This window comes from Drosophila biarmipes, chromosome 3R (assembly GCF_025231255.1).
Source record: "Drosophila biarmipes strain raj3 chromosome 3R, RU_DBia_V1.1, whole genome shotgun sequence".
Taxonomy (NCBI): domain Eukaryota; kingdom Metazoa; phylum Arthropoda; class Insecta; order Diptera; family Drosophilidae; genus Drosophila; species Drosophila biarmipes.
Window position 1 is genome coordinate 26,752,598 of NC_066616.1, and position 126,488 is coordinate 26,879,085.

The 126,488-nt window shown below is 42.4% G+C and overlaps 2 protein-coding genes across 3 annotated transcripts in view; both read right to left on the minus strand.

The window, feature by feature from the left end:
• Positions 1-16,628: 16,628 nt before the first annotated feature.
• Positions 16,629-97,587, minus strand: LOC108024715 (hemicentin-1). 2 transcript variants are annotated; one of them, XM_017094807.3, is made up of 17 exons: positions 96,570-97,587; positions 75,767-76,435; positions 56,306-56,429; positions 56,121-56,244; positions 55,952-56,036; positions 54,828-54,938; positions 48,244-48,444; positions 44,473-44,624; positions 44,257-44,401; positions 40,633-40,763; positions 35,139-35,298; positions 32,890-33,098; positions 27,481-27,643; positions 22,973-23,194; positions 21,499-21,798; positions 20,556-20,713; positions 16,629-19,595 (listed from the first exon to the last, which is right to left on the minus strand). In XM_017094807.3, exons 2-17 carry the CDS (start codon positions 75,855-75,857, stop codon positions 18,726-18,728), a joined length of 3,246 nt encoding a protein of 1,081 aa, XP_016950296.1. In that variant the 5' UTR covers positions 75,858-76,435; positions 96,570-97,587; the 3' UTR covers positions 16,629-18,725. The 2 variants fall into 2 exon arrangements, 1 of the variants encoding a protein (XP_016950296.1); XR_007764567.1 differs by lacking the exons at positions 16,629-19,595; positions 20,556-20,713; positions 27,481-27,643 and having other exon boundaries at positions 21,650-21,798.
• Positions 97,588-125,449: 27,862 nt separating this feature from the next.
• The window catches only part of LOC108024425 (uncharacterized), a 1,581-nt gene continuing 542 nt past the window's right edge, over positions 125,450-126,488 (minus strand). Inside the window, exon 3 of the mRNA XM_017094343.3 lies at positions 125,450-126,450. Within this exon, the coding sequence (XP_016949832.1) occupies positions 125,644-126,450 (807 nt within the window). The 3' untranslated portion in view covers positions 125,450-125,643. The remainder of the gene's footprint in view (positions 126,451-126,488) is intronic.

Below are 126,488 nucleotides of genomic sequence, written 5' to 3' on the forward strand. Positions count from 1 at the left end.
AGGAGCAAACATTCTTTCGCATTCCAAGGAACTTTTCCCCGGCTTTCCCTTCGGCCATCTCCGCTTTTCGCGCTTGGCTTGCAAGTCACGTGTTGCCACAACAACCGCCAAAATTGTCAACAGCGAAAAATTGTGCGGGCGTGAGTTCGCCGGTGGGGGCGGCAGGCGGGCTGCCTCAAAAGTGGGCGGCGTGTCCTGTTCGGGGAGGCGTGGCAGCCTGCAAATGAGCGCCAGCAGCACAAAGGAATTTCCGGTAGTTAAAGCGCTGCCAACGATTTCTCAGCTTTCTCAGCATATTTTCTTGAATTTTTCTTCGTTTTTTTTGTATTTTTCCCTCTTGCTTTGTAAAATATATATTGTATATTTCGCTTTCGTATTCAAAAGAATTGCTAATGAAATAAGCAGCACAATGTCAATTGGACCGCGAGCCAAAAAATATAGACACCCACTGAAGGGAAATACATTTTCCTGCCTCACTTTTCTGAGTGCTGCTGGGGAAGTCATAAAAGAACTTACACAAATATATGCCTCTGTATAAATAATAAATATTATGCAAATGTAATAAACAAAGAGACGATGATGATGAAGAGCGAGCAGCCAAACTGTTGAATGAATTCTTAAGCACACTTGACCACATTAAGATGGTCTGGGCCGAGTGCTCGGATATTGCCTGGGTTTCAGTTTGGAATTTAAAAAGGCAAGGAACCAAAAAAAAAAAATATTGAAAAGTTGACATGCGTCGTAGCATAGGCTTTCTATTTACTTTCCCCTTACCAGGACCACTACCTATTAAAATGTATTCATATTTTTATGGCGGAGACTCGCTTTTCGTTTCGGCTGTCAAAATCACGGAAAGCCAACGAACCAAAAAGTTGATATATACACCGGCATATATATGTGACCATTCGAAATCCTCGAAATGCGGATCAGTGTGTGCTTTCCGGGCCAAGTTATGCAAAATGGCACCCGAAAAACTATGGCCAGAACGGGGGGCCGGCAACGCATTCCATGCAAATGTTGGCAAAACAGATTTTTAACCACCTATTTTTTCTGCCGGCCGCTCTGCTCCCGGAAGGATTTCTTGGCCAGCTGGCTGACAGAGTGACTCCCTGGCTCGCATAGTTAGTCCCTTACCAAATTGGCTGCCGGCCAGCTTATGTAGATTTCAGCAAGCCAAACACGTGCCCGCATCCAACTTGAGTTTCGTTTTCAGTTTTCGGTTTCTATTTTCGTCTGAGCCAGTTGATGATGGCTTAGTTTGCATTGGCTTGGGTTTTCTGGGTGGGGGAAAACCGCTCACTTTTTTGGGCTGGTGCCTACAACTCGGTCTGGCCATATTTTTGTAATTTGCATAATTATATGTGTGATTTATGGATTTAAAACTGTATACTTAATATGCCGCCTTCCCTTGTTCATCCCCATCGCCTTGTTTGATTTGTTAGTTCTCTGGCTGCTGCCAGTTCGCTCAGCTACCCTAATTGGATGGATTTTAGCATATTTTTGGCATCGTTTTAGGGTCTCTTTAGTTTAGAATTAATTGGGTAGATTTTTTGGGGTATATAAAACACATGTTTATAAAACACATAAAACATAAAATCTGTCTTTAAACTATATATTTAAATTAATATTTATTTTTTTCTTTAATTTTAAGTTATAAAATTGTATTTATTGCTTACTTGCATATTTCAAGAGCATTTGGAAATCGGGAAATCGAAATAAAAAGAGCAAATTAAATGCATATAAAAAGAAATATTAATCAAAATGTTTCGGAGGATGCTGCGGCTGCTGTTGCTGCTACTGCGGCAATAATTTCAATTTTCGCTGCAATGTGACAGGCGGCAACAACAGGGCAAACAAATAGCGCGGCAGATGAAAGACAAAAGCACGGCCAGCACACACACACACTTGTCTTTGGGAGCACACAGATACTGTCCCACACAGATACTTTTACGCAGATACAAGACTCAGGAGAGGGTGAAAGTAGCGTCCGCATTGCATATGCAACATGTTCGAATTCCTTGCAACGGATACGCCTTCGGCTGCCGAGGCTGTCGAGGCCCCACTGTACCACTCCCGCCAGCTCCTTGCCACTTGTCGCTGCTATTGAGATAAGGAAATTTATTGGCTGCGCATGTTCTTTGTGACAGATTTCGATTTATGTGCCTTTATGTGCAACGATTTTTTCGCTCTGGCTTTATTTAAATTTCCCTGCCTGTTCTGTGACCGCAGGCATTTCGCCGCCCCACCCCCCATTTCGCCCACCCACCGGGTTGACATTAAATGCTTGCTTACCTTAAAGATAAAAGGAGGGGTTTGAATGGAGGAGACTGTCGGCAGACATTGCAATAAGCAATGAGCTGCAATTGAAAACTGGCAAATTAAAAATGCGTTGGCAGTGAAAGATACAGGCAGGCAAAGTACAGATACTCTTTAAAATGGACACAATAATTTTCAAAAAAATGTATTTTTAAAATATAACCTCAACTAAGTCTAAGAAATAAATTCCTAGAAGTAAAACTTATTATATTTGATGTTTTATAAAATCAAAATATTGTGTAAAATAACAATATATATCATTTTATTGCTTAAAAGGGTATTTGCAAAAGCCGCTGTAGAAAAATATAATAAGGAAAAATATAGAAAAGAAATGGAACGAAAAATGTGAAAAGAAAAATAACAGACAGCTGGTGTGAAGGGGAAAAAAAGGAAATATCATTGGTACGATAAGAATCCGGTCAATACAGAGCAAAACTCAATGAATTGTGCATGTGGTTAATGTCCATTTGGCTGCCTTTCGCCAGCCCGGCCATCTGCACTTCGATTTGCACTTCCTTGGCCGGCCAAGTCTGTCTCTTAGCCGGGAAATCTGGCCTTCTGCCGGCCCACGGTCCTGGTTTACAGTCCATACAAGTGTGTGTATATGTGGCCTGGTCACTGTTGCGCCTGCTGCCTCAATCCCACTTAATGCTGCAATCAGCTTTGCCTTTTGAGCCTGCTGCTGCTTTGCCCTGGCGGTTCTTGGCTTTATGTTAATCATACGCCCTGTGGCAGCCGCCACTGCAGGCCATTCAGGGCTTCATGCCCCTTCCATGCCTCCAGGGCGGTCCGACATTTTTATGACCACATCAAAGGCGGACGTCATAAAAATAACTTTTGCTACATCGAGCGGGCTCAGTCTATCTTATATCATCGATGGGGATTGTTCGCATGTGCCAGACTTGTGCAATTAACGCTCTTTTTGTTGCAATAATGCGAAATTGCCCCGAAAGTTTTCGGGGGGGGACCCAATTAAAACATTGAAATCGAAAGAGAGAGCGGGAAATGAGAGCTCGAACAGAATTGCCTCAATTAAATTGAAAGCTTTTTAATCGTTTTACTTTTACTTTTACTTTGACTTCAAGAGGTGAGCGGTTTTCCGTCTTTGAATCACTCCCCAGGAATTCCCATCCCTTCGTCCTGCAAAACTTTTGCTGCCTTCGTATTTATGCTCTGTTTAATTGCTGTGAAAAAATATTTTAATTATATGCACAAGCGGCAAAGAAATATTTCACAAAAATAGCTAAACGAAACGAAAATTATGCAAACGACGGCTTCCTGTCGCTTTTCATTCTGGGTGACTTGCACACGATTGCAGGTTATTAATTAGCATTGCAAGTTTAATTGGCTCCGGCCAAGCGACACTTTCCATTTGAGGAAATCCCTCCGCCCGTTCGGCCGGTGTTTACTTATGCCGTTTGACTTTCGCTTTTCCGGGGCAGGAGAAATTTTCACTTCGTCTTGGCACTTTTCTTGAAGGCTGCACACGTCAGGCTCGGCTGGCAAAAGTTTTGTTTGTCATAAACGAAAGCAACGTTGGCCAAAGTTGAAACAAAAAAAAAGGATGGTAGCAAGAAAAACAGGGCCAGAAGCAGCAGCAACCCACTGACGAACGCAAAAGTAATGAAAAGCCAGCCAAAGTAAACGAAAGGCAACAAAAATAAATACCAAAAAGGTTGCAGCAGCAAAGTTTAAAATACCCTAGAAAAGTGGGAATTTGTATATATTTAAGAAAATTATAGGAAATGAGGAAACTCTTTTCAAGGAGAATTCAAGGAAGTTTTGGTGGCAAATTATAAAAAAAATAAGATAAATATTTATATTTATGCCATACAAAACCATCTAAATGCTATTAAAAGACTCTTAAAAAGGCATAATAATGCCATAATTGGCTGAACGATCGTGAGTTCGACACTTCCTGATTAAGGGTGTAGAAAAAAGTTCAAGACTGGCAAATCAGCTTGGCTTGGCAACTGAAAGGAAACGCAATTACAAACACAAGTCAAGTTTTCCACTGGGCCGAGTGCGAGAGAATCGGAAGGCCAACTGACAGATAGACCGAGCAAAGAAGCTGCAATAGAGAGCAATGTAAAAAGGGATCAAAGTTGCTTTTGACTGCTCGTAATTTAATTAAAGACCATTCCCTTTGTCATGCCCTTGCCTTGTCCTGACACTCTGGACTCTGGAGCCTGGACTCTTTCTCAAAATGCTCCTTGCCGCTGACCAAGTGACTAAGCTGGCCATTTGCCTGATTCCTTTCACTTGTCTCAGCAGACTCGTCTTACGGTTTCAATTTCAATTTTCAGTCATCAAGTGGACTGTTTACGAAAGTCGCTTGTCCTGCGGACCCCCCGACGTTTTGTGATGTTATCCAATTGGCCATAAGTGCCCTGCCTTCATGATGGTTTCGTTGACATTTTAATTTGCATGGAATTAGGCCCAGGCGAAAGAAAGGGGGTAGTTAACACTTGTTGAATTAATTTTAGATTTGTAATAACTGAAAACTAAATGATTTTTTTTAGTGATAAGACCGAAATTCAAATTAAAAAATTCAGTATTTTAAGCGAAGCAATAAAAGCAAAAATGGTAGTCCAAAAATGGAATGCCATACCTTGTTGAACTCGTAATAAAATTTCCAACAAACTGGCATTCTCAGCTAAAAAATTTAATTTTTGACCCAATTTCGCAAAAAAAGACGATGCTACCCCTTGTAAAAAAATTGAAAATTTGACAAAATTTTTAGTTTCTAGAATCAGCAAGAAAATTACTACGATCAGTTGTCTAGCTTGTTAGCAGTCCAATACAATGCGTCTTGTAGGTTTCTGACCATTTTTGACCAAGTTACACCAGAAAAGGTTAAAGGAAAATATCCGTTTTTCGCCAAAAAACTAATATCTCATTTTCCACGTAAAAATACTAGGTATTTTTGGCTTAAAAATAAAAGTAATAGTCTAAAAATGGAATCCTGTACCTCGTTGAACTCGTAATAAAATTTCCAACAAACTGGCATTCTCAGCTAAAAAATTTAATTTTTGACCCAATTTCGCAAAAAAAGACGATGCTACCCCTTGTAAAAAAATTGAAAATTTGACAAAATTTTTAGTTTCTAGAATCAGCAAGAAAATTACTACGATCAGTTGTCTAGCTTGTTAGCAGTCCAATACAATGCGTCTTGTAGGTTTCTGACCATTTTTGACCAAGTTACACCAGAAAAGGTTAAAGGAAAATATCCGTTTTTCGCCAAAAAACTAATATCTCATTTTCCACGTAAAAATACTAGGTATTTTTGGCTTAAAAATAAAAGTAATAGTCTAAAAATGGAATCCTGTACCTCGTTGAACTCGTAATAAAATTTCCAACAAACTGGCATTCTCAGCTAAAAAATTTAATTTTTGACCCAATTTCGCAAAAAAAGACGATGCTACCCCTTGAAAAAAATTGAAAATTTGACAAAATTTTTAGTTTCTAGAATCAGCAAGAAAATTACTACGATTAGTTGTCTAGCTTGTTAGCAGTCCAATACAATGCGTCTTGTAGGTTTCTGACCATTTTTGACCAAGTTACACCAGAAAAGGTTAAAGGAAAATATCCGTTTTTCGCCAAAAAACTAATATCTCATTTTCCACGTAAAAATACTAGGTATTTTTGGCTTAAAAATAAAAGTAATAGTCTAAAAATGGAATCCTGTACCTCGTTGAACTCGTAATAAAATTTTCAACAAACTGGCATTCTCAGCTAAAAAATTTAATTTTTGACCCAATTTCGCAAAAAAAGACGATGCTACCCCTTGAAAAAAATTGAAAATTTGACAAAATTTTTAGTTTCTAGAATCAGCAAGAAAATTACTACGATTAGTTGTCTAGCTTGTTAGCAGTCCAATACAATGCGTCTTGTAGGTTTCTGACCATTTTTGACCAAGTTACACCAGAAAAGGTTAAAGGAAAATATCCGTTTTTCGCCAAAAAACTACTATCTCATTTTCCACGTAAAAATACTAGGTATTTTTGGCTTAAAAATAAAAGTAATAGTATAAAAATAGAGTACTGTACCTCGTTGAACTCGTAATAAAATTTCCAACAAACTGGCATTCACAGCTAAAAAATTAAATTTTTGACCCAATTTCGCAAAAAAAGACGATGCTACCCCTTGTAAAAAAATTGAAAATTTGAGAAAATTTTTAGTTTTTAGAACAAGCCGGAATATGATTGCGATCAATTATCTTGGTTATAAAACTGTGCGCCTTTTAGGTTTCAGACCATTTTTGGCCAAGTAACATCAAAAAATGTCTACAAAAATATCAGTTATACATAAGATAAATATAGGTAAAGGTGGTGTTTGTATAAGTTACCATCCAAAATTCAAATTTATCAGATAAATATTTTAAGAGTTACCAAATTTGATAGGCTACCATTGCCAAAAACATTTGTTTTACCCCATCTAACCCTCATCCTTCGTATATAGAATCAAATTCCGTGAGGATTTGATTGCCTCTTCTTTTGAGCGCCTCTTTGGAAGTATAATTGCCAACTTATTTCAATCAGAGCTTAGCCTTTCGACCTTTGACATGGCAAAAGTTTGACTCTATTCTTAGCTGGGGATCAACATCAACCCCGAACCACTTGACCTTGACCAGCTGATGACGAAAGCGTTTTCTAATTAGCCAAATGGCCGTTTATTGTTACAGCTGCTGTGTGGAGGCCTCAGTGACGGCTTTTGGCATTGGCCAGCGTTTGTTACGATTGTTCGCAGCCATTTCACCCACCACCCACCGAAAGCCAAGTGCATTTTTGTTTATTTGTTGGACTAAGCTGCTGTCACATCTTAACTCAAACCCAAGCCTCCTGCTTTCGGCCAACAGCAGTTTGTCTTTCGTTTTTCATTTTGCCAGCGTCTTTCTTTCCTTGGCTTTGGTTCATTCTGTTTTGCTTGCCGCCCTCGCTTTTGGCCCTGCATTCGTTTCAATTAAACAAATCCCCTTAAGTGCCAACGAGTGTACGTGCAGTGGGCGGGAAGGGCTGGGGGGCGTGGCACTGTTAGGGGACAGGGCTGCAGGCGATGGAGGGGGCAGGGGTGCAGCATGGGGGCCACTTTGTCAACACAGACGCAAGTCTGGGATCTTTGCGTTAAACAATTAAAGGAATGCACTTGAAAAAAGGCCATTACGTATTCGTCGCGTGCACAAAGCACTCAGATCGGTGGGAAGTGCACTGAAAAAAAATGGAAAAAGTAGACAGTAAAAGTTAAGTTTATGTATCATGTAACATACCTTAAATACTATAAGTAATCTAAAGACAACGTTTTATTTTTAAGATTTCAAAACAAGTATTCGAAACCCATCATTTATATTTATAAGGAACTTGATTGATTTTTACCATTTATTTTCTTTTACATTGTATTCGATTTCTGATTATTTTTTCCCTCTGTGCATTGAAATCAAAGGCGCCTAGGTAGCATCAGCGGACAGCCAATGCGAATGCGTCGTCTGATGACAAGTGTTTGATGTGTCGTGCTTCCTTCAGCTGCCAATGCCCCTGGCCCGCATATATTTACATACGTGGGATCTGCAGGTGGCTGCCAGGGAACCCAAGGCTGGCGACAGGATGTGTCGGGGATCCACAGGATTTCGGATTGCAGATTCAGGATGCAGGATGCCGGAGTGTAGGAAGTGCAGGAGTAGCTGCTGCCACCGCCACCGCTCACAAAGTATAACTAAGCGCTGCGGATTTGATGATGTGACGTTGAGTAAAGATGATGGATTCATCAGCGTATGCAAAATGCTGTCACACGCTTTGTCGTCCGCTCCTTCGCATCATCAACCCAGCCATACCGCTCCCGTTCCCTAGCCCGCTCCCTATACCGCTCCCCAGTCCGCGCCCATTCTTTATCATGTCCTTGGCTGTCTGTGCGCTCATCAACATCAGCATCAACATCATAGTCGGGACGATGTCGCCGGCGATGATAAACGAACGCGATTTTGTTGCTGGCTTTCCGTCTTTCCCGTCACTCCCGCCCTGTTTTCCCGCCCTATTTTCCCGCCTCAATTTCCCCCCCAAATCCGTCTGCTGGCTGGCATTGCATAAGTTTCAGCGTTCCAGCGTGCGGCGCATAATGAAAATTTCATGTAAATGAGCATGAAATATCTTTTCCATTTCAGCCAGCCAGTCAGGCAGTCAACGTTGGCCAGCGAGACAAATGTCAGCTTATGAATTAAAATGCCTTATGATGCTGATTTTATTTCCCCCCAGTCTCTTTGTTTAGCTCGAAATCTCTACCATTTGTCTGCCGGGGCATTTTGTGTCTCCATAAGCCGGCGGATAATTGTCTGCGATCTTATTGCACTTGCCAAACGTTCGACTAACGATCCAAATTCGCTTTCTAATTAGCGCGAAACGGGGAGGGGGATGGGGGAAAATTAATCCACTCAAGGCAAAGAAGGTTGGCCTCGTGTCGAAGCACTTTGAGTTGGAACACCCCCACCACCTCATCACCGCCCCCCGCGAATGTAAGCCACTTGATAATGAGCATGACACCTTGACGCCGAGGGCTGCACCACCCAACCACCGAGATGTCTTGGCTTCGCTGACCTCTGGGCGGCAATTTAACCACTAATTACATGCAGTGTCAGGCGGGACGGGCCAACTCACCTGGGGTCATAATTAGTGTAAGCAAATGTAGAAAAGAAATCCTAGCCGAGGCCAGTAAGAAATGGAAATACACGGCGGATGGGCAAAGTAACAAGAAAACCGCGAGGCAGAACACTTTTAACAAGCGAGTGAAGAGTAGATTGATTAGAGGAACTATTCAGACCCTGTGATACCTATTGCCAGAAATTTACAAAACATACAATTATCTGAAATTAATCCTCAACTTTTTTTTACATTTTCGTATATATTTTAATGATTTCTAATGATATTTTATGAACATTATAAATGAAAAAGGTTGAATAAGACATCATAAGACGTGTAACTTAATTGTCTGTTATTTTGCTGGTGAACTGCTGGTCAAATCCATACACCTCTTCCTCTAGAGGGTATAGAAAGTATAAGAAAAATTGAAGAAGAGCTCAAAAACTGCGCACAAAGTTGCGGCCAGGCGGGTCAGGTCAGGTTGATGTCTCTCGGCCCTGCTGCTTCACAGCGCATTTGCTGGCCAAAAGGTGTGAAAACACAAACAGTTTGTTGCTGTTTTCTGCATCTTCGCCGCTTACTTTCTATCACTTCTCTTCTTTTCGCCGCCCTGCTGCCAAACTGTAATTAAAATTAATTGGAGGCTTTGGCTGTGGTCAGGCTGAACGGGGCTCACACAGCACCTTAATTAACACGCCTTTGCCGGAAATTCACTAATGAATTTTCACGCTTTAAAACTCCTAGTGGCCGAGCGGAGATTTAAGGCTGTCGCTTCTGGCCTTTCTGTAACTTTGTGTTTACTTAGCCAGCATGCGCAGAAGCAAAACTCGAGCGAAAGTATCCCAAAAGCGCACTAAACAAAACAGTCAATAAATTGTTTACATGGCAAATTGATCCCCAGCGTGCATTAGATGAGAAAAAATGAGTTGACTTTGAGTGAGAACAACAACCAAGGCGATGGGAGCTTCTGGTTGGTAGCACGAAGTCGGGCTGGGAACTCGGCCCTGGACTTTTGGGCCATTCATAAATATCAGGATCTGGCGCACAGAGCCGGGGCATCGACTGGGCCAAGATAGTTATCTGCCGGGTCGAGTCCGAAGTTGAGATAGGTCGCAGAAGGCCAAAACATCTGGCATTTAAGTGTGTTCTACTTATGTTTCGCCACATGTTACAACTTAAAAACTTAGGCAAATAAATTACTAACAATTATAATATAATTTTTTTGAAAACATATTGACTACCCTGCATGATATTGTTTGATATTGCTGCTAATGCAATGTATACATTTACCTTAGCTTAGCCAAATCATGAGCTTCTGACCAGATAACCGTGGAATTAACCCCATTGTTTGTCCCGATAATGTGCCTCCGATGGCCTGCCGTGTTTGCTTTGGGCCCATGTAGCCACAGCCATTGCTTGACCCAAATATTTATGCGCTAACCCACCAATTTGCCTATTTGCTGATGGGCTAAGTGCAGGCCGTTCACACAGACGCACTAATAATATGTACTGGCCGGCCAACCGAAAATGGCTCACTCACACACGAGGCCCTGTTAAGCTTAATAAGAAATCGATAATAATCAAAGCTATGACAGCTTTACAGGCGCTGTGCATGATAATGATGATGATGGCGATGCTGCTGCCACCCCAGCCTCCATCCAATCCAGCACATTCCAATCCAATCGAATCCAAACCAATCCCATCCAATCCAATCGTCTCACTGCGTTATTGCGGATGTGCAACGCGGCGTATGAAATTAATGCCGTTGCGGTTTGTAACACATTAATTGATAATTAATTAAACATTGCGCAAAGCGGCGGGTCCTGCGGCTAAAAGTGCATTTTACGCCCAAATCCCCTGCCCGGCAGTGTCACGCATACGCACTGTGGCCGGCAAAATCCCCAGCTTCCTGTGTGGCAGTCGCTCGGCCACATGATAAATAGGAGCTCTCTTTGCAAACGGAGGCGTGACAGCTTATAAATGTTGAACACGAGTTTCGAGCAAGATATTCAAAGTGCGGGTAATAATCTGCTGATTGGCCAGCGAGGAATTCCTTGTTTGAGTTGAAGGCAGCATAGTTTTCTGGCCAAAGTGCAGAACAGTGTCATCGATTTACTGTCAATAATATGAAGATTTTTACACTGCTGATTGGGAAGCAAAAAGATTTGAGGGGGTTGAGTTGTACTCAATCAAAGATTTTATTGAAGCCACACATTTAAAGATATAAAATTGTATAGTTTCCTTGAAAAGTATTTAAATAAACCCATTATTTGTTCTTCTTGACTGCAGGGAAAACATTTAAAATGTATCTCAAAGATCCAACTAATCTGACAAATCTTCGGACTTTAGAGAGTGGCAATGGACAAAATAAAATACAGAAAGTGTGTTGAGTTAAATAAATAATAGCAATCCGTTGGACCTTGAATAGATTTTCTGACATCGGCACGGAATGCACTTAGACTAAGCCAAGCTGAGCTGAGGGAAAATAATGACAGGGAGCAAATAATTTTCCATTTGCCCGGAATGGCCTTGAAATGCAATCGCACCATCCACAGCCACGCCCCTACCACCCCACCGCCCCCGCCCTCGCCCTCGCCCATCAGGCGCACATAGTTTTCACCTGAGCTCGGACTTGGATTTTGGATTCCATTCCAGCCAAGGCAAACTTTTCCACCTCGTTGGGTCATGCGGCGCGTATTTGTGTCATGGCATATTTTCCCCAGTAGCGAGGTTGAGTTTGCCCCGAATTTCCACCCCCTTTCCTTTCTTTTTTTTTGCTGTTCCAAGCTCGGCATTCTTTCCTCTCGTTTGTAGCATGCCCCAGATGCTTAAGGCTTGTTCCAGGCAGCGACTTGGCCGCATATTTGCAGCTGCACCGCCCTGCCTGCGCCGCCATAATGCCACACATATTTCGGTGTGTGCAAAAGTTGAAATATATTTCATATTTTACTTGGGCTCGGGGAGTTACGGGCTCTCTCTTGGCCGTACTGCATGGCGTATACGTAATGCGAAATGCGAAATACGAAATGTGTAGTGCAGCTTCTTAAGAGTGCAATAAAATGTTTTGCGCTCGCAAAACTTTTGTTTTAGCTCCGAACGACTGGCGTCGAGTTTTTAGTTGGATTTGCAGTTTTGTTTCCCAGTCTCCTTTTGTCCATATGAAAAGTGTCGCCAAAACGCGCATTAGACACTTTTTCCGGCATCGCCAATGCCACTGCGATAAATGGCATCCAGATGGCAGTTAAAGTTTTTGGGTTTTGCAGAAGTTTGACTGAGGTGGCAAACTCTTTCTGCAGCCAAAGCAATTGCTGTTTGAAAGATTTTGATGATGAGAGAAACACAATTGATTCACTTGAAAGTTGGCGGCGCCACAGTCCATGAATCTTTCTGTGATTCAATCATAAGATATTGGTAAAACGTTTAAGTAATAGAAATATTTAAGAACAATGTAATATTAAACCTGAGTGAAACATGTAATGCCACAAAACAATATTTTCTAAGTGAGGTTTAATTATATTGCATTATTATTGAAGTAAGATCTAATTTTAATTTAAGTAAGTTTAATCCATAATCATACCATAGGTATGGCAAACATAACAAAAATATTTGACTAGATTAGTTAAATTTTTAATATATATAAATATTTTTCGGATGAGCTATGGTCTTTAAGATTATTTACTATTTTAATTATTTAATGTTTAAGGCTACACACATTTGATTTTTCCAATATTAAATTACCCAATATATGCTCTTAAAAAGTTAAGTTAAATAAAAATCTCCGTGTAGGACTTTCATTCCCTTCAAGCAATAATAAGCTAAGCTCTTTCTGAACCCCCCAAAAATTGGCTGCCAACCGCCCGGAGATTCTTTTCCCATTTTGGCGCAAACAAATGGGTTCAATCATATTTGCATCAGTTTAGACAAATTGAATACCCAGCTCATTTGTAAGTTGGCCAACATCCGGTGGAATCCCGAAATCCGGGCAAAGCAAGATAAATGTTCTGTGTGTCGGAAAACTACTTCTGCAACGACCGACACAGTGAGTGTAATAAAAGTCAAACGTGGTCGCTTTTGTGAACTAATAAGACGAGCGCCGGATATGAGAAACTCGGATACATTTGCAGAAACAGATACAGATACAGATACAGTTGCGCCGAGCCAACGAGGACACAAGTCCGGGGCTAATAGATCATTAGTTAGCAGTTGGGCTGCTGTGACCATTTTTGGGGTTGTCCGGCATTCCTTTTTGAATATTTATTGCAGGCGTAACTGTAATTTATTGGCCAACATTTGTCATGCGAACTGCAAGACCTCGGTACTGTACTTCGTCTGCCCCTTTCATCTGCATATAAGGCATTTGTTAATTATGCCCTGGCTGAGCAGGCGAGCAGCTCGCTGGCTTCAAAAGACATTTTAATATCGAGGAGGGTGAATGCCGAAACTTTACCACTGATGATTATGTTGATGACAACGTTCTCGACGACGACGGGGGGCGGACACAAAAATAATACTCACCCGCGATAAGGCAGTCTACGAGTATCGAACGAGCAAACAAAGCCCCGCCAAGTCAAAGTGCAATGCAGCATAAAAAATGCAGCAGGAAAAGCGGGCGCGGAAAATGGGTTTGGGAAATGGGGTGTGGGCTAGGGTTTGGGGGAGCAGACGCGTCGAGTGCATTGACAGCTGACAGCAAAGAGGCTGAGCAGCCGGAGCAGGCCCCCAGTTATGCATACGAGTGCGTCTGGGGCAGGAAAGGGTGCTACGCTGCTTTCTTTTGCAAAATTGCTTGTTTACTTCAAAGCAAGCAATTCCTGGAGCATCAGCTGCGTCATGGTGCAAAACAATGCTGTCAACTTGGGCGTCGCTGCCTCCGCACAGCGCCATCGGGACTGGAAAGTGGCAGAATTTAGGGGTGATAGCACCCCCAGATACCTATTGGAATGGGGGAAAAATCAGAGAATTTGGGAGATATGTATATCTCTTTTAGAATATTTTCTCTTTAGAATATTTATTTACCAAAGAATCAGACGAGATGCCCACGTTTTAAAAACATTTTTAGTCCTTAAATCAATTATCAATCAAAATAAAATTGGTTTGTCATAGAAAAGGTACTGTTAAAACGAAATATTTTGCTTCAACTTATCTTATCTTGTCTCTTATAAGAATCTTAAAAAATAAAAGATACAATTTCTTCGTACATCATGTGATTTCTAAATATGTTGTATCATAATACCATTAAGCCGAATACACCCCTTACTTACTCAGAGAACAGGGTACATAGAGGCAGCAACAATGGCCGAGAAGCGAGTGCTTGAGACTTCCTCGAGGTCCCCAAGCAGTGCCGAGTGCCCCGGCGGATATTGCTGGGGAAATTGATTGAAAGTTTGAGCATCTTAAAAGTAATGGTAATGAGATTGTTTTGCCTGCACTCGCCTGCACTCGGATGCAGCTCACATGTGCCAAAGGACGCCGTAATCCCCGAGTGCAATAATTATAAATAGTGCTCGAGAGTTCGGGCCTGTGAGTACGATTAAGGATTGCCTGGCTGCGCTTCCGATTCGCTACGTTTCGTTTTGCTTTGTGGATGCTCTGTCAAATGTTATAAATACGCCTGCATTATGCGCCCCCCGATTCTGATGAATGGGTGTCCAACCTCGCCACCACCGAGCGCTCCCTTGGCCATGGCCAGGATAAACTGACCTGGTTGCCATCGAACGGAACGGTGTTTGGTGCCTGGTCTGCGCATAACAAATGGCCAGCAGATAACAATGGATGATGGGTACAAAAGCGAAGAGGAACCCACTGAAGGGTTGTTCAAGTGCCGGCCAACCAGCCATCGAGGGAGCCTGATTGAGGTCCCCTTCATATCCCGTCCAAAATGGATCGATGGTGCCTATAAATATGCATGGCTGTGCGGCGAAAAAGTGCTGGTGTATTTTATAAAATAAATACGGCTCCTCAACTCGAGTACTTTCTAGCCTCGACCAGCTCTTTCTTAAAGCTCTTCCGTTCCAGCCAGCAATTGGTGGCCCACACCACGTCGAAAATATGCTTAATTGACCGGAGACTTCACAGTTTTTAATTTTGCCAAATCTGTCGGCAAAGCAAAGAGCCAACGACATTTTCTGCCCGATAAAAGGCGGCACATAAATTACTCCGGAAGGAGTCTCCCAGGGCTGTCGGTCTACAAAGTGACATATGAGGCAGTCCGGGCACCGAACTTTGTCTCTCCTTACACTTGGCAAATATGTTCCTAAGCTTTCCTAAAAAATATATTATTATCATACACATAGCTGCATCTTGCCAAGTATACGTTTTTTCAAGAAGATAGTTATTATTAACAATTTTATAAAAACCAAATCAAATCAATTTTTTTGTGGCTCTAAAAATCTAAATAAATTTGAGTGTACCTCTGCACAAAGTCGTTATTATTGGGCTGCAGCTTCATTTTCTGTCCGTCTGGCCATCTCAATTTCTGTCTCCTGTTCGCTTCCATTTTTGCCAGCCATTGTGTGTGTGCTTTTTAATTTTGGACCAAGCGAAACAAAGTAACGCAAATACTTTGAAAGACCGAGGAGATGGCCAGAGAGCAAAGTCATGAGCAGCCCGGGTGGCTTGTCAAACATGACCATTGCCATTGCCAGGCCACAAATCCATGTGATGTCTCCTGCTGTCGTCTTATTTCTCTTAGATCTACGCTTCGCTGCACATGCAAACGTTTGCCAAAAAAAAAAAAATAACAAAATGGAAAAAAAGCAAGCCCAGTGCCAAGGAAAATGAGGAAAGCCAAATGGAAGAGCTGTTTGTGTCCCGCTCGCATACACATGCCCAAATAACTCATACGCCACGTCGTCGCTTGTCCTCGCCTGTGTCCATTTGAGTGCACAATTTGAAAAGGCTACTTGCCTCGCTTCTGGCCTTGGGGCCTGCTCTGCTGCAAGAAGACGCCAACAACATTGCATTGTCAATTTATGTTCGCCAGTTTCGCTTCTTACACAGAGGAAAATTACTATAAACCCATGCCATCATCTATTTCAAAACTGTAACCATAAACAAAAGAACCCTTGACATTAATTTAAATAAATATGTTTATATCATAAATAACATAATCTTTTACAAAAATATTTTTATATTATAAATAATACACCGTAAAAACTCATTAATGTAAATATAGTTATTTACTCTATTACTAAGATACAAATAAAGACCCTAGAAAAACGATAATTAGCCTCTGAAGCCAAAGGACTTGACAAAAAAATCTAAAAAATAAACAATAAAAGGTTAAAAATAAATATAATTTTATGATATCATGACACTCATTCTAATAAATGTGTTTAAACTATATAACACAATCTTTAAATAATTAACTATGTTTATCAAAAAAAATAAACATACCTGGTTATCAAATAAAAACCCTTGTATTTTAATCGAAGTAAATACCATATATTAGCTTATGAATAAGAATTTCCCTCACTGCACTTGTGTGTGCATTAAAATTGTTGCAACATTGCAGCAGTGAAAGCCTTGTCGCTAATGGGCCGAGACTTCTTTTGAGCTCTCATCGCTGACTGAGAAGGGATAATGCCACCGAGGCAGACATCTGAGATCTGCAATACGAAATCCAAAATCTGAAAAATCCGTAAGCCCGCGCTCAAAGCGAAAGAAATACTCGGCTTTTCCTTGAAATTTTGTATGGATTTATTTGGTTGAGTTCATTCAGTTGTTTGCTGTTCAGTTTGCTTCTTGTGTCTCAAGTTATTATTGTATTCCTTGTATTCATTGGGATAGGGCAGGGGTATTTTCAATATCGTTTCGAGTGCTTAATCGTTACATACATTCATAATTCATTTGTAGAGTATATGCCTTGCTTTAGACCAAATCATTAGTATATTTTACAAGTATCTTTTATGGCTTCGTTTAGATGTTAAATTAGCTACACTTAGTTTAGATTCATATTGGTTGGAACACTTACATGCAGAAATATACGCATAGATGATGACCGACCCTATAAATGTACTTTTGTTTGTTTGTATTTCATTCTAATTGATGTAAGAGAAATCACTTGCTTCTTTTTTTAGTTTATTTTCTGGTTTTTCTTCCCTTTTTTGTCTTAACTAGCTTGAAATGGAAATTGCACTCGCCATGCTGGGCCATTATTCTGTCTATTACAATTACAGCTCAACTTTAAATGAGTATAGCTTTTCGTTTTGTTTGTGTATTCACTTCTCCATTCATTAAACACAAATATTAAAATGTAACAATAATTTACAGGGTGCATTTATTTTGTTATTTCTATGCCTTTTCACAGTTCAAACATTGATTTATACATTGAAGAGAAAAAATACAATTTGATATATAAATGCAATTTACAAACAACAATTTTCCCCTTTGTTTTTTTTCTGGCTTTGTTATTTTTTCGTTTGTTTTCAAAGTTTACATACCATCGATAGGTCCTTGTTGTGTTTTCTTTTTGTTATTTATAGTCTTTTGGAGTTTCTCGCCAAGAATGTGCAACTAATTTACATTCATTAGTTTGCAGCGCTTCTGTTTGATTTGCTTTTGGGTTTTGTAAAATAAATTTGATTTACGATTTTGCTATTTACACATTAATACTTAGTATTCATTTATGCTAGGCTAATTGCAGCTAATTTGCGTGTGTGAGTGTTCGTTTCATTTATATTGTTTACCATAGATTCGAATAATGTAATTTATTTTCCATTTAATTGCCAAGAAGTTGCGTCCTCGCATTGCTCGTCTATCTTCGGTTGAGTGAGTGTGAGCTTTAAGTCTATTATACCGAGGATATACTTACTAATTATGAACTAGATGTATGCGATCTTTGAGCCTAATTGCTAAAAAACTGCAGCCCTCTACTTGCCAGCTGACATTTACAAACATTTACAAAGTCTCCTTGGAAAATTAATTATTTCTCGCTTGTGTGAAGTAATCTGTTGAAAAAATATTGCATAGACTGTGTGTCCATCTGAGTACTTACTGTAAGGAAGGAACATTCTTCTGCTGCTGCGCCGCTTTCTGGCTCTAACTGCTCAAAAGTAGGCCTACAAATTAAATTTCTCTGGCCGCCTTTAAACATGTTTCCATTTGTGAGAGAAGTACCATAAATAATGAATCAGTATCGCCCTTCTGCTGCTTATTTTCAGTAATCGATTTTGATTTATTAAAATTACTGTTTGGGAATTTTGAATTTATGGCTTACATTTTTATGCCGCATTAACGCTTTTGTTTATGCATGTAAATTGTAAACGTTTTTGGAAAAAACAAACTGTTTAACTTACTAGCCCAGATGCCACATTGGGGACGTTTTAAATTTGTAAGTCTAAAATTAATGTTGAAAAATGGTCTATAAATACATAAAAGTTAGGGTTATTAAAAATATAATTTATAATTTAATTTTCTAAAGTAAACAAAGTTAGTTACTGATTGAAGTGTGTTTTTCAGACTATAAAAGTACATAAAAGTAAATAACAAATTTTGGTTAAGTGGGAAGAAAAAGCCTTAGTTTTTAAGAAATGATGCTCAGAATATTCAAGGGGTGTTGTGGCAGCCCTAAGCTTTGCATTTAAAAATATTCAGTTCCTCGACGAGCACACAAACGATTCAATTCTGCGATTCAATTCAATTCGTTTTGGCAAGCCTTAGCCTAGACACCAACCACGAAGAGCTCGAGACTTACATGACTAGATAATCGGGTGATTTGGGCTATTTGTGAGATTTGCGGGACTCGGGTGAGTGCGGATTGGCTGAATCCATGCCCGGGAGACCTTAGACGCAGCTCTCCTGCTGCGAATACATGAGCGGGGTGCGAACGGTGACGATTTCGCGGGAATAGGACTTGCCCACGCCCGAGAGTCCCGACAGGGAGCTGCTGGGACTGGCCACCGCCGCCGTGGTGGAGGCCAATCCGCTGCTGTTGCTCGAGACCAGCATCTGGCCATGGGCCATTTGCTGCTGCTGCTGCTGCTGATTTTGCTGGTGCTGCTGGTAGGAGGGCGGCATGTTGGAGGCAGGATGGTGGTGCAACTGCTGCTGCTGCTGCTGCTGCATCATTTGCATCATCGAAGCGGAGTTCTGCGGACCGCCCGCCAGCTGCTGCTGTGCGTGATGATTGTGCGGCAGAGTGTGGTAGCCACCGGGGTGCTGGGGCAGGGTGTACATCTGCACGGTGCCCGGCGAGACTGTGGAGGGGGTGCCATGCGACCCCGGCGAGGAGATGCATGCCCCAGCCCCACCCGATGCACCTGCTCCCACTCCTCCAGCGGATGTGTCCACCTGCATCGTCTTGTACGCATCAATCTGCGCATATATCGTCGGCTCCTCAAAGTAATCGTAGTCGTACGTGGGCGGCGGAGCGTGCTGGTGCGGATGCTGCAGTCCGCCCGCATTGGGCTTGTGGCGCTGCAGCGTCGCCGTCGCCGGAATGGTGGGCAGCAGCTTGCGCATGCTGGAGCCGTGTGGCAAGGTGCCACCCATCAGGGGGTGCGGGTGCTGCACCTGCCCCTGCTGCTGCTGCTGTTGCTGCACCACCTGCTGCACCACCCCCACCCCGACGCCCGGCTGACCCTTCTTGGAGGCGCCTCCGCTGCCGGACGGCATGTTGGTCAGCGACAGCTCCGCGTAGTGCAGCTCATCGTCCTGTGGAGGGGGTAAAATCGGGGAGGCATTTAATAAACTGTCATCGGGGAACTTCCGGGGATTTAAGAGGCACCCAACTGGACGGGAGTATACAGTCGGAACCACGCCAGGGAACCCTGGTACCACTACATTGGCTTTACTCTGCTTAAAATAGTAATATGTTTTATCTAACCTATTTAATTCTTTAAGTTAAAATCTATATTGAATGGAGATTTTCTAAGAAAGTTAAATAAAGAAGCTTTTTGATCCAAAAATATTTTGATTGTAATTTGGTTTACAAAAGTGATTTTTAAAAACATTTCTTAACATTCCGTGAAGATATCTACATTTTTATTTAAATATTAGTTCATAATAATAATAAGATATTATTTTTTTACAATTTTTGTTGACTGTCCTCTACTAAAAAAAATCATTCACCTGTCGAATAACCACATCGTAAAAAAAAAGTTGCTTTTCCTTTATATTCCTCCTGATTTAATCAAATTGTTTTCAAAAGCATTAGGGTTTTCCTGGAGTTCTAGGAAACGAGCAACACAAAATCAAGGCACTTGTCAAGGTAATTACAGGCAACACAAATTTCAATTAAATTTAAAAACAACCAATTTGGCCTTCCAGGAAACACAGGTGAGCTAACTCCTTGAGGGAGCCGGAGTAACCAGTCCCCAAGGAGGGCCCCAAATGATTCTTTGCCAACTGATTTCGGGGCAGGGCTATAATCACAAGTTTATTTTCTAATCTGGCCCAAACTGTTTTCAAGAGCATTAAGATTTTCGCAAGAAATTTGCGACATCAAATCAAAGCATTTGTCATGGCAATGTTGTCGGCACTCAGGGGAGTTCGTCATAGAGTAGTTCGACTGTAATTAAAACTTTTCGCTGGCCAAAAGTTTTTGGGCCGTCAACGGTTTTGGCCGGAGAATCCCGGAGCTGGAGCTGGAGCTGGAGCATCGACTTGACTCACCTTGCTGCTCTGATAGGTGCCACTGTCCGCCGAGTTGGCCGGGAGGATTCCGGCGCCGGATGTTGAGCCCGGCTTGCAGCTGATTTCCACCTCGCTGGTCGTCGAAAGATGTCCCGATGGCGTTTGTGTTGCTGATTTTTGTTTATATTCGCCATCAACTGGATGGAAATTTTCCGGGGGGGGATGGAAAGTTTGGGGGAAAGCGGAGAGGGCGGAACGAAATGAAACAGAATGGAGAACGCTTAGTTAGTTCGGGGAAAGTTTGAGATGGTCGTCGTTTCTGTTTTGTTGTTAAGTAGCAAGAGAGCCTGGGAAAAGTTTCTGGCCTGGCCGACGCCCTCAAATCTTTTGGTGATTTTCGGCAGCAAGTTTTCTTCCTGCCCAATTTTCCTTGGCTTTTCCCTTAGTGTTTTTTTCCCCATTTTTTTGTTGGCCATGAAATTGCTTTACGTTTGGAAAATTGATTAAATTGTTGTGCTGTGCTGCTGCTGCTTCTGCTTTTGGCTGCCGCTTGATTTCTTGATTGCCATTAATCAAGCGAGCACGTGCAGTGAGTGAAATTGCTGCTGCTTCTAAAGCAGGACCAAAGCAGCGCTCTACCCCCGTTCTGGCGTTTAAAAGGGTCTTTAAGGACCTCAGGACTGCAGACACACGAGCAAACAAGCTAACCGGCGAGGACCTGACAGCAATTAGCTGTCATTTAAATATTTCAGCACTGGCACAAAAATGCAGCCAGCTCTTGAGGACGGGACTTCAGGACCTGTTTGTTTTGCCTGCATGAGCCGAACGGCCTGTCAAATGCATTTGCATAAAGGCAAGCCTCAAGCCGGCGTCCATAAATTGTGAACAGAAGCCCGGGCAGACGCCATTTATCTTGGGGGTAGCAGCCAGAAGGATGGGCTGGGGGATCCAGGAACCGGGAACGCGGGCACCGGCAACTTACCCTCATTGTAGGGCACCACATCGGGATTCTTCTCGTCGTACATCTCCTCGGAGTGACTCAGTGGCAATGAGATTTTGTCCTTAATTTGCAAATTGCCCGGACGTGAGAATTTCGCATTGGGATGTACGAATTTCTGTTGCTGCTGGTGTTTGTGCGAGCGCAGCTTCAGTGCGGCAATGGTGCCGATCCCGATGCACACGATGGCCACCAGGATGCCCACGAAGATGCCAATCGACAGGATCGGTGTCAGCTCGAAGTTATCCGGACTCTGGGCACTGCCCTTGTACGAGGTCAGGGCGACTGCAAAGGTAAATCCAAGTGAAATGTTTAGTAAATGTCTAAGGAAGCCTTTAAAAAGGGAGCTAAGGAAATATTTTATGGAATTTTTTATCTCAAAATCAAGAATAAAAAGATTTGGATCTTATTTTTGTTATAGAAGTCTTATAAAGTACTAAATTATAAATTACATTTTTTGTTAAATCCTAAAAAAAAATAGCTAATATTGGCCGTTTTTTTCCCTACTAAAAAATCCCCCAATCATGTCAGAATTCCCCTTCCAACAATGGTTAGTAAATCTCTCCTTTGAGCGAATGAATCCCCTACAAATGCTGATCATAATCAAGCTTAACCTTTGCTCAGAGCATCTACTCTTTGACCTAGCCAAGACAATTTTCTTTTCCGATTTCCATCTCTGGCTGGCCCGGCTTTCCTTCTGTTTGCTGTTTGCTTTGCACTTTTCCCCGTTGCCATTGCTCCGACTGACTTTATGAAAAATTGAAATGTCGGCTCAAGTTGTTTACACAAAATGTGACTGTCCCTCCGAGATTCTCTTGCCGCCTTTCGACTTCCTTCTCCATCCTTACCCCGCCCCCAAAAAAAAGGGAAATGTACAAAAATGAAAATAAAATTCCCGTCAGCTCTTCCTTTGGCTAATTAGCATTACAATTTCCTTTTTCGTTTAGACCCCTTACCCTCAATAAAGGAACTCTCCTTCCGCATTTTGCCAGCCCCAATTCATTAATGCTAATCACTTCAGATTTTTTGCGCTACTTTATGGGGCTTGCATAAAAATTCGCGTTTACTGTCCCCGAAACTGCAGGCGAAAGTTTTGTGTCGCGGAATTTACAATTCATTGAGCAGTTTAGCGTAATTAAATTGCGAGGTGGCATAATAATCATAAAACCGGGAACAATCTTGGCAAGAAACTGATACACAGGCTTTGCCGGTCGCAAAGTTATGTCATTTATAACGTAAGTCCCGATATTACCATAAAAAAATCAAAAAATACTGAAAGCACTGAGAGAAAATTAAGCCCATAAATTTTTTATTCGATAATTTTATTTTCCAAAATATTTACTTTTTGCCTTAATAAAAAATAGGAAATATATTTCTAAATTGAGATAACAATTTTTGGCAGAGCCTTTCCTGAATCCACATAAATTCATGGTTTTTAGGGGACTATATCATCACTTACCAGTCTGTTTCTCGGCCGCCTTCAGGGTGTATCCATCGAGGGCTATGGCATCGCTGCGTCCTCGTCCATTGACGGCGTACACATAGATCCGGAACAGGCGGCCAGCATCCAATCCCGTGACGCTCAGGGCCGCGAACTTGGCACTGATGTTGGCCTGCAGCTGACCACTGTGCTGGTCGAAGATTTCCATGAGGAACCACTGCCGCATCCCGCCATCGAATCCTGTGAAAATCAAGGGAAAACCGATTGCATAACTTGTCACGAACTGGGGCTTACTTAGCATATTGGCTGGGATTGCCATTGGTATTGGTGTTGGCCAAGGGGACGGGACTTTGAGCTTATTAATATTAAGTAGTTGCCAATCGACGGAGGGTCTTATTTATACTTTGCTTAGGGGCTTGCCAGGACTTATTTATGATCGAATAAAAGCCTGGAGTTTCTTCGATCCCAGGTAAAACCAATAAATTGTATTATTATAAGCAGTTGGCTAAAAGTTTTAAGCTTGAAAACACCGAAAGTATACAAATATATTTAAGCCAGGGGTGGCATTTATTGCACACTTATTTTGATAGGCACTTGGAAGCTTTTGATTGTATCTAAATTATTGAGTGAATAGAAAAATTCTTCACAACTTTGCAAAATATTTGTTAAGTGCCGCAGGGCCCTAAACCTATTTTTAAACTATGTATCTTCTTCTATTCACTTCACCAGCCTCTTAATTCCCCAAAATACATAAAGAATTATCCAGAAGCTCTCAACTAAAGGTCAACCCTTTGAGTGTAATTGAAGGGCCCCTCAACTGGCCCCGAAATATGTATTCACAGTAATCTAAAGTTACATTTTAAATGCCATTTAATCACACCACAAAAGAACTGGCCAAACCCCTCTCGAGCTCGCCCCCTTTCGAGTGGCCAAGTGGAGCGGTTTTGGCCAGAAAGTAAGAGGCTAATGTTGGGCCACTTCTTCAGCGGCTGCTTTTGCTTAGCTTTGGCAGCTCAAATGGCACTTCATTGTAGACACAAAAGCCGACTTAAAACACTTGCGAAAAATGTTAAAATATTTTGCAATAAAGGCAGTGAAAAGGTTCTCCTCCGCCGGCCGGCTAATTCAGTGGGGCTCACGCCCACGGGCCAGAAGGGAGGGAAATTGTTGTGGAAAATGTTTTATATGTTGCTATGAATTTTAGTTGTTGTTGGCCACTTTTTCCAAGCCACCCAAATTCGCCGGCACAAAGAAAAAGGGAACGGAAATAGAGTAAAGAGAATGTGCTTGGCCTTTGCCTCAAAGCGTCATTGTTCGGCGGGTGGATGGGTTGGTGGGAGGATGGGTTGGTGGGTGGTTGGGTCGCTGGGCACTTCGGTGGGGTTTATTCCATTCTTATTTTCAGCTCCCTTTCAAGGGATCCATGCCCCATCTCCTCATCGGCGGCCATTTTGTGCGCACTTTAAAACGTTTAGCTAATGAAATTTGCCGCAGCTCCGTTGTCAGAGCAGAAAAAACTTCATTGTAATGGGTTAATTTTATTTACTTGGCTACAGCAACAATGGAAGCTGCGCCAGCGGAGTAAAAATAATAAAACAAGACCGGCCAGCAGCAGTGCACCCGGAAAAATAATTACATAATCAGCCAATAAACTAAGTTAAATGGTTTTTATAGATACCATATTTTATATTCTCTTTATCTTAGAACCCCGAAAACGGTTATAATATTTAATTAAATATATTATCTGTATGCCAATGGTTTCACTTCCTTATGGAACAAATTCTTTATTTACTATTTCTATTTTGATAAATATTTTCCCAGTGCACCAGCATCGTCAGCAGCGAAGCAAAATGTTATAAACTGAAATTTTATTATATTAAACCGACGCTTGATGAGTTTGGTTAGTTGCCGTTGCCGTTGCCCCGTCAGTTTGTTATATTTTTGTTTGCCGAGAAAAACAGAAAAAAGGCAGCAAAACAGCAGTAGCCAACCGAACTTGCCCCCCCAAGATGTGGAGTTGTCTTCAGCAGCGCACATTGGATTCAATTCGAGGCGGACTGAGTTGGTTTAAGTTCAGTTCAGTTCAGTTCCGTTCGGTTCAGTTTGAGCCGAGTTGAGCTGCGGCGACGGCCACGTCGAGTTGAGTTGGCCAAGTTGCGTGCTGGCTTATTAAAGTCGACCGCAGCTAAAGTTGAGTTATTATAAAAACAAACGACCAAGGGCTGCTGGCGCTGGGCGGTGGGTGGAGTGGGGCAGCTGGGGGCGTGGCATTTCAGCAGTCGTTCGCCTTAATGTAGAGTGCAATATAAAAAGTATCGCATTGTGCGCGCTACCCTGATCCTGATGCTGCTGCTGCTCTTGTGTTGTGCTTAAACAACTTGCGTTAAAGTTTTAATGATGCTGATGACTATGATAATAATGTGCAGCCACTAAATTAGCAGCCCGGGGGGGCGGAAGGGGGAGTGCTGCGGTAATAAGGCGAACAATGGCTTTTCCAGGGGGAGGGAGGGGGCAGGAGATGAAACAGCAGCAGCTTAAAGCCAACGCTGCAGTGCATACGTAATGATATCTGAAGTTTGGTCATCAAGTATACGCAACGTGGTCGCTTAGCGACGTATAGATAAGTAGATAGTTCGGGGGATGTTTCAAAAGGGATATTGAGAATAAGAGAAAAGTGATTTAAACATTACTTTTTAGTAACTTTTTTAAGTGTTTAAATAAAGATAGTCATAAGAACCTATTAGTAATATAAGTTATTACTTTAATGCTGGCAAATGTAAAACGCATTTTTTAGCTCAGGTTAAATTTAAAATTAAATATTAATTACTTCTTTAATGCAAACAATTTGTAAGTGCATTTGAACCTTTTTAAATTGTATTTTAATAGCTCGTATGTAAAATATCAACTTAAAATTTAAAGCTTAGTTTTGGGTTTCAAATATTTACCTAACACTTAACAATTAAAGATGAAAAACACAAAGCGATTGCCACCACACAGAAGTTAACCCAGACGGCAGCTCAAACGTGAAAATTGAAAAGCTCAAGCATTTCCGAGCAGTCTCGTAAATCGCAACAATGAAGGCATTGCCGGGGAATTTCCCTGCATTTTCCCATGCTGCAGCGCGTAGTAAGGCAATTACACATTACGCATACGCGGCGTGGGCCAGCACTTGAGACAACATTAAGTAAGCACAACAATTGCGATTGTAAGCACACCAGCAATTGGTGGAAAACATTGGGCGCTTAAAGCGGCACAGGGAGTTTGGGTGGCGGGTGGGGAAAAAGAAAAGCGCGGGGGCGTAACAAACAGTAACGGGAAAGAGCGCCATTAAGTATGCAGTTATTATGCGCTTTTTGTTGCACTTCTTGCAGCAGCCGCCTCGTTATGCAGCGCTTTGATTTGCGTTGCCTTTTCGCCGGATCCGCTTGCCTTTCCCCCCGGTTTTCCTAGGGTTTTCCCTAGCTCTTTCCTCGGTTTCCCCCCAGCTTCGCCGAACGTCTCTGTCTCCGGGTCGGCACTCAAGGACTGCATAAATGCATCATAAGCTCGTAGCTGCTGCAATTTGCGAGGACATTTCTCTGTCTGCGCTAATGTGCCGCTGCAACTCTATCGCTGCGAACTTTGAACTCTGGGACTGCAATTTGTGCTGCTTATTTTGCGCTTTGCTGGCATTTTTCTGTCTTTGCGTTTTCCACTCTTGCGCTGCGCATAAAATATGCGAATTGAATTTGTATTTAAAGTTTCCGCCCTTCTTCTTGGCCAACTGGCAGGCAGCAAGTTGCATAACAAGCCAAAACATTTTGTATGTACAAATTTGCGCTTAACTTTCGGCCTCAGCCCAGCTCCTGCTACTTCAGTGCGCTGCTCTCCATCACCGGGCTGCTTCTATTTTATTTATTACCGAAAATTTTAAACTGGAATTGAAATTTTAGCAACATTATTTTGCCCACTCTGCGATGCGTTTCCTTTCTAGTTTTATGCTTTCATTGCGTTTTTATTATTTGTGTCTGCATCACGAAAGGAAGTTGGCTCTGCTTTACGATTGTGTGTGGGAATACGAATACGAATACGAATCGGTATCTGTATCTGTAGCTGTAGTATGGGTATAAGTATGAGTGGATAGACATACTCGTAGATGGCTGCCAAAGTGCACTTAAGTTGCTCATGTATTTTAAATGAGTCTGAAAAGCGTTGCAGGAAACTCAACATATACATGTTACAGCGCTCGCACACTCGTGTCCATGCTGCAAAGGAAGTCTCAGGACATGACCACTCCTTTTGGTGCTTTTGGCCCTTTGCAACACCCCCTACCCCTTCCCTTTCCGCGCCCACTCCCACCACCGCCACCCCACTGACCAATGCCTTTTTCGACCATTGATTGGCTCATCAGCAATTATAGAAACAAAAAAGGAACCGGGACCGAACCGAATGAAAAAGGGCAACAAATTGGCTGGCAATTTGACGTATATGTATATATATTGTTCGTTATGTATGAGCAGTGTGTGTGTGCTGGCCATATAACTCACCTTCAATGCAATAAACCTCCAGCGAGTCGGACGTTTGATTGACCACCGTACAATTGGTGGGCGCTTCCGGTTTGCCAGCGGCTATCAAATGGAACACACAGGGCTCCTTCTGCTGACCCACATTGTTGTCGGCCCAGCACATGATGGTGCCAAAGTCCATTTCCTGCAAAAGGCGTAGGAGACAGCGTTTCGTCAGCACTCGATGGCGAACATGGGTTAAAAATTGATGGCATATGGCGAAAGGCAAGGGAGAGTTCTTTACAAATATCATAATATAATATAATACATATATAATATTTTAAAAATAATTATACCTTTCTCAATGAGTATAAATTATACCAATTTAATGTTATATTCTGATGTTTGTATCTATTATCTTATCTTATCTTTGAGATAAATATCAAGAACTGTGAATATCTATTACTAAATAACAGATATATTCCCTTTAATTATATTTTTTTATTAACGAATCATTATTTTCTGCCAGTGCAGCTACTTGAATTCATCTCTTGGACACACATTTAAATGGAATTCAAGCAGCCGCGCTCGACATCAATGTGAACTTAATTCATTAAATCAATATGGATACGGGCCAGTATGTTGTCAGAGTTGCCCCTGATTGATTGCAGCTGTCAATAAGTTTTTCATTAATATAATTTCATGTCATGTCAATGCAGGAAGGCCAAGGAGCAGGATAGGGCGCACAGAAGGCAGGAAAAATGCCTGGCAGTAAAAACAAATGAAGCATTTTGTTGTTCTCCCCCACGGCCATATATATCTATATGTGTGTCCTGTATATCCGTGCGAATTGTGGGCGAGGAAGGAAGTCATGTTAACATGGCCCTAATGCCTGTCTATCCCATTGTAGCCCAGTGCTAAGTGGCCGCCTGCGGTCTTGGCCATTGTTTGGGCCGCTTGTTTATTTGTTTGCATTTTGTCAAATGTTGTGCTAATGAAATCCTTCGTCTCCGGTCAAGTGCACACACACCCACCAAACTAGTGGACCATTCGCTCACGTCCCCGGCAATCGATATCTCCATATCATTGTTTTCTTTTTTGTGGGGCGTGTTTACCTTTGTCCTTAACCATTCCCCATTTCCCATTTTCCGATGGCAGTTCCGTTCCCGCTGACTAGAAACAGCAGAATCAACGCACTTAATCAACTTCAGGCGGCCGGGACTCATTAAAAATTGAAATCACTTTCGGGTGCACGGCGAAATGTCAACGCAAATTGCAGCTTATTTATCAGTCCGCACGCGTTTCAACCTCCTCTCTTTGCCTTTGCTATCTTTTCGGCTCGCAACTGGGCGTGGCTGTCATTTTAATTAGGGCAAGAAAAGCAAAGTAGGGGCCACAAACGGGGGAAAAAAAAGAAAAGCGGAACACACCAAAGGGAAAGTTTGCCAACAGCCTGGGGGGAAAGTCGAGATTTATGGAAATCGCGGAATGTGAAGGGTTTTTCGGCTTTGCCCTGATGGAAACTCCAATCATCTAGAAAAAGAGTTGGTGCCTTGGCAGCACTGATTGATTACTTGGCCTATAGCTTTATTTTTAATAAAAATCGATGGAGATTGCCATTAGGGTCCTTATTGGGTTCACAAGCCACAAATGTCCAATTTACTTTTATTGATGTGTATTTATGAAAAAAGGAGACTCTTAATTTGTCTCAGAATAAAATCTTTTTAATTTGCTGCTTTATTTGTGTCATACCAATTGAAAATGAATTGAAATCAATTATTGCTTTTGACATACTGTATTATTTAGATTTAAAGAAGTCCAAATATAATAATTTTTATCATACCTATTAAATTAAATAAAAATTAATCAATATCAATTATTTTACTCTATTTCTGTTTTGCCATTTTTCATTAAAGACATTTTGCTTTGGCATTTTAAATGCGCTCTCCTTTACCAATTAAATATTAGCATTAAAAATAACTATTCAAATAAGTAAATGCCTCTTAAAGCGAAATTAAAATTAAATTCTATCCCCTAAAACTTTCTTGGTGAATAAACAGCTTAGACTAACTGCCTAGGAAGACGAGAATAAATTGCAAATATTCCGTAGCCTTTGAGTCATAATTCAAGCAACAGTGCTTATGCAAATTTATGACAAATTTATGAAAATTAAAATAGGTAGTTCCGTGTGTGTGTGGCAGTTTTTGTTGTGCGTGTGGCAAAAGTGTTGGCATAAAGGCGCCTAGTTGGCAGCTGCCAACACTGCGCATCAACACCGACGGGCCAAAAGGGAAAGTGGCTAAGAGCTACTACGAATAGTATGGTATATGACTACGGCAATATAATAATGGAGCTGCCAGGACCAAAGGCACAGAGCCAGAACAAAACCAAAGCCAGCTCGCACACAATTGCCTGGCATTTTAGTAACAATCAATGAGGGAGATGCACAGCACGCTCTGCTTTTTCTATTTGAGACTGTCATCGCCCTGGCCGACAATCCTTGATAATTTCCAGTCCCTGGGGCCCTTTGAATTTATGCCCCTCTATTTATTATGATTATTTCATTTTGTTTATATTGTTCTAATGTTGCGCCAGCAAAAGTGTAAATATTGTTGCAGCAGCAAAGGCAGCAGCAGCAACCGGAGCTGCCGTAGAAACGAAAACAAAATACATAAAATATATGCACGTATACTTGATATTTTTCCATGTGTGCGAGTGTATCTGTGTGTTTGAGGGCCCTAAAGAGGACAAAATGTCACTTCTAGGCATTGCATTCTGTGCATTTCGTTTCCAGTCAAGTCTGCCATTATTATTTATGCATTTTAATTAAAAATTTAAGCATTTAAGTGACATTTTAATGAGTTTCTTGCACTGGAGTTCACACAGAGACCCAGAGCGGTGGAGCCGCCAGCCAGAGCTGTGCCCCCCAAAAAGACCGAGAGACCGAAATTTATTTTTGTGAAATATTTGAGAAATTTATATGTCAGCAGCGGAAATTGCTTGACATGAAAGCCTGGCAAAAATTGCTCTGCTCACACATAGAAAATAGCAATGGAATTGGGGAAAAAATGTGGGGAAATGGTAAAAGAGAAATGCCCATGCACAAAACAAAATTAATGAGCTGTTGGCTGCCTTTGAGCAAATCGCAAAAAAACGAAGAAAAAAGAAATTGTGGGGAAGGCCGAAGAGAAAAATCCCAACCAAAATGTGACGACGACGGCGACGACGTTTGAGCTGCGGTTGGCGGAAACCGGAAACAGCATATATGACAACAGAACGGAAGGGATTTTTCATATTCAATTGAGCTAAATGATTTATGTCTGTGTGAGTCGGCAGGGTGCATGTGTCTGTGTGTGTGTGTGTATCTGTGTCTGAGTCCAATCAGTGCGACGGACGAGTGTTTGTGAGCGGAACTCATTTGAATGCCGTTTGACTGCCTCGCAATTCGTTTGATCGCTGAAATGTAAGCCGAGGCTGTCGCAGCCAGTTTGATTAGTTCCATACCCAAAAAAAAGGGGGCGAAAATAAAGGAAAAATACGTAAAAGAGAGGGAAAAGCAGGGAAAACTGCAGAAGGAGCCGCAACATTTTAAACTGGGTCAGCTAGAAAAACCAGACGGAGCCAAGGACCCGAAACCCTAAACCAAACCAAACCAAACCAACTGGGTGCCATGCAACTTGAACAACTGTGTTGAGTGCCTCTTCTCAGCACCCCCTGGAAAAGCCGGGGTGGTTTTTCCACCCCCCTTTTGGCCAATGCCATTTACAGCATCCCGTTGCAACTCCTCTACTGTCATCGCATAATGGCAGCCATGTTGGCTTACAAGCGACCACAAGCCCAGTCCGAAAAACTTAACACGTTTGTGGTCAGACAGCCGAGCGGAAATGTAGGTGGCGACTGGCTGATGGGCAAAATCCAGCCAAGAGAAATCTCTGGCAGGCGTTTTCCTGGCCTTCAAGATTCTCAAAAAGTGCTACAATGTTGCAGTGATTTTTAAAGATAGCTTTTTGTAACTTAAAAGTAACTTTAACTTATTCAGGAGATAGAAAAGATATATATTTTTCTAAGATCCTTAAGATTTTTAATGTTGATGGCAAAACTGTGATATCAAAGTGACTTTTAGAATATTTATCTTATAAAAATAAACACAGAAATCCCCTAAATTACTATATTTCCTCTTTTCCACACCACTTGATTTGAAGTCAACTGTTGAAGTATCTTCTGAGCTTTTAATTCCGATGGACAGCTTCACATGCAACTATGTTCTGGCTGACCGTAAAAATTTACACATCAGCCAAAGCAGCATCTGCTGTCCAGAGGATGCCATGGGGATGGGATACGAGAGTGGGAAATGGGGATATCAAATGCAAAAACCGAAATCCCAACGATTCGGACATTGATGCGAGTGCAGCTCATTGATGGCCAATTTGCTTGGCCAATTGCTGGGGAGGAGCTCCAAAAACTGCAATCGCAATGGCTGCTGGCCATTGGGGCTATTAATGCGGAAATGTTGCCAGAGAGCCACGCAGACTGGTCAGGGGCAAAGCGCTTAGCTTTATCCTCTTCATTTTGGCCAATGATGATAACTATTAAAGTCAATGGCATTTACTTCCAATAATTTCTCTGCTCTTTTGTGCTAGCCTTTTTGTGCTTTCTCCTCAATAACCTTTGACATTCAATGGTGTTGTTGTGCCTGATGATGATGATGATGATGATGGTGTTTTTGATGGTGATGTTGATGGGGTGGTGGCTCTGCTGCTATTGGATTTTTAATTAGAAAGCAGTGCTAATAGAATTTTTAATTAAAATCGCTCGACTGCCCCGAATGGCTGGCTGTTGTCTATATCAGGAAGGACTTTGCTCCACTTTACTTTCCCTGTTGCTGGCTGACAACATGACACGCACACAGGCCAAAATAAATGGCAACAACCATGTGACCCGCCTATTAATTAAAATTTTTGCTATTCAATAACAGACAACCCCCGTGGAGTTCAATGGTAGCTAGCCTGCACTGAAAAATATGAATACCCTGAAATTTTAAATGAAATTAATTATATTTTAAGAACATTTCTACTCCACACTTCTTCATAACAATTTTTTTTTTTTTTCTATGTTTATATTTGTCTATAGATGGATAGAATCGTTGTAGGTGATTCCCACAGTTTAAACCAAATTTCCTTTTACTCTATTTGGCAATTTTCCCTCAGTATGGCCTCCAGCCAAAATGTCAAATGTGTCAATAACAATTTCACATTAAAGCCGAGAGCGGCGAAATATGAAATGAAAAATTTATCAGCGAGCCGCATGCTTCCACCAGAAATGAATCGAATGTCTGACGTGCTTAGCATTTAACGTGACGAATGGGTCACGCATCTGCAGACCTCGATCCCGCCGACATTTGTCGGTTCCCAGGCGACTTTTCCTTCGATTTTCCGGACCCTCGGAACTTACCTTGACGGGCGTGTAGGTGAGGGTGGAGCCCTGGGCGGAATGGGGCCGGAAGCCGCTCTGCGGCATGTCGAATGTCTCCGCCGTGTTGTTGAAGGACCACTTGAAGTTCTCCGGCGGCGGAAAGGCATCCACTTCGCACACTATTTCGGCCGCCTCGTTCCTTGCCACTCCATAGATTTTCTTTTGATCGGGCCGGCAAATTGGCTTATCTGTAGGGCGAAAAGGCGGGAAAAGCGGTCGGTGAGTGAGGAGATCGAATCAAAAGTTGGCTGTAGTGCATTCTGCTGTTTGCATCTGCAGCTGGAATCAATAATCGCATCAAACTCTTTGTTTTGGCCCGCCTCTTCACGGGCTCAGGAATCGCAGAGAAGTGGAAAAGTTTACCCTTCTGTGTGTTCGCTGCCCAGCTCCATTGTGCTGGAACAAAGGCCGGCGAACATAAAACAGATGCCGAAAATCCACAAAATCGAAAAGGATGGATCAACAAACACCAGTGGAGAAGAGGTAATTTTCAAGGACTTAAATACCTCAGATGATCTTAGGGCAAAAACTAATGAAATTAAAGCGAATAAAATTATTTTTTAATTATTTTAAAATATATTTTTCTAGCCTTTAAGGCGTTAGGAATATTTTTATTTGTTAAGTAATAACTTACAAAAATATGAACTTAAAAAAATGTATTTTTGCTCCACCTTCGATCCCTTGAATGCACCCGTTCAAAATTCATATAATTCTCTGAGACTCTGAAAAGCAGAGTTGAATGAAAGAAAACTTTGAACAGCGAAAACTTTCAGCCACAGCAAAGGGGAAATGCAAGGCAAAGTCGAGTTGAGCCGGCCAGGGAATATTCAATTTTCTAATCCTTGGCCGGCGAAAATCTTTCAACTGTCTCTTGCCACAGCCACGAAAGTTGCAAGTTGCAAGTGGCGAATTTATTGTGCCATTTGACAACTGTCGATATTGCAAGCCAAGCTGGGCAAGTCGTAAACAAATTTTTAGCACAGCGCGGGCAGCAGCGGGAATACACTGGGAGAAAAGGGGAGCTTTGTCAGCTGGACACTGGGTTATGTGGCCGGCGGAAGCTTTGCTTAAAACAAAAGCCCGGCCCGCTTGGCATACAAAAAAAAACCAAAAAGCAGAAGTGATAAAAGAGAAATGGCACCGGAAAAACCAAAGCATAAGGCCACAACAGAAGTCCGGGTGGCGAAAATGAATAGAAGCAGCTCTGGCCTGCTAAATGGCTCGAAAAAGGCAAACTAATTAACCAAAGTTTGACTCGAGACAGGGCCAAGTTCAGGAATCCAGCACAAATTGAGCAGAAGATTTGCGGTCCTGTCCTTCGAGCTGGGAAGCCCCACAACAAACTTGAGCTGAAGGCCCAAACAGTTTAAAGAATATGCTCGAGAAAAGGTTACGCAAAGGTACCTCTTAGCACAGTTAGCTGGGCAGTTTGCGACTCGTAAAACAATTTACAAAATAAGCAACTTAGAATAAAAATATAAGTATCTTTAAATATCAAATTAAACATTTAAATATTTTTTTTTTTATTTTAAACCATTTTTCTTAGTATAGCTCTGATATTTGGTATATTTAATGAACCATTCCTTTTTGATATGCTCCTTACTGAGATAGTAAAAAGCCCTTCTCTGGGTATTAAGACGCCCAAGTTCGAAGCGAAAGATTGGTGCTTGTGAATAAGCTTTACTCCTTTGCCAGATCCCCTTCTTCGCCCTGTCCCCCGCTCGGCGGCACACAAAGGAGCATTCAAGCAGCTCACAATAATGGGGCGTATACGCAATAAAACTGCAAGAGGCCCGCACGAGCGCACAATGCCGGGAGTTCCAGCTCCCGGATCCCCGATGCCAGATCCCCGTTCATCCCACCACTGTTTGCCATCCATCCTCATCTCTGGCCATACTCGAACACTCAATAATGCTCGTTTTTGTGTGTCAAAGGTCCACTCGAGAAACCAAACAGCAGCAGCAGCCTCCGAAGGAGGAGCACCACCACCGGCAGCAGGGAAAGCGAAGAAGGATTTGAGTGGGCGGCTTTTGGGGGCCGCAATTCGATTTTCTATTTAAGCCTTCGCCGAGGCATTCGTTAATGGCCCGAACTCGGCCGTTCGAGAGCGTTTTTATGGGTCAGTCAACACAACAATGCGCGGCTCACAATGGCATGTGTGTGCGGCGGTGCCACAAATCAACATATCCCGCCGAAGTGTACCCGTGCCCCCTCAATGCGATACTCACACATCACTTTCAGCTCGACCACATTGGAGTCGCCGTCGCCCTCCACGTTCGAGGCGGTGCAGGTGTAGTTGCCGGCCTGGTGACGGGTCACTCCCTGGAGGGCCAGGTCGCCGCTGCTCACAATCACGCCCGCCCGCTGGTTGTGCTGAATGATTTGGTGCTGCAATTGGCGGGATTAAGTCATTATTAAGGGGATATAAAGTAACGCAGAGATACCAAGACAGGGGAGAGATGGAGAACGCTAATTAGATTTTATTCATCTCGTAACCTGATGATGCCTTCATAGCTCCACTAAGCTGACTGAGTAGGAGCTTGTCATAACAGGGATCTCGTAGATGTCAAGGGCTTAAGAATTGTAGGAAAAAATCTCATGAGTTTTAAGTTTACCTTAAGTCTATAAAGAAGTTAATGGAATTAAAAAAATAAAATTTAAATCATTATGAAACTAGTTTAAAGGTAGTTTTTTCCCACCTTAAATAAAGTCTACTCAGGGTTTCCTTTAAATTTCGGTTTGCTTAGCCAGCTTTTACTCACTTGTATCCCTGGGATACAAGGTCACCCGTCTACGCACCTTCCGCCCCCCGAAAAAGCACTCATAAATGCGCGCATCAGTGAGTTCGCCTCGCAGCTTCATTAGGAAGCTGCGCCTTGGAGGGCTACGTGCTTGGCATCGATACTGAAAAATCAGCCGATATTTACTTTAAGTTTTCCCTTAAACACACAACTTGCCACGCCCCCTGGCACACAGGTCTTGCCTTCACGCCCCAATGCTTGCAGAGGCTTGACCTTCTGGCCGCCTTTTCCGCACTTTCCCACACTTTCCCGCACTTTCGCTCTCATTTTGAAATAATGCTCGAAGCCCGACGTTCGCCTTTTTGGTTCTGTAGCCTTTTCCCCAACAGGCCCGGCACTCGACAACATTTTGACGCATTTCCCCAGAGCCTTGTGCCATTTAGCAGCAAAACAAATTCGCACTTTGCCCGAGCTCAGCAAACAAACAGGCGGCGGGCGCGAAGGGTAGGGGGCGGCAACAATGAAAGCATTGAAATAAATAGAAATAGGAATAGAAATAGGAATAAAAATGTATATAAATATGGTCGACAAAAGTCAAAAAGCCAGAGCCAGCCGAACAAAGCCTCGACGACCTTAGCACACATCCATGCCGAGATGCCTATATCTGGATGTGTGAGCAAATAAATAGAAACAATGCAGCCGGGCAACCTGACACTTGGATAATAGTGCTTTGGATACACTTGAAAAAACGTTTCAAACATAATGAATATTTAAAAAAAAACGGGAAATAAAATTTAAATTTAAAAGAGGAATTACACAAAGATAGAGGTAAAGGTTTTGTAAAAGTAATCCGATTACAATTAATTTTTAAAAACAGAATTAAGTGTTTTTGAGTTGTCTTTTTTATTATAGTCCCCTAATAATTACTTGTGGTAGCTTAGGCCAGGGGGCAACCAAGGAGCGTTTGGAAAATGAGAGGATGGGGCCAGAGCTCACATTCGAATGCATTGGGGAGGGTAAGGGGATCCTGGGAATAGCATGCCGCGTCTTTTGTTCGGTGGCCCCTGGTGTGTGCCCCTGCCATTGTGCCGATGTAAACAATTATTTAGATGGTTGGACATACGGTGAATGCCGGGTCACGACAATATTTGCTCGCTATTCACATTTCGGCTATTGAATTCCATTGGCATTGTTGCGGAATGATTGATACTATTGGCCGAGTGTCAGTGCTATCGATAGCCAGATTGCAGATACAGATGTATCCATTACATATGCAATGCCCCGTCGCCATTAGCATTTCCCTCGACTTGTTTAAAGATCCTTAAAGTGCCGAAGACCCCCAATGGCGTAGTGCGGCCCCCAACCAGAGGACGGGACGCTGCTCAGCCTCAATTCCCGCAGGGTCTACTTAAATAGCCCGAATGGGGAAGGGGACGAACTGTGGCTCGGCTCAGCGACCTTGTGTCATAAAACAAATAAAAATGTCGCCAGGCATATACGAAAAGTAAATAAAGTTCAAGGTTGTCGCAGCCCAAAAAAGGAGAAAAAAAAGGAACCCAAAAGTGTAAACAAAGGCAAATAGAGGGCTGAAAAGAAGGTGGGCCTGCAGAGCCGTTACGCCCGAGTGGGCGTCGAGGATTATTTCAAATAGTTCGGGGCACATCCGCTGCAGAATTTCCGACCGCCACCCAGCGCCGCCCGTTCGAGGTCGCCACCGCCACCCACTTCCCGCTGACTTGATGATGTCTGCACAACCCTTTAGTGCCCCTCAATGCTAATGGCGCATTTTATGCGTTGCCATTTCTGTTTGTCTGTCTCTCGGCCGTGTTTTCGACTTGTTTGCCAGCCACTCCTCGAGCGCCAAGAGCCATGGCCCATGGGCCATGGCCCACGGACTGCGGGCCACAATCCAATCCAGGCCGCCCTCTTCTGCTCGTCTGTCATTGATGTTTGTTCCGACTATAAATACCCAATTAGTGTCCGTAATTTATCTGATGGCTCGGCCTGATTGAGTTGATTTGGTTTAGGCCTTCCCTGGGCGCTTTTTACACGGCTGCTCTTCCTTAAAGTCGATCTTGGGGATTTTAAATTAGCTGTCACACTTATTGGCACTCATTTTTCCTTAATTTACAAAATAATATATTTTTGGGATTTATATAACGTTCTGATCGCATCATGACACCAGATTCTGCCTCTATATAAGTTAGGTTGTTGACAAAGAAAATACAAAATATTAGGTTTAAATTTAGTAAAATTTTAAAAAAATTAAAAATCACCTATTTCTAAAATAACAATATATAATGAAAGTTGTTATATCATAGAATAAATAAATGATTAGCAAAACTGTAAATTGCAACCGACAAGCAAAGCATTTAACTTAATATATTATACTCCAATTACCAAATTTATTTGATTGGAATTATGAATGTGTCTTAACCCGAAACTCAGAATACCGAATAAAAACATTTATTTAAATCAATGCAAATTTTGAACTGCCTTTACGGTCCGACCGACCAACCATTGCCGCTTGCCTTGTGGAAGCATGTAAATATTTATGCTCAAGTTGCTGCAAGACTCCAAAGTCGTTTCCACCGACTTTGTTCTCTAATCAAATTTTCCGGCTATGTTTGCTATTTCTGCGGTTCCTGGAGCAACCCAGATAAATGCGAGTGTGCGAGGCCAAATAAGTTTTACGGCCAACAGAATGCGGATTCATACGCAGCCACATATAGTACATAGCTGACTGGTTGCTCTGGCAACGATTCCATCAAAGTTCTGCTCCTTCTCGGGCTTGTTGTTGTTAATGAACATGTGAAAACTTTTACTCGCACGCACATTGAAGAACTTTCACCCCAGCCGGAGAGAGTGCGCGTGTGTGTGTGCAAGTTTAATAAAACTAATTGTTAATTTAATTTGCCAGCTCGTCGTTAATTGTCAGCTTGTCTAATTGAATAATAACAGACGAAGACAAGTTGCCAGCGCTACACTTTGGCCCGGCGGCTGTTCCTTGAAGGAGAAGAATGGGTTCATTTCGAACCGAATCGATGTGGTGGCAAAACAAAAATTAATTTACTTGTTAACTGGCTGCAACCGAGTTGATTTAACTTGATTTGACTTTTAATTGCATTTGCAGGCTGCACTGTCGCCACTGCCGCTGCCGCTGCTGTTGCCAATTAACAATTGACTTTTAATGAACGCCCGACTTGGCTTCTTCGCCTTCGCCACTTTGGCCCAAGTCATTTGCAATTTTCCGCCTGGCCTTGAACTCATTACGCATACGCCCTGTGCACAGCTCGACCAAGTGTGGCTGTCTGTCTAACCCCCTGGCTTTCACCGCCACTTTCTCCATGTGTGTGAGCGCGTTTGTTGGCTTAGGTTCGTATCCATTTCATTTCCATTTTTGTACTGCCGCAGTGAACTTTTATTGTTATGACACTCGGCTAAGGGAAAAGTGAGAGGGGGTGGGCTGTGTGGGCGATTTCACGCTGAGCTGGGTAAATGTAAGTGACGATTGCCAACTAACTAACTAACGGTTTCTGGCTTGTTAGCCAGTCTTACATACTCTATGTCTCTCAAGGGGGGTATTTTTAGTAGGATTGACTATATATTTTAGATGTTTTATCTTATAACTTAGATTTATTTTCTTTATTATTAAATATTTGCCTTAACCTTCAGTTAAAGTGGTAGTTAATAAGTTTACTTTTTGAATGGTTTAAAGAACCTTGAAGTTCTGCTAGGGAATTCGTGATTCGGTTTTGACTATTTCTGCTGTCAGTTGATTTGCATTTAGCATTGACTTCTAAAGCCCATTGATTGTCCCTTTCCCTTGCCCAGCTCTCTCCACCTTTCACTTTCTCCATCCCGTCTCTATCCCCCGTGTAATTAGCATTTTGTTCGATATAAGATGGATTGTAATGGAATCAGCACTCAAACCCAACCAGCCCATTGTCCCTGTCTCTTGGGCAAATTATTATTTCATATAAAGTTTTTATCTACCTACCCTGTTCCCTGGGCAAATGTCTTGTGGAAGTTCTTTTGTACTAAATATCCCTCGTTTGCCCCAACCCCACTACGAAAAAGTTTCTGGTCGTCTTCGAGTATTTGTATTTGCTTATTGTTGTTTTCGGTGAAAGTTATGACTAAGTTGTTGGCTCTGCTGTTGCCGTTGTTTAGCTTAGCTCTTTGTTTGGTCATGTACTTCATTGTGAATGAATTCAATTAGCATTCATATTATTCATACACTTGATTCGTTTCTTGTTCGCCATTGAATAACATTTATTTGGCAGCCATTGTTGTTGTTCGACTTCTTTGTGCTGCCACTAATAAACAAATGATTTGCCTTGTAAACTTGTACTGGCACTGCCGAAGTTCATCTTTCCCACCCCCTGCCTCTGAGGCCAGCCACTTGAGCCAATTGCCTTAAAATAATTGGCCAATAATTCAGTAAAAATGACCACTTAATTTCGGTTTCATAATAATTTACCCGGCCGGAGAAAGGCTCTCGTGTGTGGGAAAGCACGCCAATGTCTTGGGAATTGCCGGAAGTTCGGCAGTTGTACGCTCAATTGCCTTGAGTGCAGCATTTGAAGTATGTTTGAAGGTCAGTAAAGGAAGAAAAATTATAATCACATTTTTGGCTCAATTTTATACATATCTGTCATTCAAAATATTATGTACATGTATAGGATTTGTAACATAATACATAAAAAGAATTTTAATAAAATATTATTTTAATATCTAAACATTTTTTTCTATTTTTCTCTGTGCATCTAAGGACTTTGAAGTTTCGGAAGGCCCAAAACAATATATTTTATATGGCACTAAAAGGTATTTTTACCAAAAGTTTATTTTACACTTTAGACCATTCTTTTCATCTCTCCCCCTCTCTTTGTATCTGTCTCAATCAGGAGTGCTCTTCCATTTCGAAAGAGCCCTTCATAAATATTGCAAGTCAAGGAAAGTTTTTTGTTTGCTCACTTACATTATGCTTCCATACAACTTTATAAGCAGCCGGATTTGCATGCACTTTACACTCGAAGTAGACATCATCGCCTTCCTCGATATCCTCCGGATTGAGATTGGAGCCCAGGTCCAGCTGCAAGGTGGGGATGACTGCAAAGAAAGTTAGAGGTAGGGAAAGCAAACAAAACACTGGATGAGCATTGTATTCATTTGACTAAGGCAGAGACTTAGACCTGGATTGGGATTCGCTCGGAGGAGTGTCCATCAAACGTAATTTGCTGTTTTGGACAATCCTTCGGCCGGGGCCCAAGAAAGGCATGAAATGGGTGGGAAAAAGGGGGTTAATCCGGGCTTATCCGTGATTAGTGTCGCTTCGCCTCCGCCCTCTATCCATGCCATCTATGTGTATCTTGGCCCTGCCCCTCGGCTCTGGGCCACCTTGCCACTTGTTTATTATTATTTTGCACATTGTTTTTGGCAACTTTCCCTGCTCTCGTAGTTTCTGGTCTGTCTGCTTAGAGCCGCTGCCTTTTTCTTTTCCACTTTCTGGGGTGGCACGTTCTATAAGCAAGTTTCTTTAAGCCGATTTCGTCTTTTGCAAAGACTTGTTAATGAAAATGAAAAGTGCTTTAACACACACCAGCCCAGGCAATGGAAGGAGAATGAACGTAAACCCAATGAAGGGGGTGGTGGGCGGTGAACGGGTGGCAAGGACAATGGGGACAGGCAGGAAGAACGAGTCAAAGCAGTTTGCATAATTTAAAGACCTTCCCACTGCCCTCAGCTTCGCTCTGTCCCGCTCAGAGTGTCTATCTTTTTCCCGCTCAACAAGTTCATTAGCGATGACTTTAAGCCGGCATAGAAAACTAAACAGAAACGAAAGGACAAGGGAAATAAGGGATCTTCACTTAGAAAAATGGGGTGGGGCTTAGAAAATATAAATTAAAACAAAAAAAAACATAATAATCAACGTGAAGTAGAATAATGGGTTATTTATTGTTGATATTATATTTAATTTAATATTTTGCAAAAATAGTTTTTAATTGCCAGAAAGCTCATATAGGTAAAAAAAAGTCCCTAATTAAATGTGGCACGTAAGACCCACTGTAATCTATTTTCCTGACACCCTTTTTTTCCACTGCATAATGACAGTGAGATATCCTCTGAAGTAAGTTCCAAGTGGCTGGCAGGCCACACTGTTGCGGTTAGGATGGGCTTAAGTGGTAATAACTGTCACTGGCCAAGCTGGCCAACTACGTCTGGCTAATGCATTTTATGGTCCTCCATCTCGGCGACCCCCACCGACCCCTGGCCGATCCTGAGTGTCCCGAAAACGAGAGGAAAAACCAAAGCAAGCCCATCCCAGTCGTAACTGCAGCTTAACGTAACGACTTTTGAGTGCCAGTGCCACATTATGTTGCAGCTGCAGTTGCAATTGGAGTATCTGTGTATCTGCGTATCTTTGTATCTGTGTGCCTGCCAGTGCGTGGGTGTTTGCACACGAGTGGGGGTGGGCCCTGTCATTGTGTATTGCCCTAAGATGAACCAGTTCTCGTTAGCAGTCCTTAAATTGATTCCACTAGCCATATAAATTGCATCGGACTGAAAGCTTATTTCAGGCTTGCTATTTTCCAATCCTTTTTGAGCGTAATTTAGTCATCTAGAAAAGTTTGCAGTATATTTTCGTTGGAATAGGTTGTTTTATTTTTTCTAAGGGTAAATATTTCGGGAAATACTATAAAAAATTGCTTTTACCCTTTTTATTTTTAAGAGGGTGGCTGTTACTACAAAACTTTATTACATTTTTGCTTGCATAAATATTAAAAAAAAGTTGAACCTTTCTATGCTCAAACTGCTCTTCATCCAGACCTTGGTTATTTCCAAACAAAAATCTGCCTGGTCATTAAGTTTATTGCGGATATGACTTTAATTTTTGTGGGCCTGTCTTTTTCCGTTGATTTAATTTTCGGCAGCCTAACCTGAGTTGATTGTGTGGAAAATAAGAGGTCTGCCGGCGCTGAGCTGAGGTTCTCTGATTAAGATATTAGAGATAACTTTTTTATGGCCCCGGCTAAATGTGATGTAATGTAATGAGAAAATTATTGGCTGCGTCAACTTGAACCTGCCCCAACTCATCTGAGGCGGCAGCCGACATTGCATCAACTTTTCAATTTACCCCCGTCGCAGGAGGCAAACAAAGAGCGCGCTTAAAAAAGACACAAAATCTTCTCGTTGGAACGAGGCAAGTCGGGCGGGAAATATGAAATCTCAGGAAGTGTCAGGCGAAGGCAAACGGAGGGGGACCAAAATATTTTAAGCACGCTATAAACATGTAAATGAGCATGGAAATTGAAATTGTTATCTAATTTTTTATATCAGCGCTCGCGCAGAAGCTGCGCCCTACTCTTTCGCACAAGACAGGGATGCACTAAGGGAAAAAGGGGCATGAAGTTGAATTTCTTAATTTTTGAAGAAAAGTGTACAAATAAAATCGAACACTCTGAATATGGATTTTTTTTTATATTTAAAAAATGTATTTTAAAGTGGAACTTTTGACCCCCGCCTAATATGTTTGTTTAGATATTTTTTAAATGTGGTTTTCCGATATCAGAGCTGCGTTTTTCTCAGTGCATTCTCAGCAGCAAGGCGGGGAAGCAGCCCATCATCTCCACAGCCACCGAAAGGAGTAAAAGTTTCAATGACATTGGGGAACAACGAGGCGGCAAGCTTTTTAGATAATAGACGTGGCAACTGTTTGCCCAAGACGCTGTCGTCACAGCCCTGAAGATGAGGACACCAGAGCCCAGGACTATTGAAACATTAAGGGTTATCCGCGCATATGTGTGTGTGTGGTGTGGGTTTCGGGCTTGGCTTAAAGTGAGCTTTTCCGGCTTGTCGTATAGTGTGTGTGCACAACTTCCTTTGGCCGCGCGCTCGCTCGATTTTAATATTTTGCCATAGAAATTTTATTAACAAACTTTAGCCCCCGGCCGCACATTGTTGACGCGGCCCATAAAACAAACGTTTGACATACTAGCCTGGCGAACGCAAAAAAGAATTGAATGTATTATGTAAAGCCCGCCGATATTTGGAGCGGGGTTCCGAAATCGCGCCTGCCGCCTGTTATGTCACTATGGCATTGGTATGCAAAACAGTATTGATTCCCCAAAGGACATGGGCGATAAGCGGTTGACATAGTTTATGGGATCGCACGAGAGCCAGAACGGGGGGCCATCGATGGTTTATGGGGCCCTCATAAAGCACAGCCATATGTCAAACGGGGGTGCTATTAGGGCGGAAAGGGCAGCTTGTTCCTGGTACTCAGAGTATTTTGGGGGGAACAAGCAGTTACAATGGTTATGATTGGTTTTAAGCCCAAGGGGAGAGCTATATAGGTGACCTTGTTCGGGAAATGGGTCAAAGAAGCCTAAGTATACAACTGTTAATTTAAAAAATTATATTTTGCCCATAAAACGTATTTTAATTGCAGGATGCTTGCTATACTTTCATCAAAAATGTATATTGCAACCGTAATGTTTAACAAGTTTAATGGCTTTCTTAATAAGCGTAATTAAAACGTTTCGGTATCGATTGATTTATTTATTTAAAATATATTTCTCTTGCGGTTCGCTGATATACTCACAGAAAACATTCAGCTTCATGGCCGTTTCCCGAATGCCATTGCGAACGAGCTCATTGGTTGCGCGGCAGGACAAGGCCTTGCCATGATCTTCTCTGGTGGGAGTGATCGACAGCACCGAAGTGCTCACATTGCCGTCCTCAGAGACCTTCAAAAATATATGAGAATTAGATGATTAAATATCTGGTAACCTCCATTATTAACCTCCATTATTATTACCTTCTGGCTGTGGCCATGCAGCTCGAGGTTGCCCATCCACCAGGTGATCTTGGCCGGGGGCCGCGATCCGATCGCCTGGCACTCGATCTCGTACTTTCGATCCGCCGACATGGGCTGGTTGTTGAAGCTGATTTCCACGAGGAGAGGCCGCACTGCAAGGCAAACAGTTTGTTTATGAACGCGCATTAATTTCCATCGTTAATTTATTTGCTTAAATGACATTTAAGGTTGGTTTTCACCCCCGACCGTTCTGGCTTTGTTTTTCTTTTCGCTCTCTGCATTCGCGTATTTTGTTTGGTGCGACAGCAGCTTTTTGTTGATTTATTCAAATTGTGTGTGAAAAATCGAAATCGAAATGGAAATGACAGGCAATGCAATTAAAATTAATTGCAACAAATTACGATTGCCACCAGCAACGGGCAACTGCAACAATATCGAACATAGGGCAGCAAATATTTCTGTTTTCCACAGAAGGGACACATAATATAAAATGATAAATGTCAGGCGGAAAAGGCAAAGGAACCGACACGAAATGCAGCCAGGCAAGGCACAATCGTCCATATTTCCAATATAATTAAATATTTATTTTCGCAGGAAAACAACGAATACTTGATCAAAAGTTAATCATTATGGCTAACAATTATAATGGCAAAAATCTCCTATTAAAGGTGGGGCGTTCGTTCTGGCTGAGCGAATTTATTGAAGCCCCTTAAAAATCCTGACGGGAAGAGCTTCATTTCCGAAACGCGATGGCCGACTGTTCAATAAACAAATGGGCCTGGGCATATGGCCAATAGCATAGGCCATTGTCAGATTGCTGGATCACAAACAATGCATTAAATTTCAGCCAATAAATATTCATGCAATTACATTTATGTAATTTGAATATTTGTTAATATTCATGTTGACAGCAATTTGTTTACCCGCAAAATTGAAAATTTGCCCAAACAAATAAACAATAACAAACATATTTTTTTCCGCCACCCAAATATGGTCACGTAGAGCTTTGGTCTCCGGGTTCATTATCAGCATTACACAATTTCCCATCGTTATCGTTGTCACTGCGTTTGTTTTTGTTGCTCTAGTTTTTTTGCGCTCTGCTGCATTAGTAGGAAATTATAAATTACGCTTTTTGGTTTTCAATTGGAAAATTATGGCGAATTATTCTATGGAAATAATGTTTGCCGAGCCTTTGCTGTTTGCACAGGTTTTTATTGATTTCAATGTTCAAGGCCTTTGGAGAAGTAGACTTATTCACGGTAAGTAAATAAACCGATTAGAGGGTATCACTTTCCAGATGCCTTTAAAGCATTTCCTGCAATTCAACGAGTTAAGCCATTTGTTGTTACTTTTTTGCCCTGTTGTTACATTTGCTGCGGTTGGCCGCGCATTTTATGCGTTAATTTAAAGGCGTGACATTTCAGTTAAGCCCAAATGCGATAATAAAAATGGAAAACCAAAGGGGAGATGCATGGCAACTATCTACAATTTTATTTATTTCAATGCCGTTTACAGTATTTTTTTTCCTCCTGCATATATTACAATATTATTCTGCGCTTTTTTTTCATTGTTTTTATAGGCATTGAACAGGTTTCTGTGCGGTTGTTGTTGCTGCTGCAGCAACGCTTTATTGTAATTAAATTAATTATGCACATTTGCATTGGAAAATCATTTAAATGTTTAATTAAACGCACCACACCGGCGAGCATAGAAGAGCAGGAGGCCCCAAGGACCGAATGGCGACCAATTATGCAAACAGATCCATTAAATTGTTAAAGGCTTCAGAGGTGAAATCTGCAGAGGTCATTTTCTATCGATAGTTTGTTTTTCCCTCAACATTTTAAAGGGTTTTAATTTGTGGCTTGGCAGCAATCAGTCGAACTAACCCCAAGGAAAGGATGCAACAAAAATATTCAAACTCAGAGAGCATATTTTAATTCAATTAAACACTGCATTTCGACTTCGACCAGCCCTTTTGGGGCCCCTTAAATTGTGTGCTAATGAGGAACTCTCATAATTGTTTTGTGCGAAGGCGGCGAGTGTCGTGACGGGCGTAATCTAATTGTTAGTGGCCATAAAATTAACTAATTAAGGTCGTACTTATTATTCAACTGCCCCGTTTCCCACACTCCCATTCATCCTGTCATTACACGCAAAGCTGGGTGAAAACAACAGAGTTTCTATAGAGGAAAAGTGGAAAAACCTGGTTAACAGGCCACCGCTTCTCGCTTCAGTTCAAGGTCATTTGTTAATCGTAGTACGAAACTGTGGCCACATTAATTGACCAAGTTAGCGTCATTCCACAGGCCTCATCTCGGCCCTTTCTTATGGGCGTGTTAACTTTTATGTTGCCGGAAGTGCGACATATTCGTGTGCTCTTCCCAGGAATTTTGCCGAACTCAGGGCAATAATATCAAATATGCGCATCACCATCTGCTGTCGCCGGGGCATTTGGCATTACTTTCTGGGCTCTGGGAGCCTCCTAAGTAGGAATTGACGTCCAATTGCTTTGGCGTTTTGAGAGCCATGACAGACGCGCCAAAGTGCCATAAAATTCTATGGCCAATCTTTGGCTGTTAGCGCAATGCCATGGGCCTAATAACCAAGGATCCAAAACAAATATTGTATATTAGCAGGCGGAGAATGAGAAGCCAGTGGGAAGCTTAAGGTTCGCAGAAAAGTTGGCCCTTAAATGGACTTGGGTTGATTGAAAGCCTGATTGATAGAGAAGGAAACTTTGATGCTTAGTAGGAATTACAAAAAGTGGGCCTATTCGCCAGATTAAATTACATATATTCTACAGAAGGCTTATCTGCTGTAAATTTAAAACTGTCTCCTTCCCAAAGCAGCTGACAGAATTTGCAAATACATTTTCGTCACAACGAGTGCGTTTTTTTTGCAAACAGCTTTTCCGAACACAAATCTCTTAACCACTCACACTCGCACTCACTCAGGCACTCGAAATTGGCAACAATTTAATTCAATTTAACAATTTGCACAGCCCCCGCTCGTGGAGAGTGGAGAGCGTGGAAAAAGGGCATTTAAAAAATTGTCACAAAATAATAAATCCATTCGGGTCATGCACAGTCCACTAACCTGAACGCAACTTCTATATTTTCAAAAAAAGCAAAAAAAAAAAAAGGAAAACATTGAACTGCCCGATATGATGTTGGGTTCACAATATGTGCCAGGTCAGAGGCCATGGAAGGTGGGATAAGTTACGCACTGGAATTTCTGTTTTCCCTATTCGGCGTATATTTTTTGGTGGGTGGGTGTGGCATGCAATGTTACTGCTGTTGCCGTTTGCATTTTGTTATATTTGCATAAGCCATTTTATTATCTATTTTTTTTCCAGCTCAGCCTCTCCGGGTTTTTCCTTAGTTTTATTTTTTGGGGTGGCCGGGCTGTTTGGTTCGTTTTTATCTGCGCAGCTATTTGTTAAAACTTTTATCGCAATGCTTAAAACCGAACAACAAAAGCATGAGCACACAATCAGGATCAGAAAAGAGTGAAATATATACAATAAATAAATAAATTGTTTGGCAAAACGCTTTTAGCACCATATTTGGGTCGTTTTAAATCGCTTGAATGAAAAAGTTTTGCATTTTTATAATAAACTGGAAAGTCAGAAGGCGCTCAGTTAAACAGAAAACTGGGCAAATGAAATGTAGAAAGGAAAAATAAGTCGCTTTAACTGAAATCCCTATCATTATTGTGTAATATTTGTATTATTGTTATTTTGTTTTACAAAAAGCTTGGTCTTATACTCACGGTAGAGCTCGATGGTGATGTTGGTGGCCACATATTTCTTGTGAAAATTGCTGGCCTGGCAGGTGTAGACCGCATGCTGGTGGATTCTTGACAGGTTGCGCACCACCAGCTTGCTGTTGATGGCCCCGTCGTATGTGTAATCGACAACGCTGTTCTGCAGCTGCCCATTCATCAGCCAGATGACAGTCGGCGGGGGAGACCCTGAAAAATAGCAAATATAAGGTTTTAATTATGGTTAAATAATGATATTTGAGAGGGGAAAAATTCTTCAAACATAGACAATGGCTTTCTAAATATACAAATGTAGTAACTCCCTTTATTAAAATAATCATGGAGGACCTAAAATAAATATCTATAAAAAGTAGTTCCCCATCTAATACCCATAAATCCCTTTCCCCACTTTCCCAAGATAGACTCCGCACTCGTTATGACTGAAATTATCCATCAACTGGCTTAGAGTGGCTGTTATAGTCTATCCTTAGAACCTCTAATTTAGTTAGCTGGTGGGGCTTGTTGACTAGCCACCGCGGTGGTGCAATTGCTGGTGGTGCAGGGGCAGGGGGTCCACTTAAACCCACAACACTCAGACCCGCAGCCGCATTACTCATACGCAGCGTGCGGCACTTGGCCGCTTTTAACGACTTCAACTTAATCAAGCGCTGAAATTAGCTTTTGTGTGCGTATATGAGCGCACATTAATTTAATAGCAACGGGTGGTCGGTCACTCATTCAAAGGAGAGCACATAATACACTGTAAAAAAATAGTACATTAAATGAGCAGTACGCAGGATCAAAGGGATCGCTCTATCCAGTTGACTGCTTGTCATTTCAAGGCGCTTGGAATTCAATTGGATTATATTCCTAAACTTTTCTGTCAGTGTGAGGCGCTGTGACACAAATAAATTCCCCTGACAAGCTTGTATATTTTTCTATTATTACTTAGTTATTACGCAAAATGCTTGATGAGTAGCCATAAAAAGCAATGCGACTGAACAAGTGCCATTAAATCCACCTGGAAATTCACTAAAACTAAGCCACGGATGGGCCGAAAACTGCACTTGATATGTTTGAAAAATGTGTCGCTCAGGCACATATATAGATTTTCATGCATGTATATGCGGCCGTACAGCAGAGGTGAACGCACATTACTTTGATTAATAACTGCCATTTGGTAGAGTTTTATGTTGTTTATGAAAATATTTCACATACTCGCAGAGGGCTCTGTGTATGGGTTTGGGCCAGAGTAGATTAGCGCATGTGTAGCAAGACGGCTTAATGGTCGTCGGTGATTTATTGGCCTCTCCTCGAACAGCAATAGAATGGCGGAAATAGCACAAAAACCAGAGATATGCAGTAAAAAGTGTGATTTGGTATGGCAATTGTTGCTTTCCTCTAGCATTTAAAGTGTATATCTCTCCTTAGGAGTTCAACTGACTCTTGCTTTCAGCTTAAAGTCAGAGGAAAGTTTGTTTTTAGGGGGCGGGGCATGTCTGCTGTTTTTTAATGTCAACATAAGGTGCCACAACCCAAAGAAAGGCACACAAGCACATACACCAGCAGCTGACTTGCATTTACTCTGCATACAAACACACTCCAAGTTTGCACTACTTAGTTTTTTACTCTTGCTCTCTGCTTTCCTTTACTTTCTTCTAACTTGCATTTTCATACCCTTGTGGAAAGCTTCTCAAAATCTGTAAAAGATATGCAAGTTTTTTTTCAAAGCTCGTTCTAATTATCAAAAATATAGGTTGTTTGCTTTTCATTCTTAAAGCCCCACCAAAAACTACTTAAAATGCATAATTAATAAAAGATACTATTTTTATTTTTCTAGATGATCACTGTTTGCAAATAACCATTTCAGAGAGTATCTTAGCCATCGCTCCTCAAAAAACCTAGCTTCTCTCTTTTATTTCCTCTTGCTTTCTTGCCAAGTGCTTTGCCATTTTTAGAGCAGGCATCAAAAAACGGGTTTTTGTGCCAGGCAGCAGAAAAGCAGTAGCAGCGGCAAGAGCGACATTAGCATTTCTTTGCCATGTCCACCTGGCGAGCACCTGCCCACAAACCACCCACCGCCCACAACCACACCCACTTCCTAATGAGCGGCAGCATTCAAATGCGTGCCAGTTTTTAGCGTTTCTTTGGCGGAGACTTAAAGCCGCTGCCAGCCAAGTCCGACTCACTTATGCACTTTTGCACACACGTTACCAGGGCTCAAAGAGTCCTTTTTAAGTTTTTTGCTTAACCACAATAAGGGAAGGAAATACCAGCCAATAGAACATTCTGTAAAAAATATCTTTGAAATTTGTTTCCACTTCAAATTTTATACAAATATTTGGGCTATAAAAATAAGTACAAAATCTGTATCAAAAAATTTGAAGATTTTTTGGGTAGATTTAAGTTACTAATGTGAATTTCTGACTAGTCCTTAAATTCAAATTTAATTCAATTGTTATTTTCCTGCCTTAAGTTTGCTTAATTTTAAAAAAATAAATAACGATGAAACAGTACTAGTGATATTGTTTTTAATCTCTGTTCCCTGTGTAAAGGATTACAAATGATAAAAAGAGATCCCCCACCCACGCACATGCACATGAAAACTTAGACCACTCGCTTTAGTTATGCAATGCTGAAATATTTGCTTGTTTAGTTTTGCATATCTTTGCATCTCCTGCATCTGTTTTGGCTTTGGATTTGTCTCGGTTGAAATAGATACACTGCCAGAAACAGGGTGGCGCTGGTTGTGGCTCCCCACGAGCAGCAAGCTCTTAAGAAATAGGAGAAACAGCAGCAACAATTTTAGAACTCGTGATAGTAGCATGCAAAAAAAAGTAAAAGGAGGAAACTCTGCCATGCCACATAAATATATTTTATGTTGTTGTCTTTGGTACACTTTCTGTTTATTCAGTTCGCATTCCCCACGACCCTCCCCTCCCCTTCACTGCTTTGTGTGTGCTCTTTGGCATTTGACCTTTTGTCCAGTGAGGAAGCTGTAAAATAAATTTAAGGCTTGCCGGCTACGAGGGTGCTTTTAAAGAACAACAGAAGTTGCCACACTCAATTGTCATTTGTTCTTTGTTTATGAAACCTGAGTTGAATACTTTCTCAGTCAAAATGTAGTTTTTTTTTTGAAGGCAGTAATGAAAGGTAAAAATAATTGCAGATACTTTCAAGGTTTTATGCCTCTTAGGGAGCCATTACAGAAAACCCATAAATGAAAAATAAATGAAGTTGAAATTATGCAAACTTTTGTGGCAGACAATATACTATTTCTTGCACCCCGCCAGTCTCCTTAAGTATTTCCCCCGTTCTGTTGGTCCTATTTTCGCTTTAGTAAATAACTTGTGTTGTTGCATGGCTCCGTATTGTTGCACTTCCGTGCTCCGAAATGTGCCACAACAACAGCCGCACAAAAGTAGTCGTAATAATAATAATAACAACACGAGAAAAGTGAAGAGAGAAATTTTTATAAAAATGCACACAATTTTGTACTCGGCAACCTGCCTAGAACAACAGCAACAACGACGGCAAACACAATAACAATATGGCCAACGCTCACTTTGGCCAAAGCGGAAAACGCCTGCACTTCCGTTTGACACACAGGGCGAAAAAAAGAAAGCAGGCTAAAAGCCATTTTAGCACACTTTTACACTGCTGGGATACCAAAGGGGTATATGGGTTATTGCCGGGATATATTGGCTAACCAAGATTGGTAAGAGAAAAATATCTGAGTATTTTATTATTAACTAAAATATAAAAAAATTAAAATAGTTTAAAAAATATTTTTTTGTAGTTTGAAAACTAAATTCCATACAATGAAAAACTTCTTAATTACAAATTTATATATATTTTGAAAATTAATAAAAATATTTTTATAAAAATAAGAGGGTACTCAAAATGCCTAGCCCAAATGTCACCCTTCCTTTTAGTTGATGTTTTCTCCCGCGAGCTGGTGCTTTCAATATATACCATACTATATGCTCCGTAGAGTTTTTGGATAGGGACTACGAGGGGAATTGGAGTCGGAGAAGCTGAGACCACCGTGTGTAAAATTCATGACGTGCAAAAGAAGGCAACGCTGAATATTATGCATTAGTGGCCACATAAACCCAGGGTTTTCCACCGCGCTTCCCCTCCCACCCACCAGTGCCAGCGCACAATGGCCGCCCGCCCCCGGGTTCCAATGTATATATTCTTTATGATTTGCCAGGGGAGCTGGCGGCGGGGAAGATTGGTAATTTTTAGTACCCACACAGACTGTGTGCTGGTTTATAACTTCATTTCGCTGCCCGTTTTTCGGGGCTGGCGTGTCGCGCTCATTTGCAATTGTGGCGCCCTCCTCCTAGGCTGCAATAAAATTTACTGCTCCTTTGTCGATTTCGCACACTCTTAAGCCCAAGCCGGCTGGCCTTCCCAACCATTTGCCAACCGGAGCCCATCCCGGGCCGCTCCTTCCTCATCGCCTGCCGCTTTTGACTTACTTCTGCTGATTGCACTTGTTTAAGTGGCAACTTTTTCAGCACTTTATGCTCCCTCAGCCCGGCTGCCTTTTTGTTTTGGCCACAGAATTGCAATTTCTGTAATGGACATTGCATGTTGAATGCCAAAGACCTGACCACAGCAGACCCACTAGACCCACTAGACCCACCAGAACCGAAAGCGGCTAAGAATCGAAATGGAAACGGAGATGCAGATGGTGGCGGTCCGAGCATAATGTCAGCATTTGCCTGCAATTTATTTCCGCCCGCTGTTTAAGATTTCAGTAGGACGGCAAGCATTTTCAATTTCACACCATTACCAAGTCGTTCCGAGGTAATTGGGATGTTCAGCGGTCGAGGGAAGAACCTGTCCGGTTAAAGGATAATGGGTCTTATGTGCACTCGGAAAATTAAATGAATATTGCTGCAGCAGCCTTGAATATGTTGTACTCAAATATCATAAACAACTTTTTTAATCAAGCTATTCCATATTAATTTAGTATGGGAGAATTATACTTTTTAGTGGGGTAAAATATTCTTCTTTACTTGAAATCAAATTTTATTTGAGTGCAGCCATTTTCCTTACAACTCGGATCAATTTGTTCGTTTCAGCTGTCAACGAGCCTGACCACACACACACTCGCCTTCTCCCACTCGTTTTGTACAAGTTTCAAGTACTCCAATTGCTTTCCCCCAGCCCCTGGCTCATTTGCCAACATCAACAGACTTCCTTTTTGCTTGTCAACAACTTGGTTGTCCACTACTCTCCCCTTTCCAACCAACTTTCTCCCCCCAGATCGTATGTATTCACATTTGTACATTGGCAACATTTTCCTTGCCCCCATTTAATTGGCACATACAACATTTTGAGTGCCCAATTTTCCTGCTTTCTTTTTTTTTGCTTTCTCCCCCCCAGCCCTACGGATTCACCCCTTTCGCGGCTATTTCCCCCAACCCCCCAGGAACCAAGCACCGCCCAGAAAACTACTGACCAGTTAACAGTTGCCGGGCAGTTTCAAGTGCAGTTTGCTGGCTTGGTGATTTATTTTATGTCAACGTTGACATGTCAAACCATTCAAAGTGGTTTCGCTTCCGCCCAGACCCAGAAAACAAAGGGCAGTACGAGTACGCAGCGATAAAGCACGCGATTGTCGCTGGCTGGTGACATACTTATGTCGGGCACTGTGACGGCTTTCGAGAGAAAGCAGCTCGGATTCTTGAATTCCGACCCGCGGACTTCGCTGAGTTCGTTGGCAGCCTCGGATTTCTGGCGGAATTTATTCGATCAACCAATCTGTATTTTGGTTCTCATTAACAACAATTGACTTGAGGGTTTTCTCTGAGATATCCAGATTGTACACGCTGAGAAAAGGGTAGATGGTATATGGGAAAAAATGACTACCTAAAAATAAAAAAAAAAGTATTTAATAAATTATCTTTCTAAAAAAATTTAAAAAAATAAACTAATAAAATATTGCTTTTCCAAAATCCGTAAATAGGCATAGCGAAACTAGAGATCTTATGTTAAATCTTAAAGAGTTCCTAAATTTTATCAGAATTTTCTCTGTACAGCCATTGTCATCCTATCAACCTGGGAATCATCGATAACAAAGAATGTTGACTTCTGGGGACCTTCAACAATTTTCTGGGCCTCCTCCTACTTTCCCCCTGTCGACAGCTTCTTTTCTCGAGCATTTTTAATCCTTTTGTTAAGGCGACACATCTGCGAAATTAACTTGGCTCCCAGGACCCCTGGGCCTCCTCTGGTCCTTTCCATTGGCTCCTGTTTCACTGACATTTGTGCGCTGGCCTTCTTTACAATTGAACTTTACTTCACCGCTGGCTGCCTTATTTATTGTTTGTTGTTTATGCTCGGGCCTTTGTTTGCATGCCAACAAAGCTTAGTTACCCATCCCCAGCTCGGGCACTAGCGCGATTTTAATTTTTGATTGTATTCGTGCCGCGTACTTTTATGTTTTTACAGCCACTTGTAAAGTTTAATTATTGATTGCATTTCGCAGGGCTGGGCAATTAATATTTTATTCCGCTGTTACTCCACTACCCCACATAAAGTTATTGAAGTAAGTGATCAGTATTTTGGGCACTTACCTCCGTAGACCACGCAGGTTACTTCCAGGCTGCCACCCTCCTCGTAGGGACCTGCCCTCGAATCGATTCGCAGGCGTCGCTCGTTGAAGATAATCGGCTGCGTTGGGGGCACTGAAAAATTAAACAACTATTTAAATATATTTGAATATTTAATATGGAGTGTGTCGTACGACCAGATAGCTTACAATGATTTTGAACAGCCGCAAATCAGAAATAATTTGGCATTGTCAAACGCAATGCAAAGGCAAATTTATACAACTCTTTTGCCCATACGAGTATAACTCGCACAATAAATTGTAAGTTTTGCGGCTAACCGAAAAATCATTTCAGCTAATTTATGTGCAACTCGTTCGGTCCACAGTGTGTATATGTGAGTGGACAGAACAAATATTAATTGCTTTTATAATCGTTTCTGGCTGGCCATATTTATTTACTTATTTATGTGAATGTTGATTTCATATGCACGTAGATTGTATGTATATTTATTAATGGTTCTTTTTATTTAAACCGGCTGAAGTGGAAAAATTTTAATTGAGATTTGAGTTGGACAAACAGAAAAAGATCTGATTTTTATTCGTTTAGCAACGCTATTAGGTACACAGTTTGGCAATCTTTGTATATAAATTAAATCAATATTTTCTCTCAAAATATGAAATTTTTAATCGATGGATCTTTGATCCCATTGTCTCATTCAGTTCTGTTGGTTTTTAGAGGTGTATTTTTTATTCTGTCATATTTTATTGTGTTTGATCAAATTACTATTTGTTATGATAGGTTGGTAATTTAATGTTTTTTTTATAAGTTATGGGTCTATTTTAGCTGGGCTTGCACTTTGATCCAATTGTAAATTAATGTACTCATGTTTTTTAGTGCCTTCGATTTCTGTGAATTAATATAAAAGTATTTATATTTTTTCAAGTACCAAAAAAGTTTTGAGCCTGAGGCAAAATGTGTATAGTTTTCCTAGGCATTTTTTAATACCTAATACCCCTTAAATTTCAATTTAAAATTGTTTTATGTTAACCAAGGGTTAGCTGGATCCCTTCAATTATATATTTGAGTGTGAGGTTTGCGAAATAGATTGGTTCCCTGACAACTTTCGGTTCTGTTCTGGGTATACGCACCGACAACCTCCAAATTGACGTTGCTGTTGCGGGTCTGCGAAAGCTTGAAGTCCACGCGACAGCGAAAGTTGCCCGCATCCTTTTCCTGAAACGAAATGAAATTCCAATTATAGAGCGCCGCGCTGTTGACACTCGCGAGGGGAAATGGCAGGATGGGAGGATGGGTTACCTTAACCGGATTTATAATCAATTCCGCCGGCTCCTTGTGCGTGCGAAAGACGGCCCGATCCTCGAGGACCTCCTCGTCCCGCCAGTGCGAGGGGGTGCCTGCGTGGGCGCCACGTGTGTCGTAGCTGTCAAAGGGATTGAGTTGCAGATACAAGATACACGCTAGTAGTGCCCAGATTGACCTACCTGTAAATGGGTAAATTATTCTTGTACCAAACAACCAGCAGCACTTTGTCATCGGCCTGGCTGGAGCCCACATCACATTTGATTTGGGCCGAGCTGTTCACCAGCACGCGCAGGATTTCGCCATCTGAAAAGAAGGAGATGAGAAGATTGCTTGAGAAATGCCAGGCGAAAAGGAGTGGCTGCTAGTTGGCAAGTTTTATTTCTAAGCTCTTTGCTCTTGGCTGAGCATGGAAGTCAATTTAGCTGGCAAATTGATTTTCAAGTGGCTGCCGCAACAATTTGTCAAAAAGTGCTCAACAATTGCATTACCCACGGCGCACACACACACGCGCCGAAGGAGTAAAGTAGCACTATGGAGTTCTGCAAATTTTGATAAAGTTGTTTGTGCCAGGGAAACTAGGAAAATATTTCATATTTTCTGGCAGCCATTCAACGGATTTTTCCCTCTGATAAATGTGGCTACTTTTTGGCCAGCAAATGGATCTGCCCAACCCCTCGTTCTAATTAGCCAAAAGCCGACCAGAGAAGCCTGCATTCGCACCATTTGGCTAAGCTTTAAAATATCGATCGATCTGCGGCTGTTTGAGGCCTGAAAACTGGAAACCAAAAATAGCGAAAAATCGCCAAACAAAATCACAACATTCATAGAGAGCTGGGGATAGGGCCATAGTGCTGGGAAAACCAGATGTGGGGGGGAAAATGCAGCGACAAGCGACCACATAATGCTGCAAAACAAAACAGGAAAAAAAATCTGAACAGCAAAACCCGGGAAAAGCCGTGGCACGTGTGAAGGGAGGCCGAGGGGTTGGATGACCAGGGGACGAGGGTTAGGGGCAAAAGGACGACGGCCAGGGGATAGTGGCAAAGCGGAGCTTAGGGGTGATTACCCAGCCACATGCGGATTACAAAATGGCCGCCATTTTCGTGTTGTGCTGCCCAGTGGCTGCCCGCCCAGCGTCAGTGTGTGTTTATGCGGTAAAAATGCATTGGCAAATGCGTCTGGCTGGTAAAAAGAGCAGGAAACACACAAACACAACGGGGCAGGAAGTAAAAAACTGAGCTTTCGTGATCGAAGATTCAATTATCCTGGTGGATTTATAAAAAAATGCCGACCCCAAGCCTCTTAAAATGTGAAAAAAATATAAAGAAGTATGTCAATTATTTGAGTTTATAAATCATGAGGAAAAAATTGGTATTACAAATTAATCCATAAAGCCTTGAATTTCTTTGGGTCATAAATTCGAGACCGGCAAGCTAATCCACATTTTCTGGAGGCACAATCATCAATCAAAGTAGAGGCCTTGGGAACGGATGCAGTGACCCATTTTCCGGCATATTTGAGATATGTGACAGGCCCGAGTCCTGTGACTACTGTGGCCAGCATACCCCTGGTTATCCTTGGGGCATTCGGGCAGATTGGAGCGACAAGTGCCTTGGATGGCAAACGACATCGAACTTCACTTGCTGCGGCCGAGGGTAAACGGCAAACGCCTTTGGCAGAGCTTTTGTTTCTAATTTTGCACTTGTGTGCGCAATGTGGCCGCAAAAGGCCTACGCAATGGGGCAATCGCCCCGCTTTCTCCCCGGCTTTGGCCCAGCTTTCTGCCCCTGCTTTCTCCTCGGCCTTCCCCCCGCACAACCACAAACGTGGAGCCATGTCGTTGGCCTGGGGCCCTGGGCTTCACTTCACTTTGTCCACCCAGAGCACACCCGCAGCGGACCACATGATAAATAATCGATAAATTATGTGGACACATGTTTAATCTAGCATGAAATGGAATCATTTCCCTTCAATTTGTTGTTAGCCAGGCCAGGCTGGGCCAGGCCAGCAAAACAGCAAAGCAAAAAATAGCAAGAATACAGCGAACAGATGTGTTTTTCGGGTGCGTGCGGGGAGGACCTATTTAAATATAAATAATGATCAAATTATAAACGCCGGCGAGTGTCCGCTGTCTGCTGACTAAACACGTCGTGGCTGCGAGGGAATTGTTTGCTCTGCACTAAATTATTGCGCATACGCCATGTTAACGCACTTGGTCAACTTGGCACAGTGTCAACTTGTCTGGGGCTCCAGACAACGCAGCCGCCTCTCTGCGTCGCTGAATGATTCATTCATCATTTGCTTAATTGCATGCCAAACATTACAATTACCCAAGCGACAGCTGAAAATGTCCACTGATGGAAATCTACTCTGGCCACGGGTCACTATACCCATATCTATCTATAGTTCTATCTACATCTGCTGTCTCCCGTCTGAAGTTTCTTAATTAATATTTTATTTCATTAGCAGATTGCTCGTGAGCTGACATGTGTCGTCACACGAGGCTGACAGACTTTAAACCACATTTGATAAGGTTTTCGGGCTCCTAATGCAGGCAATTAGCAGCGGAGCAAAACATTTTGAAATGGATACGAGAAGGCCAAGTTAATTGGGCTTGTCAATTGCTTTGGTGGGTGCAATTTAAATTTTCTCTGGCTTAAAATAGTGTTGAAAGCACTAACAAAGGTCATTAGCTTACTGTATTTGAATCTGCTGCACTACAAAAAAATTTATATTTATTTTTGGGTGTATTTAGAAGAGTTGATTACTTATACTTTTCTAAAAAACAGACAAACAAACATTGCGATTAAAGGCTAAGGATTTTGTATGACCTTTTAAGATTTTTGTATAATATTCCAGTTCACAAACTATTTTTCTCTAGTGCCTAGTTCTGCATATTTACAACTTCACAATGCACTTTAGTGGCCTCCTTCAAAATAAAATGTTGTTTAATTATGGGATGGCTGCCTACACATTCATGGATAATTAAGCCCTTCCATGTAGGCTTCTGCCAATTTATATGCCTTCATTATGCTCTCAAAACTACGCCCGAGCTGTCCTAATTTCGCTGGCATTCTGGTACATCTGTGCGAGCTGGCTTTGTGCCCGACACAAAAGCACAAACAACGACACTGACAATGACTCTCTGGATATCCTTGATGGCAGTGCCCATAACAATGCCGCCACTTGTTGTTGCCTGCCCCCGCCCCGGCGTAATGTAATTGAACTTTTTTCTAATTGACACTTGTCACTGGCAAAGACATTTAAAAAGATACTGCTACAGCCACAGATACAGCTACTGCTGCTGCTAGAGCAACGAAAAAGAAATAAACTTAATTTTGACGCATTTACACATACATTTATTTCAATTTCCCTGCTCAACAAAGGGAGCGAAGTAGTCGCAGTCGGCAAACAAAACAATTCCAGCTCAACTACCACACAGATACTCACGCCCACACTGGCAGCAGGATAACTACACCCACCCACACACACAGCGGCAGGCAAACAAGTTGTATCTGTGTTTGTGGCACAATGAAAAGCTCCTCGACAATGGCACACAAAACGCAACACGGGCGGGCGAATTTATTGCACTGGTGTGAGCTTGAATGTGAATGGGAAGTCATTGGAGTGGTTGCAGTAACCGCAAAGAAAAAGCTGCAGGAGCTGCATGAGCTGCGGCGGCGACAGGTGGAGAACAGCAGGAGAACAGCAGGCTGCCATCCTGGAGGACACAACTAAATACAAAAACCACGTGACAATGTTTTCCCCCTGCGATGACGAGCGGCGCCGGAGCCCGAGGAGCAGCCATTTCAGTGGTGCGGCATAGTAGGATGTATCCGTGTGGCCACCAGCCACCAGTCAGCATTCACCAGCCAACAGCCAGCAGGCAGCAGCAACTTTGTGTCGCATTCGCAGAAAGAAAACCGCACGGGAATGCATCAAGCTGTGAGGAGCAGGCAGCTGAAGGCAGACGGCGGACGCCGCAAAACTGGATAACTGGGCGTATGCGTGATGTGTGGTTGTGGGGGAAAACTACGGAAGCCCAAAGGTGAAAATTCCTGATTACAGTCTTTCTTGCAACATTATTGAAGACGTTTTTGCAAGTGGTTTGTTTTTCCCCCTTTTTTATACTCTATTTTCAATGCCCTTCACATTTGTTGTACTATTTGTCTATATTATAATTATTATTAAAATTATCTTTTTTATATACCAAGTACAGTTATAATGTAATAATAATAATTTAATATTTGTAATTTTAATTTGATATATATTTGAGTATCTACAAACAGAGGTTATGCTCATCTTTAGCTACCTACAACCTTCTAAACTAAAAAAATAATATGTAAACATCTCAAAATACATTTCAAATCCACCTAAATTATTCCTGTTATAAGTGCAGACTGATGTTTCGTGTTTGTTTAGCATTTTGACTTGACATTCCACCTTTTCATGCTCTTTTTTAAGGGCACTTTCCCGGAAATAGTCACACATTAAAGTTGCAGCCTGCACACCCCTTTAAATATGAATGCCATGACTTTGCGAAAACATGGCCTGGGAATGGGCGCACATGTCGTATGCGCGTTATGCAGTGCATTTCGTTAAATCCAATAACAAGACAGACAGCGCCCACAACAACAACGCGGCGAGCAGCTAAAATAACATACAATCAGCAGAGACAGTTAGACAGGCAACCCTCAAAAAAGAGTGCCTGCTGTTTTTCCAGTGCAGGGCAAAGGGCAGAGGGCAGAAGGCAAGGGAATAAAAGGACGAGGACGAGCAGGAGGACGAGGAGTTCCAGAAGGAGACAGCTGCCATCCAACAGTAATTGACAGAAGTCGCTCAGAGGAACGTATGTAGTTGTAGAACTCTGGCCTGCAATTGCAATGATAATGTCAAACTGATTTCACTACAACTCAAAGCCAGACAACTTGGCTGCGGTTACACGTTTTAATACAAAGCCAACGGGTCGGTTTGGGTCGGTCGCTTAAAACAGCAGTCGGAAAAAGGCCACGTAAATGTATAAATCATCCAGAGAAATGTGGGAATCAAGAATGCAAAGCCTGCAGCGACATATGAGTGAAATATAAACCCAGACCGAAGGCTCAGATACAACCGATGGGTAGGGAATCCCCGCCGACACGTGCTGCTGTCCCTGGGAAATACATTTTTCTTTCATTGCTCACGGACATCGTTAGCCCAAATTGTTGTGGAGCAGCGGAAACAGAGGAAGGTAGCAAAACGCTGAGCTAATGTCGAGTAATGCCAGGACCTCAAATCAAAGGCAGCCAGAAATCAAGTTGAAGTTCAAAAGCATTCGTTAACCAGCTGGCACAATCAGCTAGAAACGAAGGAATAAAATGTTTGGGATTCAGTAAATGCCTTGTATTAAACAGAACATCAGTTAAAATAAAAAATAAACGCTTCTAAATTCTTAAAACGTTATTTAAGTATTTAATGCTATGATATAATGGGTATATATAAGTGAAATGGTTTTTACATGCCAAGAATTTTGTAAATTATTTTTAATGTTTTTAAACGTATTCCTTTTTAAAAAGATTGCAATATTTATAAAATTAAAATCAATTTTTTCAAAAATGTATTCCATGGAATTTAAACTTTTAAAACTTATAAAAGCTATGCGCACGTGTTTCGAATATGAAAAATCCGGCACTTAACTCCTCTTAACTCTACCTGAATCTGCTGTTCGATAAATCAGAATCGCTCTGCGGGCAACGATCGCGACACGTTCGCGCTGCCACAAAGTTTATTAAACGTTCCGCGACTTTGGCAATAACTTCGATTTCGGCGCGCTGGCTCGGGATTGCAATAAATTTGCTTTAATGTGCAATTTATGGGACACCATTTAATTAGTTTCAGTTGTTCGGCGGGGCAAATTGATGTTGACAGAGATTATTGGTCCGGGCACGTAATGCAGCTAAAGCCCCCCGGCATTCCATACCCACACCCACACCACACCAAGCCATTCCGTTTCGATCCGTTTGCCTCTTGCTAATGGGCCAAAGTTGACTGGTGGCCTGAGGGGGGCTTCTTCTCGAGGAGCTGCCTCCAGTTTATTTGTATGTACGTGTCGCCAAACGACTTGCGTCCCGACTCCAAGACTATAACTTCCGCTTGGCGCCCATTGACCTCGTCAACATTTATCTAATGGTTAAATGCCAGACACACCACACACACCACACACACTGCCACACAATCACACATCGCATCTGTGGGGGCTTTCGCTTTTGTCTAAAAGTTTTTCCCTGCCAATTTATTTGTGCTTTGTAGTTGGCAAGAGATCCCAGTGTTAGTTATGATTATGGCCGTGTTTATGGCACTGGTTGAAAAGGCTTTATCAAGATTAATTGCTGGAAAATTGTTATGCCCCAACGACACTTTAGCCTAATGTCTTTTCTTCTTGGCCCGATGTTGTTGTGCCAGTTAAATATTCACCAGCATGTTGAATACTTGAATGGCTAAATAGTTTGGCCGAATCGATCGATATGCTCACACGCTCCGCACGTTACATTATTCTAATGAAAAACCGCGTTGGGCTTTCAAGTTGTCTCCAGAGGGCTGCCGTTGGAGTTCGTCGGCGTTTCCTTTGCCATCGCTTTTCGCTTTCTTCGGCGGAACTCTTTGAACCCACCCCTGGCCAGAGTGGTGTGTAAAAAACCCATTACAACATGCAAATAATAATTGCGCTATTAAAAGTTGCATATTAAATGCGACACGACTACAACATCGACGTCGGCCTGCAACCTGCAACGTGCAACACTCAGGCCCAAAACAAGTGGCGGGAATGTGTAACGCCGACGCCCAACAACATTTTAGAGCACTGCCTTGGAACAGCACTCGTAAGGGGGAACTGGGAAAATTTTAGGCGAAAATGGGAATGCCCTAAGAATATTAAGTCAATAAATATAGGATTTAAGGATATACTCGTATTTTTCAGATATTTTAACTTTACTTTCTTAAAATTTTCTAAAGAGTTTCTTTCTTAAGAGTCGTAATTTCCAAGATATTGAATGATCAAAAAATAGATTTACAAATAAGAAATAATAAGACATAATGCTTAAATTAAATATGTTACTTTTTTCTTAGATATTCAGAGTTCTGAATTTCAAAGGATATCCTTTGACATCAAAGACCATTTTTTAACTCTTAAAATATTTCTAAACGGCAAAGGAAAAATACAATTTATATAAATAGGAATCATATCTGAAAAGTGTAAAAAAATAAGTGATTATTCATTTTAAACTAATGTGGAAAAGAGAGGATCCTAGAAATTAAAAAGAAGGGCAATCCTTAAACAAGGGTTACAATATAAAGGGAAATTTTGAACTAAAATAACCCTCTTGCAGAGCATTCAAATACATATATGGTACACATACATGTATAATCACTTGCGAACCGCTTAAGAGTGTGTGGTGGTGTGCGTGGGCCAGCGGCAGAGCCTTGGCACATAAATTATTCATTGATTAGCAACAAATGCCATTAAACATGCACCCAAAGTGGCGGCCCCTTCAACCCTTTGCTGGGGCCTGTGTGCCCCGGTAATAGTTTAGCCTGCTGTGCGTACGGGGTGACACTTTAAACTGTCATTTGTTTGCCGACTGTGTTTGCCTTGCGTTTTTGCCGCCTGCATTTCTGGTTATTGCCCAATTGTCTGGCTCCGATTGCGATTCGCTTCGCTGATGGCTTGGCCTAAAAGCAAGCCATAAATTTCTGCTGCCGCCATCAAAGAGCGCTAAACGGCTTACATGGCCACGCCCACGCTGGCTAGCACGCCCACCGCCCAGTCCCATAACAGTTAATGCCGCCAGCGGAGGCCATGAAAATTCTTATTTTTTTCCATATATTCACGTAGGCGGATTGCATGTACCCGCACTCCCCAATATATATTTGAATGTATATAGAAAAACCTATGTGTGTATGGAGAAATTTTAATTTAAATGTTTTTGGCAGCCTTTTGGCCGCTCACCGCTCCCGCCCACATGTACGCGGCTTTTATGCGCTGATTTTGTGGGCGAAGGGGCTCGCAAACGGGCGGCTGAGTGGGCGGGCGGCGGAGTGGGCTGAGCTTGATGAAAATCTGAAAATGCCCGGCAAAGCGAACATTTTTCAATGGGATTTTCCGTTCCTCTTTTTTTTTTGCCTTAACCCAGCACACAGTACACTTTTTTCCCGCTTCATTTTTGTTTGCCATGCTGAAAATTTTCTGTAGGTGACCCTGAACTGGGCGGTGGGTTGCGGTTGCGGCTTGGGTTTTTTACTTTTTCGCTTTTGGCCCCCTGTTGTTCGGGCATAGAAAAAGGCTCACACACATGAGTTATGTAGCTGCTCTCGGTGCGGCTTTTAATTTGCTTAATTTTGCGCTTAGCCACAGCAGCTGGCAGAGGCTACTTTGAAAGCGAAAGGATATGGCCGAGTGACAGGGGGCGTGGCAGTCGGCAGAGGAGGCTGGGAAATCCACACAGAGCCATTCTCAGCCTGCGGCTAAAGTGGCAACAGATGTTGGGGAATTCCCCAGCTTTCCCTTTTTTTGTTTTAAATGAAATGATGTGGGTTGCGGGCTTTGATTAATTATTGTCGGAGGTGTTGGTGAGTTGCTGAAATAAAATGGGAGAGGGTAAGCCAGATAAGGCTACACAACATATAAATTACAATCTTTTGTTAAAAAATAAATAAATTTTTTAAATTAGCTATTGAGAGGGTGGCTTAAATATCCTGATCCACCACAGACACCTAGTTTAAATAGCCTTATATCATCGCCCCATATATGCGAAAACATTTCCCTTTTGGCCCAGCTGGCTCAGTTTTCCCATTGGAGCTTAGGCAAAGTGCAGGGAAAGTTGCCCTTCTGCAGAAAAAGCCATAACCATAGCCGTATTTTGATATAATCGCCAGCACACACTGGCACGCATATATACACCCGATCCGGGCAAGATTAGTGAGCTGCCGGGGCACGCCTCGAAATTGATTTCATGAATATTTCAAAAGGTTTCACGCACACGCCAGGAAAAGCAGTGGAAATCGGGGAAAAGCTGACGGGCGATGGGAATGTTAGGGATCGCAGTCAGGGTAGATGTGAAATCTGCGGTGTCTGTGTATCAATTAGCCTGCAACACTTTGTTGTGGTTGGCAGGGAAAAGGGTAAAACAAAACTCCGGCTGGCCAGAGTTTCCAAGGCAGTAAGCATATTACTCATACGCCCTGTTCGCTTGCGCCAGGGAAATGTATTTCAATCAGGCCGCCATTTTAATTGACCCCCAATTTTGGCAGTGACCACAAGGTTTATAGCTAAAGCTTCTTTTATTTTTATATATGTGAATATTTTAGTGAAAATTGGTTTAGTTATTGACTTTATCACGTTTTGTGGTCGACCAGAAATTGGCAGGGCAAGGACGAGCAGGAGGTGTGGCGGGCCAAACAAAATGTAGCTGACCTTGCAAAGCCTCTTCAGACAGCCACAGCCATTCGCCTGTCGAAAGTTGCCGGCGCAGCAAAGTCAAGACTCTATGCAAAAATAATTCAGAGATGGGGGGGGGGGCAGGGCAAAAAAGGACAAGTTCATCGCACCAAAAGGACGAGTCCAGACAGCTCCCAGGCACATCCGCATCCATGTGTGCGTCTCGGGTCCTGTGTGTTTGACTTTGGGCTTGCAGCCAAAACTGTTATCAGCCATTTTAATAATGGCCAGCTTAAAGTGTAGGACAAGAAAAATGTTTGCCAACAAAGGAATGGCAAGGAAACGAAGCGAGTCGCAACGAAACGAAAGGAAAGGCCCTCAAGAAATTGTGAGAAAATCATTAAAAATTCCCAGGGCAGGGGCATTGAGTTGGGCCAGAGGCCAATATACCTGGCCCTAGACGCTCATCGCATGCTGAGTATTTAGCCGGGGTCAAATTGATATGTCTGCCAGGACGAGAATGGGACAAAGGACAGACGGCACCAGACTGGGGAAAGAGAGATGTACGGCTGGCAATTGTCAGTATATGGGATACAGACACGGATGGCATTCGTACATAAGAAGTTGTGGGCCCTAGAAAATGTGTTAAACACACTGCAAACTCTGGAAGAGTTAAATAAAATATTTACTTAGTAAAAAAAAATACTTATAATAATCTTGTATAATTAAATAAATATTTTTAAGCCTCATTTTATTTTTAGAAATCATTAACAAATATTATTATTATTTCTTTCTATGCATAAAGTAGAAGATGTGACGGGTATTCTACTCCTGACTTGCACTTTCCTTCATCCGTCATTAGCAATGACGACTAAATATCACTCAAGTGTAGTTTGCAAGCACTAGAAAAAGTGCCATCCAGACAAAAGCCGATTGTGTGTGCGACTGGGCTAAAATCCTGGTAATCGTAATAAAGTGAGGCAAAGGCTCAGACCTTGTAGTTTTACTGCATGCATTTGCCGAGCTATTCTAGGAGCTTAAGTAGCTTCTTTTGTGGGGTACAAAAATAATACAATTAAGGAAATAAGGCATCATAGGAATACATTTAGAACTTATAATGAGCACCAAAAAAGAATATTTATAGAAACATTTTCATAAGTTTTCTATAGGCTACCAAAAAATAGAACACCAAACACAATCCGATTGCCCGGGAACTCAAATGTCGTCAGCCAAAAGCAGCTCAACAAACGGTTCCCGGAAAAAATAGAATAATAAACCCGTGGGCAGGAAAAAATAAACTCGCCCAGAGCACAAAGAAAAAATTGGGAAATTTATTTCATCAATTTCACAGTAACTTGTTTAGAGCACACATTTTGGCAACGGCAAGAGCAGAGCCATAAACAGCTTAACCCAGACAAAAACACGTTTACGCACAATGGCATTCGCCAAACCAAAATAAATCGATAAGTCTTAACAATCTTTTTGTTAGGGCCAGGTCGAAACCAGGCGAAAGTAAACACAACAGGCGCTGCGCTCGGCAAAGGGACTTTAAAGCATCAAATATTACGCATACGCAGCGTGTGCGTCGGGCAGCAAAGAGAGTGAGGGAGACCGATGGAGGGCAAAAGCGAAAGAGATAGAGCCAGTTGAGGCCAGCTTACCCGCAGAGCTTTTGCCAGATAAACGTGGCAGGACCATGGACTGCAGCAGCCACAAGAGTTGTACGAGTGCCGCCGACTACATGTGTAAATTACGACAGAGACGGGGGCAGGGGCCTAGAAGGGGAGAGATAGTGCGGCAGAGAGAGAGACAGCAAGTGGCTGAAAGTGTACGTAAAAATGCATGATATATGGTAAATGTTTTGTGGCATTTTTGGCTTAGTTCTGCTGCGCCAAGAGCCAAGAGCCGAGCGCCATGAAGCCTTGGCTATATCTCCGGCAGTATCTGTTACTCGTAGCAAGCATAATGCATACAAATTGTGGCATTTTCCGGGCTCTCAGCTCAACTGCTCCCAGCGAGAGTCCGCTGTGGCATGCCATTTTCCCTGGCATTTTCCGAGAGCATTGAACATGACATTTAACGATCGCCCATTGATAAGGGCGTGGCGTGGACCCTGAAACAAAGTGCACTCCAGCATTCAAAGTTCCAGGGGTCAGGTGTAGGGGTAATCATTTCAAGCGGTTTTACTTTCCCACTCTAAATGCGATGCAGTGAAGTACAAAGGTAAAAATAGCTTTTATATGGCCACTAAGTTAAAAGGCACATCACCCCATTCCCTATAATAAATATCTTTAATATTGTAACATAATAAAAATTAATATTGTAATATATATTATATACTTCCCCACTTCATCAGATACCTACATTAAATTCTCTAAAGTGCAGCTATAACCCTTAGCTTTCTTATATTAACATACCTTTTTCCGGCACTTGAAATAAATTCTGTTCTTTGATAATCATAAATTCCGCACAACCATTTCCCTTCTACATAATAAAGTCGAATGTAAACGAAAGCAGTCCCAAGGAAACCACAAGCTCCAACTTTTTTCGGTGGGCGGTGAGTTTAGTAATAGAAACCTAAACACTAAAATTGAATTATCCGCCTTGACCAGAGTACAATTTAAAAATTACTCGCTCGGAAAATTCAATCAGCCAGGGGACTAAGGAGGCAGGACACCTTTCCTCGGCGGCCCGCTCCTTTAGCGAAAGTAAATAAATAAAATAAGAACCCGAAAACAATTTGGGAGGTGGCCCAAGGATGCAGGGCCCAAAACATCTTTAAAAGGCCAGCAGGAAAATGCCTAAGATGCTTAGTATTTTTGGTTCTTCTTTGAATTTTCTTATTTTTTTTTCTTTTGGCCGCTCAGGCATGGAAAAAATTTACACAATTTAATGTGTTTTTTTTCGGCTGCTTACAAAGGCTTCAAGGAATTCCGGGGCTTACTCGTTGTGTGTGTTGACTCTGGCTTTAAGCTGCTCAACTGAAGCGCGAAACGACAATTTGCGCTGGTTGTTTGTTCCTCCCCGGCTCCCTTTCCACTTTCTCTTTCTTTGCTGCGCATTAGCAGCGGTAAGCAGGCCGAGGAAAATCACTTGGCCGCCTAACTAAATAAACGGCTTTCCTCGCCACCCCCTCTTTTCCTGGGTGTTGATTTTCCTTAAAGCATAGACAAGCACCTGCGGAGGCTCGCATGTTTACGGTTTGTTAGTTTATTTTGCACTTACTTTTGTGCCACGCCCCCACGCCCAGTGCCACGCACCTCGAGTGCCGCCCCCCGGAGTCGCGCACCTTTAATGATGACCCGGCCAAAAGCGAGTCAAGGTTAAAAGGCAGCTCGCAGAAATCTGGCAACTGCAGAAATCGTTTAGGGTCGTTTAATTTCTGTAATCATATACACGAGTCCTTGGCAAGGACAACGACACCTGGAGGCACTCGACCAGGCACTTAAAGGAATTGTGGTCCTGATTGAATCATAATGTAATAATTAAATATAATGAAAAAAAAACTATACTTGACAGTCTTTAAATTATACAATTTAACCTCAATTTTTCAAACGCTTTTATATTGCAAAAAACGAATATTCCAAAACAAATTTTTCAGTCTTTTAGGCTTTGGGAGACCCTTTCCTCTTTTCAAAACCCTTTTTTATATAGATTTGTATTTTTTATGAAATCATTAAATTACTTTTGAAATTCTTAGCATTGCTCTTTTTGATATCAGATTTTTGTATCTTCGAATTTGTAGATTTTTTTCTAAGTGACCTTTTTTTGGGAGCCTGAATGCCTCGCATGAGACTCTTATAGAGTTGATTCTAAGCATCCTTAATCCTGCTTATTTCCACCGCAGAGCCAGGGGAGCCTGAGGAGCCAGCGGTATGAAGCCAAGGGTTCAGCTCTCATTATTTATAGCCCGACATAGGATCTCAATAAGAAAACATTTCCTGTTCTCCTTGCTTTGAGTCTAAATTTCAATTGGATTATTTATGGCAAGGACCGCAGTTAGGGAATGGCATGGCTTGGGAGGGGGGGGAAAACTGTGTGTTACACATTTTCACGTTTGCGACATAAGCGCACAGACTCCGGGAAACGAACACAAATTCATTACAGCAGCAACATCGAATAATGGCTTTGTCTGTAAGTAGCTTGTGATTGAATTGAGCCAGCAGCCGTTGGCCCAAAACGAAGTCCTTTACCTTTCGCTCACCTGGCAACTGTTGTCTGTGGGTGGCTGGGTGTTTTGGACTATGTGAAGGGGTGTGTGTTCGGGTGTGTGACAAGCCGAATGAAAAATGAAATCAAAGCATTTAAGGCGCGACATGCGCTGACAATGTAAACGACACCAGCGCTGCGGCTCTGCCTCTGACAGCATTCCACGGGCACTGGCACCCTTTTCCCTATTTTCCCCCTTTGGATTAGCACTCGAGATCCCTCGGTTATTTATGTGTGTGTGAGCCATAAAAAACGAGCTAGATCCCCCTACACACACACACACTAAACCATGTTGGAAAACTCTGAAATGTACACACACCGTGGAAAGCTTTTCAATTATTTGCAGTTTCGGTTTTGGTTTGGGGTTTTCCTTGGATTTAGGTGTGTTTTCCCAGCTCGAGCAAGCCAGAAGTTTTCGGAATCCCATAATTGTTGAATCCCTAAGATAAAGAGCACTTAAGGCTCAAATTTAAGATTTTATTGGAATTACTTCGGGCAAACTTTATTTCATACTTTTCTTTAAAGACCTATTCATTTATCCAGCCCAATAAACTCTTATAATATTGCCGCACCCACACAGATTGATTTGCCATTAGCCTGGGCAATTCATCATGCTCTCCAGCCAACTTTCCCTTGACAATTGCCCCACATACTGTGCAATTATCATTGTTGACATTAGGGGGATCCCCATCAATCCCACTCCCTGGCGTTCCGCTCATTACATAACAAGTGTGCGTGGCCTGTTAGCGCCTAAAAGCAATTCGTTGTAACTATTTTCTATGGGGCCCGGGCCGTTAATGTCTCTTTGCGTAAACAATTTTAATTTCCCAACGACTGCAGCAAGTTTTGCATTCGCACTCCTTTCCTCTGCTTTTTGCATTCGATAAGAGGCGACAAGCCCCGCAAATGGGTTCGGGGAACCCCACCAACCTGGGGCACACAAGCTGGTGGCAAATTATGGTAAAACATACAGGGGGCGTGGCCGGGTGGGCGGTGGCATATGAAACGAGGACTTGGCATGCAAGCCCCGCAATTGGCAGTCGGGGTAAGTGAAAAAGGGTCCGAAGGCAGACAGGCGGGCCTTACATGCCGTTTGTCTTCTCCACACTCCGAGATTAAATCGATGACTCTCGGCAGCAATTAGTTGTTTAATATGATACTATATCGGAAGTTGATTTAATTAAAACAATATATATTTTTATTACCATTTTATTTATTTGTAGTATAGTAGTGGGCAAATTCTAGTCTAGGAATAATTATTAAAGTAAATCTACTAAATGTATTAAATATAACAAGAACCTTTTCAACTAAATGAAATTCTTATATACTTTTAAAAAATTAAATATATATAAATTAGAATATAATAAATTTATTGGAATTTATTTATTTATTTTTAAACAAAACGTTTGTTGAAAATGTAAAATCAAGTAGATGGATCATACTTTAATGTTTTGTTTCTTAGCACTTTGATAATTTGGGTTGTCTTTCGCACACAACACTATTTTATTTTCAGTGTACTGCCTGACTTTGCCCGTGCGCCCCGTCTGCGTGAGTGTCTTTGGCACAGTGCAAGTGACAGTTTATGGCATGCAGGTATGGCATGCATTTTATTTGCTTTCGATTAGACCCAACTAACTGTCTCGTCTGCTGCAGTCTGTTTGTTTGTTTGCTTGCCATTTGTTTATGGCGACTAATTTCGTGTTAAGAAATTTGCAAACAATCCGCTCGAGGCTTGGCATTCGCAGGCTGCCAGCCAAGCCAAGCGGCTATCGGACCCATTTGTCATGCCTGAATGGGCGTTTTCGGAGGAGTCTAGACAAGGGTCCGCACTCCCGAACCCAGTCGCAGTCCGCCTGTCAGTGGCAGCTGTTCGTCTGTCTGTCAAAAGGGGCCGCCCGCTCTGAACTTGAATTTTAAACGCCGAACCGCAAATAGCACGTGTGTGCTGTGTGTTGTCTGTGGTCATTAAATGTCAGCTGCAGACGGGAAAAAATCAAATGCTCAACAGCCCCTCGGAACAGCACCGCATATTATGCATTAATAAGCCGACTAAATGACGCCAATAACTGTCATACTTGACATTACCAGCCCGCAGACAGGTTCATTAAATCTAGCTCTGGGGAATATTGAAAGCCCACAGTCCCATGAAATTTTAATGGGATAATAGTGAGAGTTCATTAACTTACTTCAATGTTCAACCATTTTTCTTACTTAACATGGTAGTTACCCTTTTGCCTCTTAGCCAGAACTGTTAATTAGTTTTTCCGCCTGTGGAAATAAATCATTTTTTAAGAGCAGCGAGTCGAAAAACGCTAAATCAACAGATTTCCGAGACCCCCCACTTGATGATATTGTCACGTACGCCGTCATACGCTGCGTATGCGCAACAAATCGGGGCCAAAGCCAAATAAACATAATTTTCTCCTTTTTTCAGAGGCTGCCACTGTTGCTCTTGCTGTGGCCCATCAACAATCAAGCTAAAAGCCACGTTCAGGTGGAGTTTTCAGTACCTATTCCATTTTTTTTGGCTGTGTTTTTTGGGGGGCACTCCGAGCATGTGAGTGTGCGCCGCATATGTAACAATGTTTGCCCGGCCAGATTAAAAATTATGCTTTGTTTGCCCAACTGTCAGCAGAAAAAGCACGAGCAACAAAAATAACAACATTGGCAACATGGAAAAACCTCGGAAAAAAAGAAAACGACGACGAACTGAATAAAAAGCTGGTGTAAAAACTTTTCTGGCCTACACACAGTGACAGTGACAACAGGCCAAACAAAAGTTGGCAAAGCCGGGCTCCGTTGTTCTTACCTTGCCCCGAAAATGTATGTCAGCTGATACTACCTCGCCATTAAAAAAAAACAAAAAAACGAAAAACACCCACCACCCACGCATCATAATCATTTTTTTTTTCGGCCACACCGTGTTGTTGCTGGCAATCAGCATTTTTCTTTATTTCTGCCCGTTTTGCAAGCTGAAGTTTATTTTGTAAACATGCCACTAAAAGTTTTCCACTTTGCTCTAAAATACTCAAACCGAATGCCAACACCAGCGACAACGTGTCCCACTCATCCCACCCCCCCCAAAAAAACGAAGAAAAACCCCCTCCTTTGTGTTTGCTGTTTTTTAGTTAATTTAAAAAGTTTTTTTTCCGGCAGAGAAACTCTCTGCCGTTTCTCGTTTTTGATTTGCAGCAGTCAGAAAAATTGGTAAACGATTCGGCGAAATGTTGTTAGGGCCAGGGCAGAGCAACATAAACACCCGAGCGCAGGGGGATATTTTCGTAGTGGCAGCTGTAGTTGCGGCCGGTCGAGTCCTGGGAAAACTGACATTTGTGCGCCTTTGCCTTCTGTATTTTTCTTTACAGTTTCCACCCCTCGTTTTTGGCCAAGGAATTGCGTTCACAGTTTTCTCGTCGTCTGTTTCCTCGGTTTGCTTTGCTTTTGACTCATGCTGCTGCTCAAAATGTTTCTTTTATTTATGTGCTGTCACCGAAATTGAATTAGAAAACGCTTGTATTGGCAGCCACGCTGGAGGTCGAAAAGGATCTGAGTTCTGGAAAATGTGTGATGAAAGCGGGAGCTTAACCCGCTTAAATGTTTACCGAAACACGCAGATTCTTAAGATGTACAGCTTTTTATGGCACCTTGTCTATTAAAGTGATATGTCAGCAAATGTCAAAAAAGTGATGGCAACTTTAAAGTTGTTTTGATTCCTATTTAATAGTAAAGCTACCACAAAATAGTAAAATTTCACATTCTTAGACATCCTAACAAATATGTGTACATTTCTTATTCAAATTATGATTAATTACTAAACTTATTTTAAAGTTGTTCACTAATGATACCTCTTTAGAAATAATTTCTACTCACACTAAATCTTTTAAAATCTTTTCTGCAATAAAAATCTGTATCTACCGTTTGCGGAAACAGCTGGCAAGCTCCAAACTTGATTTCCGACTATTCAGATTTCATTTGAAAGCACAGCCATGGCCCCTAATGGTCCTTTTAACCTCCCCGCAGCATTTCAATGGCCACGTTATCTGGTCAAGTTAGCCCGCTTTGCGTACCAAAACATTGGCCATTGTCTGGCCGTCTGTTCGGGCCAAGGCATTCAGCTGGAGCCGTTAACTGCACTCCGGGAACTGCACGTTCGGCGGGCTTTAATTAGATTCCACTCGGGCAAGGACATCGTCGTCCTGCCGCTCCTGCCAGTATTATTCTTCCCGGACATCGACGCCCACTGACAACCGGCTGCTGTCCTGCGCCCAGCCACTCTGCATGTGTCTCCATCTTGCTGAAATTTTCGCTTGCTCTTTTTTGCGTGAAAAATGATGGGAAATAATTTGCCAACGATGTTGTCCTTTGCCAGCGCAAAAAGCACGCTGAGTAAGTGGGTCCTGAACGTGCGTTTGACGGGGCCATTTGGCGCACCTTCCTCGAGATGGTACCGTATATATGGGAGTTGGCAAAAAAGCAGGGCGCTCTGAAAGATGGTTTGTTTTCCCAGGATTCTGCTTTTTTCGCTGTGTGTGTATTTAGGTGAAATTTATTTTACTAATTATTATGTAAGCGCATCGCCATCAAGTGTTGGTTAATGAAATTAAATCCACGCCCCGGCCAACGCCGCCTCTAATTCTCCCTTACGTAATTTATGCGCCAGGTGTGTCTAGCACGTTTTTAAAACGTGGCATAACGCAAATGATCGATAATTTATACCCATTAAATGAAGGTAACCTTGCTGGAGAAAACCCCCGTCGTCCATTCTCCCCCACCTGCGCAATATGATAATGTTCAGGTTTTAACTCAATTTCGCATGCCAGCGCTGAGGGAAATTCCCCTGGCCCAGAGTGGACGGCAAAAATAAATTTTTACACACATATCCAGTGAAACATGCTTGTATATATATTCACTATACTATATATAGTGCCATGTTATGTATTTTTTATAGCTCTCCGGGGATAATCAGCGGGCGAGAGCAGCATCGGCGGCAAAGCTAATGTAAAGTCCAGGGCAGACACATAAAAATGAGAATTTATGCATTTTTTCCGAGGCTGCCCATGCGAACAGTGGGCCAAAGTGGCCACCGCAGGGAGCGAGGAGCTCCGGCAACATCCTGCCAGGTGGTCGGAGGCATCCTGGCTAGCAGCAGCAGAGGTGACATAGGTGACGCTTCTGTGGATTTGTGGCCAACATTGGCGTTTATTACTGGATGGCGCTGCACGGCGCGGAAGGAAGTGCGCACATGTCGCCCAGGCAAAAAGCTACGGCACCAAAATATCCATAATGAAGTTGTAAAAATTGCAAAATTTTTATTTCTTTCTGTGCCGTATTAATTTAAACATTTCCACCTCTGCCTCTCTCGCTGGGCAAAAGTTTTGTTCGTTTATGCAAACGACACAATTCGAAAAAAGAATAAAAAAAATTGCCTGACCACATTTTTAAATGTTTGGTCAGAAAAAATATGTACTGAACTTCAAACAATGGATTTAAATGTTCAATTAAGGGCAACGTGTCGAGGGAAATGAATAAATTGCTAAAGGAGAAATTCAGATGACTTCCATAACACATGTATTCAACAGCATATTTGCATATAAATTTGAATTTCATTTAAAAAAAGTTTAGTCTTGTGCTTAATTAGCCAGATACAACTTATCTTTCGCAAGACTTTTCTTGAAACAAAGTCACAAACGACTAATTAAAAGTCTATAACTTTTGCTGCATAATTAAATTTTATTTGTCCTTTGCGTCGGACAAAAGTTGCGAAAACAAAAACTCTGGCATTTTTAAAGCCTGACTGGGGTGGGGGGGTTCGGCAAAAAATTTGTGTAAACAATGCGGATGTGAGAAATTGCCACTACAAATGAAATGGAACCTGAGCAAATACGCCAAATGGCAGGGCAAACAATGGTGAATAAAATATTGCCGTCACAGCGTGGAAAAACAAAGATTCAGAGGCTTAAATTAATAATTTTTAATTATCAGTCTGTTGATGGGGAATACTATCCATTTCATCACTCACCTGGCTTGAAGCCGTCGGCGTGCTCGTGCGAATTGGCACAGGTAAGGGCTCCCATGATCAGGCAGACGAGGAATGAGGTGGAGACGGACATGGTTGCGTGGCTCTGCTGCCGATCCGATTGGTGATTACTGACTATTTAGTATGCTGCTCTGGGCTCGAGGGTTGCTCACTGCTCGGGCATTGGGTATGCAAATAAATTGCGCTCGGCCTGCTCGAACATTGCCTCTAATGTGTAAGCTCGGTGCTCTAATTCACTCGCCCAATGGTTTTCCTCGCTTTTCGGCGTTGGTTTTTATCGTTTCCACTCGTGTTTTCGTTTTCGCCTTTCACTTAATTAAAAACTTTTGCGCTGCACATAAATTCATTTTAATATTTACAAACATTTTTTGCCCGGCTCCTTGGCTGCTCGGCTGTTTGCACAGAACGCATAACCGTTAAGATGAATTTTTAATAGAATTTGACGAGGCTTAACTTTGGTCACCTATATATATGTATATGTACAGAGTGTGTGTGTGCCTGTGTTTGTTTATAAATATTTAAAATAAAACGCGCACGTGTTGCTCATTTCGCGCTCTTTTTCTTGCCCGCTCGGCATTAAAAATGTAATTTCAAATCCTTTTGCCTCGCATCCTGGAGCTAAGCCGTGTCCTTTTTCCATCCGAGTGATAACTGCAATTAAACAGAGAGAGAAAGACAGTTAGAGCGGTCGTTTCATGTGGTTAGTTGGATTTTAATTAAAATGCTCCCATATTTGCCCACTAAGCCAGTTCGTTTTGGGGGATTTCCCGCCGCTGCTCTGCCATAAATAAATGCTCATTAATTCGAAGGCCATTACATAATGCCAGCACACACCGGCACACACACACACACCCAGCACAACTTAATGCCAATCAATAATGATGGATTAGCCGGGGACCCACAGACACACAAATGCAGACTGGAGAACTTCTAACTATCTGCTTGGGTTACGCAAACGAATAGCCCAAGTTTGGCTTAGTTCGGAATTAATTGGGGAAAGCGTTGAGGAGAAGTGCACTGAAGGAAAAACCATATTAAGCTGCTTATTTTAACCTTAGATTTATATTAAAATTACTTGAATTGGATCATTAAAAAAAATACATATTTATATATCTTGATTTTTTTGTTGAATTCCTAATTATCTGCATATTTTTGCAGTGCACCATGACAAGAGCATGCCAAAAGACACAGCGAGATCTCAGCCCCATGACATTTCCAATCGCCTTGTCAATGGCCTAACGTGTGGCCACAGTCTTAGGCAGAGAAAATTCTGCAACCCCAGAGCACCACCATCCACACCGCCCACACCACCTCCTTGCTAACTAACGGTAATTGACAAAAGAGTCATGAAAACTTTGACTTGAAAGTTGTTGCCACGTTTTTGTTTAACACGCAGCCAAACAAGCTGACAAACTTGTATGACAGCCAGTCAAGCGAAGTTCCCCGGCGCCTGGGAAAAAAGGCTCCTCGGACGGCTAGAGGAGGACGCGGCAGGAAGTGGGTGCAGGTGCAGGTGACATGGGTCAGAGGGGCAGACCCACCTGGCAGGGAAAATGCCAGCACTCCCACACACCTCAGGGACAAGTTGTGTTACTTGAGCAAGTTTGCATTGGGTAATTAAGAGCTGTGCAAGTGTTTATTGAGAGATTGTCGGCGGAGAGTGTCTCTACTTATGTGAGTGGGTTTCAGTGGGGGAAAAGTTTAGTTTTTCCGAGCTGAGCGCAGACCGCAAAAAGGAAAGAAGGAAACAACTTAGAGAGCTAAAAACGATTAAGCTGGGTGAGATACCATCCTCGTTAATATTCTTAAGACATAATTGTGCGGAATATTATTATTAAACATTCTAAAGAGTTGTCTCGCAACTTGTTCTTCTATTAAAGTACAAAAAGGTAGCTTATTAGTACATTTTTTGTTTATATTTCAATAGTTATTATCATAAACAGGTATTATTCTTATAATTTCCCATTTAACTATAAGGGGAGACCGGTGCGATATAGATCTAGCCAGGTCATAACTTCGCCCTGCTCGACCAATTCCAAGTCACTTGGCTAGTCAGTGAACCCATTTGCCTATGCCTATAGAAACAGTCAACAAATGGCACATTAGGGTCTGGAGACCAGAACCAGCGGCTGAAAAAACGGGTGAGCCAACAAAGGCCATTGACAAAAACCCAGTCAATTATGCCAACAATATGCACACATTTCAAAAACGATGCCAGTCCAGGAACCAGTTAAGGCAACACCAGCAACAACCTCAGCGGCAAGGACAACACGGATATTCCATAAAACTATGGAAATGTTAAGCAATAACAAAAAACAAGGTGGTCGAGCAGCAGGCAAAATGCGAGGAGAACAAAACCCAGCCAAACCGAACGGAATGAAATGAAATGAATAAGCGATGGTGGTGGCACTGGAGTCCAGGGAAATGGAGTGGAGTCGGTGTGAAGTTGGTTGAATGTTTTTTGCCCTGCGGCGATAGTTTTATTTTTTTCCGACTGGATCTGCGCTCTCGAAAAGTGATTTGGCTTTCAAATGCATTTTAAATCATTTAAAATATGAAAATTCGCTAGCCAAAACTAAAAAAAAAACTTACTTTTGTGAAAATATATTTTATATTTTATAAATATATATTTTATAAATATTTTCCCAGCTCTAAATCTTAGTGTATTCAAATTTCCGACCATGAAATGCACATTTTCAGTCGCCTCCTTTTTTATATTCACTTTTTCATTGCAAGTTACCTGGCAATGCCTTCGGGCGCTTAGCGTATAAATTGAGCGCAGCAATTTCATTTAAATGTGCACAATAAACTTAGTTCATGACCCTCGAGCATTTTGGCTGGCCCCTTTCCCGTCTCCATCTCCTCGGGTGTTGTGTGTCGTTTATGTCTGCACATCGTCTAAATTGTAAATCACATTAAATTTGCGAGCAACATGCATAATGCAGAGAACGAAGGCAAAAAGGCGCAGCCAGGACGAATGACAGTCCGGCAACAGCAGGAACCGGAAGTGCAGCACACACACACACACATGAGTGATTCTTTTTTGTTTTGTAGCGAGGCAATTGAAATGAAATGAATTGCGGTTGAGGAGTCGGCAAACAAAGCAAAGTCAGCAACATGAGACAGCAGAAGAAATGGAGAGAGTTACCCCGCGAAAATTGTGCTGGAAAAACTGTCGCCGGGGCGAAATCGATAAGCATGGGGGAAAAAAAGCGGAAAAGCAGGGAAGAAGAAGAAAACTTAAGCGATCGGGTTGAGTGAGTGGCACCCAGCATAAAGGTAATTTAGTCGCTTGACATGCTTTTCCAACTGCCAAGCGTTTTTCATTTCGCTTCACTCCGCTTTCCCATCGAGATTTCCTGCACTTGTTTTTACAGCTTTGCATTTGATTTGCATTTCCTGCGATAGCTAGATAGATATTCAGTTAGATAGTTTCTCTCTGTGTGTGTGTGTGTCCATCTAAATCCATCTGCGTTTGTCAGGAGATTTGGAGCTATTTGACAGCGGGCAGAAGGCAAATTGATTGGGCAAATGAAAATTAATTTAAAGCAGGCCCCCGCTGGCAGGCACTCCAATTAAATCCGGCCTTCAGCCGGCACTGCCCCGAGTTGGCATAAAAATTTAAGCAATATTTTAAAAGCCTGTCTCCCTGTCTGCTGCATATTTTATGCTTTATATTTACAGCGCACGGAAATTTTCGGGATGAGCCGAGGGGTTGGGGGGGTTGAGTGGTCGAGCTGCACTTTTGCACCTGCAACTGCAACAATTTCTTCTGGCCCTCGTTGTTTAATATTTCTCCCCAGTTTTTTTGTATTCCTGCTTTTTTTTTTGCCTGCCTCAATTTCCGGCAAACTGCCGACACGGCTTATCCGTCTCCCCGCCCTCAGGCGCCTGGACCATGCCCACTTTCATTTCAACTACACGCTCAAGTGAACTTTGCTAAATAATACAACAAATTGTGCAGTGGGGCCCACTCCAAGCACCCTTGACGCAAAAAAATTTGAAACATTTTCGAGGCACAGTACGCAGAGTACGTATATATTTTTTGCAACTTGAATTGCATTTTTAAAATCGAGCAAGGCGCGCGGGTGGCGACCTAAATATTTGCCATGTTGTTAAATTAAAAGGGAAGGAATAAAAGCAGAGTCAGCATTACTGGTGCGAGAAATAAAAGGCGAAACTAAATCAACAAACGCCTACGGGCCAAAGGCAGACATTATGAAAATGGCGACAAACGACCGGAAGTGGCCACCAGCACACACACACTCGCACACACGCACACAAAGGCATGTGTATACATATAGAGAGAGGCACATGGGATAGTATTGCCCGTAGCTAACCTGGCGCTGACTTCCTGCGATTTAAATATGGCCAAGCCGCAGCGCCAAAGCCAAAAGCCAAACAGACGACAACGCATGCAAATAGAGGGCAGGGGGCTTGTGGGTGGTTTTAATATGGAGGGGGTGGTTCCAGGTGGGGGTGGGTCGCAGGAAGTGGGACAGCGTAGGAAGCAGCCAGCTATATAATGAGGCTGAAACCACGCTCGCATTCGCCCGCTGCTCATTTCCAGGTCGACATAATTTGTCCATAATTTGTCTGCGTCTTGCGCAGAGGGGTCACAGGAAGGGGCGTTGGGCGGGTCACAGGGGGGAACTCCGTCTGAGGGTTTATCTATGCCCCACTGGGAAGCTATTTATGTCCTCTTTGGTGGGCTCCATTCACCCCAGACAAAATTCGGTGGCGGCAATGGGGGAAATGTAAATTATGAAAGTGAGTCGATTTTTAATAGAGAAATTTTGGGGAAGGAAGGAATTTGGGGTACACTGCAGGAAGAATGGGGAAGTAAGCTTTAATTTCATTTAATGATATAATTCAATTAAACAATAAATTTATATTATATGGCCAAAATTCATTTATAAGAGCTTTAAGAATTTATTTAGATTTATTTGTGGACTACAAAATATTCAAGTAATTTTATACAAGCAGAACTTTAATGTTTAAAATTTCAGATTATCCAAACATTGCCTTGAAGTATTTTTCGGTGTAATTATAGGTAGTTCCCGGGAAAAGAGCGACCACAAAGAGTGTGATAAGCGACATGCACACGTGAAAATGACCTACTTAACCACCCCCCACCCCTTTAGGCCAAAGCTAGCCATTAATCTAAACCACTTTGGACACGGCACAAACAATTGCCGTGTTGGCCCCCGTGTTAACAACTTTTTCACGGCTCTCACTGACCACGGACTAATTAAACGGGACGGAGTCTAATCATGTTGAATGTGTGACCACTGATTGATTGATTGATTGATTGCATGCTCGGCCTCCGAAATGCGAAACTCTTTGGACTCTTGGCGAGAACGAAGAGCCGTTTGAATGGTCAGTGCTTAGCCAGAAATTTACCGAAATCAATACAGAGTTTGACCTTTTTTTAATTGGTGAATATAATGTTTTAATAGCTTTAACCTTTTCATATTTTTTTGCGGAATAATTATTAAGCAGAATTGGTGCAAAGTTCAGCTATAATATCCATTACATTTTTTTCAGGTTTTATAACAACGCGTTCTGAGGGGAATTTAATTTGAAAAATTTAATTAATATTTACAATAGTAGAAAAAGGTAAAAACATCATGACTGAAAATATCTGGTATTTAAAAGTTAATGTTACTAAAATATTGCCATGAAAAAGCGGACCTATAAAGCATTACCCCTCACACTGAGAACAATATTTTTACTTTTAATATATTCATGATGCTTCGCTGCCTGTTGACAAGAAGAGGAACAACACTGGCAGCGGCGAAAAAACAACAATAATAATAAAATGCAGCAGTAAGAGCAACAGCTGCAATGACAATAACTCCTGGCGTTGCACATGCACACACGCACTCACACCCTCGCTCTCGCACACACTCACACGCACACCTATGCAAACAGCCACTGATGTTGCCCACATAAGTATGCTGCACTTTTTCCAGTTGCCTTGTAACATAGCGGCGTGCCTAGGTGTGCGTGTGTATCTGTGTCTGCATTGTGTATACTTGTATGTATCTATGCAAAAGCAGCAGCTGCACTCGCCGCCAGCCATTACAGTCCCCTTCCCCTCCACTTCCACTCTCCTTTACCCCGCGTTTGTAATTGAAAATGTTTTGTTTTAATTAACTGAAGCGAATTTTTACAGCTGACATGTGTGTGAGTGTGCTTGCGTGCGCCTGTGTGTGTTTGGGTGACTTCTAGGCCTTCGGCGGAACGGATCCTTAAAGCAGAACCTTCACTTATTGTTATTATGATGCGCTTTATTGTCACGCGAAGCGAGGCGAAATACTTTTGATATTTCTTTACGGCGTCAAATTTATGTTTACAGCACAAGTGGGATGTGCAATGAAAAGCTCGCCGAAACAATGCCAAAACGGAAACGGAAGATCCTGCTGAAGCATATATATAAATTCCACAGAGTCTGTATGCGTGTGTGTGTGTCTGCGTGGCACTCAAAATGTTTGGGTTATATGAAGACATAAAAGTGTTTTATAATAAAGCAAAGCGTGAAATAATTCACAGCGCTATGTGTGGTCCTTTGGCAAGGCGAAAGACCGAAGCGCAGCAGCCGCAGAAGCTGACAATTTTTATAGTCCCTCCAGCACACAGATATATGTAAGCACACCCTCACACCCGCACACACACACACAGCACACTCGTAATGATGTTAAATAAAATATTGTTTATGTGGCAACATAATAAATGGCCAACTGCCGCCAACCGACTCGTAAAGCACACACCTAGACAGCCCCCATTCGCATTCGCATTCACATCGACATTATTATGTCCGAAAGCAACTCATAATGGTTTATATATCTCGGCGTCAATAGGAGCCCGCCGAATGTTTCTCTATGGCCGCACACTTGACAATTACAATAATGACAGATGTGGCCGACGTGCTGGGGCCAAACTTTGGGCCACTTCAAGTGTAAATAAATGTTTAGACGAATGTTTGTGTTGGCCAAAGAGACACAAAGAGGTTATGGCTGGCGGGGCCATATCCCTCAGGTGCGGGAATCGGAATTACGTAAGTTATTTCAAGAGGTTGAGATTGACGCAATTGGGGGGCAGAGTTTAAGATACAGTTTTTTTCGTACTAAAAATATTTTAAAGGCGTGTTCCGTCCTGTAATACATTGTTTGAATTTTCATTTGAAACTTTAGAATCTCTGAAAAATATTTTTCTACTAATTAAAATCTTAAATTTGTAGCTTTTATGCAGAACACAGGATTACTTTCCAAGCTAAGGTATTTAGCAAAAACTCTTGCCCTTCTGCACATGATTATTTGCCTTACTCCGCATACACATGTGCTGTATTATTTAGCTGCTTTTTGCTTCGCTTAGCCCAGTTTCTGGCCGCTCCGCAGCCAAGTGACCCAGTTGAGCCCTAGGAACCTTCGCTCACCTCGTCCGCCGCTGTCATGTTAAGTGTCAGACCCTGGACACGAACAAGGTCTTGGGCCAGATCTCCCACAGCACACCAGCCAGTGGCCCAGCCTCCCTTTGCCCAAATCCAAAACCATTACCCCGCCAAAGGGGGTGAAAGTACCAGCACATTGTGTCCGCTCACTGCTTTTGCGGGGTGTAAAGGTTTTTTCGGGGCCACAAAAATGTTCTAATTTATTATTTTGCGCATTTAAATATTTTAAGTGCCCCGCAGGACTTGAACTCGCTTTTTGCGACCCGCTTTTACGCCCGCCCGCTCTTGATAAACTTGCAAGGACACTAAAAATTAGTCGCCTGGCCGCACTCGTGTGTGTGTGTGTGTCTATACGCCCGTCTCGCTCTTGCTGTATGCCGCTGTCTCTTTCGCTTTTTGCTCTGCGACAGCAGCAGCAGCCACGTTACAAGTTAATATAATTTTAATGAAAATTAACATGAAGCCTGGCACTTTTTGCCACGCTTTAATTTCCCCAAAGACGAGCCCCCCCACACATATGTGTGTGTGCTGTCTCTTTCCCCTCGCATATAGCCATCTCGCTTGCTCTGAACTGGTTTATTGCACACGCCGCTCCACTATTAAGCGCATAGTTTACCAGCTGCCTTCATTTTTATTCCCCTCTTACATAAGCTTTTTGCCTAATTTGTTGCCGTCGAGTGCGTTCTCGTGTTGGGATTTACGCAACTAATTTCACGTAGGCAAAATGAAAAGGATGCTGCCGCCGCCTACGCAGCCCTCGGCTGTGGGCGTGGCCGCCACCTGGCTTTGATTTATAATACCCGTCGAGTTCAGCTCAGTTCAGTTTGGTTTGGTTCGGCTCGGCGGAAGGCTCCGCTGTTTACCTTTGGGCCAGCACAGACACACGCGAACGGGGGGGGGCTGCCTCTCAGGATCCTTTGTAACGCGCTCCTGTTGCAACGGATCAAGTTTTACTTGCCACACAGCCACACAGCCGCACACTGGCTCACGCTCACACACTCAGGCAGCGCGACTTTGATAAAATTAATGCCGCCAGGGACATTTGCGAGCGGTGCACTGCCGCCATCAAATTTCAATATGTCGGTGCACTCTGACGGCTGTCCCCGGGGAATGCGACTCGCACAGCTCGCTGGCACGCCGGGATCTAACTGGCTTTTAACAGCAGCGGAAACAAAGCCGGGTGCGTAAAAAATTCAACGGTTTTTATTGAAATTCATCGCGGAAGCCCTATGTTTTCATAACTCTTTTGTTCCGCAATAAGCTTTTAATCGGATCGATTCGGTTGAAGCCGAGGCCCCATGGACTGCATGATTATTAGGTAAAGGAATTTTGCATAAATATTTATTTTTAAGGATTTTTTTGTAGGCATATCAATATCAATAGTAATATATTTCATAATTTTTACATTTTTTAGTTCTTTTTTAAGCATAAATATAAATAAATAATAAATAAATGAATGATGTACATATTTTTAAAGGTATCAGGAATCAATTTATCATTACAAATGTAATGCATATAAAATGTGAAATAAAATGTCTAAATAAAATTAAGTTCTTATCTAAGAAATTACGGTGGAGTCTGAATTTAAAAGGTATGGCTTCTAAGCATTGTATGGCCTTGCACTCGTTATTATCAAAAATAAAATATAATAAAATTTCGTATCATAAAAACCCACTTAAAAAAGTGCCAATAAATAGAAAAGAGTAATTACTAGAAAATTGTATCTTAATACAGAGCCCCAACCGCAGAGGCAGTAATAATATTCAAGTCCGTCACTCAGGACCCCACACTCTCGCTGGTCATTAGTCCTGTCTAACCATGAGATAATCAGCCACAAAAAAGCCTCGAATCATTTCGGTTTTGGCCAAGTTTGTTGTGTTTTTCCAGTGGCAGGGAAATATGCTCATTTATCAGAGGCCAAGACAGAGCCAGCGAAATGCCAGGCGATGCCCTCGAGAATCTGATTTTTCAGGGTCCTTCGGATAATGGGTGGCATTTCGGCTTGGGGGTGACACGACGCGACCTTGACGGGAAGCAATTAGTTAATACATTTCGTAAGTAGCCTTGGCCCGCTTATCTGCAATCGGTAATAAATAAATTACATGACTTGGGGTTTTTGCCTGGGCCCTCCAGTGGGGTCAGGAGAAAGTAGCAAGATGGTGTGAAAGTAAGGTGTCGTCTTAGCACAACATCTAATAGTGACTTTGACTCTTTCGCCTGTCTTGGCCAGAATATCCTGCAACTTAACGTGTCCTGGCTGCCGTCTCCCATTTTTTTGCCCCCATCCTCAGAGCCATTTCCTTTTTTTATTGGCCTAGTCTGTCTCTGGGCCGTTTGTCTATCTATTTGTGTCTGTTTGTTTCCCAGCTCGCATTTCGCAGTTTCCGTTTCCCTGCCATGTGTCGTTTATTTTATTTGTTGCCAGCATTTCAGCTGCCGGCGAAATCGATTTTTATTTTGCACTCGTGCTTGTGTTTGGCCTTTGTTTTGCTCTCCTGTTTGCCGAGAGGATATCTCGGTGTGATTTGACTGAAATGCAAACGGAGACCGGGATTGAGACCCCGAGTCTGAGACTCTGGGGCTTGATTGAAAAGCCCCCGAAAGACGCTGGGAATTTGCTCGGCTAATGCTGGGGTCTTCTGCTTCTAGACTCTTGATTCTCGACTCCCGTGTGGGGGGTAACCAGTTTCCGTTTTTCGGTATCGATTGCCTTTGTCCTCTAATTAGCGGCGCTCGCAACTTTTGTAATTAGTGCATTGTGCTTGAATTTCGGTTTCATTGATTTAACAATTAGGTGAAAGTTTCGCGTGGCGATTAAATTGAAATTATATGCCAGCGCCCCCTTAAATCCCAATTAGGCATTGGAAAGTGGTCACTGGCAGCTGTCCTGGCAACATCTTAGACTGAAGGTTTTCGAGGAGCTGTAATTAAGCTGGCTTCGGCCTAATGAGCCAAGTGGATGGGTGGGAGGTGCGCTCCCATGGCTTTCACTTTCCCCTACTTTCCCTACTTCAGCTGTGGATTCCTCTTGTCATATGTCAGAGTTGAGATGCCGTCGCCTGTGGCTGAAAGGAGGAGATAAAACAAGCGAAAAGCGACCAGCGACAAGCAAATAAACACAGAAGATACTTGTGCACTATAAATGTTTTTTGAGTTTAAATAAAAATATTTGGAAATGTTTACTTTAAATTTAAAATGTACAAGCTTGTATATTGCTTAGTCCTTAGAGTTTTCAAATCATTTGTTAAAATGTCTTAAAGTATGCAACAATATTTCGAATGTGTCAGTAAAGTGTATTTTTCACAGCATACTTTTAGGCACCTGTGGAAAAAATCTTAAGCCCCTCGTATATTTTTAGGGCCATTTATGCTATGCCTAATTTTATTCTTGCTTAGCAGAAGTGTTCACCACTTTTGGCCAGTGTAGCCAGGCCCTAAAGACGTGTCTTTCTCTTCCGCCCTTTTGTGCTGTGATTGGACCCAAAAACACATGGATAGACAAAAGGTGCCGCCGTCAAAGCGGGAGCTATCACATAAGTGCCCCCATCCAATCCGGACCCTCGCCGCCCATGCTGCCCCCTTTTCCCTTTCGGCTGACAGGCTTTGCAGTAGGCTGCTTTCTCTATTTTCCACCTTGTTTTCTGTCTTTTTTTTCGGTAGCTCTGCACTCTGAGTTAGCCCACTTTTGGGCTTTTTGTATTGTTTGGATCTCGCCTTTTGCGAGTGAATGTGTGTGTGTGTGTACGTGGGCCAAAAATGGAGCGCCTGGCAGATTTAGACGCTGATATGTTTGAGAGAGGTGTGTTTGCAAAGTGCCTGCTGCCTTACCAATTTGGGCGCCGTGCAAACTAATGCGCTTTGATGCCAACTGACAAACCCATCAGCCAGTTGGCACTTCGTTGGCCCAGCTTCCCCGTTTTCGCCTCTCTCCACTTCCGCTTTTCCCTTTCACCTTTCGTCGGGGGCAACCCTTTGGCGCAGAGCGGGAAAACCCAAAGAGAGTGGCCACATTAATCACATTAATCAAATCAAATTAGACGTCCGAAATTGATGCAAATTAACAGAGCAGCCAAACAGCGTCGATATTCGATATGTGAGCGAATCAATCAAAATCAATCGCCGAGTATGCCCGAAATTGAATAATCGATTTCATTCCCGTCCTCGGGCAGGGGCAAACAAATAAGTTGGAGACGGGGAGGTATTTTGGTAAATTGTGTAAGCTTGCCATTTAAATGTGTATGCCGGGCTATCGAATTACCAAACGTGTCGCATAAAACACAAAGGACCTCGAGGAACCGGAGGACCTGGAGGACACGGAGGACACGGAGCTGGAGGGACACGGAGCTGGAAGGACACGTGTCTCTTACACCCGTCGCTTATGTCAGGCCACGGGGCGCATTAAAGGCTACAAATCGTTTTAAGCTCTTCACGTATGCAAACACAAACTCACTTACACACGAAAATACGCTCGCTTTTCTCTGGGCCCGCAAAACATTCAGGCATTGATTGCACTCACTTATTCATGATTTTTCTTCTTATTTCTGCGGCATTTCCTTTTTTACATCCCCTCCAAAGGGAACAATAACATAGCTCTCTCTGCCGCCGAAAGCATGCTTTCAAAGCAGCAGCAATGGCTGTTAAGTAATGCTTTTCTCCGCTGGCAGGAGCAGAAGTATTACATTATAGCAACTGCTTAAATCGGTATGGAAAAGGAGACAAAATGTAGTAAAATATATGTAATAATTTGGCAATATTACCAGGAAGATTATAGAAATTATGCCTTAATTCTTAACAATTTGTAAACAAAATTTGGCTATGAATAAGTTTTATTGATACATTTCTACCAGTTTAAAAAAGAAGAAACCTTGAACTTTGAGGCTTCATTCATCTTTTCAGTACCCGGTTTGGATGACTATCTTTTGTACCTTCGACAGCATAATGATTGCCGTAAATCGTGACCCCATGGGGTTGCATTATCTGTCCCATCTTCCTTTAGGTATTATGCAAAGCACTTAAATGAATGCACAAACACAGTGACTCACGTGTGCGGATGCCGAGTGCTCTTAGCCGGATTCTCCCATCCGGCTTTTCCCTCTCTCTCCAGCTGCATGTGTGTGTGTTTCTAGTTCGAGCCATAAAATACTCGACAGCCAGAGCGCGAAACAAATTGCATTAGGGTCCCGAACCCTTGCACCTGTGCATGTACGGCTTGTGCGGCCAAGGTAAATATGATAAATCACCATTTCTCCGGTGTTTCTCCTTGCGCCATGACAAATGACGCGGCATGCGGCAGTTTGGGGCGGGCGGAAGTGGGGAAATTCCGATGCTGTACTGTTCCATATCTGGGATACACACATATACAATAATCGATGCGATTTGATGAATGCCAACTGGTCGTGTGCGAGGGCCATAGCCAGAGCCATATATCGGCTGTATTATGTGCACGAATATCAACATATTTATGTCTGTGGCACTGGGCGTAAATACACATTTTTATGATGCGAGAGGGGAAGGACGCGCATGTCGTGGAGCGGAAACGGAAATGGCGGCGGGCAAGCAGTTAAAGTAAGCTGAAATCATAAACGAAAATCACGTAATGCGTGCGAACCACTCGAGGCGTCAGGTGTTGCTGCAATGATTTTCAATTTTACGCCTGAAAGTCATGCGCTAATTTTCTCGTCCTTGGCTACTCGCACTCCCTTTTCGTCCTTTTTGTCTATTCATTGTCATTTGCCACAGCCGCCTTCTCAATTGACATTAATGACTTGGGCAAATTGTACTAATTGAGACAGAAGGCGCAGGTGAGTTTTATAATTAGCCCGGACTGGCAGCCATTTACATTGATTTGCCTGGCCATCGAGATCTACGGGTTACAGGATAATGCTGCACTGAGCACTGCCTGATCCCCAGCCCGGTCACGTCCTTCCGCCGAGGACATGTCACCGCATAAGCAAGCGAGCCACTCAACCGGCGGACTTGACCTTTGCCTTTGACAGCAGCGCCCCTTCGGAAAATGGCTTATATAAAGTTGGCCCGGGCAGCATATCAGGATAAAACACTCTATTCCCCAATCCTTTTTGCTAGATGTGTGGGTAAAAATGCGTTGAGAATATAAAAGTCACGTAACTGGCTGTCGTTTCCTTTGGCGCCGCACACGCGCTTCACCCACACCAATGCAACCGCACACCAACACACACACACCACCGCACACCCACTCAGCCACACATACGTCTACATCATTACCCGGAAACTAAGTCCTGGCATTAGCATTTGTTTGTGTTCGGCTGCTTTGATTACGCTTCGATTCGAAAGCTAGGTAAAAAACTTTTACCAAAACTTTTCTCTTCACTTTTTTTCGTTTTTCCTGTTCCTGTTTTTTTTGGCCAACTTTTGCCGGCGTGTGCGTGTGCTCGATAGAGAGGCAGAGAGTGGGTATTAGTGGGCCAAAATGACTTTATTTATGTGTATTATGGAAATATGAAGTGAAAGCCAAAAAAGGGGAAATGTATATGGCTCTATCGGCATTAGAGCTTAGTTAGTGGCTCAAGCTCTGGCACAAATTTCACTCTGGCTGGGGATCAATTTAAATGCAAAACTCTCTGCCCAAACTCTTCCTCACCGCACATCTCAAGTATGAAAAGTTTAAATTTATCAGACAGTCAAATGGCAAGGCAAATACTGAGATGATGTTCACGGCAGACAGAAAACAAACAGTGTCAGAAAGAAGCCCCGGACGAAGCCTCTTCGGTACCTTCTCATTTTCGCCATTGGCAACAGTCAACTTCTTATTTATTTTGATGGCGCGCTAAATTGCGGAAAAATATTGTATGTATATGCTGGGAGGGCAGGAAGGGCGATCTTAGTGGAATTCAGAATACCCTTAAAGATATGAAAACATTACGATTATAAAAAAATTTTAAAGATTTAAGATAAATAAATTGAAGAGCTCAAAGAATTATAAAAACCATTTTTTTATGACGAAAACTATATATTTTTCGTTCCATTGATCTATACTTTATGGTTTAGGGCTCAAGTACTTCATTCCACATAACTTAAAATTATGAAATTATTATTCGTAAAATAATATTCCCAAGAATATTAAATGGAAACATTATTATCTTTTACTACCATACCAAAATACCCTCTTTTAGGGCATCAAAAATAAAAAAATGATATCAAAAGACAGCAGCAGAGGCAGAAATGATGTGCTTGCCAGCACACATTCATGCGTGTGCTGGCATCATTTTCATATGCGTCGCAAAAGTTTTGCAAGCCAAGTTGGGGCCTAAGCAGACGGATGTGGGCGTGGCCGGCGGGTTGGAAGCGGGGCGTGGCCGGGGAGAGGGTCGCTGACATGCAACGCGCTTTCAATTTCAGGCCTTCAGGCCAGCTGTAGTGTGTGTCTGGGAAATCTTTAAGAGCAGACAGGAAATATTTTGTTGGTTTTTTTCTTCTTAGCCATCAGCATAATCATCATCATCAACAGCAGCAGCAGCAGCAGCAGCAGCAGCAGCAAAAGCAACATTGTGGCCTCTGCCGCTTATGGCGAAAGAAATCCTTTTGCAGTGTCCTTGCTTTTTGCACGCTTTTTAGGCCCCCGTGTGTGTGCTTGGCCGTCAGTTTGCTTTTAATAGCCCGCTCGTCCTGTGTTTGCCGTATGTTGTTTGCTGCTTACTGTTTGCTCTGCTGTCAGCGCTTCATGCGTGACAAACACACAGAGACACTCGAGACGCAAAAGTTTGCGTGACTCGCGCATAGAAATTATGGCAAAAAAGCAAAGGAAAAGCGCCGAAAACGGCAAGAAAATCCGAAGGACAAGGGGAACACACATTTGGCCGGAAAATTAGCTGAGGGGGGGCGGCGCTCAAAAAGAATCCCTGATTAAAGAGTTAAGCGTTTGTCACGCCATTCCCCCTCGTCCACCAAAAACTCTGGCCTTTTATCTGGGTTAATCAAATGTTTTTCTGACATTTTCCGTCACTCTCAGCCCGCCACGCCCCGTGCGCCCCCTTTTTTGATGTTCATGCCCGTGTTTGCCCAAAATGTCAAACATGTCAAATTAATTTTCATATTTGTTTTGCTTTTTAGATAATTGAATGTCTCTTTTATTTGCTCATTTCATATGCCAGAAGTCTGCCGCCTCTCACACTCATGTCGTCGCCATGTTTGCCTTTCTGTGGTTTATCTTCGTGCTTTTGGGTGAGTAAATGTTTTTTTAAATATGAATTGCAAAAGTTTTTGCTCAGGCTGTTTATTGATTTATTTGTGAAACTCAAAAGTGTGCAAATAGCCGTGAAAATGCATATATTTGTTTCTAAGAGAGTTATGTAATTGTGGTGAAGAAAGTTATAAAATATGGAAAAACCTTTCGATATAATTCTAAATATAACACCTATACTCATTAATAAAATACAGATTATAAAGTAATATTATATCTAAAAAATACTATTTAGTTACATATCTCAGGCTAACCCATTCCATTGAATGAGCCTAAAAATCCGCTGATTTTGCTGAGGTATAAAAAATTAACAATCCAACAGTTATAAATCAATAATATTAATAGAAGTCCAGTCTTAGTCCTAATAAACACCTCATAAAAATCAGATACAAACAAACCCAGGGCGGAACCAACACCTGGAATGCCAATCAGCTTGACTTGCTCCACACGAAATGAATAATTCAATTAAAATTATAATGAAATTTGTGGAAAATGTGTGTCAATAAAGTGTGTGCGTGGCTATCTGTGTGGCTATATCCAGCACAACTACAGATAGGTGCACCCCAGTCGCTATGGGGCAGGGTAATCAAGTGGCTACCCCAGTTCCCATTTGTAGAACCTTTGGCATATACATAAACAATTATACTAAGTGCCACAATTTACCGAGGGCCATAAATCAATAGGGCCAAGCAGTTGGAGTCTCGGTTTCGTTTTATTAATTATTGTTATTGAAATATATCTGCCACAGTGACACTGGCATTGCTCAAGCCTCAAGCCCCGCAAACAGGGAATTACAGACATTAGCCAGTGTCAATAGAGACGGAAAAACTGACACTGACCAGTCTTAAATTATAGTGTAGTCGATTCCCGTTTGTTCTTAGCCAGTGATAATCCCGGCGAAACTGCAGCTAAAAATTAAGCAAAGCTCTTAAGCGGCGTGCTTAATGGAAATGCGGTAATAAAACGGGGGAAAATGCGATGGAGTGGTCTAAATAATGCGCCAGAACGGTGAGCTGCCAATAAAAAATGCAGCAGGCAGGCAGCTTCATCAGCAGAGCAGGCCAAGCGGAAACGGAAATAAGCAAGCAGCCTGGAAATCACAGAAAAAAAAAAAACGGAAGGACGAAGCAGCAGCTGCAGGAGCTTCTGCGCTTCATCCTGGTCACTTACTATATTTCGTACACAACGTACATATTTTACTTAAACATAAGCAATGGCTATTATTTTAAGTTACCCACGCGCTCGCTGATTTAATTTCAGACTATTATGCGCACACAATGCCAGCGGTAAACGCAAAAAGAAACTAGAGGAAAAGTAAAAGCCCCAAGGAGGCAAAAAAAAAACAAAAAAAAGGAAAGGAGTGGGCGAAATTGGGAGTGAAAAGTTACCCAGCAAGACGATGCTTTTAATACACTTTGCATAACTAACTGTCAGGGTTTTCATAGCTTTACGATATGATGGCATTACCTTTTGATGGCCAGAGCAGTTTGCAAAATGAAGGGTAGACATGATATTCTATCCATGCTCTATTAGAGGAGCATTTTGTTTAAATTATAAAATACTTTATGGATTTTCTTAAATCTTTAGAACTCTGCATTATTAACCCAGAACTGCTGCAGAACCAAACTCTTGCTGTAATCCCAGGACTCCTAACTTGCGGAAAGTTTATTGCCATATTCCGGGCTTCAGCAATATGCCAGCAAAGTTCTGGCCGTGGTTTTGAGCTCATGTTGCTCTTTCACTTTTTATGCTGTTGCATTTCTTCATTTTCCTGCCCCTGCAGATTTGGGTCGACCATTTCAATGGGTTCATATTCTGCAGCTAGCTGCTGCCCCACCTAAATTTCCTCCTCCAAGCTTTGCTTTTTTTACGCTCCGTTTTCCCAGCCCGTCGGGCTTCCATTATTTTTGTGTACTGGTCAACACTGAAAGTACATTAGCCTTTTCACATATTTTTTTTAGACTTTCCCTGCTTATTACCATGATAAGAAAATCGGAGGTTCAGAACGCATGGCTTCACATTGCAAAACAATTTGTGCTAATTTCGAGTCCTGGTGACTGGGAAATCAAAGGAGCTTCAAAAGAAATTCCAGAAAAGAGAGTGGAAAATATAAAAATCCACAACCAGAGTTTGGATTAGGTTGGATTGGAAGGAAAATAAAAATGGTTGGAGGGTACCTATAAAAATTCCGATGAAACCCCTAAATGATGTACCTAATCAAAGTTGATTTCCCTTAAAAGTTCGACTACAAGTATTGTTTACAATCCATTGCTTATAATTAAAGGTTGGCCAAACATTTAATTATAAGGAGAAACTAGAAGCCTTAGAAGGCCTTTTCCAGGCCACTCAATCAATTATTTAGGCACTTGCTTTCCTTCCACAACTTTTGAAGGATTTTTCAGCAGTGAAATTGAATCATGCCACAAACAAACAGTCCGTCTGGTCTAGACTGAAACCGAATGCATTAGATGAGAAATTAAATTCACAGAGAAAATTCCGCAGTGCCAGAGCAGCGTGATTTCCCCATAAAGCACAACAAAAGCGCAGCCCGTAAGCAGCTTTGATTACCGACACTCACAGCGGATTTATTGCCCCTTTGCCCGGCTTTTGGTTACCTTTTTCGCTCAGTGTGCGAGTGTGTGTGCTTAGGCATTTGAAACCTGATTAGTTGTCAAGCACTTCAAGTGCCCGGGCTCGGGTTGTTCGGGACCCCCGATGGTTGGGTTTGGCTGGGTTCTTACCTCTGCAGCTGTGTGTGAAATTTATTGTTTCAAGTTAATGCCACTTGATGGATTATTTGGCTTTGTACAGCCAAAGCTTTGATTTCTGTTCTTCTTTGCTTTGAAATGAGATATGCCCGGTTGGTTTTTTTAAGCTCTTTTGCTTGAAGAAGGAGAAACGTTTTAGCAAATCGAAATTCATGGTTTAAAAGCATTCAACATTTTCTAATTATCTTCCCCTAAAAAATTGAAATTTTATTTGCTTTGTTTACTTGAAATGTGAGCCACAACTGATTTTTCAATCTGTTCAGGTTTCCATTTTCAGAATTTTACGGAAAAAATCAAGTTACCAACCCCATTGGTTGGTTTTTTATATCGGAACATTCGATCCCCAATATTTTCCGGTTGAAGCATCGTTTATGTATTATTTATTTTATGGCGGTATATATTTTTATACAAACGGGTAAAAATACTGATTAAAAAATGGACTGATATAAATTTCACTAGAATTAAAACATGTGAAAATATTGCTTTCATGGATGTAGATTCACTTCAAATCCTGTTTTTAAATTTAAAAATTGTAATTCACAATTTTCGTTAAAAAAAATATGTTATTTAAGGTCTGGCATTAATACTGAATGATTCAAAATCAAACAAATAGGCTAACCCATGTAATTTAACACCAATTTTAAGTAATATATAACATTTATCATTTAAAAAACCCTGATTTGATGAAGGAATATGTATATTTCTGCTTATAAATGGCTTGTTTTAAAGAATATTCCCAAAACTTCGGCGTGGGTTGTTCCCACCGGCCTGCTGTTGGGATCGGATGTGTCAGAAGTCATCTTGCAGAGTTGCGCTATTAACTATTAAAATTAATTGTGAAACTTTTCGCAACGACTTTGAGGCGAGTCGCACGCTTCGTCTTCCATTTGGGCTCATAAATCTCGGCTGTCTACACACACTCGCACACTCGCATCCTTTCAGCCGCTGTCCTCGAGAGCCTGTCAACAAAGGGGCAGTGAAAGTTTTCGTGTGTCATGACAATATTTACATGCTGCATTAAACTTGCCCACCCCCCAGTGACAGGCGAAACTTTCGCAGCTGCTGCTCATGTTATTAAAGTTGCGCATACGCCAGGTTGTCCCCTGGCCAGCTTGATTTATGCGAGACGCCTTAAGTTTTGGACCAGGCTTTTAATAATTTAAGCACTGCAGAAAATCAGAGATAGCTATAACCTGCCCCTTGCCCGAATTCTCCCTCTGGCCCGCTGCCAAGCCACGTTGCGCTGACTGAGCCGAAAAATGCAAAAATTTCCTGCTGCCGCTCCACTCCTTTCTGGCCATGTTGACAATGGCGGCAACAAAGCGCATTTGGCAAGCGCCTGCAGCCTTGCCAGCCCTGGCAGAACCCGTACTCGAACCCACACCCCGATCCACATGCACGGGCGAAGACGTGCTCAGCAAAAGTGAAACGGCAACAATATATGTGTGCGAGAATGCGAATGGGAATGGGAATGCGAGTGCTACCAGCTACCAGCCCGTCCACAATGCAACCGGGTGCGAGACTCACTCAGTTGCATATAGTACTACTCTGTACGCTGTATGTATAAAAATAAAAAGTAGGTTATGCACAGACAGCATTTTAATATGATTTCCATGGCTTACGTCTCCTCGAGATAGACTAACGCACTTCGCAGACTGACTAACTGACACCCCGGCACCAACAAAATGATCAAAGGCAATGGGAAATATTATCCCTGACACAGTCGCAGACAAATTTGTAAGTCTGCCTCGTTTGTGTGACCCACTTTGGTGTTGTTTGTGGCCTCAAACACATCAGCTGGGATTTTCAGCCAAGTTGCTAACGCACAAACTCTCTTATTTAGCTTTATAGTGACAGGGCCCTATGAGTGAGCAGGGCTTGGAAATAATTTTTAAGTAAGACATTTTTTTATATTTGAAAAACCAAAAGCAACTGAAATCCCAACTTTTTTCCCCATATATGAAAATACCGCACAATAGACAATATTCTTGAGTTTCAACATCAGCATATTGTTTTCAAAATACAGTAAATCCTGCGTTGCATTTTTGTATCTTCTTAAATTTGTTTCTATTATTCTTGTATTTTCTTTTGTTCACAGATTATTATCAATTCAAAGAGCTTGGCTTAATTTAGGCACCAAATTTATTAAAAGTTCCCTGACGTGTCTTCCTTTTGTTGCCTGAATAATTGTTTCTGTTTTTAAAGCCTCCACAGTGCCTGGCACAATGCCCTGCATTAATATTCCTAGCATACTTTTGAGCATTTACTTTCGCCTGAAGATTGAGAAGGTATAAAATGAAATGTACATGTTTATTTTGGTGGATACTGCCTCCCCACATGCACTTACCCCTGCTTTTGTATCCCTTTGCTGCGGCGTTTACTCCGCTTTTTGGCGTTCTTTACGGCCTTTGTAATAAAATCAGCCCGCAGGGGTTTGCCGTGCTGTGCTTATTGCTTATTGCTGCTGTTGAGGGCGTGTTGGCATCGAGGAGCGGGTTTTATGCAGCCAGCGGAGCGACGCACACATCATGCCAATGAGGGGCAGCAGGATCTGGATCTGGTACTGGCTCTGGAGGAGCGGCAGGCAATTGAACAAAAAATATGGCAAAGTATTTGGCGGGTGCGAGGCATAAATTTCGATTTCGGCGGCCCTGCTACGGCTTTCCTAGCTACTTTTTTTCTTGGGTTGCTCGGTTTCTCGTCTTCGAATCGCCGCCAGCCGCGAGGGCAATATTTAAAGTAGCAGCCGATGCGAACTTTATTTATGACTCAATAATGTGTATTTTGATTTATGCATTGTGGGCGCGTACAACAGCGCACATATAAACGCGGTTACACTGTAACTGTGGCACACACGCACACACACACACACACGCTCGCCCAGCGGCAGCAGCACACTCACTCTCACACACACTCACTGTATTTGTATTGTTGCCTCAAGCCAAAAAGGACGCGATTTGCATAACAACACACATTCGGAAACTTAACGCAGGCGTTTGAGAGATGTTTCTACTTGTACTTCAACTTCTGCCCGGACTTCTGCAGCTCGTAGCACGTGCACTCTCGCTACGTTTTGCAGCATTCAACAATTGCGTTAGGCCATAGAGATATCTTGAATATCTGTTTAGGGGCTGGCACTTGTTTCTTGACTTCCAGCTGAATTGCTTCGTTTGCCAGTTTGCGGATGCGGACGGTCAACACTGCGGCTACGCGATGTGAGGCGATGCCTTGCGATGCGCTGCGATTCGATGGCCGTGCAACAACGACGGCGACAACGATAACGACAACACGATAACGACAACGACAACGGCAAAACGACAACGACAGGCGGCGACAACGGAGCACGACAACTACACAAATCCACGACCTTTTCAGTACTAAAGCGCCTGGCCATTCATTCGTGGCTTTGGCCACTTTTGCCATCGCCATCGCCCTCCACGATTCGTATCCTTCGGATGCGCTCGGCTCGCGCATTCTCGAATTGCCGAGCAGTCGGAATCCTTTGGGTTGCCGTGTGTCTGAGCCCTGTAAGTGGGCCAACGCTGCTCGCCGGTTCGACATCGAAAAGCGAACGGCGGGTCAGTTCCGGATTATAAGAGTTCTCGGGTGGAACATCCAAAAGCGGTATGAACTGTGGTTCTGTGAAAGCCATGTGGACGGTAAGCTCTGCGCGGATGCCTCATGAACTTGAATTGTCAAGTTTGTCAGCGAACTACAAGTATAAACTAAAAATGGTATAAGATCAAAAACATTTTTAAATTTAATGTAATGTTTCAACTTTTTATTTAAATGTTTCCTATACCCATAAGCTTTTAAAAAGTATTATATAAAGTTATGTAAAGATTGGTAATCAATAAAAAAAATAAGTAAAACCTTGGTAAAAAGCCATTAAAACTTTAAAATATAATTGTTTTGTTTTAAAAATCATATAATTAATTTTATTTTAAAACCAATATTATATAAGTAGATTTTAAACAAATGGCAACTAGAACTAATTTCTTAAATATTGAACTAATCCAAAAATACGTTATTTGCCATATTAAATAAGTCATTAATACAACTGTTAAAATAAAATTGTTATGTTTTGAAAAATATATAAAATTTTTTTAAAAGGCCAAAACTATATGAGTATATTTAAAACAAATGGCAAGTAGAACTAATTTCTGAAATATTGACCTAGTCCAAAAGTTCGATATTTCCCTAAGTAAATTAATGAAAAATCTTAAGATACTTTTTCAAAGAGGTTCAATCAGATCCCAAAAAATGCAAGATCATGGCTTTTGGGAACCCCTTCCCCTGCTGATATGGGTCGGACCTACCTCAACACCCTCCTGCCCTTCGGAACCCCCTCCAAACACATTCCACCACGCATTTCTGTGGAACCCTTTGGGCGCTCTCGCCCTCTCTTTCCAACTCGCCTGCTGTCTCTCTTTAAAGCCGCCTCTCCCTAGGTGAATGAGAGTTTCAAGCGGTTACCAAGAGCATCTCCCAGTTACTGCAGCTTCGCTGGTCAAGGCAGCCAGCCAAGGATCACAGATTACAATAGATGTTGCACTAGAAACTATATAGTTATAGTACTGGCATTATAATAACTCAGAACCAACAGAATACATGCATATAAATCACACCAAATTCTGAAAAAAAACAGGGAAACCTCTCCGCATTTGGCAAAGGTTTAAAAGTCCTAGATTTGATGCCATATCATCTTATATATTATCATGAGAGGTTCTTCAAGGCCCAAGTCTTTTATTAATAAGACTTCCTTCACTGGTTTCGCCAACTTGAAGGTTCAAAAAAATAGCACCGCTACAACTTAACCTACACCACCATTAAAATCACGCACCACACCGCTTACAAAAAACTCTACTACAATGGGGTGTAAGCGTGTAAGTTGACATGGGACCACGAGACCCGAGGCTCGCCTCTCTCCCGCTTTCTCGCGACTTTCTCTCGCCTTTTTCCGGCTCTCTCTTTTCGACTTCGAATCCGTGGTTTCGGCAGACATGCGCCCCAAACCAGCGGAAAAGCCGAACGCTACTTGTGGAACGCGAAAACTTTCGTTTGCCATGAATGGGATTTTTTCAAAATTTCCAACGGTTTCACTCTTATACCACTCAAAGAAAGCTCCCCAAGTAGCAAGTGGCAGCCACTCAAAGGATGAAGTAGGGAGCCAAAGGTTCCACTGCAACAATTGCACAGCCTAATCTTATCAAATTTCATTTACACGCTTGGCCAGACTCTAATGGCAAATCCAATGCCGAAATGAGAATGGAACTAAACCACTTTCGTCAGCACACATATACTCCTACTCAGTTCTTCCTATTTTTCGGATAAGGATGTGTGCCCCATACGTATATGGAAAATGTTACTGGTGATGTTGTCAAAGTATTTGGCTGCTCCACACGGCATTCTTGGGGCCAAAATTGCGCTGGCTAAACATTAACTAAAACTGCAAAATGCCAGCGCACACACACCAGCACACACGGGGAATCAAACACCCAGGATGACACTCACACACATGCAGCTCCGTGTATGGTGCGGATTGTCGGTCTTCTGTTCCAGCAAAATCTCGGCGCTCAACCGCCGAGCATGGCATTTCATCAGGCGGCAGCAACGAGAGCAGCACCAGAGTGAGTCCAAAAATGAAGAGTTGGCGGTCATTTGATACCCATTAATTACCAAAAGCTTCTAGCTGAAGGACTAAAGGTGCTAAAAGTTATATTTCAAATTTAAAGATTACAATACAATAGAAAATGCATTATAAAAGTTAAATAATGTTGTTTAGAATCAGGGGTTTTCCCAAGAAAATTGACAGATACCCAGTGTTAATAAAGGCAAAAATTGAATTACGTTTATGAAACAGATTTGTAAGAAAGTTATTATTTCTGGAAATATAATAGAATGTCTAAGGCATTCTCTTAGAACTTATGTAGTTCACCTTAAAGGGCTGAAATTTAAGTTTTCTTTATCATTTATTTATACACAAAATGAAAGTAAAGTAAAGTAAAATACTTACTTGTTTTTTATATTATTGCTTATAAAATTATTTTCTTTTATGTTTTAATTGAAATAGATCAGGATTTCGTTCTATTCAATTAAGATTTTAATTATTGGCGAACATTACAAAATAATAATAATCTTTTTAATGAAAGTACAATATTAACGCTTTCTTCCGAACTTGTTGCCTAATTATGGCTGCTCTCACTTTTATCCCCAACTACCTTTTCCGCAAATGAGTAGCAGGTTTGAAAAAAACCCTTAACCCCTTTTCCCTGGCTGGCGGAAAACCCCAGCAATGCGAGTAAAGGAAGTGCACTAAGTGCAGTGACCAAATAGCTGCCAGAGAGTCCCGAACCGGCAGCTGATCCTGTCCCAGCTCCTGCTGCCCTGCCCCTGCTCCTCGTCCCCTTGGCCCTGTTTTTGCCGCTGTTGCCACCGCCAGGAAGTGGCAATGGTGTTGCACATGACTTTATAGCTTTTACATTAATGTGTGTGCGGGGGTGTAAGTGTGTGCTTGTGTGCGACAGTTTGGCTATAAAGCAAAAGTTGCATTAAATTTAAATCATGAGACGGCGGTTTCTGTGGCCACCGCTCTCTGATGAGCCCACACTGACGAAAATTGCTGATTTTACCTAATTAAATGTGTGCCAATTAAGGGGTATCAAAGTAGTACTTATTAGAAAAGCACACTGCTCGAAGGCCTATCATGGCTTTAATTGTTCAAACAATTATTTTGCCTAATTAAGGTATTTAAATTGTTTTTTTTTTTGCCAGTGCCTCTGAGCTGGGGAAAAGTTACGAGCGCTGCTCAACGTTTTGTCATTAAAAGTTGAGCTGGTGCATCGGAAAGCTTTTGGCGGTGGCTTAAACTTGCGTTTTCCTAACCGCCTCCAAAAATCCAGAGCCCTGCAATCACAATTAGCCCCGCAAAACACACGCAATTTGCATGCGAATTCGATGCGCTGTGAGCAACAATTACATAATTATAACGCACTTTTGATGCATTGTCATAGATGCAAGGGTGTGCTTAATGATGCAGCACCAACAGCGGCAGCACAACGGCATTTAAATGGTCTATAATTAAATCAAACACTCAATTAAACAGAGAACGAATCGAATTGGGAGCGCCGGGCTCAAATTGGATAAGGTTACTGATGGCCTGCTAATGAATAACAAGCAACACGAAATTACATCCTGCGAGCGCCAAGTCATCGAGACCTTTTTCAACCTCTGGCGGGGCGAACCTCAGATGGGTTTCACTCATTAATTAATCAAAACTTCAAATAGTAACCACAGAAACCGAACTCAGCTAAGCTTCAGTCGCATCGGCTTCGGCTGAAACGTGGCGCACATCAAACTGACCAAAGGGTACTCAGAGGATTGCTTTGTCCTTTGGCGAGCTAAAAAGTTATCAGTTAATTATTCATCAGGTAAGATATTCAAATGTGGGAGTTCAGTGTGTGGGAGGGCCTAAGAATGATTATTCACATCTATTTGGAGACATAATTGTGATTGTTTATGAAGGAATGTACTTATTAACTAATTAAAATTGGGGATTTTGAACGATTTTCATTACAATTAAATGCGTTTTTATTTAATAAAGATATTAAGATAGTCAATACTAAATTTATAAATATTTTAAAAATGCAATAGACCTAAATGAAACCTAGATCCTACAATAAAAAAATTATTTTCCCAAGCACCTTCTTAGAGTATTTCGTAATCGTTGAGTTCCCGCCATCTTTTTTGCTCCTTCGTCTGCCCTTGTATCTGGCTTCCTTTTGGTCAAGCTGTAAATTTATTTTACCACACATTGAGATACATTCCATCGGGAGCATGGCGGGGACAAGTCTTCTGCTTTTTGGCCAAGTGGCAAGTTTACCGAAACTTGCAAAAAAGCTGGGGAAAACTGGGAAAGCAGGGGGAAAACTGAGCTAAAAGGAAAAGGCAGCGGCGCCGGCAACTCCTTGTTGCTGCAATCCATATTCACAGCCAGCCGCAGAGGTGTAACCAAGTCCTTGCAACAAAAACTTTCTACACATGTTGCCAGTGTGTGTGTGTGTGAGTTGATGTTGCTGCTAGTTTTGCTTTTGCCCTGCTGCTGTTAGCAGCCAGTGAGGCAAGGAAAAGCAGCGACGGACCATGGACGCCTCCTGGCCAGGCCAGGACCAGGCTTCCTTAAATATTAAAAGTCCAAGCAGGAGCAGGACGAACACAGTTGCAAGCGGCAAACGAGCGGTGCAGCAGAGAAGATCACTGACAAAAAAATGGTCAATGTTACATACTGGCAGTTTAATAACAAAGCCTTGAATGTTAATCAGCAAAGTTGATAATACATGTATATAGAATTTACTAAAATGTATAATATCTTTTCATTAGTAATATTTGCATAAAAAATTAAATTTATTTGGGGATAACCTATAAAAGAAAAAAAATTCCAATAAAGCTTCGTACATTTTAAATTAATATCCAAAAATTAAAGTAAGTTAATAATTGGATAAATACTAAATTATATTTGGCCCTAAGGTATATATTAATAAGATCCTATAAGTTTATATGTATGATTATTTTAATGTCATATCTCTTGAGGACTTCCCTAGCACACTTTTTCCCAGTGTGGGACACTTCTTTTTTGGCCAACTGCCGCCGCTTGTCGCACGTCGTCACTTAGGCAAAACGCAAAGTTTTCTCTTCGCAGTATGCTGTCAGTCACAGGACCTTCCCCATACCCCGCCTGCCCCAGCATTTTCACCCTCTGGTTTTTTCTAGACCCCTCCCCATTCGCCACCCCTTTCATTTCTCTTGCCTGCGGTCTTTGTTTAAAGTAAGAACTACAACTACACAACTGTGACGAGCGCACAAGGACACGCGTTAAGCTAAGCTAAAGTTTTGGCACACCCACACTGTTGCAGGCACTGTTGCCATTTCCCCTACACACACACACATACACGTGAGTGCCGCGCATTTAACATAAACAAACTACACCAGTTACAACAAATTTTTTCTCTTGCTGGCCACGACTTTCTATTTGTTTTCTGGGTTTCTTGTTTTGTTTTTATTTTTTGGGATTTTTCCACCAAGAAAACGTGTTTGGAAAATTAAAAATTGTTAGACAGGGCCAGCAATTTGTTGTTTATTTTTTCTTTTTCTTAAGAACGCTATTGGGGGAAATATATTTTCAGATAAGTTTTAATCGACAGTTGGGGATTTCTTTAAGAGATATGTTTTTGGGAATTTAAAACAAGTCTTGAAATGATTGTTTAATAAATCATTTAATCCATATAAAAAGGAACTCAATATAGTAACTAATATAGTACAAAAAAAGCAATTTAAAACACCAATAAAGCCATTAATCTACTATAAATAAAGTAAACGCACAGATTACCCGACATTCAGCGCGGGCATTAACTCAAATATGCGCATATGGAAAAACTATTAAGTAGGAAGAGCCATTCAGCTGGCTGCGCGAAAATTTCAGCAATTTCTGAAATGTTTCCTGGAACTACTGCCCGGCAGCCTTTCCCTCTGCATCACATCAACATTTTACAGGCTGCCTGGCAGGCTGTATTACCCATCGCTCCGAAAACTCCTCGAAAGGCACCCCGCATATGCAAAACGCACGGTTGGGACAGGAGCATAAAGTATAGACGACGCCTACGATTCCGGATATATATGGGTGTTTTCCTCCGTATATATCTAACAATGGGATGGCTGCCGCTCGCTGCCACTGTGTGTATTCATTAAATTTGTATAAACAAATACAGTGGGCATAAATTCCGATCCTGTACGCCCGAGTTCAAGTTGAAGCTGGAAATGGGAACGTCTTGGAGGCGGTGGAGGAGCCACATATCTACGCCACATTATTCTTTTCCTACCTGCACTACAAATGTATCTCTGTGCGCGCCTCTGTTTGTGTTTGTTTGTTTGTTTTCACGTGTGCTTGTCTGCGTGTGTGCGGTCTAAAATAAGCAAAAATGGCAGCCTGAAAAAACAAGTAACAGTTTTACTCGACAAACAATGAAAACAACGAGCAGTCGAGTGAAGATGGAGTGAGGGCGGTTGCAGGGGGGCCGAATAAAACAACAACAACAAATCAGCACTTTACCTTATGTTTGTTGATTTTGTTCGTTATTTTATTGCGCTCCACGTTCCGCCCCTCCAGACTCCTCGAAAAGCCCCCTTCCACCCCAGCCAGCTTCCCAACTAACAAGACACAAAATTTACAATTTCAAATTGTGAGCATGTGAATTACGGATGCATAGATACACATGCATCGCCATGGCGGAGGATGCGGATGCGGATGCCCACCTGGCCATCGGACACGCCACGGCGCACACGGTACAGATGTTTTAGCACCGCCAGCACTTGGCCAAAAAACTTGGCAAGCGAATGGCTGAGTTTAATGGACACTTCCGCCCACCCCGCTCACCGCGGTGACAGCATATCCAACAGGACGACCAAGGAGCTGGTCGAGGAAATCGAGGAATTGCCAGGGCGGAGGGGGCAAGGCATCGGCAAGCCCAGCGAACTACAACGAAAACTTATCGATGTTGCACTTGCGAGGGTGCAAGCTTAGAAGACGACGCGCCCCGAAAAGTTTGCAACTTGCAAAGATTATAAAAATGGCGTTAAAAGCTGAAAGCCAAGATCTACGAGATGCAAGCACTCTCGGGAAGAAGGGTCGCTCTGTTCCCCAAAGAAAAGGATTTGAAAGACACTTTCATCGCTCGGAAATTTAAATTAATCAAAAAAAAACCTCGAAAAGGCATGTACGGTAAAGGTAAAAGGTTTGTTTAAATAAAAAAACGATGAAATCTTAAAAAAATCTTAGGTATTCGGCCTCAAATATTTTTAAAATATTTTTACTATTCATTACTATTTTACCATTCACTTAATAATAAAAAATAAATGTTTATGATGTAGTTAACACGCTTGGCATCTATGGCTTTTATTCTGACTTACATGGATATATATACAGAATATCTGCATAGGTTTATGCCTATTTTTTTAAATAAAATAATATATATTGCTCAGGAACACTAAAATATTATGTTAAAAGAAAACTTTAAATGACAATCAATCAAGGAGTAACTTTTATCGCAGTGCTTGGGTGTGAGCCATGTATCGTCATTTCTCAACACGTTGAGAGAACATCCCCTCTTCTTGCAGACTCATTACCTTTCTAATTGAGTCCTCCCACCTGATTTCACCGGCAGCTTATCCACTTCACCCAGCACGCCCACTTTCGGCCCCTGGCCGAGTAATCGATAACATCTACAATCTCTTATCTAATCTCCTCGGGGCTGTCCACACCCACAGCTGTTGGCCTCTGTTAAATTGTCCAATTGTCGCCCAGTTAGGCGGCTCTGTCGACCTGCCTGTTTATTCATTACATTAAATCACCTGACCGAAGGAGGACCACCTCCTTCTCTGGCTCTTCGGGGCGCCTGTGCAGAGGCAATTAAATGTAATTAAACGTAAGATTAACTCTAATTATAATAAATTAAATGCGACGTCGTTTTGGGATGAAGTGCCGACTCAAACGGGCCAGGGCAAATATCAAAAACGCAATTAAACATTAACAATTTGTTTCAGCAGCAAAAAGATACCCATGAATTAAACAAAGCGACTGAGATAAAACGCAATCGATGGCGAGTGCAACAAAAAAAGTGGGGAAAAAAGTGAAATCCATGCCGATTAAGGCCCTGGTTAAGGCCGGCATAGCCATGGCCAGAATCGGCATCAGAGTGGGAATCCGAATCTGAATCCGATTCGCAGCCTGAAACCCCAGACCCGATGGCCAGACCAATTCCATTTGCATAATCAATGCATATTTGGATGCGGCCATAAATTAACAAATAGAATTTAATTGCATACTTTTGGGGGCGACGGCGGCGCGTACACAAATTAATAATTCATTAATGCGCATTAATTGTTGCGCTGCAGCAGCAAAGCTGAAAGCTGAAAATTGAAAATAAATGCATATGCTCGCTGGCCATTGGAAATCGTTGCCCCACTCTGTCGGCCCGTCTCTATAATCGCCTCAATGCTGGCAAATTAATTGCGGCCTTTGTTTAATCAGACTAAAATAGCGCATTTATGCCAGCTTCGTTTATATTTATTGCGATTTTATTGCGAAGTGCATCAGTAGTGCCGCCCATCCTTTTGGCCATTTAAATTGCTACCTTTGTTGAGTGCTGCGGTCAACGAGCCGTTCGCTGTTTTTGTTGCCATTTTCGTTGCCGCCGCCGTGCACATGACATGCATTTATTAAAAGCCGCACACACACGCCCACAAAAAGGCGTCCACCGCCGAAGAATCATCAGAATCATCGGGGGGAGTGTGAAATAATCGTGGGAAAATAAATATTGTATAGCCCGCTTTTGTTCGAGTCCTGGGAGCCATCTTCGTGTCGGCCAGATTGCCATAATTGTGTAATTGTGACACACACGCAAATTACGGCCGTTCACTTTAACCAGCCGCTAATGGAATTGTGATGGACAACACAATGGCACTTTGCCACAGGGAAAAACCGTCGTGCCATAATGGATATTCCGTTCTAATATACCCGTCCCTCGGGGCCATCACTTTTTTATCTTAATGTCGTTTTCCAAGTATTCAGTCCTTATGACTGTAATTAGAAGCGATTTCAAAAGTGGATCAAAGATCTGCACTTCTAGACTACATAACTTATTAACTCCCGATTCAGACGTGGGTTGTCTCTATGAATTCGTGGTGGCATTCCCTGACAATGTACATTTAAATTTCCCTTTTATTCGAGGGTCGAAATTTTAACCCATTTTCATGTTCGGTTATTCTTTATTTCCCATGGATCTCGATAGCGGACCCCAAAACTGTACTACTAATTTCCATAACATGAGTTATATCGTCCCGATTAAGACGTGGGATACCTCTATGGGTTTGTGGTGACATCCTCTTATAATCTACATTTCAATTTCCCTTCTATTCGAGGGTCGAAATTTTAACCCATTTTCATGTTCGGTTTTTCCGTATTTTCAATGGATCTTGGTATCAGACCCCAAAACTGCACTTCTAACTTTCATAACTTGAGTTTTATCATCCCGAATAATGCGTGGGATACCTCTATGAGTTTGTGGTGACATCCTCTTATAATCTACATTTCAATTTCCCTTTTACGAGAGGGTCGAAATTTTAACCCATTTTCATGTTCGGTTTTTTCGTATTTTCAATGGATCTTGGTATCAGACCCCAAAACTGCACTTCTAACTTCCATAACTTGAGTTATATCATCCCGATTAAGACGTGGGATACCTCTATGAGTTTATGATGACATTCTCTAACGGTCTTCATTTAAATTTTCCTTTTAATCGAGGGTTGTAATTTTAACCCATTTTTATGTTCCGTTTATTCGTATTTCCAAGGTATCTCGGTATTAAACCGCAAAACTGAGTTTCTAACTTCCATAACTTGAGTTATAGTTTTCCGATTTAGAAGTGGGATACCTCTTTGTGTTAACATTCTCTATTATTATCCATTAAATGCTGATATATGTTGAACAAAAAAAAATGTTCTCTATTTTAAATACCCCTTGTAATTGCAAGTAGTTCATGTGCATAAACTTAACAAGCTTTATCGTCTGCTAAAGTCAGACAATGAAACGAATCTTGCCCGGCGCCTTTTAATTTGAGGCCATGTGTAGGTTAAGTGAAATGCTGAGACGTCTGTGTATAAACAACTTTTAAAGCAGGCTGCCCACTTAGCGGAGCACAAAGCAAACAGCGCCCACTCAGAGCAGCCAGAAGCAAGGAGCCGGACTGCCGGCGGGGGAATCCCCGGGCGCAGGGGAATCCCGAGATCCATTGACAGGATGCCCGGCCTGCTGGCATGCAGTCAGCGGCCAGGAAAGCGGCCCAGGCTACTGCGTTCCATGAATTCAATCAATTTTAATGCAATTTAAATTGCATTCTCCTGTGAAAACACACAATGCACCGCCATCTACACACACACATGTGCGAGGCGACCACAATGCACCCACGCAGACGGAAAGAGAGGGGACTAGAGGCGGAGAAAGAGACGGGGATAGGCAGGGAGAAAAGGAGGCAAACGTGTGTGCGCACATTATGCTGCCGGCGGAAAGGAGGCATCGCCTTGCGTTAATTGGTGGTCATGCTCCTGGCCGTGCAAAGGATACGGATAGCCAGGACCTATCCCCATGCAATCCTGGCATCCAGGAGCCCGCCACTGCCGTCGTCTTCGTGCGCGGCCGACGTTTATATTGTTTTAAATGCCACGCATTCATCGTTTGCCCCTTGTCGCCGCGACTGGACAGAATACGGAAGCAGTATAAAAATGGAAGGTCCTTGGGATTCAAACAGAAATACCCTATCCGAACGTTAATAAACTCTTTCTAAATAAACTTTTTTGTACGATTTTAAGATGTTCATGCGAATTAAAAATATACTAATAGGTAATAGACATATACCTTAAAAATATAAAAACAAGGCTTATTTTCTTTCTCTTTTTCGGCTTACTGCACAGAAGGACTCTAGAGAAGGGCATGATTGCCATGAATCCGGGCCAGGGCAAGATAACTGTTGCATATCCAGAGGCGTCGGAAACCGACATGCAATTATACGAAGCCACGGACGTTGTCAGCGCCCATCCACATTCCCGTCCAGCAGGGCCTCGAATCGCATTGCAGCCGCTCCTTTTATCGGACTGCAATCATTCAATTTTCAACTGGCACTTAATCAAATAGTTGGCCCGGCTAACCATCCTCGTTTGTTTTCGATGCTCGCATCGGTTTCGAATCTGTATCTGAGTGGGCACTGAAATCGAAACCGAAATCGCAGCCCTAGATTCGCTGATAATGATGTTAATAGAATTTAAGGCCTTTAGGTTGGATAATATAGTCAAAAATAGTTTATTTTCTTATTGAGTATGAAAAATACTTGTGTTTAAACATTTTTAGGAAAACATTCAACTCTAAAGTATCTAAAAAAAAAGCGGAAATATCTTTGTAATATAGTTTGAAAATTTTTCTGTTTTTACTCACATAGAATAAAAGCTGTTTCTCCAACCCTTAGACCCATAGCTTGAAGAGGCTTACAGCCTTGTCTAAAATAATGGATATTATTTATTTAAGCCGGACAGCCCGCAAAACGCTAAACCATCGCCAGTGAAAGATAATCAATAGCACTTCCCTTCAATTGATTTAGATATTTATGCGGCCGTATCTGTGAGTGTGAATGTATCTATGTGCCTGGTATCTTGCATCGCTGTGCAGCCACATTGTTGTGTTGAATTTTTTATGAGGTATTGCAAACCGCGAACGGGCATTATGCAAGTGAATTGCTCATTATCGCATTTGGTTTGGTTTGTCTCTGGCATTTGAATGCTTTTTCAGAAATCCCTTTTTAATGTTTGCGCAATCCCTTTTAATGCGCACAATTAATTCCGTTATGCTTTGTCGCCTTTGACACTCCCCCCCAAAAAACCCCCATCATCGTGTAACAATTTGCTAAAATGTTGGGGCTTAGAGCATTATTCGCCATGGGTTAGGCTAACGCCGCTTTAAAATCCTCGCATTGCATAATTATGACCGACTCACATGGGCTGCGAAATGCGGGAAATTTTCCCAATTTGTAACGTGTAACGTTCGACTGAGGGACTAATTTTCGAAAGAATCTGTGATGGCGTGGCACGCTGTAGGTCCGGCGCTAGCTCGTGGCTTTGGGGTGGAGGTCTTGCTCTCACAGATTCAGTTACGATGCACACATTATTATTAACATCTCAAGAAATTGAGCGTGCTTGCGACATTGAACGGAGCTAGTCATATAAATCGGAAGAACGATAAACCAAATTCAAAAAGAAAAAATAAAAGAAAGGAAGGGAAAAACAGCATATAAAGTAAAGATCAAAGAAAGAAGAATGTAACTATTTGCGTGGCTGCTGGTGTAATTGCGCCCGCTTATCGCCCACCCTACCTAGGTCGCCCTCCGCTAGAGCATGGCTCTGGTGACCCCTTTTCTCCCTACGACCGTGGAATCATCAGCTCAGTTCAGCAATACGTTTCTTTTAAGTTTCCATTTTTAATGACAAAATTCAAAAGATCTTAATATTATCAAAGAAAATATAGTAAGTAATATAAACAAAAGAATAATTCATTATAATATTTTTCAGAAAAAAAAATATGTTCAGGTATAGGCATAAATTTCGTATTTATATAATTTTGGTGAGCGTATTTAAAACCTAAGAATATGTTTAGGTATCAACTTCATTATCGGGGTTCTTTTTTTTTTTTTTTTTTTTTTCTTTTCCACGTATAATCTTTACCACAATTTCCACAACAATTTTTTTTATAAGTTAATTAGATTGGTTTAACTGACCCGAGTTAATTTGTTTTCAAGGCATAGAATTGATGAACTACTAGTATTAATTTAATATTGAAATATCTAGAAAAATATATTATAATTAATATTTTTTCCTTTTCCTTATTTATTTGATTTCTTGTAATTGGTGTCTATTAATTCTCGCCCAAGAATAAACAAAAGTTTCACCCATAGATTCCGATACCATTCGAATGTGAATATAAATTAAACAAAGACAACTCACTCAGATTTCCATCGGCGAAAGATCGATCTTCCGTTCAACGTACAGGCTGAAAAAAAATCAGGCGTTTCATACCGCCCTATGGGTTAAAATACTTTCACTTTTCTTGGCGAGTGCAAACGATTGGAAGGAAACTTTTCTGATCATAAACCCGGCATTTTACATCGCGAATATCTCTCTCAAATAAAAAAAAATTTATGGCCTAGATCTTTCTGTCTTGTGCCCTTGGTTAAATGTCGGAGGTCGCTCCTCTTCTACACTAGTTGTCTGGGGCTAGTCGAACGTCGCTGGCACCAATGGGCCAAGCCCCTGTGGCTCACGCAATGACAACGCCAACCGGGGAATCTAATCGGCTCCTCTGACGGCTAAGCGAACTAGCGATGCGCGCGCCTCAGTCAGCGGTCTCTTGGCCACTTCTCCGGCTTGTGCTTCTCCGATGTGGCTGGTCCTCCGGTAGGGCTTCCTCTTACGGCGGGGCTACTCCGGTGCGCTCCTCGACAGGGCGCTCCTCTGGCGGATGCTTCTCCGATGCGGCAGGGTGCTCCTCTGGCGTATGCTCTGCGGCGGGGTGCTCCTCTGGCGTGCGCGGTGCGGCAGGGTGCTCCTCTGGCGGATGCTTTGCGGCGGGGTGCTCCTCTGGCGTGCGCGGTGCGGCAGGGTGCTCCTCTGGCGGATGCTTTGCGGCGGGGTGCTCCTCTGGCGTGCGCGGTGCGGCAGGGTGCTCCTCTGGCGGATGCTTTGCGGCGGGGTGCTCCTCTGGCGTGCGCGGTGCGGCAGGGTGCTCCTCTGGCGGATGCTTTGCGGCGGGGTGCTCCTCTGGCGTGCGCGGTGCGGCGGGGTGCTCCTCTGGCGTGCGCGGTGCGGCAAGGTGCTCCTCTGGCGGATGCTTTGCGACGGGGTGCTCCTCTGGCGTGCGCGGTGCGGCAGGGTGCTCCTCTGGCGTGCGCGGTGCGATTTGGCTGCCTTTCTGCAGCTCTGCGAAATTTGTGTGGCTACTGTAAATTTTTAAGTGCGGGAAAATCGAGCACAAGGTTTACCCACCTGGTGGTTTTGGGGTTCTTATGCCCCAAAAAAAAAATGTTCCACAGATTTAAAAAAAATAAATTCGTGATCGGACTTGGGGCCCTATCTCAGGGGCTTTCTTACATCTCCTGCCTGAGATACACGTGGGATGTTACCAATTTTACCGGAATAGAGAGTGAGTGCATCTGCACTCAATGACGACTTGATTTGAAAAGACCGAATCAAAATTAGCGTGGGGTAATTGGGGCCATCGGCGGAAATGTTTCACAGCTGAGTCGAGCTTTCCAAAGACTCCCTGCGCCGGCTGACCTTCGATGAATTACCATTCTCATTGGTATTACCCCGATAGCATTGCACCAAAATTTCGGATATGCAACGAAGCTCGGCTTACATATACTGAAGAGAAGCATACTTCTAGGATGAACTAAAACGGCCGATTCAGTCGCCACTACAAAGCCCCCCCAAACAATCAGGCTAGGGTATACTATCCCTGGTACCCTAGACTGATACCGACGGAAGAGGCATTAATGCCGAATATCCTTGGCGTGATAGGTACCTACAAGTGTGCCTTGTAAGTCTTCCAGTTCATAATACGCGCTTCCCAGCTTCTTGCGAACTCTTGCCTTTACAAAGGAAGGTCCGAATTTGGCAGTGTATCCCGTCTGGAAGCAGCTTTGTTTGAAGTTCCGGCGATACACCTCTTGTCCTTCCACGAATGAGACGTTTCGAGACCGAAGGTTATAGCGCTTCTCGTTTTCGGCGTGTTGTTCCAACATACGCTTACATGCTTTATCTCGAACAATCTCAAATGAGTCCTGGCGATTGAATTTTAGTGAACGATCATCAAGTAAATTTAATTTCCTTAACAGTGAGTAGGTAGAACCGGATGTTATCATATGCTGTCCAAAAACCATGTAATATGGAGAAGTTCCCAAACTAGCATGAACGGAGGACCTCAATGCACAACATATTCTGTTTAGGTGTTCGTCCCAGTCCTTCTGGTCTGGTCGCACATATGCTCGGATCGCAGCAATCACGGAGCGATTAACGCGTTCGGAAGCGTTAGCTTGCGGTGAATGCACCGCCGTTAATGTATGTGTGATGCCATACTGCTGCATCAATTTCCGAAAAGCGTGAGAACGAAATTGTGATCCGTTGTCTGATACCACGGTTTCCGGAGCTCCATATGCCATGATCAGTTCTCCTTCCAAGTATTTTGTGACCGCACTGGTGTCAATCTTCCTAACTGGTTTAAGGAATACATATTTGGAAAAATGGTCTAGAACGATAAAAATTCCCACGTTCCCGCTTCTTGATCTAGGGTATGGCCCAAGAAAGTCTACGAACAATCTTTGGAAAAACCGTTGACTTTCCGGTGCTTTTCCTAATGGCGGTCGCAGTGTATAATTCGGCGCTTTTGTCGTTTTGCACACTTCGCACGCGTTAATGTATGCCTTTACATCTGGCACCAGGCCAGGCCAAAAATAATAACGCCTCACTCTCTCTATGGTCTTATGTATGCCACCGTGGCAAGACATAGAACCATCGTGTGCTCTCTTAAGGATTTCTGGCACTAGTTCCTTCGGTATCCAGAGTTTCCATGCGTAATCATCGTGGACTTGTTCCCCTGTAGAATGCTCTGATTTCCGATACACATAGCCATTATCAGCTTTGAGGTCAGGAAAGTTAGCTTGATTTGCTTTTACTTTTTCTACTAGATCCACATATTCTGCTTTCTTAAACTCTTCAGAATCCAAGTCCACTAGAAGTCCTTCCCGTAAATCTACAGCGGCTATCACGTCTTCGTTGACGCGAGACAACGAATCGGGAACAACGTTAAGGGAGCCTTTGCGATGCTCAATCTTAAAGTTGTACCTTTGCAAAGCCAACGCCCATCGTGCCAACCGGGAATTCAGGTCATGGTTGGACATTAACCACTTCAATGAGGCGTGATCCGTTATGATTGTGAATTCCATTCCTTCAACATATGCCCTGAAACTTTTGAGAGCTACGATGGCCGCTAAACATTCTTGCTCGGTTACAGTATAGTTGCGTTGGGCCTTGTTTAGCTTCTTGGAGATGAAGGCAATCGGACGTTCATCTCCTTCTTCGGATATCTGTACAAGCACAGCGCCTACCCCTGTTTTACTCGCATCGCAGTGTATTGCGAACGGTTTCGAGAAATCGGGGCTACACAAAACTGGAGCTTCGCTTAGACGTTGCTTCAGCTCCTCGAAGGCTTTTATAGCTTCGTCAGTTAGACTAAACTTTCGTTTGGTGGTCATTAAGTCGGTCAAAGGAGTAGCGAGTGAAGCAAAATTTGGCACAAACTTTCGATACCATCCACACAGGCCCATGAAACTTCTCAAGCTTCGCAGACTTTTAGGGACAGGAAAATTTTTTATTGCTGCCACCTTTTCGGGATCCGTCCGGATTCCACCGTCGCCTATGATGTGCCCTAAATATCGAACGCGTAGCATACAGAAATGACTTTTACCAATATTTAGAGTCAAACCTGCCCGTTTAATTTGCAAGGCCAATTCTCTCAGTACTTCGAGGTGCCGTTCAAATGTGGAAGAAACTACTAATAAATCGTCAAGATAAATAAAAACCTCTTTACGGAGATGGGCTGGTACCACCTTATCCATTAGTCGGGACATTGTGCTTGTAGCGTTACAAAGCCCGAACGGCATTACCTTAAATTGGTAGAGAGGTCTGCCTGGGACTGTGAATGCTGTTTTGTCGCGGGATGATTCCTCTAGAGGCACCTGCCAATAAGCGTCCTTTAGATCCAGGCTTGAAATATACTCAGCTCTTGGTAACCGACTTAAGATTCCACTTATTTGAGGAAGTGGGTAAGCATCTTTCTCGGTGAAACTGTTCACCTTCCTACAGTCCAAACAAATTCTTACTTTGCCAGGTTTGTTTACCATTACGATAGGGGATGACCATGAACTTTCGGATTCTTCTATTACTCCCAATGCTATCATTCGGTCGATTTCGGTGTACATGGCCTTTTCGACCGCTGGGGAGACGGGGAAATGGCGTTGTTTAATTGGTTTTGCCGTTCCCACATCAATCGAATGCGATATCAGGTTGGTCTTACCGAGTCCTTCTTGTTTAAATGACGGAAAACAATTTATTACATTCGCTAGCTTGGCTCGATCGCTCTCAGACAATTTATGCTGATCAACATCCGCTTTAGCGTTACTTTGCGACGATTCTAATTCAGATATGCTTATATTTTTAGGAAGCAAGTCATACAGCCTCCAGAAATCTATACCCAGATATAAATCCTGCTTCAGCGATGGTACCACATAAAGCTTTATGGTACTTTTCTTATCGATGTATTCTACTTCGACTTTCACATGGCCCAGTATCTGCTGCGATCTTCCATCTGCCGTGGTAGCATGACCTTTTATCTTTTTATAGTTACCGCTAGCTTTTATCTCCTCCGCTAGCCTCCCACCAACACAACTAATCGAAGCTCCCGAGTCCAATAAGCCATAGACAGTACGATTGAACACTTGAACTGGTAAAAATGGGCGAGGATCCTTCTGCCCAGCCGGAATTGAATTAATGTACTGGACCCCAACGTTGCATATCTTTATGTTCTCCCAATACGCCTTTATCCGACGAGAGCTTCGGGATAGACGTATCTTTGAGTCTGATTGAAAGTTGCATTCCGAGATATCTAGCTTCTTTAAGTCAGGTATTTTACTATGAAGTAACGAATCAATAGCCGGTCTTTGTTCGTCTGGGTTGGGGAGTGCTGCTACCATAGCTGCCTCCTCTATTAGTCGGTCATCGTTGCTTGGCTTCGAACGGCACTCGAGGATTTCTGTTTGACAAGCGACCTCGAAGTGCCGGGTTTTGAGTTTTTTGAGCACTTGCTGCAACTAGGTTTATATGTATTGGCGGCTCCACAGCCGTAACAAAATATTCTTCTCTCGGTCACGCAGTCCTGATACCGGTGCCCTTCTTTGCGGCAATTCCAGCATGACAGTGCAAGCGCAGAGATATCCCCTTCATTTTCAGATTCCGTTTCCTGAAGACTTTCTGAGGTTTCAGCAAACTCTGAAACGTCGCGCTTAAATGGCGTGTTTCTTATGTACCCCTGGTATCGCTTAGCATCAGCCAAAAAATCTTCGCGCCTTCGACAAATTTCTCTCAAGTCTGAAACTGTTTTAATATCCAGATTCAGAAGCTCATGCCTAATTTCCGTTCGTAAGTTGTTCTTAAGGACCCTTACCAGTTTGTTCGGCGCCCACGGCTGCTCTAGCTGATCGATTAAATCAGATATTTTGTCGTAAAAGCAATCGAAAGTTTCATTCGGCTTTTGTTTTGTATTCCTGATTAACTCCTCGATATCCCCATCACCTCTATTTTGTCTAAACTGCAGACGTAGAGCTGAACAGAAATTATCCCAACGGACTTCACCATGTGCTTTATGATATCGCCAATAGAACTCGTTGGCTTTTCCTTCAAACAGAACAGATGCGTTCTTACAGAGCACGGAAAAATTATTTCCTAACGTTTCCCTAGTCAGTGCTTCAACTCGGTAAATAAAATTGTCCACTGGTACTCCTCCTCCGGAATATTTAATCTTCCATCCGTTCAGAATATGTACCACTTTATCAGGACGGCTCAATAAATCGGATGTGGAACTTTGATGCGAAGCAGTTGAAACCGAAGTCATTCTTACGTCCTGTAGATTATCATCAGTTCCCCTACTCGCGTTGGTCCTATTACTAACGTCTCTAATAGTCTGTTGAGAAGACTGCTCACCCTGGCTATTATTAGCCTCCGGACTTTGAGTTGCTCTCACCCTGGTTATGATATCAGATACAGAACTTTGGATTAATTCTGCCATCCTTTCCGATAGAGTCGCTAGTAATCTGCGTTCCATTGCCAATAAGGTGATGGCATTAGCATTAATAACACTTGTATTGATGTTGCCGCTGCTGTTGGTACTTGCATTAAGTCCTGACGTAGAGGCTGTGTTGTCCGCAACTTCTCTTTCAATATTCTCGACGAGTGGACGGTTCCTTGATTGACTACGCGTTTCCCGCTCCGCATTATCGGAGACCTTTGGAACTTTGGGCCTACAGGAACTTTTGCACACCGGACACTGTATACTTTTCTTCCAGTGACCCTCTATGCATCTCTTATGAAATTCATGTTGACACGATGTTCTATAAACATCGACACCGCTAATCTCGCCTTTGCATATAGGACAGAGTGAATTTGAGCTGTTCTCAGCGTCCTTTTCCGGAGATCGATCTAACCCCATTTTCTAGCGAGACTATCTCCTTATCCGAACAAATGTATCCCAAAAATAATCCGACCACAGTTAACTAACCGCAGTAATAAAATTAAAACGAAAAAAAAATTTACAACGATCGTAACTTTGCGATAAGATAAAAAAAAATAAAAAAATTGTTTACTGAACTGATTGCTTGATGTCACACGAATCGAAGGGTATTTTCTTGTTACCATCCTTAGAAATGAGAAAAGATATAGAAAGGCGCAATGACCTGGACTAAAGGAGGGAGACGCTAATTTACTTTACTCCGGTATCGGACAGTGACTTTTCGGAAAACATCTCACATGTATTCCAGATCCCGAATAAATTATAGTGCCCCTGTGAAAGAATAATAATTGTCATAAACTACTTCTGGATGTGACGCTTCTCTCAAGCAACGCCAGCATTTTCCGTTTAGATTAGTTTGTGATTTTATTTAAGTAAGTAAGTAATGGCATTTCAAACCGGGACAGAAATCGACCTAAGTGCGTTTGTTTTCTTCCCGTTTTCCTCAGCTTGTTAAGTGCCAAATTTAGGAAGGTTTCTTTGATAATTCTTGATTTTCGGTCAAAAAAAATAATGTTAATAATTATACAGTTTTGATTTCCGAGAAAAATTTAAAATTTACAAAAAACCCTTGAGATGAGAGGAAGGAAATAAAAAAAATGAAAAAGAGTCGAATTGGTTTATCCATGAGTCTTAATGAGTAAACTCACTAAGGCCCTAACGTTGGGCGCCACCTTTGATATTAATAATAATTAATTATAACTGTAACGTGTAACGTTCGACTGAGGGACTAATTTTCGAAAGAATCTGTGATGGCGTGGCACGCTGTAGGTCCGGCGCTAGCTCGTGGCTTTGGGGTGGAGGTCTTGCTCTCACAGATTCAGTTACGATGCACACATTATTATTAACATCTCAAGAAATTGAGCGTGCTTGCGACATTGAACGGAGCTAGTCATATAAATCGGAAGAACGATAAACCAAATTCAAAAAGAAAAAATAAAAGAAAGGAAGGGAAAAACAGCATATAAAGTAAAGATCAAAGAAAGAAGAATGTAACTATTTGCGTGGCTGCTGGTGTAATTGCGCCCGCTTATCGCCCACCCTACCTAGGTCGCCCTCCGCTAGAGCATGGCTCTGGTGACCCCTTTTCTCCCTACGACCGTGGAATCATCAGCTCAGTTCAGCAATACGTTTCTTTTAAGTTTCCATTTTTAATGACAAAATTCAAAAGATCTTAATATTATCAAAGAAAATATAGTAAGTAATATAAACAAAAGAATAATTCATTATAATATTTTTCAGAAAAAAAAATATGTTCAGGTATAGGCATAAATTTCGTATTTATATAATTTTGGTGAGCGTATTTAAAACCTAAGAATATGTTTAGGTATCAACTTCATTATCGGGGTTCTTTTTTTTTTTTTTTTTTTTTTCTTTTCCACGTATAATCTTTACCACAATTTCCACAACAATTTTTTTTATAAGTTAATTAGATTGGTTTAACTGACCCGAGTTAATTTGTTTTCAAGGCATAGAATTGATGAACTACTAGTATTAATTTAATATTGAAATATCTAGAAAAATATATTATAATTAATATTTTTTCCTTTTCCTTATTTATTTGATTTCTTGTAATTGGTGTCTATTAATTCTCGCCCAAGAATAAACAAAAGTTTCACCCATAGATTCCGATACCATTCGAATGTGAATATAAATTAAACAAAGACAACTCACTCAGATTTCCATCGGCGAAAGATCGATCTTCCGTTCAACGTACAGGCTGAAAAAAAATCAGGCGTTTCATACCGCCCTATGGGTTAAAATACTTTCACTTTTCTTGGCGAGTGCAAACGATTGGAAGGAAACTTTTCTGATCATAAACCCGGCATTTTACATCGCGAATATCTCTCTCAAATAAAAAAAAATTTATGGCCTAGATCTTTCTGTCTTGTGCCCTTGGTTAAATGTCGGAGGTCGCTCCTCTTCTACACTAGTTGTCTGGGGCTAGTCGAACGTCGCTGGCACCAATGGGCCAAGCCCCTGTGGCTCACGCAATGACAACGCCAACCGGGGAATCTAATCGGCTCCTCTGACGGCTAAGCGAACTAGCGATGCGCGCGCCTCAGTCAGCGGTCTCTTGGCCACTTCTCCGGCTTGTGCTTCTCCGATGTGGCTGGTCCTCCGGTAGGGCTTCCTCTTACGGCGGGGCTACTCCGGTGCGCTCCTCGACAGGGCGCTCCTCTGGCGGATGCTTCTCCGATGCGGCAGGGTGCTCCTCTGGCGTATGCTCTGCGGCGGGGTGCTCCTCTGGCGTGCGCGGTGCGGCAGGGTGCTCCTCTGGCGGATGCTTTGCGGCGGGGTGCTCCTCTGGCGTGCGCGGTGCGGCAGGGTGCTCCTCTGGCGGATGCTTTGCGGCGGGGTGCTCCTCTGGCGTGCGCGGTGCGGCAGGGTGCTCCTCTGGCGGATGCTTTGCGGCGGGGTGCTCCTCTGGCGTGCGCGGTGCGGCAGGGTGCTCCTCTGGCGGATGCTTTGCGGCGGGGTGCTCCTCTGGCGTGCGCGGTGCGGCGGGGTGCTCCTCTGGCGTGCGCGGTGCGGCAAGGTGCTCCTCTGGCGGATGCTTTGCGACGGGGTGCTCCTCTGGCGTGCGCGGTGCGGCAGGGTGCTCCTCTGGCGTGCGCGGTGCGATTTGGCTGCCTTTCTGCAGCTCTGCGAAATTTGTGTGGCTACTGTAAATTTTTAAGTGCGGGAAAATCGAGCACAAGGTTTACCCACCTGGTGGTTTTGGGGTTCTTATGCCCCAAAAAAAAAATGTTCCACAGATTTAAAAAAAATAAATTCGTGATCGGACTTGGGGCCCTATCTCAGGGGCTTTCTTACATCTCCTGCCTGAGATACACGTGGGATGTTACCAATTTTACCGGAATAGAGAGTGAGTGCATCTGCACTCAATGACGACTTGATTTGAAAAGACCGAATCAAAATTAGCGTGGGGTAATTGGGGCCATCGGCGGAAATGTTTCACAGCTGAGTCGAGCTTTCCAAAGACTCCCTGCGCCGGCTGACCTTCGATGAATTACCATTCTCATTGGTATTACCCCGATAGCATTGCACCAAAATTTCGGATATGCAACGAAGCTCGGCTTACATATACTGAAGAGAAGCATACTTCTAGGATGAACTAAAACGGCCGATTCAGTCGCCACTACAAATTTTCCCTTGCAGCCGAACGTAATTAAAATTATTTTATTTTCACACAAACAGCGAGGCAGGAAAACATTGAAAATTAATTTTCATCTAAGCTCGGCAACGCCGAGCGGCATCGAAAAACCATCAACAAATTGTCAGGCTTTTCATTTATTTGCTGATTTTATTTGCCATTTTAGCCCGCCAAAATGTTCGTGCCCATGTTTACACCGAAACGTGTCCAGAAAATTTGTAAATTTTATTCCACCATTATTGGCTTACCTTGGGGTTCTATTGGTTTAGATATGGTTGAAGATTAGTTCGGACGGTGATCTTATAACGCCTAGGATCATAAAACTAGCAAACGATTAATGCCAATGCCTGTATTATTATCCTAATTCCAATTCAAGTTTCTTGTAACACCAGCCAAGGAATAACAATCATAATATTGTGTCTGCTCCGGCCATCATTTATTTATTATTCTATCTCCTTTTATTCGACGTACTTTATTTAAATATGTGCATAACTTCTGGACAGATGCACCCCAAGCACCTGCAGCATCCTTGAAAAAAAACATCGCAGAAAAAATAAAGAAAACCCAAAATATATATGTTCGTATAAAAAAGATGCCAACGTACAAAAGCATTTTTTCCGTACTATGCTCTCCGCTTCTGACTGCATATTTCATGGCAAAACAAGAAGGAAAACTGCTAGAAAATACAAAAAGTGAGGGAAAAAAATGAAAATGCTAAACAAAGAAAATAAAAGCAAGCGGCAAGCTATACAAAAAATGGGCGCAAGGCAAAACTAAAAGCCAAAAGAAAAATGCCGCGCTTTGGCCAAGAGTATATATGGAGTGCTGTGCTGCGCTGGGGTCAGGGGTCACAGAGGGGTTCAGTTCGCATTATTTTGTATTACAGCGTCCCCTGTACATTCAGCACTGTGCCGGACCCCCGGCTCAGCTTGTATTGCAATTTTTCAATTTCAAAAACAATTTTGCTCTGCCAACATACGTGTGGTCAAAGATAAGCTCTGTAAATATATATAACAAAACAACCAAAATGAATACGGCCAACGAGGGGGGCTGTAAAAAAAAGAGAAAATATAGTAAAAAAGAAAAGCGGAGCCCGCCATAAAAACCAAAAAGCGGCAGCCAAACCAAAGCTAACCGCAGCTCAAGCAGCTATTGCAGCAGCTCAAAACTGGCCAAAGCCAGAAAGGCGGTCAGCAGAAAAAGTATAAAAAAATCTCCAGTCGGAATACCAAAAATAAAAATGCTATATGGGCGCTCTCCATCGAGTGTGGGCGAGTGTCAGCTTGGAACACAGCGGGAAATTGCACAAAAATGAATTGTGTTGTGCAGCATTTAGTGCTGAAATATAAGTGACTTGCTGGGCGGGACAGCCGAGAAGGGGCCTCTGCGAATCCAGGGGTCCCAAAAAAAAGCGGACTTCTGGGCCACTGCCAGGCTTCCTCAGCTTTGTTGCCGGATTGATTGAATTTTCCTTGCCATTGCCAGCTTAAAGCAGGCAAAGTAACAATAGGTGCTGCATTTTATTCGGACAGTTTGAATCGTAGCTCAATATTTAAACAAAAATGACTATAAGGGCACCCCAGAAATCACTGGGGTTTTAAAAACACCTATAGAGGTGTCAAAAAGTATGCAACACCGAATTTCGCGTACCACAAACACAGAGATTTATTTCCAAACAAAGTTTAATGCATACTTTTAGGCAGCTTTAAGGGTGATTTAAAAAATTCTGTGACATTCCTTTCGGGATTATATAACAAAATCTTGTTTGTGTTTTTAAAATTTGTGCACACTTAACTCCTCCTCCTAGACCTCATGATACCTATAACTCTCAGTATGTTAAATGATATTGCTGCTGTTGCCACAAGTGTTGCTGTCGGTGTTGCTCCTGCTGGTATCGCCATTGCTGCCGAGTCTCCTGACCGCATGCACAAAGCAGCTTGCCAAGTTCTCAAGTGCATTAATGTTCTGTTTTGTGGTTAGCGCAATGCGTCGGAGTTATTACGGTGGTGGTGATGACAAATGCAGCAAAGCTAGTACATATCTCTAAAATGAAATCGGTCATAAATACTAACATGACCATTGCGTGTTGGCTCTGACAGAAGCTTAGAAGTTGCGTTTGCCTCTGAAGGGTGTGATTGCCATGGCCACAGAGCTGCTTCAGTTTTTTACAGCTCATCTGTAAGAGGAGAAGACTATTAATATTGTAAGATGATTAGATAAGTCTATGACAATAAACTATGTATAAATATTTTTTTTTAATTTTTTATAAGATGTTTTTGAGGCAAAATGAGAGGCATATATTTTTTTTAGGTCTCCTAAGCGGAAAAAGGTGTAGCATTCTGCGGGCACTCGATTCAAAATAAAGCCCGTCTTGATTAATTCGAAGCCGCTCGGCGAATGAAGCCCTTTTTTTCGTGATCCGTCGGTGAGTAAATGCATCAGCCATTGGAGGAAATCGAATTCATTTGGGGCTTTCGCCGTCCTGCGGCAACAGTGCGTATGTGCAATGTGCAGTGTGGCTTTGCCAGCGCCAAATCGCAATGAAAGCGCCAGGCGCCAAGCAAATTGACAAAAGCAGGGCGGCAGTCGTCGCCCAAAGGCACTCAGCGGTTGTGGCAGCAGCAATAACACAAAACCGCAAATCCCTAAGCCGCTATAACATTTCTCAAACGCTGCCAAAGGGGGCGGCTGGGCAGGGGTGAAAGTGTAGCCAATCGGGGCATCGAAACCGGCGTAAGCCGCTAACAGAGGCAGCTGCAGATGTAGCTGCAACTGCAACTGCATCCACAGAATCCATGAGAGCCAAGCCAAGCGAAGCATGGCGAAGGCAAACAAAAGCTTAGCGGGCATAAAAACAAAATGCCAAATGCGAAAGGCTCCCCACAGAACCACCCATCGCAGCCCCGAACCCGATCCCAAGTCCAATCCAAGCCAGAAGCAAATCAAAGCAAATGCAACACTCAATTGCCATTATCGACGACGCCAAGGCAGTTGCTCTGCTAAGGGCTGCCTTTGAAAAACAGAAATGAAAATACCCCCAATGAAAATGTAACTGCTTTCAGCCCAAAGATCTCCGACGATTGCCGGCTTTCCCTGCCAGGATTTTTATATTAAAAACCGCTTAATGGAGTGCAACTTATTGCATGTGCACTAGAGAGAGATGGAACCGTTTCGCAGACTGAAAGAAGCTGCGCAGAATTGCAATAAAAATTAAATGAAAATGGCAATGAAATTTCCTTTCGGCCCACCGACAATAAAAATTCAATGGCCAAGTATATTCGGTCAAGGAAAAACGGTTTTGAGTTTAGCACAGCTCTTAAAATCAATTGCCGATATTTTATACAACTTTAAATTAGTTTTAAGGCGAAATTTGTTAGAAAGGTAAAACTAAAGTGAAATTTTTAAAGGTAAAATATTTTTCAACATACGTTTAAATTGTATTTTTAATAAGGAAAAGATGTTTAAGCTATTCCCTATCAATAATAAGTAATACAGTTTTCATTTTATTGAAACTCCTTCTATTTTTATAAAAGTCCAGAAAAAATATGTTTTAAATATCTAGCAACATTTAGTTCAGGTAAAACATTCTCCTCCTCCTGGTAATTCGCTCTGATTGAAATATTTTTCAGGTTTTGCAATAAGGGCAGACTGCAGCTTTATCAAATTTGTGTAGCCATAAAGTAGACCATAATCTGGGAAGCCGCCGATGTTGATCACATTCTCGGCCAATGGCCCACAAACTTCCGCAAAGCCAGGCATCTCGTATGCAGCACACTTTGCCTCGCATGACGTGGCAAGTGGGGCAGGAATATTCGTAGGTGGAAGCCATCCTCCTATGCACACCCTCCTGGCCGCAAGGACCTGGCCCACCTGTAAGTGAGTTAAGCAGCACAGGCAAGAAGCTGCTGCCTTTTTTGCTGTGCTTTAATTTGAAAAAATTGTCAAGCATCAAAATACTTTTAGAGCTCTCCTCAGCCCGAAGGCAGTGAAAAGCCCAAGTTACTTGGCCAAGTTACTTGTCAGCAGCCGCGTGCGGTGCGTGCAAATAAATCAAATAAATTATGGAAAAACCAAAGTAAAGTGTGAGGTATGGTGGTGCCCCAAACCCCACCCCCACCACAATCCCTGGCCTATTCATATGCTTATGTTGTAACCTACAAAAATAAAAAGAGGGCGAAAAAAAACAGACAAGAAATGGAAAATCAGACTAAAAGTGTGAAAATTTCTGTTGGCGGCGTTGCAGCGGTAGCAGCAACATCTGGAAAAAAGGAGTAACACCGACCATAAAAAGTAGCAGCAACATCATAATCAAGAGCAAAAAAATATTAATGGAGTTTTCATGTTTATAATGTCATTAGCTCACAAATGCTGCGGATGCTGTGGAAGCTTATGCTGTTACTGTTGCTTTTGCTGTTGCTGTTGCACATGTGCCGTGATTCCCTGCCACATATTTTCAGTGATTTTTTCACTCCTGCCACCTCCTTGGGCCGCACATCCTTTACGCGCACACAGAGACAGCCGTAAACATGCAGCACACACATAGACACATCTATAAATGTGCGAACACTAATGTGCACATTATGTTGGGGCCATTATGCCGGGTTCTCTGGGTTCTGCGGGGCTCTACTCCGGGCTCTCCTCCACATGGGGAAGCCAAGGGGCCAGGAGCTGCCCACCAGACCATGCACAATGAGTTGGTGGTTTGGCTGCTTGGCTGCTCGCCGACGGGGTGGCGCTGCCAGTTAGCAAGTAAAAACCCTTTAACTCATTTGTTTTGCTTAGCACAGCAAAAGCAACAGCAACAGCAAAGCAAAGCAAAAGCAACAACTGGGGGCGCTTGTGAATGCAAAAAGAGGGCGGCTTGCCTGTGTAAAACAGGAGGCGTGTGAAATAACGTTTAACGTTGACATTAAGGGCCAAGATTTACACAACACACTGGGAAAGATCTCCATTTATTTGGAACTTTTTAAAAATATTTTTTGGGGTTTTCTTAACTTTTAAAAGGAAATGGTTTTTTTGGTGACGAAACTGAAAATTCAATCTTCTATTTATGAAGATAAATAAATATCACACATTTAAAAAATGATGTATCAAAAGGTCTATGGTCTATTTATTAATTTAGAATAAATCATTTACAACACCATCTCATTATCCTTAGCATAATTTTGGTCAAAATTGGGTTAAACTAAGTCTTATTTATTAAATTCAAGTGACGTAAAATATGAATTTATATTTAAATGTTTTTTTTTAGATGGTCCTTATAAAGCTAATACCCAACTATTCTGATCCTCGAAGGTCTGTCATAGAAGGTGGATTTACAGGCAGATCAATTCGGTCCCGCTGATGGCCCTCACAAAATTTGAGACCCGCAAAGTGCTCAATATCACGAACATCGCATAAAAATGATCGCAGATCCATTTCCTTGTCAACATCAGCATTTGGCACCACAAACCCCTCCATCAATGGCAAATCATCACCCTCAGGATCTTCCCTTATGATGACTTTAAAAAAGTGAGTGGGCACAGCCACCGTGTTCATGCCCATGACATGATGGCGTATGGACCAGTTTCGGAAAGTTATCCTTTGCGGCATAAACAGAGGACCGGTGTAGACATAGACTGAACCAAACTTAAGGGCCATATCCCTCACATAATTTTCCAGACGAAGCCAAATGTGATTTTTCAGACCCCTGTTGATGGGCACAATGTTGGGGAACCTGTAGGCCTCCATAAATCTCAGCAGATCGCATTTGTAGTTTTGCGGCGAGGCCAGATGACCTCCGACCCAATCGCTGTTCCTATAGTCACGCATATTGGCACTAAACATGGGCGGTATTGTGTTATCCGTTAGGTATTCATTCGGCTTATGCATCGTCTTCATATCCCGCATTCTCAAACAGTCGTCCCTGACATGTTCGCATACCCAGTGGGCGATACGATTACGACGATCGTAGGAAAGAACAAAATTCTTGTAGACATGTATCTCATCCATTCCCGGAAAGCCATACTTCATGATGCCAGCCACGTGGGCGATTTCCTCATGCGGATAGCTGTCTTGTCCAACCGAAAATGTCATGAACATGATCTTAAATAACCTTGAGTCACAATCGATTTTCGCCCCAT

What these genes read in the sequence shown, in the direction of transcription:
- LOC108024715 (XM_017094807.3), bottom strand. Translation starts at nt 75,857, where the DNA reads ATGTCCGTCTCCACCTCATTCCTCGTCTGCCTGATCATGGGAGCCCTT. An exon ending in GGTCGAGCTGAAAGTGATGT is followed by an intron (nt 33,099 to 35,138) that starts GTGAGTATCGCA and finishes TTCGCCCTACAG; the next exon opens with ATAAGCCAATTTGCCGGCCC. An exon ending in TGTGGTGCCCTACAATGAGG is followed by an intron (nt 20,714 to 21,498) that starts GTAAGTTGCCGG and finishes ATTTCCATCCAG; the next exon opens with TTGATGGCGAATATAAACAA.